The sequence below is a fragment of the Melospiza georgiana genome, chromosome 8 (genome assembly GCF_028018845.1).
Source record: "Melospiza georgiana isolate bMelGeo1 chromosome 8, bMelGeo1.pri, whole genome shotgun sequence".
NCBI lineage: Eukaryota > Metazoa > Chordata > Aves > Passeriformes > Passerellidae > Melospiza > Melospiza georgiana.
In genome coordinates this window covers 33,799,627-33,920,807 of record NC_080437.1, presented here as the reverse complement: position 1 = coordinate 33,920,807, position 121,181 = coordinate 33,799,627, and the positions used below count along the sequence as shown (strand labels likewise).

The following is a 121,181-nucleotide window of genomic DNA, read 5'->3' as shown; positions in this document are numbered from 1 at the left end:
TCCTCTCCCCCAGGACTGGGAAATAATGGAGATCCCCCCTCTTGAAAGGTTTGACTCGCCCTCCCCAGCACCTGGCACTGCTGCCCAGATTCCCTCTTCTCCACTTTTCATGACAACAATCATTTATCAACTTTCTCAAGCAAAACAGCTTAAGCTGGGCTTCTGCTGCTCATCCTAATGAGCCAAAGCCTCTTCATATCTTTAAAAGGATTTTGGCTGTGGGAAGGTCAGAGGTAAACAATCCACTGTGTCAGGCTAGATTAGATTTAATTCTAAAGTATGACACCTTTTTCTGTTATTAATGCAGCCAGGCACTGAGGAGTTTCATTAAGTGCCTACAGCAAAGCCAACACGAGTTTTTTTTTTCTTTTTGTACAACAGAACAGCCAGTAACATGCAACAAATATTTGTGTTATAAAGGGAGGTTACCTTGAACTCTACAATAAATTTCAGGTTTTTTAGTTGTTGACTTGCTCCCACTGATTTTCTCTAGAGGTAGCCTACCTTACTTAGTGTCCTTTACAAATGTTGATGCCTTTTTCCTACTGGGGTGGCTCTCAGTGTCCACTGTCATCTCAGGGGACTGAAGCAGCTCCACCAGACTCCAGGAGAAGATTTATTTCTTATTCTGTTCCTTAGTTATTCTTTAGGCCATCACAGTCCATTAATTTGCACCTTGTGCCTCCTTTCATTTGCAAAACCTTTTCTTGAGTGGATTTATCTGTGGATTTTCTAAGACCCCCATAAAGCACCACCTGGTCCCATCTTGAATCTGGCCAGGGTTAAGGGGGTGTGACAAGCACTTCCTGGAGTTATGGATTATAATACTTAATTAAAATGTACTTCCACGTTCCTTCACTTGCTCTGAACAATAACTCACCTTTTTCAACAACCTAACCTCTGAAGATGAACAGCTTCCTTTAAGCATTGCCTCTGAATAAAGGAATTCTTGTGAAAACAGCAGAAGCACCCATTATGTAATTAAAACTTCCCTGTTTACATGGAAAATCACTGAGACTAATGCTGCAGGAAGATGAAGACTTTAAAGGGGAGAACCTTGACTTTCAAGTTCCGCTGAAGAACATGAGTCATCCTTGGGAATGGGATTAAAGAGAATTTCTGCTTCAGCAGCAGGCTGTACTTTGGGACACTCCTTTTCCCCTGCTTTTCTGGCTGCTTGATGTCTGTGCTCAGAGGAGTCAAGCTAGGGAGGGGAGAAAATTAATGCCACCAAGGTATTCCTGCAGCAGTCTCTGTGTTGAAATTGGGGATGAGAGATCTGCATCACCTCCAACAAGATTCCCTTGGCTTCTCCAGATCTCCAGACAACTTGTTTGAAGGATAGAGTTTCACACCTTAGCTAAAAGAGCTTTACAAAATAGGTTTTTATGCATTGATTGTTATAGTGACAATGTTAGTGATAGTACCTTGTGTACTCCACTGTGCACAACAAATGGTGAACAAGGCCATCAAAGAAGATTTTTCCATTCAAGAGAGAGAGGGAAATGTGGGAAATGGATTTGTAGAGAATTCTCAAAGCCCGACAGAAGGCTCAAATTGTGTGCATTTGTATGCAAACCTTGAGATAAGAAATGCTGACTTAGAAATGTCATGGAATAGGACAGAGATTGTTGAGAGAGAAATAGAACTAGAAATAAATTTCAAAGAATGGCCTTGCAAATAAGACCAGAGATTTTGAAGAAATAGAACTATGAAAGCTGCATTGTAGTAGGACCCATGAGGGGTAATTTTAGGTGATTGGCTTTAAGGTATCTACAGCATGGTGTAAGAAAAGCTGATAGAACAAGAAACACTTACAATGTATTGTAATTAAGAAATAATTAGCTTCTGATTGTGATGGCATGAATATAACATCTGTATTGTCTCACCCTTCACATGAGACAGAAAATGGAATAAAAGTTTTTAAAGCACCTCTCAGTTACCCCATCTCTGGTTCAGAAAAAGGCTTAACCCACTGTGCACTGAGCTGGTGTCACCAAAATCCTGCGGTGCTGATCCCAAACCCTGTCATGGTTTGGGACAGGATGTTCTCTGTTCTTGCTGGTGTGGAGAGAGAAAAAGAAAGTTCATGAAGAGTCTTGATAGAGGAGGCTCTGCTGGAAGTTTTACTCTGTGCTGTTTTTCTGGTGTTGCATTTTACTATCACTTGTTTTCAAGGTGGTGTTTGAATTATCTATTCTTTTAAAGGTTATAGCCAATAAAAAAGGTAGTGCCAGCAGTTCACTGCCTAGGAGAAGATACTCTCAACAACACAGTTAAAATAGAAAGGAAATATGAGTTACTTTATTGATCCCTTAGGAGGAAGCAAAGCCAAACTGGAAAAAAAAAATTCTGCAGGCTTTGACCTTTATAATATAGGCAGCTATAGAGTAGGGACTTGTTTGTGCACCTGTAGATGAACTTGTACATTTCATACCTCATTTTTAAAAGCAGGCTGACCTTTGCTGTTTGACAGTGTGTTTAGAGTTTCCATCATCCCTAAAGGTGGAAGAGGCAACTTTTATTTGAGGGCTTGTTGAGGTGGCACTCCCTCCCTAGAAATCTCTGCAAGACCAGGGAGAAATTCCTTGGTAAAAGATGAAGTTATTCCAGAGAAAATGGAGGAGTAGGAGGGAAAAGGGATGGGAAAAGAAGTTGCAGACAACTTCTTAGAGAGTCCCTTTAGTGAAGTCTATGAGGGATCACAATTATCCCACTGCACCTTGGAGAACACTCAGGGCCAGGATCCCTCCTGAAACAGAAAGAACTTCTGCTCATCACATAAGTGATACAAAATAAAATGCAGCATTTTTAAGAAGCTGTTAGAACTGAGTTCATCTAGGAATTCCCACAGCTCTGTGTGAGCAGTTCTGTCACAGTGTGGGGACCCGCTTGGCACAGGGCAGTAAAATATCCCGGAAAAGGAATGTGGGGAGGACACAGGGCAGTAAAACATCCTGGAAATGATGTGTGGGGAGGACTTGCACAGCCTGCAGCAAATCCATATTGCCAGATGTGGTAGCCTACACTGGAGTGGGGGATTTGTGGGGATTTGGAAGACGTTAGCTGAGAAAATGAGACAAGAATCAGAAGAAACCAATTCCAGGAGCTGTGTGGACACAGAATGAGCCTTAAGGAGTATGGTGAATATAAGAGACCTGAACCTAAAAGATTTTGATGAGCATCACTTTGAAAACAACATATTAATGTCTAGAGTTGCTGAAGTCTGGTTTAATGTGAAATAGGGACACTTGGTGGAGAAGTATCAACACTTATGCAAGAAAGCTTCCAGCAGGATGCGTCCTTCAGGACACACCTGAGCTCTGAGAAACTCTTGCATGTATACTCCCCAAAGAGGTGGCACTGCTTTTGGAAAGGCTAAATTCCAATATCAATGAAATGCTGACAAATGTGGAATACCAGGGAGTTGCAGTAAAACCTCTGTGTGGAGGTGCTGTTGTGGAATGTTATTGGAGTCCATGGATGGGATTTGAAAGCTGTTAAAGGAATAAATTCCCTGGCAATGTTGTGTCATCCCACTGACAGCTTGGTGGTGTTTATGGGACTTGCCTGCTTTGTGCTGTAAATAGTGATTATTATTATTATTTTTTTAAGGCTGACCAGTTGGTAAACAATAAGTTTCTAGTTTCAGAATTTAACTGTACAACCAGTTATTAAAAAATATCAAAGGATTTACCTGTTCTTTCAGAGACTGATATCAGATGACGTTTGTTTTAGATGATCAAAAATGGTATTCTTGAGTTAGGGTTAGAATTGCTGGTGAAAATAAAACTGAAAAGAAGAAGGGTGTGGAATTGGTAAAATCTACATTTTTGGGATGGAAGAAGTCTGAGGGCAAATCTCAAGAAGGGTTGTGGTGGTGCTAACAGTAAAAAGCTGTGTTGTTATTTTCTTGGAGGCTTCAACCCTGGGTGAAGGGATGCTTGGTGTGTTATTCACAGAGAAAATGCCAGCTGGAGATGAGTTATGTTCCACTCAGCCCCGAAACTGTGCTGGAGAATGAATCAATTCTGAGCTACAAAGTGTAAGAAAAGCACATCATATTTATGTGGTGTCAAGTTCATGCCCTTGAAAGTGCAGCTCCCAGGACTGGGGGCTGAGGGGCGCCACAGATTTCAGGGAAGATCAATGGATGCAGCCCAGCTGAGCCACAGAAAGTGCTCGTTCTCTGATGAAGTAAGTGCCATTTATCTTTCCAAAGTTACAATCAAATCTAGAGGAAACAGCCAAGAGAAAATAGGCAGGCTTAATTTTTTTTTTTAATCTTTTAACCCATTTTAGATTTTGTTAATAAAATATTTTTTGAGTCTGGCCTTGCATGGGTGTTGGGAAATCTATTTTTCTGTGCAATGATTTAATACTTTTTGATGAGCCCTTATTGCACACGGGTGCTATAAATTTAAACTCCCCTTTTCAGCACAATTGACCTCCATCCTGATTATACAGAATGGCAGATTTTAGGGCAACATTGCTGGAAAATGGCCTTCAGGGATAATTTTGGATTTTTTTTTTCTCAAAATAGCCTGACAACACAACCTCTATGTTTGTATAGAACAGCTTTCCCATAATTTTCAAAGGCTGGGTAGGTTTCTGGAGCTGGATTTCAATGGAAATCAAAATAAATAAATATTTTACTTTAAGTGCAACACATTTACAAGTTTGTGCATGCCTGGGGAATTTAGATTTTCTTTTTGAGGTGTCACTGACACCTGAGGTTGGATGCCCACAAAGACATGACTGTGGTTTCTGCCATCCTTAATTCCTGTCCCACCCACCTGTGCTTGCCTTACTTCCTATGATGAAATTCTGCTTTATATCTAACTTTCTGTTGCTGAGCTTTATCACTATTGAACAGATTAGTGTGAGCCTGAAATCCAGGTGGGATTCAGGAGCTGGTGTGCTCCCACTTGTTCCTTCTGAAATATTTATCCAGATTCCTGGGTTTGTATAAGCCCTGAGGTTTATTTGTTTAGGGACCTGTGGGAGGTGGGGAATGAGGGATTCATGCCATGTTTCAGGTAGAAAAGGATTTGAAACCCACATGACCCCTGTGCTGATTAACAGCTCAAGAAGACAAATCTGCTGCCTCTTCCGCCCAAAGCCCAACCACACCCTGCCCTGATGCCCTGTGAAGGATGCCCTAGAACAGAGGCAGAATAAATCAGGGATTTATTCAAAGCATCTCCTCCATGGATGCACCTTGGGCAGCACCAGAGCCCAGCCAGGGCTGCACCCAAGATGAACCAAAATGGCCCCAAAATGCACGGCCGGGCACGGGCTCTGTCCCTGGGATCAGTTCTGCTCCATTTGCACCTTGCAGTTCATTGTCCCATTCCAGCTTTAGCCCAGGCAGTCCCACCCTGCTTGTTTTTCTCTCTCCAGCCCATGGGGTTTGTGCTCCTGGGCTGAGATTTGGGTCATTTGTCCTTGGTGCCCAGCTGGAGCAGGAATTGTTTTGTCTCCCTGCTCTGTGCACAGAGCTCAGCATCCCTGATGTGGAGCTCAGACCCACACACTAAAGCAGCACAGAATGTGAAAAATAGAAAAGCTAAACCTGAGGCATCCCACCTACAGCTGGGAGCTGGCTCAGGGCCATGGATGCTGGGGCAGGCACAAGTCCAGCTGTTTGAAGGGAGTTTAATTCCTGCTCCCCAGCCTGCTGTTCAGCCAGCGATGTCAAACCTGTGTCAGCACTCCTGTTTGCATTGTGTTTTCCAGGCATTTAATTATTTCCATCTATTTTAGGAGTTGCCGGTGCACTCTTGCACGTCAGGCCCCTGAAGCTGATGTGTAACTGCCTCTTCTTTGGTAAATTTAAACAGATGCATTATCTGATGAAGTGCTTTTTGTGATTTAGAAGCAGCAGCGGCACTGAGCATGGCGATCAATCAATATTGATTATCACAGTTTTTCCTGGGCTTGAGAAAAGTGTGCTGTAAGGAGGGACTGCAGGGCCTCAGTGCTGCTGAGGCCTTATCCCTGAGAGAAATCAAAGGGAGGGTAATTAATGCTGCTGGCATGAGCATTAACTCTGGGCTGGTGATGATATGGCCATTAAAAGGAGTGTGCAGCCTCTCCCATAATGTATTGCACTAAGAGGGTGAATGTATATTTGCCTGGATTGAGTTTGATGAATTATCTACCTCGGTCCTGCCACTGATATTTTTACTGAAGCTCGTTAAACACAAAGTGGTGGCAAAGCCCTGGGTTCTGCCTGCTGCTCCTGGGCCACTCACAACACGTATTCCTAAACCAATGTGTGTTTTCTCTCCAGCTGTGCAGAAGGAGCAATTGAGGCTCCTAAGTGCTGCATGCAATAAAGAGCTGTGTTAAAAAGAAATACTGTGTTAAAAAGAAATACCTCAGTCTTCCAGGGAAAGCAGCTCTGGATGGGAGGGGGCTGCAGAGAGTGTGATTTTCTGAAATAGCCCTTTGCTTCTGTGTGTCCTTGAAGCCTTTCCCACCCCAGGGCTGGGGAATTGCTGGGTGTTCTGTGGCCCCTGGCCTGGGATGAACTCGCCTTTTCTGCTCTGTTTTGTGCAGGGTGCAGCCACAGAGGCAGGTACAGATCTCTGGTAAATCATCCTCTGAGCTCTGGTGGCTTTTGTGTGTAAAAGTCTCAGGGCGCATCGTGGTGACAGTCTCCCTCTTCTCCATATCTCCCTTTTGAAACAGTAAAAGCTCGTTTGTGCCTTTAAAAATAATAACTTCCATAGAGTACAGCCCCAACTGCATGCCAGCCTGTGTGGCTGCAGTATCTGAACCCTCTTTTATTCCAGAGACTTAATATAAACCTCTTCTGATTTGTTGTAAATGCCCTGGAAAAAATCCTGCTTTGAGTGGGTTTAAGGTGCCCCTATTGCTCTTTAATCCACTGATCCTTGTACCTGCAGCTTGCTGGGCAGAGCTCCTGGGATGCTGAATAAATGCAAGGAGAGCCTGGCACATCCCTGGGCTGGAACCAGCCTGGGGGAAGGTTCAGCTTTGCCTCTGGAATCAGGAGATCCTAAATCCAGAGAGCTGCCAGCTGTTCTGGGAACTGCTCTGCCTGGAGGGGTTGCAAGCTCCAGAGTGGGAGAAGGTTTAAAACTCTGGGGGTTCCCACTTTTGGGGCGCAAACTCTGCTCGTGGGTGGTGATGGGGACGCTTGGGGACAGCTCTGTGGGTCCCTGTGCCCTGCTGGTGCTCTGGATGGAGGTGTGCAGGATGAGGCATCCCTGGCACCAGCAGGCTGCAATTAGTTATTTGGAAGAGTACTCCAGCAATCTTGCTTTCATCCACGGCCAATGGTAATATTCCAAAGTGGAAATGCAGAAATAACTTGGAGCTCAATGCAGCTTTTGTTCACTTACTGATAGAGAAACTTCCTTTTACTCCTGACACACTGCAGCCACTGAGCAGGAGTTAGATTTTAATTTTCCCTACAATAAATCCTCTTTTCTAAGTATCTAAATCAGCTGGGCTCGTGTCATTCTGTAGGTATCCTCCAAAAGGCCAAGAGGTTACAAAAAGGAAAGCTGTGCACACTTGTCTCAAACCTTTCCCCCTGTTTAAGATGAAGCCCATGGAGTTGAGCTCTGTCCACTTACAAATAATGATAGTTCTACAACAACAAAGTTTGTTGCTGATATGAAAATAATCTCATCAGCTTCACCCTAACCCCCACATTTTCCTAAAGTAACATGTCTGGAGACAAAATACTGACTCACACAACTGCTGAGGCTTTCTGATCTGCGTTTGAATGAATTCCAAAGTTCTAAGTTGGAATTTATTTGTATTTTTAGTGATGCTTTATCAAAATGCTTGTCTCCAGCTAGCTAGTGGCTGCTCAATCTGCATTTGAAGCCGATTATTAGCTTGATACTATCAAATTTATTTAAGGATTCTTTGTTTGCATATCAAAGACAAAGACTGCATGGCTTGCTTGCAGAGCTAGATCTGATCTTGAATCTTGTGTTAATTCTTTGATCTGGGTGCTCACAGCTGGTGTAAAACAACAAACCACAGCACACTCATTAAGATACACCAGCGATACCATTTCCTGAGAAAATAAGATTTTATTGCCCCATCTTCTGCAGGGGCTGGAGAACACGAGGGCTGTTCCTGCAGTGCAGGGAAAGGTCAGAGACACCACAAGGCTGGGGTGAAAAGGAGCTTCATTATTAGCATTATTAGCATTATTCACCACACGAGAAAAGAGCCAGGGAGCAGAGCAGCAGCCCCAGCCTCTGCCATGGGGACACAGGGGACAGAGGGGACACAGTGACCACACGAGGCAGTGGCCTGGGGGGGCACAGGTGAAAGGGAGGGGGGGGGAAGCATTTCCAACCCCATGAAATCCCATTTAAAAATCAGTTCAACCTGCTAAACTGCCCCCAGATCTTGTTTGTTGTACTACAGTGTTGATTAAGAATTAGGGTTTATAAATCCTCTTGGTTTGGTTCTCCCAATGAGGGGATCTGCACAAGGGGGGAATGGAAAAGTGGAAGCAAGGCATGGGTGAAATCCAAGTTGTGCCTTGTGGTAATTTATTTGTGGGGAATTTTGGAAGGAATTTGAGATGGGACTTTTGAGTTTTTAGACCATGTGATTTTTTTTTTTTTATTTTTTGTATAGGTAGGAGGGGTGAGTTTGGTTTAAATTGTTATAGTATGGTTTAGAAGGTTATAAGATTTTTAGTTATAAGATTATTTTAAGGAGTTCTTGATTAAGAAAATATTGCTAATAAGGATATTTATGGTTTTTAATTTAATTTTAAAATATTTTGTTTTATGGACTTGTAGTGTTTTTTGTTAATTATGTTATGATGTAATTTATATAAATTATATATTATATAATTTATGTAAATTATGGTACTCTATTTTAATTTTTTAATTTTTATATTTACTTTAATTTTTTAATATTTTAAACTTTAAAAACTCTAATTCTCAAATTTAGTTTAACATGCTTATGTTTTAAATTATAAATTTATATTTTTGCTTTTAGCACTTAAGTTTGGAAGCTTTTTCTAAGGCTTCAGATTAAATCTTGTGTTTAATTCTAAGCTTTGGTTTACAGGCTTAACCTTCTTTGCATTTTAGATTCCAACAGTGCCTCACAGCACAGAGCTTGTAGACAAGACTGTTCGCCTCTCCCTAAGAGAGGACTTGAGCAGGTATTGGATTTTCCCCAGCCATCCATGACCCTGCTCTGAGGGAGAAGTCTGCAAATGCTTTCAGCATCTGAAGAAAGGCCCATGATTACCCCAGAGCTGCTTTAATCCTTCTGCAATATCAAAAACATAAATATCCTTATTTGTACTGCTGGCACAAGCCACAAATCCTCCACCTGTGCTGTTGTGCTTGTTTAGAGCCTTGTGGTACCCAATGTGGTGATTGGAATTCACAGAATTTACAGAATCACAGAATGACCAGGTTGGAAGAGACCTTCAAGATCATTGAGTCAACCCAAGCCCAACCCCTCAACTCAAACCCCAGTGCCACATCCAGGCTCTGTTAAACACACCCAGGGATGGGGACTGCACCACCTCCCCGGGCAGCCATTCCACAACTTTATCACTCTATTTTTCCTGATATCCAGCCTGTATTTCCCTTGAGGCTGTGTGCTCTGGCTGTGTCAGTGCTGCTGGAGACAGAGCCCAGCCCCAGCTGAGCACAGGCACCTTTCAGGAGCTGTGAGAGTGATGGGGGCACCCCTGAGTCTCCTTTTCTCCAGGCTGAAATTGATGGTGCCAGGTGACCAACACCGCGCAGAGGAAGGAAACTCCAATTGCTGCTATCCTGTGCCCCCCCTGGGAGAGCAGTGGGCCAGGAGGAGCTGTTCAGAAGGATTTCTTTGAAGTTTTCAGTGAATGGCTGCAGACAAAGGGCAGGATGTGCCAGTGAGCTGCAGGGAGGGATGGCAGACCGGGAGGAAGCGGTGAAGACTGAAGGGTTCCTCACTGAGGGCTGAAAATCCCGTGTAAATGTGATTACTTTTTATTTTGCTGCAGTAATGGCTGTGGATGGAGCCTGGAGGAGCAATAAAGGCCCTGTCCCTTGGGAGCCAGGGGGGATGGAGCTGCTGTGATGCATTTGCCTAATGGCACAAATGGGATGGTGGAATTCCCTTCACTTCCCTCGGCCTTTGGGGCCGTTTCTGGTGCCTTTGGGGGTGATGGATCCTCCACAGGAACAGGGCACAGACTGCATTCACAGCCCAGGCTCCTTGCCCAGACCTTGGAGAGCTTTAAGGAGCTTTTCTCGTTCAAGGATGGGAAATGCCAGCAGTGGATGTGGATGTTGTTGCCCTGACTTTTGAGAGCCAGATTAATAATTGTTTCTTTCTTTTTCTTTCCCCACTTAGTCTGAAGTTCACAATCAGTTGTCTAGCTAGGCCGTGCCTCAGCAAAAACTCTCATTCCAAAACCTTCAAAAAGGAAAATTAGATTCAAATTTTGGGACTAAGCTGAAATGACTCTAGACGTGCTGCAATTCTCTTCCATTTTTGCCAGACTATTGAGTCCTGCTTTTCCAAAAAGCCTATTTGTGACATAAAGCTGGTATTTCATGAGCTTAAAGTGCATTTGGCAAGGCTAGGGATGCTGCATGCATTGTTATTTCAGAGCCAGCAGAGGAGAGGAGATGCCTGCATTACCAAGGGAGTGGGACAGTTTGACATCTGGGGCTTGCTCAAACTAATCAATGACATGGGATTATGAGCAAGATTTGCCCAAGGCTGAGGAGTTCATTGGAACACTTGCAAATGATATTAAAGTGAGACCTCCAACAATGCTCTTGATGAGATTTAACCTTTCTTAACTAAGGAGCTGTGATGCATTTCATCCCAGAAATCTCCTGCATGCCAAGGAGCTGATTTCTGCAGCCTGGAGAGGAGATCCAGTCCCTGACATGCACCAGCATGGCTCTGATCACACAAACTGGGAGTTCTCATCTCTACTGCTCTGCTGATGTGATTTTTCTTGCAAGCATCTCTGAGTACTGAAAACCAGCCCTTCCTTTCCTTTAACACCAGTGAGCTTGGACAGGCATGAAAGCATTCCTGTGCTCCACTGAGCACACTGCAGCAAAGATGTGCCTGCAACAGCTGCTTGTGCTCTGGTTTTACTGTCAGGCTGCTGGTGGGAAGATGTCGAGGTGCTGATGAGAAAGGGAGGGACACAAGGGAGCCATGGAAAAGCAGGAGAAAGTTACTTGCATCTCCATCGCCCTGTGTGATGCCCTGTGTGTCACCTGGCAGTGACAGTGTCACCACGGCCCTGTGTCACCCAGGGGTGGCTGAGCATTGGTGCTGTACAGCCACAGAGCTGGGAGCAGCTTCTAAGATCAATTCTTGTCCCAGAAATTTGTGTGGCATTTTTTCCCCCTATTATAAAATGTAATTCCTTTGGGAACAATTCCATACCCACAGAAAGGAGGCTGGCTCCCAGTTTAAAGCTGAGGTTGCCCATAATAATAATTTCTCCAGCGAGATTTGAAGAGTTTTGAGAATACTAAAAACATAAAATGTGTCTTTTATTCCTGCCATTTTGCACTGAAATCCTTCTAAAATGATTGAAACACCTCTCTCAGAGTGCTATTTCATCTTTGCTTCTCTTTTGTGTCTCTTTCTTATTTATGGAAGCAGCTTTGCTTCCTCAATAAACAAGAGCTGCATTTTTTCTTGATTTCATCATGCTGCCAGCATGAGCTGCTCAGGACTCAGCTCTGATTTGCTGCAGACTCCAGAAAAAGCAGTGATCAAGCAGAAAAGATCAAGTCTAAGGGATGAGGTGTAGATCCAATGGTAATGTGGGCGCAGGCATCTGGGATGAGATTTGCTACCAAATATTAAAAAAATGTTGAAATATGATAAACTATCTGGGATTAAAGTGAAATGACAGGAGGGATTTTTGACAAATATAGATATTTCTTAGCTCAGTCTCCCCAAATCCAGCTCTGATTTTCAGACAGCTATGTGCCTTCAAGCTCAGAGGTAAGGGCAGCCTGAAAGCCACTGGAATAGCTCCTGGCTTTGTAACAATCACCCCTGGAAGTATCCAAGGCCAAGGTGAAGGGGTTTGGAGCAATCTGGGATAGTGGAAGGTGTGGCAGGGGTTGGAATGGGGTGAGATTTAAGGTCCATTCCAAACCAGATAATTTTAGGACCCATGCACTGAGCCCTGATGCCCAGGTGCAGATGGACTGCAGTCCCTTTACCTGGAATTTACCTGTGCTTCATCCCCATTTGAAACCTAAATCCAGCAGAAAACACTTGAGGAATGTGGGAAAATTTTAGTTCACCACAATTTAAGGGGTTTTTGGGTTTTTTTTTCCTGCATTTCTCTGTGCTCTGAGGAGGCAGCACAATCCACACACTGTGTCACTCTCCAGTCTGCCTTGTTGCCAAAGTGGGAATTTTTAGCAGCATAGAGCAAAAATTGCCCTCCAGAAACCAGGGAGCACCTAATAGCTCTTTCCACATGAGATGTCCTGGCTGAGCACTTTGGCCAGGAAAGGATCTGTTGGGTCACCCATAAACACTGTGATTCTCTTTGAATTGCCTCATGAATTTTACAAGGTTGAGAAACACCAAACCCACGATTTTTTATAGTATCTAACAGATTTTTTTCCCCTCTCCTTTCTAACACTGCTATGTCACATCAGCTTGTCTGTTGGCAGTCCTGCCCAGGTGCAGAGCCAGATCAGCAGAACTCCATTTACTCCAGTGGAAGGATGCCAGGTGATGCAGAGAGCCCTGGCTCTCTTATCTCATCTCTAGCTATCATGCTTAGCTAAGCTCATTGGCAATTTTTGCCTGAAGATTCTGTGAGGATCAGTTTTCTCACACGATCCTGGTGTTGCTTGTTCCAGGATGGTCTGGAAATACCCCACAACCCCACAGCAGATGTTCTGGTGGCTCAAATTACACTTGCATTCCAAGGCCTGACCTTGAAAGGGCCAAACATAAAATGATAAGATCACAGCATGGTTTGGGATGGAAGGGAACTTAAAGACCATCTCATTCCATCCTCTGCCATGGGCAGGGACACCTTGCACTGGACCAGGTTGCTCAGAGCTCCATCCAGCCTTGTTTTGGACACTTCCAGGGATGAGGCATCTACCATGTCTGCGGATAACATCAGCTTTAACAGCAGCAAAATCTACTTAAATGTTTCTCTGCTCTCATTTCCAATTTCTTTCATGTGGTATTAACTCCTATTAACGTATATATTAGGTGGTTTATATCCCCCTCCCACCATGGATGGTGGTCCTGAGTGAGCAGAGCTCCCCTGCCCTTTTTCCCCTCCCATTCATGTCATGCTTTCTTGTGCTCAGTGATATCCCACGTGGAAATCCTTGTTAGCCTTGCTAATTACTGTTGCACTATTTAAAATCAGTTTATCCTTTTTTGTGGCCAGCCAGGACAGGCGTTTATCCTTGGGGCTGCCTAACTCCCATTGTGTGGGTTTGTGGGATTGCAGTGCAAGGCTCTGCCTGGCTGGGCTTGCCCAGAGTTCTGTAATCACCAGTGAAAAACCAGCACTGCTTGATCCTGGATTGTTAATGCCTGTTCCATAAAACACAGGGGGAGTGTTCCAAGCAAAGGCTCCTTGGAACAGGCATGATTTGGGGTTTGGAGAGGGGTGATGGCTGTGGGAAGGGTTCCCTTTGCAGCTGTGATGTAAAGCATGTGTACATTGGGGTCTGCTCGTGTTTAACAATGTGTTTGCAATAAATGAAAAACACACGTGGCCAACTCACAGTCATGGTTAACTGCTAAAGCTGCAAGGCCTCATTTGTTCTCGATGCACAATTACCATTTTATAAGATTGAAAGCTTTGTTTTCCTTCCTCTTCTTTTTTGTTTTTTTTAACCTGTACTAGCAGAAAGTTCAGCTATTCAAAAAAAATCTGTTATTTTAATACTCAGGTATCTCACAGTACTTTTCATGGTTTTATTGGAGTTGTTATCACTCCCCTGTATAACATTTGTAGCATGTAAATGGGACAGGCAATCTGGAATGACAATATGGTGATAAAATATTTACTTTTAATGTAGTATATTTACTGTTAGATATCAAAACATTTTATTTAAGAAAAAACTTTTACTTTCAATATAGACAAACAAGCCAGAAAGTTTAAATTATTTATGCCAAATCCATTACCAGCTTAGTGGCAGAATGAGAAACTGATGCTAGTTTTATTATGTTTGCCAGCCCTGTGCAATGCACAGAATATTTCAGTTAATGAAACATAAACCAATAAATAATAAACCATTAGCGAGTCCTGGGCCTGCCCTGGGATTTCAGTGGGAAGAGGCTCAGGCTGTTACTATGAATTGTAGCAGCTGCTTCACAAACATGTGCTGTCCTTGAATACCTGGTTGGAGTTTGATGCCCCTTCCTTGTCACTGAGGCACAATTTATTTAATCCATGAAATGCCATTTGCAAATAGTCCCTCAAACAGTTTTCCTCCTAAATTATTGCAGTTTCCTACATTTTTGATTGATTTATTCTCCAGTTCTTCAGGTGATCTTGCGGGTGATCAAATAAACGATTGAAATCCCCTTTTATCTTTACACTCAGTTATGTTGTTCTGCTGAATCTAATCCAGATCATTCCAGTGCTTTTGTATTTGGGCTTTCTTGGATTGTACAATCAGGGAATGGTTTGGTTAGAAGGGAATTTAAAGATCATGCAGTTCCAACCTCCTGCCATGGCAGGGACAAGTCCCAGTGTCCAGCCTGGCCTTGGGCACTGCCAGAGATCCAGGGGCAGCCCCAGCTGCTCTGGGCACCCCTGCCAGGGCCTTACAGGGAACAATTCCATCCCAATATCCCATCCATCCCTGCCCTTTGTCAGTTTGAATCCATTCCCCCTTGTCCTGTCACTCCATCCCTTGTCCAAAGTCTCTCTCCATCTTTCTTGCCAGCTCCTCCAGGTATGGAAGCCCCTGATTTTATCACTCTCTAGCCAGGGTGACAAATCCTTCTCCAGGCTGAAAAACCCCAATTCTCCCAGCCTTTCCTCAACTGAGAGGTTCTCCATCCCTCTGCTCAACATGGTGGCCTCCTCTGGACTTGTTCCCTTTCCCTTCCATCCCAGATTTGGGTGGGTGATGGAGCAGTGCCCAGCTGGGTGATCCTTCCCTGGGAACTGGGGGTGCCCTGCATATATATATATATATACATACATATATACATACATATACATATATATATATATATAAAATATGTATAAGATATATTTTATATATTTACACACATACATATATATGCATATATACAGTTTTAAAAAATAATTTTATATATAACTGCATATATATAGTTTTAAAATGTATAATATATATTATATAAATGCATATCTACACATAATGCATATCTATATAATTTTTCTAAGATTTTTTAATATATAAAATAAATATATAGTATATACTATATAAATGCATATCTATATATAAATGCATATATATAATTTTTAAAAATAAATAGAAAATAAATGTCTAATATATATAATATATATGCATATCTATATATAAATGCATATCTATATAATTTTTAAAGAACATTTAATATATATATATAATAAATATATGATATTATATATATATATATATATACATATTGATATATAAATGCATATATATAAAAATGCATACCTATATATAAATACTCTGGGGTTGTTCCAGCACAAAGGGCAGCAAAGCCAGACCTGCTCCCACTCACATCTGCCAGCATCATCCCTCTCCTCCAGCTTTTATGGACCAAGAAATTCTGTGATCAGGCTGCCCTTGCAGCCTGGCAGTGAGTGAGCAGCAGATTTAATCCTTACATCTGCTCAGAAAAGCGCTTTATTTGCTCCAGCAGCAGAGCAAATGCACCCATGGCATGCAGGGGCTGTGCCTGAGAGGATGTGTGCTCCAAGAAATGTGTCTTTTTAAGGCATGTTTGAAGGCATGTTTTCCATTCCTGCCATCCTGAGCTTTCCTTTACATTGTATGCAGCAGCTCTTAGCTCATAATTGCAGGTCAGCAGTTATTTAAGGCAGCCCAGTCTGTTTCTTCTTACCTAAAATAACTTCAAAACGTGCATTTATCCCCTCCAAATGGGTGGGATTGGGTTACAAGTGTAGCTCTGAATAACTCCACTGAAACACACATGAGAGCCCTGCAGAGCCACTGCAATCGAAGAATAAACTCTCTGTAACCTTCCCAGAGCCACCTTCCTTGCAAAATGCTGGGAAAGGTCAAACCTGCTCTTTGCCCAGAACCTCCCTAAAAAACAAGAAAAGATGTTTTGTGGCAGCCCCATGTAAGTGCAGTTGTGAAAGGGCAGCAAATTCCAAATCTTGGTCACTGTTCTTGCAACAAAACAATTTCCACCCCACCCTGGACTTTATTTTCTCAGTAGAAATTGGATTTGGATTTTATTTGCTTAGTAGAAAACCATTCCCTGGGTAATTCCAACCACATGTGAGATTTTTTTCCATGACAATTTCTGCAAACATCTCTTGAAACACCCACAGTAATTTTCAGTCCCGCTTCTGAATTGGGACTTTACATCTTACAAAATGCCACTTGCGTTTGCTTTAATGCTTGGAATTCAATTTATGGCTGGAGCATGGATCTCACATTTTCCTGCCCAGCCTGAAAATTCTGCCAGGCTTTTTTTCCTTGGGCTGCCCTTCAGAGACCACCATGGGAGGGGAGAAAGGAGAGGCAGCTTTTCCATGCTGCTCTCCTGCTCTTCCTTGTGACAGTGCTCACAGGGGTCTCAGGATGAGGGAAGAGATGAGAATGTTGACTCCATGTTTCAGAAGGCTGATTTATTATTTTATTATATATGTTACATTAAAACTATACTAAAAGAATAGAAGAAAGGATTTCATCAGAAGGCTGGCTAAGAATAAAAAGAGAAGGAATGAATAACAAAGGCTTGTGACTGACCAGACAGTCTGAGCCAGCTGACTGTGATTGGCCATTAATTAGAAACAACCACATGAGACCAATCCCAGATGCACCTGTTGCATTCCACAGCAGCAGATAACCATTGTTTGCATTTTGTTCCTGAGGCCTCTCAGATTCTCAGGAGCAAAAATCCTAAAAAAAAGATTTTTCATAAAACATGTCTGTGACACTTCCTAATTTCCCACCACAACTCTGTGGTGTCCTTATCTCCCACAAACCCACAAAAATGTTGATTTATGGCCTTTCATGTCTTCCCACAGAGAATGAAGTGCAAAGGATAAGAAAATGAGCTTAGATAGAAGGGAGAAGTCCATGAGGGCAGGATCAGTGTGGGGCTGGAGGATGTCTTGTGAAGTTGAGGCAATTCTGTGCCTTCGATGGACCTTGCTGAGTTCCATGGACAATTGTCACTGCCTTTCATTGCCTGGGTCAGGGATTTCTGGACAAGGAATGGAGTGACAGGACAAGGGGCAATGGATTCAAACTCCCTGAGGCCAGGGTTGGATGGGATTTTGGGCAGGAATTGTTCCCTGTGAGGGTGGCTGCCCCTGGATCCCTGGAAGTGTTCAGGCTGGACGAGGCTTGGAGCAGCCTGGGGCAGTGGAAGGTGTCCCTGCCCATGGCAGGGGATGGAAGAAGATTTTTGAGTCTCTTCCAACCCAAACCATGCTGTGATTCTGTGATTCAGGCTTCCCAAGCAGAGATTTTCCAGCAGTGCTGCTCTCCTGGCTCAGCAGCAAATCCCAAAGGCAAACGTGAGAGCTGCCTTTCCCCCTCAGGATTTCACACCTTGCTGCAGCGTGGACAGGGAGCACAAATTGGCCATTTCACGCTGTGCTGCTCTCCAAAGGCCTTGAGCTGAGCCCCCTGTGTGCTGGCACAGCCTGGAATGCTGCTCTGCTCTGTACCAGCCCTGCTGGGCATGCCCTGCCTGTGCTCAGCCCTGGCTGCCCCGGGATGGAGGAGCCAGAGGGATGAAAAGTCCCTGAGAAGTCCTGGGAGAGCTGCAGGGCACAAATTAAATTAAAAAAAAAAAAAAAAAAAACACCAACAAATTACTTCTACCTTTGTTCTGTGCAGGCACTTGAAGTTGGTTTTTAAATCTTTGTAATAGAAGGTTGTTTTTTCCCCCTCTAATTAACATTTTACACTTCTCTTAGATTTGGTCATAGCCAGAAAGGAAACTTTATATTTTTGTTTTTTGGGTTGCAAAGGAGGGCATTAAATAAAAGAATTGCTTTCTCTTCTAAAAGCATTTACGGCACACAACATAGGGAAAAAGGCAAAAATCAATTGTAAAACCTTTTGAAATTATATTCATAATTCTGGAGGGGTAAATAGCCTGGGACTCAGCGGATGTTTCTTTTCTTAGGAAGCAGAAAAGCACCGGAAGGGAAAACCAAACTCTTCAAAACTTTATTTTCATAACAAGGTAGTCTGACTACCATAAGAACCATCTGCTAAAACCAGGCTTTTCTGGTCTTTTTTTGACAGAAACTAATGTGAGACTGGATCTGGTTTTAACAATGCACAGCTTTAAAAATATTTTTGTCCTCAATAAAAGGAGAGTTATGACTCAAGACAACATGTTCCCACAAAAACCAAAGGCTGGGCCTTGCTAAATCCCAACTCTTTTGGTTTTAAACCACCTCCTTTGGTTTTAAATCACCTTGATGAGGATATAGCAATCTATCAATCTATTGGGCAGCATTTCACGAGAGCTGACCTTGCAGGTGATGTGGTCAGAGGGAAAAGATGAGGGGAGGGGAGCTGGCAGGGTGTTGTTAACCCTGAGAGTTCTCATGTGAATAGTCCCAGTGAACAATTAAAAACTGGGATTTGTAAGAGTGAGGATAAACCAGCCCCTCCTGTGCCCACATTTTGCTCCTATGAACTGTGAAGTGCTGTTCTTGCTGGAGTGGCCTCTTTGCCCCCTTCCTTCCTGCACTGCAGCTCTCACAGGGCTGCTCTGGGCTAAGAACACCCCAGATTGGGAGCATTTTATACCTTTAAGTAATTGAAGCAGTCTGCAGAGCCAGGTACTCAATGAAATATGTAAATGCCAATACTAAAATGAAATGGTTAATTGAATTTAATTTCCCTGTGCTGCTGCTTCTGCATTCTCCCCGTGTGCTGCCCTAGGACAGACAACCCTTTCAGGAACAAAGAGGGGCTTTGCATCCAGTGGAATAGCATGAAGCCCGTTAAAATCCCTGGGAGTCTTTCCATGCTGTTTAACAGGTCTGGCTCATCCCATTTATGAGCTCTAGGGAAGAGTGTTGCTCTTGGCCCTTTCTGCAGAGGCCCCTCTCAGGGGTCAGCTCCTCATCCCATGCCTCTGACTTGGGGGGATGGACCCTTGGAAGGAATTACAGCTCAGGCAAGAGGCCAGAACACTTTTTCTCAGGTGATTTTATACCTCCCGAGAGGCATGTGCTGGGCAACTCTGATTTATGGCAGGAGGAGCTGGCACCTCGCATAAAACACCCAATGTTGTGCTAAAACAATTCTCACAACTGCTCTCACTGAGGCAGCGCTCCTGTTTGCTGGCAGCTCGGGGTAATTCTGATGACAAATGAGTGTGAATTTGTGCATGCTGAAACCTCCCCAGGCCCCAGCACAGCCTGGGAGCAGCTCTGCACAGTTCCAGTGGCCTGAGAGCAGAACCAGCTCTGTCAGAAGGGATTTGGAGATCCAGAGGTGGAGGAGACCTGCAGCTCTGAGACTTGAGGATCCTCAGCTTCTGATGCTTGTACCAACGCTTCCCAAGGGACACTCAGCATTATCCAGAGCTGCCCTGGGGACAGAGGTGGCCCTGATGCTGGTGGGGTCACAGCTGCGGGGGCTCTGGCATTAGGGCCTCCATTTGAGGCTTGTTGTGCACAGCCTTAAAAACTTTTTGTTCCTTTTGGACTTCAGATTTTTGGTAGTGGAGTTCTCCATCTGCCCAAAAGTAACACAAGTGTGATCTTTTTCCTCCCCTTGCCTCCTCTGGAGCGTCTTTGATGTGTTTGGGCATGAACACATTGAATTGGAAGAGCAGCAAGGCCTGTCTTGGTTGTTGTTGATCTTTCCTGTCCTCAGCTGCTTTTTGTGGGGTCTGTGGCACTCCCACACAGCCCCTGCTCTGTTCCCAGTCCCTTTGATAATCCACCCCTCCTGCTCACTCTCATTTTTGCTCCTTTTCCCATTCTCACTGGATATCCATGGCCCAAATCCTTCTCTCCCTGCAGTCAGGCTTTTAGGGGTTTACTGCTTTGCTCATCACTTCCCTTCTCTTCAAATGTGACATTTTAAAGTGGCCCATTGCATCAGGCTTTTGGCCAAAAAATCTCTGATGACCTGGAGCTTTAGGGTCCATACGGCCACATTCAGCCCTAGATTTTGGTGATTCCCCAATCTGGGAGTGCTGAAGCTTTTCTTTACTCAGAGGGTGTGAGGCCCAGAGCAGCTGTGGCTGCCCCTGGATCCCTGGCAGTGCCCAAGGCCAGGCTGGACAGGGCTTGGAGCAGCCTGGGACAGTGGAAAGTGTCCTTTCCCATGGCATGGGTGGCACTTTGAGTCCTTTCCAACACAAACCATTCCAGGATTCTTTAACCTTAAGGCTTTGCTGGGGTTCACTGTAAAGACAGGAGCACCCTGCCAACCTCAGCCTGAGGGACAGAGCGTGCTGGGGACAATTAGGAGGTGGATTTTGGGGATCAGCCAGCTGGAATGCTTGGCTGTGGCTTGCTCAGGCTGCAGGGTGAGTGTGACTGAGCCCATCTGCAGGATTCACTGCCCCAGGCTGTCTTAGCTGTGCACAGAACCTCCCAGCAGCACAGAGCCATTCGCAGCACATCTCCAGCTCTGCATATTCCAAAATTCCCTGAGAAGCCACCTCCATCCCCACAGCTTCTCTTGGCAGCTCCTTCCAATTTATTTCAGGTTGTACCTGCTGGCTTCCCCTTCCAGAAAGGATGAGCTCTAATTGTTCCATCTCCTTCTGAGTCTCTCAAAAGGCTGAGCCACAACTTCTGCAGCTGCTGCAGCCCTGAGCTCCCCACGGCCATCAGGTATGCAAAATGCATTTCCTCCTGCCAGAGGCTTGGAGATTCCTGTGCACCTGTGAGGAGCTGGCTCTGGTGCACCTTTCATAGTGTTTCATGTCAGATCAGAGCTTTTCCACCCTGTGATATAATTCTGCCTGAATTATAGGAAGCTCAGTTCTCAGCTTTTTGTTAAACAAAATTGAAGTTGGTGACATTTCATGCTTTGAAAAGCTGCTCTGAAGAAGCTAAGATATTATTAGGAGTTATTTCAAAAGCATTTAAACTGTCTCAGCTCCATTTTTTCCCTCAGACTGTTGGGATGAGAAGTTCTGGCATGGTGTTTAATCTGGAATAGCCTGCAGGACAGATGACCAGGGGTGGGCAGGGTCCTCTCCAGGCTTTCTTCTCTGGGAAATCCAACTGTGCTTGGCCTGCTTTGAGGTGGGATTATCAAAAAAGCACATTTGCAGGGAGCATTAGTAAAGGAAGCATTAAATTGTAGCCTCTGCCTGCAGCATGGAGGCATCTGCACTGCAGCTCCTTTATGTCTGGATCCATCAATATGGATCTTCCCCAGCCTGAATGCTTTGGCAAATTTGACACATTTCATCACTGATTTTTTATTTGCATAGTCATCTGATGATGGATACAATGTACCCTGGTGTTTCATTTATGCTTTTCTATTCCTGTGCAAAAATCCCACAGTTCTTGAGAATTAACCATATTTTTAAACCTACCTGTATCTCCATTTTTTTCCCCCCCAAACCCAACAATCTTCAAAGGTGCAATTTCAACTTTAACTTAATGTCTTAGGGTACAGAACCCTTTGGCAGCATTTTTTTTCCAATACAATATTTCTGCTTTACTGGCCTTTCTGGTTGATTTTTAACACTATTTTCTGCTATGACACTTGCCTGTGTACCAGTTTATGGCACACCTAAGTTGAATTGCTCTTTAATGAAGGATTTCATTCCTCTCTACAGGATTTTGTGAACAAGCTCTCAGTGTACAATTCCCCTCTCCACCAGTCTGAATGGCCTTTGCTGGATTCTCATTCACTTCTGCTCATTTGGCTGCAAATACTGGGGAAAATTGTTGCATTTCTTCCAGTACTTGAAGTCCTTTCCCTCAAAATTTGCCATCATGAAGCCTCTGTAGTCCATGTTTGCTGTTCAGCAAAGAAGGGAGGGAAGTTTCCATGTTATTGGCAGAACAGGCATCCATCACCTGCTTCCCATTGTGGAAATGTTTCCACCCATTTTTCACAGTGAAACGTGGATGGGAAACCCCTCCTGGGACTATTTTAAATGCCTTGTGCCTGGGTTAATGACTGACTTGCTCACTTCTTGGCTCTCCAGGTTTCTTGCATCAGATGAAGAGCACGGGTGACACGAGAGCACAGCTCCTGTTTGCTGCAGAGTTTTATTTTTGTCTGCATTTTATACACTGTGGCCTCAGCCAGCCCGATCCTCAACACTGACTCTGGTTTTCAGCAGGATAAATCCTCCTTCCCGTGGCCTCTGGGGTGAATTAGAAGCCCTGACATCTCCTGGGGGTTTGGTTGGGCCTGGCTGAATTCTGCTGCTGTGGAACCAGAAATGGCAATGTGTTTTAAGGAAGAGCAATAAAGTGTCAGGGTGAATAAAGTGTCAATAAAGTGCTGACAAAAGCTGGCCCCTGTGTGCTCAAAAAGCTTCAAGTCTCACATCCTGATGGCTCTCAAACCAGGCAGTCCAAATTTTCTGCCTAAATTGCTGCTTGTGGCTGAAAAACCAGGCCAAGCTGCCTGGGCATCTCTGTTATGTCCCCCAGTGTCTGGGTCCTGCAAGCAATTTTCTGTGTTTTCACTTGTATTTCTTGTTGCATCTTGCACAGAAAGGTCTCTGTACTTTTATTTAAGCTGGGATTTACCATTCATTTCCCTGCTGAAATTAATTGAACTGTTTGCCTGGAAAGCTGCAGCATGCAGGAGCTCTTGCTCTGTAACACATCACAGATTTCCATGTGCTTTGGTTGAAAAATTGTCACTGAAAAGACATGCAAATAATTGAAGGTAGCTGGGGCTGAAACTCCAGGTTGTGATGAGTTTAAGACTGAAATTCCCATCTCCACTTGTGGCCCCTGCTTGCAATTTGTATTTTTTTTCTTATTTGTAATATGAAAGCAACATTTTTCTGCCCAGAGGTGGATGCAAGTGGAGTTGGTGGCTTTACTGGAGTGAAGGCAATATTCTCACCTTTTCTTGTTGATTCAAGCTGCAAGTCTTTTCCACTCTGAAGGATTACCACGAGTTTGGTTTTCCAGCCTTGCTAGGAAACTTTTTGTATCCTTTGAAAATAGGAACATTCGAGTTGCAATTGGCATGGACTGAGAAAGGCCTTATTAATGAACCATCCTGTTTTTTCTGCTGTAACTCCCATGCCCTTGGAGTAGGAGCAGGAGGTGACACTTGTGGACATCAGGCAGGGTGGGAGATCAGCTCAGCTCCTCTAAATAATCAGCTCTAATTCAAAATGTGGCCACAAATGAGGTGACCATCATGCCTGGTTGGGACCAAACTGGGAGTCAGGAGCTTCTACTGCTCTCTTTATTGATAGGAAGAATTGCTGTAAAGGTGCTTTGGAGTTGGGTTTTTTTTTCCTTAAATAAAAAATAAAGAGACATTTGTTCCAATAAGAAACACTTCATGCAGCAGAGCCATGAATAAAAGTAGAAAGGAATAGTGGAATTCAATGCATGATGTTATTTATAAAAATGGCCTTCACATTTCTGTGGTTTCTTCAACCTGGAAAAGCAAATTTGCCCAAGTTTTCTTTTCCTAAGAGGAGATAAGAGCCCCACTCCCTGGAAAAAGCTCAGTGAAAGGCTCAGCCTTGATGTGTGCTGGCTCATAAAGCTCTGCTATATGTAAACCACAGAAATGGAATGTAATTGCAAACTCCTGCTCCATCCTATATATACAGTGCCCAGACAGTCTGGTCAGCTCTGCCCAAAGCTGGGGTTTGTTCTGAGGGAGCCAAAGCTGTCTGGGTGTCTGCTCACCTCCCTGTGCCCCCTCCCTGCCTCCTCCCTGTGCCTCCTTCCTCATCCTCCCCCATGACTGGGGAAGAGCTGGTGTCTTCAAAATAAACAAGAGCTGAGTGCAGGGAGGGTGATTTACTCACTTTGCAATGCTCAGCAGGGCTTTTTCTCAATCTAGCAGAAATCCTGCTGTAAACTGTGAATTGTGGCAGCCCTGGGTCTGCAGAGGGGTGTCAGAGAACCCACGCTACATCTTCCTTCCTTCCCCCACTAACACACCAGTTTTTCACATTTCTCCACTCTGAATCTGAGCCCTCCTCACCCCATTCAATATTTGATGTCTGAGCAGGTGATACAATTCTTTTTTTGGTTTGGAGTTTGGAGATCAATAGTCCCAAATGGGATCAATTGCCCCAAATGGGACAAATTGCCCCAAATGGGATCGATAGCCCCAAATGGGATTTAATAGCCCCAAATGAGACAAGTTGCCTGCTGTTGCTCCAGCCCTCAGAGCTGGTGTTAGGAAGGGGGTTGCTGCCTGCTCAGCCCTCCTGTGTCCCCTCCAGCCACCTCCTCTGACCCCAGATCCCAATCCTTGCATCTCTCTCACTGGAAGGCAAATTCTGGTGCAATGCCACCAACCCAGGCCTTGGTGCCTAAACCCCTCACACAACCAGGTTGGAAAAACTCTCTAGGAGTTTTTCATCAAGTCCAGCTGTTCCCCCAGCACTGCCAGGGCCACCAGTGAACCATGTCCCAAGTGCCACATGGACATGGCTTTGGAGTATGTCCCAGGGTGGTAGTGGGCAGTCAGTGTTTAATATTCATGCAATGGGCAGTCAGTGTTTAATATTCATGCATCACTTCACATTGCTCCTCCCATCCAGGGCCATTGCTTGGGTCTGTCTGCATTGTTTTCATTTGCAATTATTTGTGTCCTGGTTATCATCAGATAACTCTTTTTTTTTCTTTCTCTCTTTCTCTCTTTCTTTCTCTCTTTCCCAAGTGCAGATATAACTTTGCCTTTTTGTTGTCTTTGCTCTCAGCTGTCTGAAGCAGTGATTTGGACGAGCCGTGACCTCTGCAGGACTGTGGCCTTCACCAGAGCTCAGCTGCAGCCTGTGGCAGTCCCAGACAGGCCAGAGGACGGGGCCACCACTGCCCCATTCCTGAGTTAAACCACATCCTCAGGGCTGTGTTTACTGAACTGTGCAAACAGCACCTCCAGCTAAATGTTGGGTACTCTAGGAATGGCTCATTCCCTGCAGGGCAGAGCACCTGGGGTGAATGGGCAGGGCTCTAAACCATCCCCTCTCCCAGGAAAATGGTTTCTGGAGAAGGCTGTGCCCCAATCCCACTGGGTTTGCCTCTTGTGGGATTTCTGCAGCAAACCCCTGTGCTCTGTTCCCCCCAGCTCCTGATCCTGGTGCATTTCCAGGGCTGGGAGCTCCTGCAGGGCACAGGAAAGCACCCAGTGTTTACCTGCTGATGGCTTGAATTGCATTGAAACTGGAGCAGATCTATAAATCAAAGACCCTCCCTATAAATAAAAGCCCTTCCAGTCCATTACCAGCCCTCTGCAGTTCAGGCCTGCCAGACTCACTGCATTTCCAGTGTAGCTGTAGAAATGAACCCAGTATTTTGTGGACATGGACACTTACATTTTCACCTCAGCCATTTAGGATCACATGAGCCTTTAAAAGCTTTCCCAGGCTTCAGTTGCCTGAGCTGATTATGCACAAATCTGATTTGGGTGCTGGCTCCTGTTCCTGTTATCATCCTATCCTATTTCAGCCACCCCTTCCATCTCTCCCAGAGTTATGGAATCCAGATTTAAGGGGATTTGCCAGAAGGTCCATGAAAACCTGTCTTACTGAATCTGAAACTGATTCCAATAATAATTAATCTTTCCAGCAAATCTTTTGCAAAAGTTCTTCTCTCACTTTGCCCAGCTACCAACATCCATCCCAGTCACTTTATTCCTTCTCTGTTTTATGAGTGTTTTTCTGAGGAATAATTGTATTTTATAACACAAGAGCAAGCAGGGCTAGCTGTATTTCAATAAAAGAGACAAACAAAAGTTAATTTACACTTGGCAAGCACAGAGATAATCTGGGACTACAAAAATCAGGTACTGAATTTTAGGTTGTCAAGTAGCAAATGTTTAATGGCAGAGGATTTTTTAATGGAAGGAAAATTGCATGTGATTCTCACATTCTCTGCTGGGGCTGCCAAAGTTTGGGGAAAAATGCTACACAAGCACTTTTCCTCCTGAAGAACAAAAGAACTGCCTAATCTTTCATTTCATTCTAACTTTTGTTTAAATCTGTCTCATCCTCACCCCTGCCAGCTCCCTCTAGGATTATTTCTGAGTGGCATTTCTCTCTTCCTTTATTTTGCAGCACTAGCTGGAGCTCCTGTTTTTGGGGGGTTTCACACAAGATGCATCAGCTGCTCCCAGACACGAGGGTGGGAGAGCTGCAGCCCTTCCCTTCAGCACCACTGCTCAAGGTTGTCTTCTAAAACCTCCACATAAAGGATGTAAACTTTATTTTTTTCCTTTCTCTATAAGCCTGGGGAGATTTAAAAGTCATTGGGAAAATGTCCAAAAAAGAGATGGAAGTGTTTAATAATGCTATTTTTGTCCTGGACTCGGTGAATTCCTCACATCTTCCCCTCCTCCCCTCTGCTCTGATTTGCAGGGTGGGATTAATGAACTGATTCAAGTGCAGATTTTGGACCTCAGAGGTTGTTTCTTTCTTCTGCTGAGGTGTTTCCCCCTCTCAGCCCAGCCTGACCTTGGATTGCAGCTCTGCAGCACCCAGGGAGCTGCAGGGGGGATGCTGGGGTGCCAAAACCAGGCTGGATTCAAAGGGAACCTCGACCCACAGCACCCTGAATTTCTCCTCTGCTAATTCAGGATTGAATTAAACCCTTCAGGAGAGGGGACTGTCCCATTCACAGTGTCCTGACACAGACCAGGCCTCTCTGGTTCCCTTTCTTGCTTTTCCCTGTAAGCCTCCTCACAGCTTTGCCATGGCTGATGGAGAAAATTTTTTTCCTTCATTCATTTCTTCTCATCTGGAACATTTTTTTAGCTTTCCTGCTTCGCTGGTTCATACATTTCCAAATTCCGCCTGTTTTCTCCCTTGTGCCCAGTAAATTCCCTCCCTTCCTCGGAGTATTAATTAAAAATATTAAAATTTTAAACCTGATTTGCGATAATCTTTCAGAATCAGTGAGGGCTTTGGGGATTCTCTGGGTGATCACGTGTTGGAGACAGAAAAATCTGCAGTTTGATGCTGAGAGTTGCCCTGGTTGCTGTGCACCTGAGTGACTCCAGCCTGAGGCTCTCCTTGGGCATTTGCTCTTTTTAGGCCAGGTGAGAAGGAAATGCAATAATTCTTTCAGTCCAGTCTTCAGCAGGATTAAGGGTGTATAAAATATTATAAATTAGCAGTACTTGTACTTCATATTCTGCTTAAAACTAATTTGAGCTAGAATAAGACTTAAGTATCCTGATTAAAGCTTAATGAAAAATGAGAAATTACAGAGTTAGGAGGAAAGAAATGAGCCTCTTGTCTTTGTGAATTAAGATGATCTAGAGTATACTTTATACAATTTTTACATTACTCTACTCTAACTGATGGATCTTCCAGCTTATTTAGAGGTAATTTTCTAGTCTCTGGCATTGTCACCACCTGGATAATTAGTAATTTGAGAGAGAAATAAATCTATTTTGTTTTCAAGGTAACAACATCACTCTTAAATAAAGCAGATACTTTTTGCCAAACTTATTCCAAATTGCCTTAAGGAGCTGAATCTTCCTCTTTGAATATTGTTAGGAAAATAATTAATTCTCAGAGATGCAAGCAGTGGTATAAAACATGGAAACCGTGTTGTGAGGTGCAGTTTTAACAGGAGTTGCACAGTGTATTACCATTCCAGCCCATCTTTGCCCCAGAAAGCATTTGCTCTTGATTTATCTTTGTTTGGCTTCAGTTTTTCACTAGAAAACCCAAACAAAATGATTTCATGTTTGTGTAATATTTTAAAACTTACCTATCCAAAAACCACAAAACCCAAATAACTCTTCCCCCTCGTTTTTTGTTTTTATGACGTGGTGAAGCACAGACTTACCAGAGGAAACACAAACAGCACATCCTACAGAGAAGGCATTTGCCACGTTGCTTGCCCTAAACTAAAATGGATTTTGGGGGTTGAATGGGTTGAAACCGTGGGAGAGGTGAGAGCAGCTGCACCCAGAGCTCCAAGAGGGATGGGAGAGGGTTTCTTATCACCCCATTTAGGAATATAGGTGAATTAGAGGTCCCAGAGGGATGGGAGAGGGTTTTTTTTGCCCCATTTAGGAGTGTAGGGGGACTAGAGCTCCCAGAGGGATGGGAGAGGTTTTATTTCACCCCATTTAGGAGTATAGGTGAATTAGAGCTCCCAGACAGATGGGAGAGGTTTGATTTCACCCCATTTAGGGGTACAGGGGGGCTCCAGTGTCTCTCCTTGGCTGTCACAGCCTCAGAGCCCCATCCTTTGAGTCCTGCTAGCCAGGCCTGCTGCTTTCCCAGATTGCCTGAGCTTTGCTCCCCTGTCTTTTGGGATCTGGAGCTCAGGGATGCAGGGACAGATCCTGCCAAGCCTTTGGGGCTGCCAGGACAGCCAGGGGAGCTGCTCCTTGTATTTGCTGTGCAATTGTGATTGTTGAGCTTTGATTCCTCTCAATTCCATTCCGTGCTGGAGGAGGAAGGGCAGGGCCTGCTGGAGAGGAGCTTTCTGCTGTGTTTGAAGCAAGATCTGATCATTGGGACCAGCTCAAGGATTTCTTCTATAGTTTGGGATCAGGAATTCCTCTCTAGTTTGGGATCAGGAATTCCTCTGTGGTTTGGGATCAGGATTTCCTCTCCAGTTTGGGATCAGCAATTCCTCTGTGGTTTGGGATCAGGAATTCCTCTATAGTTTGGAATCAGGAATTCCTCTCTGGTTTGGGATCAGGAATTCCTCTCTAGTTTGGGATCAGGAATTCCTCTATGGTTTGGGATAAGGAATTCCTCCATAGTTTGGGATCAGGAATTCCTCTATGGTTTGGGATCAGGAATTCCTCTATAGTTTGGGATCAGGAATTCCTCTATGGTTTGGGATCAAGGCTGCTTTGTGCAGTGCTGGCAGAGCAGAGCAGCCTAAGCCTGGCTTGGGCAGAGCTCTCAGCTCTGTGGGTGCTGCTCAGCACCCCAGGCCAGGGCCCAGCAGGGATCCCAGCACTGGGAGCACTGGGAGGGCTCCTGTGATCCCAAAACCAGGGAAATTTTGGTGTTTCCCTGAGCAAAACTTAGCACTGCTCCAGCAGAGCTGCCTGGGCATCCTTGTGAGGTGGCTTGGGATGGTTGGTGCCTTCTGAGCCTCCTGAAACACCCCAGGGGATGTAAAAATTGGTAAAAACCCATTTAAAATTTATTGTTGAGTGTTTAACTTTGAATGTGACTCCAACACACAGCAGTAAAATGCCTCACATCAGCTCTGGGGTTTGTGTGTGAGCTCCCTGTTAATTCCAGAGGCAACAGCAGCATTTAGGTGGTCAGCATCTACTTAAAAAAAAAATCAATCCTAAGGATACTTGATACATTTTTCCTAGATTAAATCATAAATTTAAATCCATTTATTTCCCTTCCCCCAAACAAACAAATAAATAAATAAATATGACGTTTTTACTTTTAATGCTTCTAAGAAAAAAGCATTCCTCAAGAAGTTGCAAGTGGAGATTTGTTATGTTTCATTTCAGAAGATTTATGGCCTGAACTCGCTCCTGGTGAAAAATGAATCAGGTTTTTTCAGATCTCTGCTGAGGGTTTGGAGGAGTTTTTAATTATATAAATGAGATACAGAAAGAGAAAAGTACATGTGTGTTTTCAATGTTTGAGAAATATTTTCTCTGAGTTGCACACACACTGCTGGACTGGTCTGCTGAGCTTTTGCAGCAGCACAGGTTTGTAAAAGCCTCAGGAAAACAGTTGCATAATTGTATTTACTGAATTTTCCCATAAAGAGCAGTTTTCCTGCCTGAGAAAAACGTTTTCATTACAAAAGGTCCAAGTAAATACAGTCATGTTTCCAGAATTTATTACTTCTTGGGGAAAACATTTTATTGGGAGTTTAATTCCATTACAAATGTTGAATAGGAATTCTGGAGGGGTTGTGTTTGTTTTCTGAAGCGTGCTTAATTTCAGCTTCACCATTGGCCACGACTGCTTCATTACCATACTCAGTAATGGACTTGCATACATTAACATCCATTTCTATGTCCCTAAGAAGATTTTCAGGGGGAAAAAATGAGCATTACATTAAATACCCCATTTTCTAGAAGAAGAAAAGTTATGGCCAATTAGGGATGCAAGATCCCCACTCCCAGTGATGTCAGAGAGCTGAGAAAAGAGGAAGTTGTTTCCTATTTGACAAATTCCCTCAAGGAGCTTGTCATTTCTCAGCTTTGTTTCTCTCTGTGAGCAACCTGAAAGTGACTTAAGGTTTTGTTTTATTCAATTTGCAGTCAGCTAATTCCCTCTGATGAACAGAGAGGGGAAAGTTTGGAAGTCCCAAAAGTGGGAAAGTTCAGGGGTGGCTGATGGGCTCAGAAATAGGTGAGCAGAACTCCCAGCCCTCCTGTCTCCAGAAAGATGGGAGAACAAATGAGGCTCAGTGCCAAGCCAGCAGACACAGATTTGAGCTGTGGGAGGGAAAAATGGGGTTTTAGTTTGAGGCTGGGTGGAGGAGCAGTCCCACACTCGCATGGGGAGATGCACGTCCTGTGCCTGCTCATCCCTGTGCACACAGAGCCAAGGGACAGGGCTCAGGAGGTGGATTTGCTTCAGAATTATGTTATTCACTTGCAGCTTTCCCAGGCTCTTTAATTCTTATTGGCTGATTTGGTTTTTTTGTTGTTTTTTTTTTTTATTTTGTTTTTTACCTGGGATTACTGCAGCACAAGTGGACTGAGTCAAAGAATCTCATTAGCAAGGGAGGAAATTCTATCAGATATCAACAAAATAAACGAGAAGAGTGATCAGCCTTTAGAAAAAAGCTTCAGGTGGTGGAGCCACCCTGAAGAAGCAGCTGGGAAATGTTTCAGATGAGGGAATCTGGTATTGGGAGGCAAATAAAAAAGGCACAACACTAAACACCAGGATGGAGCATTTCTATGAGCAGTTACAAGTGTATAATGGCCATACCTAAAAATAATGCCTTTTGAATGGGCTGGGGGCTTCAGAAAGCTTGAAAAAGATAGAAATAAAGCAAAAGTTTTGTGTGATGCAACACCTGGGCTTGGTGCTGAGTGAGGAGAATCAAGGTGAGGGCTGGCATGGGCTGATGCTGCCCAAGGTGGGGTGCAGGAGATGTGAAGAATTGTTCAGGAGCAGCAGAAAGCACTTTTTGGCATAAAAACCACTGAAGGGTGCATGAGCAAGAGAGCTGCTTCCCACAGACATTCACAGCATCATTCAGTGTGGTGGGAGTTCTGAAAAATTGTTTAGGTTGGAAAAGACCTCACTGTGTCAATTCACCAGCACTGCTACCACTGTTACCCCATGTCCCCACATCCTCACATCATTTAAATCCCTCCAGAGGCTCTGAAATCCCTGGCACTGCCTCATCTCAGGAGAGGGCAGGACTGCTCACACCCAGGTGCTGCCATCCTTGCCCTGTGCCAGTGCCACCCCCGTGGCACCACCAGGACCCACCTGCACCACTGCTTCTGGCAGCCACTGGCACTGCTGACATCAAGGTGCTGAATTATTTCAGCAAAACCAGCCTCAAAAATCAACCTGGGCTCGAGTTTCTTGTGCAAAAAAAAACCAGATGATGAAGCCTGGAAGTTAATCTGTGGGTGTTGGTGCTGGAGCTGCTGGACACATCTCTGTGTGACAAGCAGTTCTAGGCCACCAGACAAGGAAAATAACTTGCCAGCTCCTTTTTCCTCTGGGACAATCTATTTTAAAAAAACACAATTTTCCCCCTGTAATTAAAGCTTTGCAGAGAGTTTTGGAACTTCAGGACTAGCAGGGAGCACAGTCCTTTGCAGGATCACACAGGGGTTCCAGGAATGCTCTGGCAGGAGGGATCCTGCAGCCAGCCATGGAGGTGCTGTGGAAGGAGCACACAAGGCTCTGCAGGCTGTGCCAGAGCATTTATGTGCCTGGAGACCCCAAAATGCCATCAAGGAAGAAAGGCCCTGGGGCTCTGGGGGACCTGTTGCAAAGGAAGGTTGGTATTTGGTGGGATTTTGTGTCCCTTCCAACCCAAATTACTCCATGATTCTGTGATTCTATGAAAAACTATGGACGTGGGTGGGATGGCCATGAACAAGATGGGATAGCTGGCTTGGCAACCCTGGATTGCACAGCATTTCTGGTTTGACAACAGCTCCTTCTCCCCAGAAACTGGGATGGATTAATCATTCCCTGCCACAGAGACAGCATCTTCAAACAAACACCCAGAACCAAGGCTGCTATAAACAGCAGCAAAACCAAGAGGCTTCCAGCCTGCAATTACATTTTCTTTGCTAACCACTTCTGGATGGGGAATCCCAGCCCTTGCTCTGAGCCCTCAGGACCTTCTCCCTCTTGCCTGTGCTCGATTTCAGCAGGTCCCAATCCCAAACCTGACACACACAGAGCCCTGGCCATGCTTGTCTGCTTGGAGCCCAGCCTTGCCCTGCCTTTCTGGGATGTGGGAAGGGAAAGACAAGGAGGCTGGAATGACTCACCGAGGAGACAAAAGGATTATGCGTGTTTTTCACACTCACTTTGCATGGCAGCTGCTCACATCCCCCTGGCTGTCCCAAAGCAACAACCCAGAAAGAGGTGGGAGTCTCCACAAGCCAGACGTGTTGTCTTCAGAATAACACAGAATCGTGATTTATCTCATTTTTTTAAACACCCAAATCTTCTAAACTAAAGTCTGTTCTTTTGAAAGACGTTTTCAACATTTAAATTTTGTCTGGACTGTAGCTACAGTGGGATTTAGATACAAATCTGCAACTGATAAATTAGAGGTATTAAAATCAGGCAGAAGAGAAAGCTGCCTGGCTCCCAGCTTTACTTAACTGAAGTGGATTTATCTGAAAAGGAAGGCTTTCCTTCTCGGCTGAAAAATGAGATTATATAAAAATCCACCACCAGAATGTGGCAGGTATCACAAAACTGGCCTTCCATCTTTGAATCCGTGCATGCAGGGAAAGAATCTCCTCAGAGCCTGACTCCTCACCCACGCAGGTGCTGGGATCCATCCAGATTTTATAGCTTGAGGCAGCTGCAGTGACACAAATCAGCGGCAGCTCCTGCCTGGCCCCTGACGCCGTGACATGGAGCACTCGAGCTTCACTGATGGTGAAGCTGCATCTGCCCCTCTGACAAATTCAGTGTTAATTCTGCACTCATGCTCTTCTCCAGGTCATAAAATGCACCCACGAAGAGTTCTGCAGAGTTTAAACCAAAACACCGGGAGCTTTTGGGGATTTGATCTGTGAGCAGCTTTCACCTTTGTGGGTCGGTTCCCGCCCCTGTGTACCTGGCACTAATTCCATCCCAAGAACACTGACAGAAAGGAAGGTTGGTGGAAAATCTGTAGCTCTGCAGTACAAAATTTGGGGGAAAAAATGGAGGGGGAAAATATGAATCTCTGATTTACATCTCAGCCAAAAGCTTTCCTCCTCTCTCTGCTGGTTTTTGTGGGCACAAAGTGTCTTGGTCAGGGATGTGCCTCATATTCAGTGTGTACCCACAGGCAAATCCAGGTGTGTAGGGCTCCCCCAGCATTGCCCTGTGTGTTTCTCTGTCCCTGGACACAGAAACAAAACTTCCCAGGCTTCTTGAACCACCAAATGATGGGAAAAGGTTGCATTTCACAAATCTTCAGCTGATTTGGCTCACCTCTGTGAATAGGACGGGTGTTTTCTGCCCCAGCAAGAACAGACCTGAGGACAAATCACTTCTTGTCTGCGTGGCAGGATCACCCACGCAAAAATAGTTCTAATAAAAAAAACCCAAAAAAACAAAACAGGTTTGTTGCTTGCTAATTTTAAATCAAATTACCTACAGATTTGCTTGTTTGGAAACAAAGCTCGGCTGATTTCAAACCCAACATTTCAACAAAAATGTGTGTTGGTTTTTGCTCTGAAAGAATTTCCTGTATGAAAACCAGGCTGCATTGTTACTGGAAGTAAACAAGGCAAATGTTTACAAATACCCATATGCAGTTTTGGTTTGGGCAGGACATTTTCATTCCACCCATCAAACAACTGCAAAATCCATTCTTCTTGCACTGCTCTCTTTTAAAGGCAGTGGAGTCAGGACAGCAGAGCCCAGCCTGATAAATATAAAATAATACACAGCATAAAATTAGGTCCTGAAATACACGCACACCACAGTGCTTGACTCCATCAGCATCTTGGAGTTTACATATAAAGGAGAGTATGATGAGTTAATATCCACTGATGTACGAGGGCAAGCTCTGACATACTGTAGAAGCAGAGAAATCTCTTAAATGCAGTTCACATACTTCATTTCAATCCCAAGAACAATGTGTTTAGGGAAGAAAGATCAATAGCTCCGTTGCTGCCAGCCCTCTCAAATGCAAACTGGGCTGCTTTCTCAAAAGAAAAATCTTGCTTCTTGAAAAATCAGAGTCATGGATAGGCTTGGGTTGGAAGGGACCCTAAAGATCATTCAATTCCAACCCCCCAGAATGACATCACGGTGATGGAATGCTGTGATCACCACATTGCAGGATTCCTCTGGGCATTGCTGGAGTTAGTCCAAGCTGAACAACAGAGCAGCACTTCTCTAAAGGGGCCAGCAGATCCTAGGTGGGAATTAATGTCAGGTTTCCCAACGAGCCCACAGGTCCAGGGCTCCAGCTCCAGCCTGAATTTCACTCTGCCCCCAACGTGTGGGTTCATGCTGGGTTCAGAGGGAGCACAGCTCATCCCCAGGGGGGTTGATGTGCTGCCACTGGGTGATGCACATCCACTGATGCTGGACCCCTGTCACTCCTCAAAACAGCCTCTGCAGCAGGGCAGCATTCCCTGGGGAGGAATGGAATGAGAAGGGGACAGGAGGGAAGGAGGAGAGTGGAGATGAGAGAGGAAACCCTCCCACCTCTCCCCTCTGGCTGCACAGCCCATGGGAGGCTCTGATGCCTTCTCCACGTTTCCAATGTTCCACTGCAGGCTGGGAGGCATGGAGGAGTTTTATGTCTGAGGCAAACACAGTGGAAGAAAAAGAAGTCTTGCCAATGTTTGTGTAGCCTTGCTGCCTGATGTCCTGCAACTCTAGTACTGGGATTTGCATCATGTGCCAGAACTTGATGAGAATGATATTTCAAGATCAGCTCAGAGCGTGGGTGGATTCTGCTCCAAGACATCATTTTTTCTGACTTGAACTAGCATTTACTTATTGGAGAGTCTATTTACACTGCTGGTAGGCTTTTGTGTGCTAAGGACCAGGTTAAAATAAATGTTATAAGGAGTAGAGGCAAGCCAGGGCAATCAATTGAATAACTGTGACATTTCTGGGGCACCTCTGGAGTCGATCACAATCAGAGCAGTAATTAACTCCCTGTTATTTATGATAGAGTCAAGCATTTGATGTGAGTGAAAGATGTAAAAGAGTTTTGACTGACAGCCTTCCACTAGCACAGGCTGCAAAGGGATTTGTAGAGCTGTCAAGCAGGAGATACCCAGTGTGTTGGATTTGTCAAGCAGATGTCATCATATCTTTCTGATTGCTGGGATTGTGGGGTTTACAACTCAGGAGCATTTCTCCACCACCAGGAGCACTGGAAGATGCCCTGAGGAGCCCCTCAGCCTGGAAGATGATTTGGCACAAGGGCTGGTGGTTGGGGCCATGCCTGGATGTACCACAGCATCCCATGGGTCTGCTGAGCTCCCATCCCAAACAGGGAAGGATTGGAACCCACCAAACTGCTGCTCCCTTAAAAAAAAAAACAGAGTGATTCACACTATTAATACCTCACTGACATTTTAATTAACTTCAGGATGTCCAGAGTGCAGAGAGCTTGCTGCTGCATCCCCATCATGCTGCTGTCCCCTGTGTGGTGAGCTAATGCCACGTGGTGCATCCCCAGCGCGCTCACTCAGAGTTTATTTCTGACTCTGACCAGGTCAGCCCACGATGCACAGGCTTGTTTGGGAAGCTGATTTGAGTCATCCCAAATATTTGCTGGGGAGCTGCTCCCTCCCCACCTGCGTGGGTGAGCCCTGCAGCTGCTCAGCAATCCTGGGAAGCACCCATGGCATGGGATCCCAATGGGATTGGGAAATCCCAGCTCTCAGTCATCCTACACTGGCTGCTGTCTCCTCAAGGCTCAGGGAAAAAAAACAAAACAACTCACTCAGGCTTCTTTTTGTGTGCAAAATTAACAAATATGGCAGTGAGAACATTGTTTTTGAACTTGAGGTCTATGGAGAAGAGCTCTGGGAAAATGGGAACACACCCTGATAAACAACAGTTCTGGTATGAGTGTGATTGCTTTAAAAGCTGTGCACAACTGGTTTGTGCTTCCCAGGTAGTTCCTTTGGGATTAATTAGTGCAAGATTGTTTGTTAATCTTGTGTCAGGGAGGAAGTTTGGAAGAAACAGTCGCTACTGACCTCAAAGTTCTGGATTCTAGGAAAACCTGAAGCAAATATATTTAAAAGAAAGTGAACTTCTCTCTTTAATTCTCTTTAGACCAGTGCTGTTTCCCTGAGTTGGAAAGTGACATTTGAAAACTGCTGATGGAGATGAGAAATCTTGGAAAGAGTTTGTCATAGATATCACATGGAAACGGAGAGAAACTTCAGTATATTTATGCTAAAGCATTTCCATGGAGGGAGGACACAAACTGAATGGAGTGATATTTTCTGTGATTCCAGGCCTGATAAATAAGGAAAGCACAGGGATCACAGTGCAGCATCTCCCCACTAGAATCTGAGAAAAGCAGGCTAAAAATAAATGGTTTGGAGATAAATACTCTGTATTTATGTGCTGAGTGCTGGAGGCTGTTGCTGGCCCTTTGTAGCTGTTGGTTGCAGCAGTGAAAATCACACACTGAGGGAGCGTCTGAACACCACGAGGTTTCAGGACCAGCCCTGAAATTACCAAGTACTTTTTAGAAGGTATTTTGCACCACAGAGCACCCATTGGATGTCCATTGGGTTGCTCAGAGAGGCTGTGGGTGCCTCAAACCATGTCCAAGGCCAGGTTGGATGAGCTGGGAGCAGCCTGGGACAGTGGAAGGTGTCCCTGCCATGGCTGAGGTGGCACTGGGTGGGATTTAAGGTCCCTTCCAGCCCAAACTATTCTGGGATCCTATGAAAATCAACCATTTCAATCAATCAATCATTAGGATCTTCCTATGATCCTACCACAGACAGCAGGGCTGGTCACATGAGATGTCATGGATTAAAATCAGCAATTCTCTAGAAAACGTTCCATAAACCCCGGAATGCTGGGCACCACAAAGGCAAGAAAACCCCACTGCTCCCACCATTCACAAGGACTTTCTGGTTGTTCCCTAAACTGGGAGGGTTTCTAACCAGGTTGCCATGGTTTGTGTTCACCACTCCAAATGATGAAGGCACATTATTAACCTGAAGATTTCAGCTGAAATCTCCTCCAGCGTCCAGAAATTCATGGAGAGAGCACCCAAGTGCTTTAGGAGGACCACAGGGGACAAAGACCACTGAGAAAACAACAAGGGAATATTAAAAATATTTGTTTTCCTCCATCAGTAATCACTTCTCTAAAAGCTACCACTAAAGAAAGCAATCCCAGAGCAGAGGATTTTGAACAGCAGTGGAACCATAACACCAGGAAATGTTATTTAATTACAGAGCCACAACAATGCCCAGCATTTCAGCAGCCTTGCAACATAAGTCTTAGCTCAGTAACTTTTAGGGTTTGTTATTCTTTGCCTCACCATCCAGTTGTAACATCATCCAGGTGGTTATCTCCACGAGGTTTAAATTTCCAATCTATTAAAGCAATCTTAGCAATCTATTATTTCTAGGCCATTGAGGGAAGGTTAAAATGAAAATTACACTGGAGGGAGTAAGTTCTGTTCCAAGTACAGGTTGAAAACATCTCAGAAGTGGAAAGCAGTAAGGTTTCAGTGGAAGAAGGGAAATGAAATGACTGATAACAGTCATTTAAAGTGATTTAAAGTGATTAAAGCAGCTTGAGAGAGGTAATGTGAAAAGATTTTTCCCCCCACTAATGTAATGGGGAATTTCCAATGCATGATTTAGACAGCTCCTACCTCTGAGCTGTTTTTGTACAACTGAGTTAGGATTTAAGCACTACATTACAGGAATGGAAAATCTCATTTTCAGGAGCACACAAGAGGAGCAGCATCCGTCTCCACACAGCCATCCACCCAATTTAAATAGAGCTGTGTGGCACAGGAGAAGCAGAAAATAATAGAAATATTTGGGAACAAGAGTGAACCCAGCTGAAGAAAGATTCTTTGACATTCAGACCTCATGGATCTCAGCTGGATAAATCACCTTTAGCTGTGATGGGCAGAATCACAGACTGGTTTAGGTTGGAAAAGGACCTCGAAACTCACCTCATTCCAACCCCTGCCACAACCAGGGACACCTTGCACACAAGCAGTTGTGCCACAGACATAGCAAAGCTCTGTTTTGGCCAGGCTGAGTGTCATTTATCAATTTCCCCCTGTTCCTGCCAGTGAGATAAATCCCAGGGAACAACACCCATGTGTACCTGTTGGTACAGCAACAGCAGCAGCAACACAACCTTGAATAAAAAACCCCTTAATACCAGCTCTGTTTATACCAGGTCTGTTTGTTTTTTGCTAGAATAGCAGCAGTTGATTTTATTAATTTTTATGGTGCTATTGGGAAATTTAATAGTCCTATAAAAGCCAGTTTAAAACTTTCTGATTGTCTTATCTCTTCAAACAAATGCATACTCTGGGAATTTAAAAATAAAAAAAAAAAAAGGAGAGCATCAACTGGATAGGGCCATTACTATGAATAATTTCCCTCTTGCTCAACTCCAGAGCCCTGACACAATAGACAAGAGCCTCCATGGGTATTTTTGGGGGGGGAATATGCCAAAGCTCACAAAAAGGGTGTTTTGTTCCCTGTCCCCTGCCTGCTGAGGGCTCCCTGGGAGCTGCCACGTGTGCAGAGCAAATGGCAAGGCAGCCAGGGCTCCTGGCAAACCAGGGATTGCACAGCCAGTTGTTTGAAAACAAACAATTCAGTCATTTAATGGATTTTCACACAGTGAAACCGGTGAGTTTTACTGCTGGGCATGAATGGCTCAGCGAGGGGAACAACCAGGCTGGGGCCCCTGCAGGTGAGGCTGCAGGAGGTGGGGGTGAGGGAAGGCCTTGGGGGTCCCAATTTAGGCAGAGGGAAGAGGGAAATGGACATTTCACCAGTGTGGCGGTGTGAGGTGACTGCACCTCTGTGTGCCCTCAGAAATGTCACTGTGCTCATACAAAGCTTGATGCACTGTGATTTGTAAAAAATGAAGTCAGAAGTGAGCAGTAGAGATGTGTCTGTATGTACAATTTCCCTGTAAAACATGCCACAGACACACAAGAGGGTGTAAAAATTCCATTTTCTCCTTTTTACTTTTTATAACCACAAAGCTATATATTAGAGGTACCCACTAAGTGAAAATTACTGCCGGGCCTGTTTTGCTGCAATTTTTGTGGCTTTCTGATCACTTCAAAAGAAAGCCGAGCCTTTCTAGCTCACCCCTTCTTACAACACACAGCAGGCAGAGTGGTCCACCTCCATCCCAGCACGTCCCAGTCAATCCCAGTATGTCCCAGCTCCTTCCCAGTATGTCCCAGCTCCACCCCAGTGTCTTCCAGCTCCATCCCAGCATGTCCCAGCTCATCCCAGCTCCTTCTCAGCTCATCCCAGCTCCATCCCAGCATGTCCCAACTCATCCCAGCATGTCCCAGCTCCCTCCCAGTATATCCCAGTAGCCACTCCAGCATTCTCAGGGCTCACCACCACCCTGAATGCCCAGTCTGCTGCAAACAGGGTTCATTCCCCAGCTTTTCAAGGCAGGGATTCTCACAGATCACGTTTCCATTGAGTTATTCTTGGTGCTGACAATGCCCTTCACAGCTGCAATTTTATCTGAGGTAAATGAGACTTTTGAAGCAGAGACTGTAATGAGGAGGTTTTGCCTCCTGGGATCACCTCTGCTGCTGACAGAAGCTCTAAGATGGATGTTTAATGCTCTCCTGTGCAAGAGAGAAAATGAGAATGAGAGCAGCAGATCCTGAATGGGGTTTCTGTCTTCCTCCACGAGCTCAAGCAGCTCCTCACAATTCCCTCAGGCTGGTGCCAGGGTGGCTCTGCTGTGGGCTGGAGATGGAGGGATGGGGAAGGACATGGGGCAAGGAGGTGACCAAGTTTTGGAAGAGAACATCCCAGGCTTGCTCTGCGTCCTCCAGATGTCCTGAAGTGCTCACAGATCACCTTCTCCCCATATACCTTTATTTTACTTTTTTTTTTTTACTTTTTTATTCTACTTTTAAGTTACTATGCTTCCACTTTTTAACCCAAAAGAGGATTGATTTAGGTTAGATAGAAGGAGGGGATTTTTCACAGTGAGATGAGGTGGCCCAGGGTGCCCAGAGCAGCTGTGGTGCCCCTGGATCCCTGGCAGTGCCCAAGGCCAGGCTGGGCAGGGCTTGGAGCAATCTGGGACAGTGGGAGGTGTCCCTGCCATGGCAGGGGTGGCACTGGGTGAACTTTAAGGTCCCTTCCCACCCAAACCATCCTGGGATTCTCTGCTCTACCCCAAACCTCCACAGGACAGGAATAAATTGGTTTTGGCCCATTTGTGTACATACTTAAGATGCTGTTCTCCCTTCTTCAGCCTGCTCTGCATGCTGAGCATGCAACAGGCAGATACAAGCTACATTTTTTAAAAATTTTTTTTTTTTTTTTTTCAGAATGAAAGACACCATCTGTGCCACATCCTCCTGTTTATGTCTGCTGCATCTCTGCAGGCTGGAGCCACTTGTGGCTGCCAAAACAGAGCCTCTCCAGCTGATGAACTTCTGGGTTTGGGTTTTGTATTTTCTTTCTTTCTCACATAATAGTTCAGAGAGAAAGAATTTCCAGTGGCAGGGCTATTCCTGAAAGTGTGCTTGGCACCTGAAATCTTGCTTGAAAGAGAAGGTGTAGAGTCCACAATACCCAAAGGCAGAGTCCTTTTGGATTCCTGATGGATTCCTGACAGGGAGCGTTGAGTGGCAATTCATCCATCAACCTGGGGAAGACTCTGCACCTCTCTTCCAGATAATTGAACTTTAATTTATTTAAATTTAATGGAAAACCATATGGAGAGGAACAGAAAGCTAATTTAAAGCGCTGCTCAAAGCAATCAATATGTTAACAGATTCCTTCAACATTTCACACTCGGTTGCTGAAAAATGTTTAAAATGTATGTTTTTTTTAAATTAGTATTATGAAAACACAGGATTTCTGGCATGTTGTATTCAAAACTCAAGAGCCAAAATAAGCCTCTGTTGTGAAAATTGAAATATACACTGGAAGCACAAATAATTTTATTGGAAGTGGAAGTGACAACTGTTTAATATTTTACCAAAAAATGCACATCTCTGAAGACTTCTAGGAAGACACCTATAAATCCTGAGGGCTCACATCACTGGGTTTCATATGGCCCTGAAATAAAAGCAGTAAATTAGTTGTAGGAGTTGCATTAAGAGATTGAAGTTGGCAGGAAGAACACACGAAGGAGCAGTTCAGTGTAAATGGATTAAACACAGATTAAAGCAGATGAATGCAAAATTCCCAATTATGCACATCAAAATTTTAATTATTTTCATATTTTCCTGATTCCTTTGATGCTTCTCAAGGTCAGTTCTTTCCATTCTGGCTTTTGAAAACAAGATTTTTTCCAATGGCAGGATAATTAACACTCTCCTTCTACTCTTAAATGCTGATCTCCTACCATTGACCATACTCTGCCCTACCGCCAAATGCTTTATTATTCAAGATACAACTTAATTCACTTTTATATTAAAAAACCCCAAATGTGTAGGCAATTTAAGGTCCTAGAAAAGAATAAATGTCCCAATTCTATTTTATCTTATAAAAATACAAGGGTTTAATGATGACAGTGATTCTTGTACCTGCAGTTTGTAATTTTCATTACGGTTTCATCTTTGCCAAGCTCGAAGAGTGCAAGCAGTAAAAATAAGTGAAAGGTTCTTTCAGAAGGTTTAATAACTTGGGGTTGTTAAGAAGGCTGGAATCTGAAAGGAGCAGCAACTCCCTGCCATGAAATTTCAGCAACCCGAACAAAGTCTTATGGAAATTCCATAAATAGATTTCAGTCAAACCTCACTGAGGGCAGGTCTGACTTTCCTGTGGCTTTTTTAAAGAGCAAATTATTTTAAGGACCCTTTTTAAAAAGTTTTTTTTTTTTTTCCTTTTTGGTAGGCAAATGATCCTGCAGCATTTTTCATGTCAGATTTGCCAAGTCCTCTTCCAGAAACTTATTAGAATGATGGCTCAGCTTTGCAGAGACTAATAGCTCAAATGGAAAAAGAGCAAATAATGGCTAAAATATCTTCTGGTATTTATTTTATTTTATTTTATTTTATTTTATTTTATTTTATTTTATTTTATTTTATTTTATTTTATTTTATTTTAATGTTATTTTACTTTATTTTAATGTTATTTTATTTTATTTTTGTAATATTATTTTACTTTATTTAATGTTATTTTATTGTATTATTTTATTGTTATTTTACTTTATTTTAATGTTATTTTATTTTATTTTTGTAATGTTATTTTACTTTATTTAATGTTATTTTATTTTATTTTTTACAATGCAATATTCATTCATTTTCTTTGTATCTTTTGCCCCTGGATTTTCAATCTCTTGGCATAGTCCTGACTACAGAAAAACAGACAATTAAAATGCTGAGGTCCTGCAAACTCTGCTTATTTCTTGCAAGATCAGTGTAACAGTAAATGGGGGATGCCAAATAAAAACGAGGAGCTCTTTAAAATAAAATGAATCATAAAACTGGTCTAATTAAACAGAATTTGTCTTTCATTGGCCAGTCTGCTGGAAGGAAATTCCCTTACAGTGGAATGTAGAGGAGCTGGAAACTTTCTATGAGTGTTTTAGGGCCCTGTGAAATAAATCTGAATGATCAGCAGGAAAAAAACCTTAAAGCCACTAAAATTGCAGCAACACCATAGGGAAGGGGACACAGCCAGGTTCCAGAATAGGTGGGAAGGGAGGTGTGAGCTGCCCCTTTGATGCTCAGGGTGGGAATCCCTCCCTCACTCCAGGTGCAGCTGCAGGGATGCTCCTTCCTGGGCTTTCACACCTTTGGCCATCCTGGAAATGTTTATGAACCCACTTAAATAATATTTCTGGGGATGGCATCACGCTCCTCCAAGTACCCCAGCTCAGAGCGGGACCAGCCCCTGCTGATTTGGAGGAACACAACAAAACCTCCTCCCATCAAAAGCTTCTTGTGGTCCTTCAAGCAACCAGAGCTCAGAACAGAAATATTTGATAGCCTCAAAATGATTAAATCAAAATTCATTGACAACTACTCAGCAAATATCCTTTCATCTCCCTGTGGGCAAAACCATCTTTCAAAACCTTTAATTTCTGATTTAAGAACCTTTCTGTTCTGTTACCAAATCCCACCCAGAAAGCTGCCAAGATGCTTAGGTTCCTTCTCCCAGCATTATATTTGATGGAGGGTTTCTAAAATTCAGTGTAGTGATTAGAGACCTTCTAATTCCACACTTAAATGTATTCAGGGCACATATATAAATATATTACATATATATATTTATATATATATATATATATACATACCCATTTGATCTTATCCTACCCTTCCACTCAGATAATTCTTCTGGTTATCCCCAGATGATTTTTAGAGAAAGTTATCATTTCCTTCTTGCTCTTTAATCTCCTGATTTCTCTGTGATATCTGAGGAGCTGAGCTGGGTAAGCCACAGGACTCAGCTGCAGCACGTGAGGCCCTGTGCTGATTTTCCTTTGCACCCATCCTGCAGTGCTGGTGGAGCAGTGCCCACTTTCACTGCCCTCCTCGAATTTTTGTGGGAAATCTGGGGCAGTGGCAGGGGGCAAACAGTGACAGAGCATTGCTCTGTTTGCTGAGCAGATCCTCTGTGGCAACAATGGTGATGGTTTTATGAAATTAGCAGTGTTGAGGGGCTGAAATGATGAAAGGAGCAGGCAATGAGATCCTGAGCAAGTATTTCACCTGGGACTTCAAGGGCTTGCTCATGGGCTAGATTGGTGTTTGTATTTTTATGCAGTGGGCAGTGATTTATTTTAATGGTTTGAGTCCTCTTATAGGTCTACACCCAAACTTTGAGTCCTCTAAGTTGGACACCTGGCTTTGGAAATTATTTAATGGCAGAAGCCTCAGTGACCATCATTTGGGGTGCACACTGAAGTGGTTTCAAACCCCACAGGTCTCCTGTTTGTTCTCCTTCAGCCTCCTCTGAGCTTGGCTGTCCAGACATGGAGCACAGAGCATCTGTGAGGTTTGGAATGGGGAGAGGACCATAGAAAAGCAAAATTCCTGATGGCCAAAGGCCCCTGGAGGCTCTCCCTGCCTGTGGAGCAGCAGCAGTGTGCTGTGGGGGTGAGCAGAGGCTCTGGTGCAGAGCCAGGGAAGCAGATTCCAGAAGAGAATGGTGGAATCTGCACAGGAGGAGCCTGGGGCAGGGATGGAGGAGCTGGGACCATGCTCCAGGTGGGAACAGTGCCCCTGGAGATGTGGCACAGCCATCTGAGCTCACCTAAGGGGCTCCTGAGGAGTCCCCAGAGTGCTCTGAGTTCATAAAAAAACACTGAAATCTCTGCAGAGTCAGAAGGTTTGGATGGCATCCCACAACACTGCCAGGGACTTGCTGGGGTTACAAACTTGATGTGTGTGTGAGGGTACCCCAGGGCCATCCATCATGAGGAGAGCACATTCAGGGACAAGCTGAGGGCATCGTGAGGCCTTGATGTGCTGGATGCCACCAGGAGTGTGTCCTCACCTCAGCCTGAGCCTGCTTTGCTCCTGTGAAGTGCTCCTGACTCAGGCCTTTCCATGTTTTCAAGAGCAATGGTGAGCATTAAGGGAATAGTACAGATCTAATCATTTCTGCTGTGGATCACATCTCTGCTGTGATGTCTGAGGGCATTTGCATAATTAAAACATGCAATTCAGCAAGAGAAGTTGCCTTAATGGATGACTCCCCTCACCCTCTTCAACCCAGCACCATCTGTCATTTACAAAGAAAACTGTACAACCAAGTTCTTTCTTCACTGGAATTCAGTATTTTTTATTTCCATGACAGGAAGCCTTTTCTGGTTCCCAGGACACAATTTGGGATCTGTAAATCAAGAAGTGAAGGAAAATGATTGCTGCCTAGAGTGTGTCTGGCATGTGCCTGCGCCCAAGACATGGACTTATTTCTGGAAAACCTTGCTGAAATTGGGAAACTCCTGCTCTGACTGACCCTCACATTGTTTGGATTGCACACGGGGAACAAATCCTTTCCTCCTTCAGGATTTCCTTCCCATCATCTGTGCCCTCCCTCCCACTGCTCCTCACCTTCACATCTGCACTCCTGTCTGAAAGCAGAAATAACATCAGCCTCTTCCATCAGGCTTTTCCAAGCTGGATGGAAAGATTGGTTGTTTTGCTGTGATTCATTGTTGTTATTTCCCTTTCTTTCCTCCCTCAGAGTGGGAATTTGTGTTGGACACTACCTGGCAGTGAGGAAGCTGAAGGGAGGAGGAGAGGCTGGGTGTGGGTTTGATCCTGGGGCAGGGTGGGACTCTGTGGGTGCAAAGGAAGAATCTCAGATCCTTCAGCACTTCTGCTCCTTTTACGGGAGGAAAAAGTCTGGTCTCTCCCAAGCTGACATATTTTCAATTCATTCCCTTTGAATTTTCTGGGAGCAATCCTCAAAAAAAGGAAAAAAAGCCAGAAAGAAGCAACATTCCCCTAACAAATATCACAGCAGGCAAAAATGGAGATCCCAGAATTGTCCCCCAGTTGTGGTGGTGTTTGCAGGGGTCTCAGGATGAGGGAAGAGATGAAACTCTTGACTCCGTGTTTCTGAAGGCTGTTTTATTATTTTATAATAGATATTAAAAATATATACAATATATATTATATATTAATTATAATACATACATTATCTATAAGATATAATAATATATAATAGTACATCAATATAATATTATAGAAATATAATACATAACAATATATTATAATATAATATTTAATATATAATATAATATATAACATGTAATATATAATTTATATTATATTATATTATATTATATTATATTATATTATATTATATTATATTATATTATATTATATTATATTATATTATATTATATTATATTATATTATATTATATTATATTATATTATATATATTATATATAGAAATAGAGTTATAATAATTATAACTATTATAACTGTGGGGAAAACACTTACAAAGGTGGGGAAAAACAAAACCAAACCCCAACCTCTCCCAAACTCACACTCACCAACCCAAGCTTCTCTGAGATAATTAGCCTCAAAAGTCAAAAGAAACAAGCCAGATGTTCCCAAACCTGTTCAGAAGAGATTCTGCCTTTGATTGTGACAGTTTAGCATATGAAATAAAAGTGTCTAGAGTTGGAACTGGAGTTTAATTTCTAAGATGGTTAAAAAAAAATCTGCTTGATAGGACAAAACTGTCTCAGGAAGGAGCAAAGAGCTTCTGAAAACCAGCAGGATAAAAGGCACAGTTAAGTAAAAAATTAATGAATTTTACCCTCTGTAGCGTATAAGTCCCAGCTAGAACAGGAATTGGAGTATCTGAAAAGTGATTATGCACACAAAACTACAAGTAAAAATCCTGGTCCTTACGATCAGCATCTATAATAATAATAATTATGGGAAACAAGTGTACAGGCCATCTCTGCCCATCAAAGAATTTGAAAGGAAGCACATGGAAAAGCCATGATACTTACAACATTTCAGCTGAATTTTCAGTATTTTTCATTTACCTTCAGTATTAGACTGGATTAAGTCAGCAATGGCACCATGAGTTATCCCATCTGAAGAACTCACCCCATTTTTTTTGTTGGGTATTTTTGTGGATCTCAATTCTGGAAGCAACTGAAGGGACTGTAGGAGGATTGAGAAAGGAAAAAAAGAGAAATATGAGAGAAAGAGCTAATTAAGATTCTAGACTATTGGAAAATCCCAATGCCACAGAATGTGAAAGGTCAGGTAACTAAGAAACAGTCAAATTAAATTTACTTTCCCCCTTGGCTTTCCAAGAAAACCTCTGCAGCCACAGAATATTTCGCCCAAAGGAAAACTGCATGGAAATATTAGGTGAATTTCAGAGAAAGGGCTTATTGAAATGCTTTCTCAAGAGCCCTGGAACAGTGCAGTGGGCTCTGAGATAGCTGGGCAGCGCTGGGGCAGAAATCAGTGGCAAAGCAGCCCTCAGGGTGATTATCTGATTATCCCTCCTGATGAGGACACTCAGCCAAGCCTGAGCTGCTCGGAGCCCACTCTGTGTGTGACCTTTCCTGCTGCACTGCCCTAATCCAATAACTCCCAGCGCTTAATGTGAAACGTGTGGTCACGGATAAAATCTCTCCGGAGCAGTCGGCAAGAGGAATGACTGCAGCTCTGCCAGAAGGAGAGAGGCTCCCAAGTTCAAGTCTTTATTGTGTTTGACTGCTGGGGGAATCAGCTCCATCCTGCCCAGTGGCAGCCGGTGTCAGAGCTCACCCTCTGACCAGCCAGCGCTGATGGGGCTGATCTGTAAATCTGGGAGCTCTATTAATCACTTCCCAGCTGGAATCATTTACTGGGCTGACAGGATCTAATGGTTCACTGCAGTATCACAGGCTGTGATATGATTTCCTTTCTGATAACGTTTTTAATTCACAGTCCATGCTGATTTATTTTTTTTTTTTTTAGATAAAATATCCTACTGAGTTTGCACATCTGCTCAAGGTTATCTACAGTAAGTTTGTCATAATTTTGGGTAGGATAGTTTTGTAACAGGAAGAGTGATTTTGTAATACACTGTTGTACAATAACAAACAAATCTCTTGCAGCTACAGCTACCCAGGATTGAGAGGAGACCTCAAGCAATTGCTCCAAATTTGTTCTCATTCTTCTGCTTCCCTTTTTAAAGACAACCTTATCTAGATTTCTGCAAACATGCTAGCAAAGCCCATATGAGAGCCATTCCTAAGAAAAACTGACTCAAATCTGAGTTTAGCTGAGCTTGGTATCATAGAATCAGAATGGTTTGTGTTGGGAGGACCTAAAGCTCATCTCATTCCAACCCCTGCCAAGGCCATCACACCCATCCCATTCCTTAAAAAAAAAGTCAGTGTTTTATCAGGTGACACCAATGAGGATGGACCAAAGGACAAAAGCCTTAGACATAAATATATCTAATTTTCTAATGTTGTCTTGTCTAATGACGAAGCCCCCAGATTCCCAGTAAAACTGGGCATTTCTCCTGCTGTATCAGAATGCAGGCAGCAACCCCCTGGATGGCTGCAGCTCCCACATCAAAGGTAGCTGGGGAAGATTGATGGCTGCTAAATATTTCTTCACATAAAGCTGAACAAAACCCTGCCAGTCGAACCAAGTTGATTTTCAATAGCAGTGAGAAGACCTTTAAAAATCTGTCTTGTGGAGGAAAAAGCATCTGCAGAGGATGTTCTCTTTAGATCCCTGGAAAAAAAGCCACTGCTGTTTCTTTGCTGCTTTTCAGGCTGATATCTACTCACTCTGCTTGGTTAAAGCCCATCTCTTCCCTGTGAAGGAGGAGAGAGTTATCTCAATTTTTCACAGAGCATGGCTGAGTTTCAGACACTGCCTTATCAGAGGCCACAGGATGACAAAAGTAGGCACAGAAGGACATCCAGACCACTTGAAGCTGAGCATGTTGAAGCTTTTGAACTTCTTCCCTGTGAGCAGGAACTGGACTCATAGCTGCATAATATCCTGTTTATTAGGGCCACTTGACAGAGAGAAATGTTTTCAGGGAAAATCCATGTTTAATGAATTAGTAAAAAGAAAAGCAGCTTTTGAAATAGCTTTTGCCTCTAATTATAGTAGGAGAGGAAGAAACGCTTCAGCTTCTTCTGCAAAACTCTATTTGCTTTAGTTTGAACCACAACAGAACTCAGATCCTGCAGGAATATAGTGGAAGATTACGTGTGTCTTATTTGTACAGTATTTATTGTCTTTTAAAAAAATATTTGGCCAAGACTTCTCTTCATAACCACCTTCCTCCAAACAGAATGCAACTACAGTTATTTGGAGGAATATTTGTGCTTTTTAGCACTCACTGGTCTGACAGGTAAATATTAATTGGCTGAAAATGCCTCCCAATTTAATTAGGACAGAAAATAGTCTGTTACTGTTCTATTGATCAGAAGAACACACTGAAATATAGCTGAGCATCAGACACAAACAAGTGTCATTTCCAACAGCCCAAATCTTCCAGCAAATCAAAATACACTTTTATTTACTGCTTGGAATGCTGTGTAGAAATATGATCAATGGGGCTATGAGGGGGCAATTCTGGCATTCAGAACTTAAGGGAAGAGATGAAGTTTTAAAATACATTTTGAGGCTTTGGTGGGTGAGGACAAAGCAAACACAACAGGTCACAGTCCGAGCACGGGCTGTGAGAGCAGAGGTCCCTTGGTGTCCCTTGGTCTCTGCCTCATTTCCTTGGGTCTGCCTCCAGGGAATTATTCCGGACAAAGTCTGAGCTTCAGGGAGGCCTTTGGGAGGTTTCTCATGGCTCGTCCCAAGCGTGTCCTCCCTGGTGGAGATGGATCTGGCACATGCCTTGCTCCAAACAGAGCCGGCGGCTTGGTTGGCTCATGGCAGATGGGTAAACAGGTCTGTGAGTCAGGGGGGAAGTGGGAGCTACGTCATCTGTGAGCTCCCCAGGTCCCATTTGTGACAGGATGGAGCCAGCTGGACATGGGCTGCTTCTCCATGGGCTGGAAAATAGGGTCTGGATTGTGCAATTGGTGAGGGGAATCCAGCTGTGACACAGGAAGGGTCACGCAAGAGAGGACTCACCCTGGGAAGTGTGTGCAATCAGCCGGGATCATCTCCTGTGGAATGTTGTTATCAAGAGAGACAAAACCCACACAAAGCCAACCCAAAGCTCCTGTGCTGCTGGGGATGTGCTCCTGGGTTTGGGAGGCAGCAGCAGCAGCAGCAGTGTTTCATTGCCCAGCACTCACCACCTTGCAGGTAAACCGGAGGGAAGGAGCCCCTCGAGCTGTGAGCACTTTCCTCCTCTGTGTCTTCCTCTTCTGACCTCTCTGGGTATTCCTATTTGGCTTTTACAACACTGATATCTTGATTTCTCCTCCTCCACTCCCAAGCACTCCTGTGCAGAACCAGGACTTGGTGATCCTTGTGTGTCCCTTCCAACTCAGGATATTCTATGGTTCTGTGATCTCTGATTTTTAAGTCCCTTTGTGTGTTCTTCCTCGACCCAAATTTGACCTCTTGCTGCAAGACAACAACTTGTTCATAAAATGTTTTCTGTCTAAGCCAGTTCTTTATTTAGGCAGCTGCTTTTCTCTTTCTGTCTGCATACCATGCTAAAAAAAAAAACAAACCAAAAAAGAAAAGTTGAAGGTTTTGTGTATGGTGTAAACCTCCACAGTTCTGCTTTTTACTTTCAAGCCTTGCAGTGCCTTCCACAACAAAGATGCTCCCACCCTTGTGGGGTCTCCCAGTTTATCCAACAGATCTTTCCTGTGTTTTCATTTGGGGTGAAACCTGGAGATGGGTGACTCTTCAGGCAAGCAGGAAAGAGAACATGAAAACAGCCAACAGCAAATTCCCTGGAAAACAGCTCAGATTTTAGATATTCCTAATTTGGTTCCTTAATCTCTTTTTTCCAGGCTGAAAAATCCCCCAAGTGATGACTGCTTTTCACACATCAAATAGCTCCTCACACCTCTGCTTTGCTGGGAGTCTTGGAGAAAGCTGGGCACTGTGGACACAGGAGCTATGACATGGCCAGGAATTACCTTCAGTCTCCTTCTAAACACCCTGTGCCACACTACTGATATCACAGATGGCCAAATTCCTGCAAAATCTACCCCTCATTTCACTAAAGAGTGCTATCAGCACAGGCCAAAGTGGAAAGGGAAGACATAAGGAAATGGGGCTGAGCTCTACAGCATCTTCCAAGGGTAATTGGATAACCAGAGCTCAGGCTTGGGGCTGGATCTTTAATTTTTAAAGTGGTGCAGGGAGAATTGAGCATTAACAGGAGAGGAAGTCCTCATGAAGCAAACCAAAAAAGCCTGAAAATGTGAGTTTAAGCACAATAAGTGCCAGCAGAGAGATAATTGGGTGCACTCCTGGCCTTATCTGCAAACGCTGCTGTACACAGAGTCATTAAAAGCAATCTCCTGGTGAAGAAGAACGCCCGCCTCATATTGAGCTGTTTAAGTGGTTGCTGTAACAGTGCTTACAGATGTTTTAGGAATTCATCTGTAGGAAACTCCAGGTCTTTAATTATAGGTAGGCTGGCACAGGGTGCAGCCTGCTCCACTGCAAACAAGCCCGGGCTGACCCAGGAGTCACCTCCCAGTGTCTGTTTGGGAAGGCAGAGGCTGATTCCTTCTGCATCCCAAACCAGCTGCAGGGACAAGGAGCTGCTCTGAAAGGACTTCCCTGCTCCAGATCTCTGTGCTGATCCCTCCTGGGAATGTCACCATGGATGGATGGATGGATGGATGGATGGATGGATGGATGGATGGATGGATGGATGATGGATGGATGGATGGATGGATGGATGGATGGATGATGGATGGATGATGGATGGATGATGGATGGATGGATGGATGGATGGATGGATGGATGGATGGATGGATGGATGGATGGATGATGGATGGATGGATGGATGGATGGATGGATGGATGGATGGATGATGGATGGATGGATGATGGATGGATGGATGGATGGATGGATGGATGGATGGATGGATGGATGGATGATGGATGATGGATGGATGGATGGATGGATGGATGGATGGATGGATGGATGATGGATGGATGGATGGATGGATGGATGGATGATGGATGGATGGATGATGGATGATGGATGGATGGATGGATGGATGGATAGATAGATGGATGGATGGATGGATGGATGGATGGATGGATGGATGGATGGATGGAACCATGGATGGATGGAAGATGAAAGACAAACTTTTACTATTCACTTTCTTCTGATTTTCTAATTGTAAACCAATATACTCAGGATGTAAAAAATTCCTGAAGAGGATTAAGCCCTTTTTTTAAATGAAAATTAATTATTTGAAGACAGTGAATACCATACAATTGTCAAGAACATATTGCTCATATTCTTTTTTTCAATTTGGAAAGCACTCTGAAAGAATATCTTTCCCCTCTCCCAGGCTATCTGTGATCCACAGGTGTGGTAGATCCACCTTTATTTTGCAGAGAAAGCTTTTCACATCCAGGTACCTATTTTTGATTGTTGATTTCCCTTTGAACTGAGCAGCCCTACAGGGAGAGAATGCTAAAGAGGACCCTAAAGAGGCTGAGCCTGGGGGAAATCCTCAAAGAGGTCTCCTCTTATTTTATTAATGGAAAAATACCCAATAAACAGGAAGGAAGTGCATGTGGAGAGACCACAGTAGATGGAAAGAAAAGGGAGAAAAGGTTAAAGGGTGGTTGACAAATTTAGATGTGAATGTTTCCAGACTCTCTTGGAACTGGATGAAAGGTGCTGATCTCCTCCAGGCTATTCTCAGTGCTTTGGTTCAGGACTGAGATTCTGCATTATGTAAAATATGCTTTCCTGCTACAGCTTCACCATTTCCCGACCTTAAAACCCGACCTTGAAACAGTAATTTAACTGTTTCAATTGGTTTGCCACAGTGATGTCTACTGATAACTTGGAGTTAAGGCCTTTCCCACATGTAAAACCTGTCATCTTTTTTTACTAAAATTGTACTAGTTTTTTAGCAAATGCCTTCAATGGCTAAGAACTGTGTAGAGCACACATAGAACCATCTGGGTGAAGAGAACTGCTGTCCTCGTGTTGGGGGTTTGGTAGAGGAAGGTACACACATAAATGAAATTTTGAAAACAGCCCTAACATTAGTGAATAATCATAGAGTAAAATTCCAGGAGGGTCTGGGCAGGAAAATACCTTAAATCCCATCCAGTCCCACCCCTGTCATGGGCAGGGACACCTTCCACTGTCCCAGGTGCTCCCAGCCCTGTCCAACCTGGCCTTGGGCACTGCCAGGGATCCAGGGGCAGCCCCAGCTGCTCTGGGCACCTGTGCCAGGGCCTTACACCCTCACAGGGAGGAATTCCTTCCTAATATCCCACCTAACCCTGCCCTATGGCAGTTTACACCCATTCTCTCTTGTCCTGGCATCAGAGGAGCTGATTCTCCTATTCGGGAAAACAGTGGGTGGTTCTTTAGCCCTTCACCCTACATGTGGATTCATGAATTTTTGGCTGGAATGTAAGTGAGCACCATCTTGGACTGAAAGGTTTAGCCCGGACACTTCACCAAAATCAAGAAGCTCATCCTGTGGGGTTTTATAATTGAACTCCATTTCAGTGTACTTGAAATTGTAATTGTAATTTTTTCTCCGAATCTGGTAGCTCATGGTGCTGGCATTGGAAAATGTCAGCACCATAAAACGCCTGCAGGTTTGCAAGCTCCAGCCTGTGCTCCTGGAAACTTGGCTTTATTCTCACATCACTGTCCATGAGAGTTAATGGAACAGTTGATGGGGCAGCTTTTCCTATCAAATGAGGTATGGGAGACAGAGATAATCAATGGGGAGCTGAGGCACATCCTACAAACACCACTTCTGACTGGAGCTACCTTCCCTTCCCCACTGAACTGCAGTTGAGGAGCACAGCCAGATTATGCAAGAGGGCTGTGCCATTTCTGTGCATTCTGTACAAATCCCTTTAGATAAACAGATTCCCTTCTCCTTATCTCCATCAGCATCTCTGGAGCTGGCCATGGAATTTCAGCCACGATGGTCTGGGGTTTTAGTGGAGTAAAGGCTTTTAGGAGGAGAAAGTTTATCTTTTATTGGACTGCTCTGAAAGGACAGATAAGCATCCAGGCATGCAAGCCTAAATGTTTGGAAAGGAATTCCTTGTTGGAGACCTTGGCCTTTCCCTCCAGCTTTTTCAGTTTGTCTAATAGAAGTGTTTTTCCTTGCAAAGCTTGCCATGGCTATTCCTGAAATGCTGCACAGAAGTCAGGGAACAGCAGCCTGGGCTCCCAGTCAGGAGAGGCTCAGAGGCAATTTTTGAAGGGCTGGAACACCAGGCACAAACATGGGTTACACACAGGTCTCATGGGCTCAGATAGGAGCAGGTCTGAATTTTTTTTTTTGGTTGCAGACACTCAAGGCCATTCCTTGGCAGGGTTACAGGAGAAATATTTACACAAGGATGAAGGACAACTTTGTCAAGGCATTTGCACAAATTAAAAACGTTAGTTTTCCTTGCTATTATTTAAAATAGCAGACTGAAAAAAAAAAAAACTAACAAAAACCAAAATGAACCCAACCCAAAGCTGGTTTCCCTATGAAAGAATTTTAATTGGTTTTCATGGTAGGATTGAGTGACACTGTTTTCAAAGCATAGGCAGCATCTTGAGTGGACTGTGAGGATGAAGATGAAAAGGAAAGTATTTTTCATTCTTATTGGAATTTCTGTATTGATAATGAGGAGCAGAGGCTTTAACACAAGGGATCAATGCTGAGTGATCTGTGCTGAGCTGGAGAACAAACCATTTTTTCACTCATACTATGAAGAAAATTTAGTTTGGCTTCAGGCTGATCCCTGAATAGATGATAATGTAGATAAAAATTTATTGAATTTAGCTTCAACTTTAAAAGAATAAAATAAAAAGGAAAAGTCAGTATTTAAAATCTGTGACCACATATGGACCTTGGTAAGGTCTGTTGATATTGAACACCCTGCTGGAGCTGCTCAATACACAGGAGATACACTATGTGCACCAAAGAGCAGAAAAATAACAATGAACTACTGAGTTAACTCCCCTGATTGCTCTAGAACTGAACATAAGATATTACATAAGTTTCTGGAATGAATGATCCCATAGACCTTTCATACAAGAAATAAATCTGTATTATTATATAAATCTGAAATAACACCTGCATGGATCATGGTGGCAGAAAATGGGACAGTGTCCTTGGTGGCTGATTAGAGCTATTTAGAAAAAAGCAGTTCCATTCTGTAGGTGAATGAATGCTGGAATTCCTTAATCCCTTCTCATTCAAAACTGGAATAAAAAGTTAACATTTGCTGGTGCAATAATCACTGAGTTAGCAGTGTTTTGGTTTTATAGTTGGAAAAACCCAAACAAACCCAAAGAAAAACTGAAGGTAACATCTTACTGAAATGAAACATTGACAGATTCTTCAGGAAACCAGAAAATGGAGTCCAAATTCATTTGTCACCTCAAACCTGCTGCTGTAAAACCCCCCTGGTTCAAGTGCTGGCCCATGTCTGTCTTAGCAAGGATTTTTTGATACAACCCCAGACATTCTCTCTTTCTGCCCCAGCAGAACCCAGAGAGGGTGTGAGACACAGTGAGCTTCATCCTGAAATGTTTTGGGGTGAACAACCCAAATATTTGGGAATCTACAATATCTGTATTTCTACTCCCAGCCTCACTTCCTCTCTGAAGTGCAGATTTGATCTCACACTTCAGTTCTACCTCAGCCCTGCAATGAAGCAGTGCTGGAAATGGTGGGAAACTTTATGGCTGGTGGGCACAAAGGGTGAAGCCAGTCCCAGAAAGTCCATTTTGCTCCGGAGCTCTTTAAAGTGAAAAGCCTCAAACATTTATTCTTGCTGACAGAGTCAGAAATGTATGAGGCTGTCAAAGCCCAACTCAGATGCAGTGTTGTGTCTGTCACGGTGTTGGTGGAGTTTAGATAGGAATGAGAAAAAGAATTTGTCTCCTCGGTAGCAGAAAATTGCTTATTTTACAAGGTGCCACGGAGAGTGTTATCTACTTCGGATTTATGGGGTGGAGGCTTTAATAATGCATTTCAGCAGGAAAGGACTATTTTGTTTTATGACATCCTTCCCAAGGTGGTGCTTGGCTTTTAGATGCACTGTGGCTTGGAAATTACCAATGCACCTATCAGGGAGCTGGGACACCACTTAACCCCGGGCAAGGCATGATGTGCACAGGGGTGGGAACCCCAGATTTTATTCCAAGAGTTGGGGGCAGCTGGGCTGCAGAGGCACCCTGGTGGGACAGAGTCAGGGACAGAGCATCGAGGCATTGAATGCAGCTCATTATTTTGGACAGCACCTCTTTGTGTGGAAGCAGCATTAGCTAGAGCGGTGGGGCTGGAGCTGTAAAAACCAATTCCTGCAGGGCAGCACCGGTGTGAAACACTGCCCGCTGGTATCTGATAACAGCAGCGAGATAGCACGAGCATTTTGAGCCAAATAAGGATAAAAATGATGCTGTTGCTTCTATATTGAAGCCAGGGGCTCTGCAAACAGGCTGTAATGTGAGTTTTTTTGGCCAGCAGCAGCTCTGTCGGCTGAGTGGAGCGGCCACAGCCGGCTGAGCAGGGGGGAAGCGCCGTGTGACAAACAGCCAACAGGAGGGCAATATCAAGGAGGTGCAGAGAGTTATTTGTTGCTTAATGAAGAGCCTCTCGAGGCTGAAAATTTACAGTGCTTTCACAGTTCAATTTGGTCGGAGGAGGGAATGAAAATAAGCCTTGAGTGGAGCGCGGTGAGGTCGCGGTGCGCAGAGGAAGCGGCACAGACCCCGCAGACCCCGGCCCAAAATTGAATTGACAAGGGAAAGGCAGGCTGAGAGCACGAGCCAGCCAAGGGCAGCCAGGGCATTGTATGGGGCTGGTAATTAGGCCACTAATTAGATTCTCTAGGGCAGGCCGGGGAAGGAAGAATGCTTTACAGTAGGAAAAGGAAGAAACAAATTCCCGGCGCGCTGTCAGACGTGTCCCTTCAGACCAATCTGCCTCATGATGGCCATGGTGAGCCAAGTCCTGGGGGAAATGAGGAGCATCCTGAGAGGCTGGGGGTGGGCTACAAGGACCTTGTGACAGGAATAAATAGGTTTTCTTCAGCAAAGAAAGAGTGAAGTTCAGAGAAGGACCTGCTGTGAGGCCTCCACCATCACCAGAGAAAAGTCCTTGGTCAAACAAGTGGGGTCAAAGCTGGGTTTGGTGAAGGAAGGGGAGGATTGGAGGAGTTCAAGACAGGAATCTTGAGATTCCTGGAGAATTGAGAGAGAATTGAGATTGGAGAGATCTCACTGTCTCTCCATAATGTGTAGGTAATGAGAGTGACGTGAATTAAAAAGGCTGAAAATATTCCCTGGAGAAAACCAGGTCCCCAGTGAGTACAAGAAACTTAATTAGTGTCATACAAACACTGCAAGTTGATTTTCTGAGGTGAATTCTTTGCAGAATCACACTCCCCACTGACTTGTGCTCGGCTTCATCCTGATCCCCTCCTCCTGGTCAGATTTAAAAATCACATTTCATCTTATTTTTCATTTCCCGGGCTGTGAGATCAATAGTCTAGTCACATATAAACATAATCCAAATCTTCTTTTTGTACTGTTTTTGTTGTTATCACAGAAAGGACTTGGACTGAAAAGAACATTTTACAAAAGATTGTTGACTCTGCTGGGATGGATCAAAGCTAGAGCTGTAACATTGAGGGAAGAGAATTCAAACAGAAAGGAAAAAAATGAAGGCATCTGGGACATACAACAAATGCATCATTTTAGCTATGATTTTTCACCTCTGTTTCACTTCCTGTTCATAGGAAGAAATTCTGTGAGGGTGGGCAGGCCCTGGCACAGGTGCCCAGAGCAGCTGTGGCTGCCCCTGGATCCCTGGAATTGTCCAAGGCCAGGCTGGACAGGCCTTGGAGCAGCCTGGGACAGTGGAAAGTGTCCCTGCTAAATATGTGAACATATCTCCAATGTATCCGCAAATAAAATCAGTGAACTGTGCTGGGCCTAACAGACAGGAGGGAAATTGAATCTAATTAACATTACGCTCTACTCTTTGGGTGTTTCTTATCTCTGTACAACTTGAAAGTAAAATTTGGAGTCCAGGTACAGATTATATTGAATGTACAGCATAGAAAATCCTCCCCACAGTCAATTATCCCCAACAATTACATCTGAGGGGGACCAATCTTTTTTCTGGATGGTCATTGGAAAGAACATAATGCCTTCAACTCCACTGAAAAGAATTCCTACAGAAAAGTTGCACTCCAAAAGAAACCCCCAAACTTGGTGGTGGAACTTTTCTGGTTGTATCTTCTTGGAATTTGGATACTTTGGTCAGAATTACATCCAATTCAATTAAGACCATACATGTCAGCAACACTTGTGCTGTCACTCTTTTGGCCCGGCGCTGGGATGAAAAGAGGGAGATTTTGGATAAGGGAGAGGATTTTTGGAGCAGTTAAAAACTGAGCTGTGCTCCTTGGCTACAGTGAATATAAGAAGTCATTGGCCCAGAAAGTTAATCAGAGGTCACCTTTTCAGCTGCCCAGAGCAGAAAGCACCAGCAGCCTTCGCTCAGCTGGCGACCAGTTGAGAAGGAAAAAATAGATTGTCATTTTTTCGGGCAGCAGCCCTTGCCAGCCTCAGCTGCAGCCAGTGGTGAGATCCCTTGTGGCCTGAGGAAGTGTCCAGCAGAGCTGCAGGGAACACAGAGTTCGGAGGAAGGGCTGGCTCTGTGTCCCTGGGGTTTGGGAATGCTCTCCCTCCACGGAGCTGCCAGGGTCAGCGGTGCAGCATCAATCCAACCACAGCTTCTCCTGGCAGGGAAAGAGAAGAGAAAAGGAGCGAGAATAAAGCTTGATTGTGGAATTGGAACTAGAGGGATGCGGCAGGAGGGAGAGGAGTGCCTGATTTGGCAGGGCAGAGGCGCAGGGGGTGAGTGGAATCAGAGTGGAGCATCCAACTGCATGCCCTGGCCAGGACAACAGGAAAGGCTCAGCTAACATGGAGCCTTGGGGACTAAAGCAAATATTACAGCTTGGGATGGAAGCACTGGTTTTATTGTATGACACAAATTCAGTTTCTTGTACTCACTGGGGACCTGGTTTTCTCCAGGGAATATTTTCAGCCTTTTTAATTCACATTACTCCCATTATCTACACATTATGGAGAGACAGTGAGTGCACTCTGGCTTGCAAGGGAAGATTCCTGTCTTGAACACCTCCAATCCTCCCTTTCCTTCACCAAACCCAGCTTTGACCCCACTTGTTTGACCAAGGACTTTGCTCTGGTGATGGCGGAGGACTCACAGCAGGTTTCAACCAGAGCAATGATGGGTTATTTTTATTTCCTTGAAGGAATGAACAGAAATGGGGAATTTTATCACCTCCCACCCTCAAAAGATGTGCAGGGAGTGCAGAGGGAGCTCACAACACCCCGGTGGCTGCTGAGAGCTTTCCCAGGTTCACTGGGCAATACTTTGTGTTATTTGCAGGCAGTAATTGACAGCAGCAGTTTAATTAAACAAAACCAGCAAGACAGTTTCTTGCTAAAAGGGCAGGCTACAATAATTTTCCAGAAATGGATCCTTCCAGCTTTCACTGAGGATAAACACTCAGAGCCCTTGCAAATCCTGATAAGTGACTTCAAGCTTGCCTTGTTATCTTGCTTTTTTTTTTTCTTTAATACTCTGAAGTTGTTGGGAGGAATAAAAAGAGCCAGAAATCTTTATTATTCTTCCTAAGGGATTCATTGCATTCTACTTTGCATTGCTTCATCTTATTACCAATTTTCACTGTACATGCTTTTAATAAATACTTATTGCTATAAAGATAATAACTTTGTTATCACATTAATGGCTTTGCAGTGGTGTAAATGAAAATTAATATTAATAATATTAACAGTAACCTCGATACAGTAGAGCACCAGTAAGTGGGAAATATTTGAGTGTTTTACAGTACAAGAAACCTTTCTTTTCTGGTTTTTCTATGCCAGCGCTGGAAGGGAAAGTAGGAGAGACAGAAATTTAGATATTTGTGGAAAAGGCTCGGTGATTACTTCCCATTATAGATCACTGCAGTCTGGTTTATTAAAAATATCTTCTCATCCCAAATTCTTCCCTGAGGTATTTCTGCTGCCTACCAGCTCTGCAATGAATGAATGCAGACACCATATGGGCACTTGTCTTCCAGCCTGTGTGTGGGTCTTCTGGGGCTCTGCTCAGATTCAGCAGATGGGTCAGACTGACATTTCTTTTCTGAACCAAAAGACAAAAAAAAAAAAAAAAAAGGCAATGGGGCTACACTGCCATTCTAGGCAGTTCTGCATCTTCTCAACCAAAAAGCTGAATGAATCAACCACAAAGAATTTTAAATTGCATCCCTTTGCATGAAAGAAAAAGTCACCTGTGAGTAAATCATCAAATATGGTGATTTTTGCATGCTTGTACATTTCCCAAACATCCCCCTTTGTTCATATCTAGGCTGAATTTGAGATTGGGAGCACATGCAGCTGAGCACCAAAGCTTTTTTGAAGAATTTTTTTTCACCTGTGTTGGTCTAAAAACTCCAACAGGAGCTGCTGATAGCAGCGGTTGTGTGTTCTGCAGCAGAGAAAAGAATCAATTCTGAGCAAAGAGCTCTCTGTTAGTACAACACAGAGGAAATTCCACTGTGCTGGGATGTAACACAGAGGGAATAAGTATTGCAAGATTTCCAGTACTAAGCAGAGATTGCAAACTGTAAAACCAAGGGTTTACATGAGATTAAGCCTTGAGATTTTCAAGTCTAAAAAATGTGATAATGTCAAAGTTATTGTCTTCACTGGGCTGAGCCCTGTCACACTGCTCTTTTGCTTTCATAGTTTGGGGACATTTTTACACACTAAGGCATAAATTGAACAGAATAAACAGCAATGTAAAAACCTGCAGATGGTAACTGCAGAGCAAGCAAGCATTGGCTCCAATGGTGAATTTAACTTTAGGGCTCCCTGCTTTAGCTGATGGCAGATTTCAGGCCTGGCTTTGCATTGATGTAACTTTCTTAAGTGCAATCTTTTGGTGAGGGGGGGCCAAATTCACCAAGATTTTGCTTTAGCTGAAGTTGCCTCGAACATCAAATGTATGTTTGGGTATGTAACTCATCTCATCTCAGGTGTTTGCGTTTGGGTTTTCAGTTTGGGGAAGGCAGCTGGATTTTACAGCAGGATGGAGAATGTCAGCCAACACCTGGCGACAGAAGATACAGGACATGAAATGAAGAATTCCTTCAATATGATCATGTAGAACAACATATTGCTCTGCTTCTAACTGGAGATGGAAATAAGAAAATGTGACTGTAGCACTGTAGGAACCTTCATTTACTCTACCAATGACTCCTGCAGAGCCTGAGGAAGTGTGCAAGAGCCTGACCTTGCTGTCAACATATCCTACATATCCTTCTTTGCCACAACATTATGACAGTGTTCCTATCACTAGCTATAAATGAAAAGTAGATGCATTTTACAGGAATATGTAGATCCCAGCAGGCACATTCACCTCTCTAGGCTGGCACCACTAATCTGTCTCTCTCCATCACTCTGATTTACAGCAGTCCTCAAAATGCAGACTAAGGCCTCTCAGTAGTGTTTATCTCACTGTCACTTTGTCACTTTGTCTTGCTCCTGTGCCTTCGAGCAGGAGCTGGCAGCCACTGTCTCCAGCATAAAAGTGGATTCAATAGATTAAAAGTGGCCAAAGGGTGTTGTGGAAAGCAGAGGTGTGAAGGAAGGTGGCCAGCTCTCCAAACAGCATGATTAAAGATGGCAAAGCAGCCTTGGCGGGTTAATGCAGCATCCACTGCCCACAAATAACACCATAATTTCACCATCCAGAAATACTCCAGGGAAAGAAACATTTCTCATCATTGCCAGGAAAGAGGAATCATTAAGGAACAGAATGATGATGAAATGCAGAAAGTCTTGCTTCTTGAGCACAACACATTAGTTTCTGGGACACGAGGCTCATTTGTAATAGGGATCTAATTCATATAATCAACACCAAGGCTAAACACTGAAGAGAAGATTTTCTGAAATAAAGATTGATTTCTGTGCCAGCCTTTCCATGCTAAACACAGTCCCAAATTGCATTTCTGTGTCCAGGAGCGGGGTGTTTAGAAGCCTAAATATCCATTTGTGCATACCAGCGGGCAGCTTGCCTGTGCAACACGAAGAAAAGCAAGGGAGGGATGGGTTTTCCAAATCTCAACTCCCTGGTGGTGCTTCTTGGCTCTGGCTGAGGGCAGAACTGGCTTGGTGTGCCTGTCTGTCCCCAGTGCTCCTGGGCAGGATCCACAAGGCATTGAAGAGCTCCATGGCACCGCTCCGAGCCCTTTGGACCGGGATCAGCCTCTCGCTCCCTCTCATCTGCTGCTACAGCAATGCTTGACATTAATATTTCCCTCTTCAGCACAAGTTCTCAAAGCCCTTTTCAAGCCTTATTAAAGTTCACATCACACTCAGGGATGATGCAGAGGTCCTAATGACAAGGAAAAACGAGGACAAGAGAAGCGGCTTGCTCAATGTCAACGTTTGCAACCCAGAGACCGCAAAGGGAGGATTTGAGTCTCAGTAGTTTGCTCTGAGCCCTAATGAATACTAATAACTGGCCATATTGATAATTCATAGTGCTTCCACTGGGTTTAACCCACACAAAGTGCTGTTGAAATGCTCATTTTGTCAGTGATCCCTGGGGCTCTGCATGGTGTTCATCCCACAGCCCACTCCACTTTGCAGATGTGGAAATCCACTGTGTTATTCAGAAATTGCTCCACCAGTGGGAAGCTGAGCGTGGAAGTGGTTGCAGGATGAGCCATGAACGAGGATGTTCACAGTGTCTGGCTCCTGGCATGTCACCCAAAGCCTGATGGAGGGGAGATGAGAACTTGGTCTCCCTGGCTGCCACAAGAGGAGCAAGCTCCATTAGAAGCCCATCCAAAGCATCTGAATTAGAAGCTGTTTCTCTCTGCTGAGCCTCTGGAGAGATGAACATTAAAGGTCTCAAGCTAGACATGTGAATATTCTCCCTTAAGTGCTTATTATTATTCCCATTTTGCAGGTGGGTGAACTGGAAAGGACAGGACTGTGCTAAATTAAGCGAGCTGCTTAGGCTCCCTCTCCGCTCCCTCATAAAACTCCTGCAAATGTCTATGAGAGAAAAGAATGTAAAGCTGCATAAATCTCCAGGGGAATATGTTTAGGTTGTAAAAATACAGAGACAGCATGGAAATACCTCCAAGTGCTCTGGGAATATATGGTGAGTCATGAGCAGTGTATATTAAATGGTCAAGGCTTCTCCAACAGAAGCAATTCCTCATGCAAGACCACAGGAGTCACAGGAGTTGGCTTTGCCCCAAACTGCCTGATTCAGCGAGATAGCAGCAGTGTGCAGGAACCCTGCTCTTGTGCTTCAGCTTTCAGGCACTGGGAAAAAGGAAAAACTGAGAGATTTTTGATGGATTTGAGCACGGCAGTGTTTTAACTGTGTGAGTAGGAAGTTACCAGAAAAAATAAAATGCAGTAAGAATAGATAATCACAGAAGCACAGAATGTTTTGAGTTGGAAGGGATCTTAAAGCTCATCTCATCCAACCCCCAACACCTTCCACTAGACCAAATTGCTCAATATAATTATTGCATGAAGTGCATCCCTCCCATGCTATTTCTTCTGTCTCTCAGTTTTCTGCCATCTCTGGCATTCTTCCTGAAGCCAGAACTCAGTTTGCAATTCTGGCAGTCATTAAAAATTATCATCTAAGAAAGTGTTTATCAGCTCTATCATTGCAGGTGCACTGGAAGAATGATTGCAAATTAAAATGGCTTTGTAACAAGGCCTGAGCTAGCAAAAAAGGGAAAAAAAAGAGGCAGAAAAAAGGTATATTAATTTTTCTGAAATTAGAAGGTAGAATAACACTCACAGGAAACATTTATCATTATGTCAGCAAGGAGGTTACTTGATAGATCTTTTTAATAATGGTTTTCATAACTTTGAAGGTAAAGACAGTTGGTCTATCTTGGTGCCTTTCATAGAACATCTAACAAGTTAAATTACTTTATTTGTGTATGTAAAATGAAGGCTAATACAGCAAAAGCAGGCTTGGAAATTAATCTCTTTGCAGTTGTACATGGGCAGGCCCATCCTCTGCTCCTGAAGGAAAAATCAGGATGGCACAGACCACGTCTATACAAGCAGACCCCACAAACTCAACATTAACAAAGCAGCCTTGGTACTTGAAATATTTATAAATTATGGCTAAAAGAAACATTTTTTTCCCCCTCAGCACTATGAGATGTTTGTCCAGAATGTAAATAATTTTTAAGGAAAGATTCATATGTGCACTCACACGACTTGTATGTAAATGTGCTTCATGCCACAAGCTGTTTTATTAATTCTTGAGGCACTGTTGAAGGCTGGGGTTTGCAAGGAACTTCATGAATGAAGAGCCACAGATGGGAAAGGGGAAAAGACTGGGGTGTGTAGGGAAAAGACCCTATATAATGCAGTTAATTTGTTTTTTTCTGGGTAGGGTAAAAATCACTTAAGGAAACAAGGCACACATATAATCCAAGCACTCATTAGAACACATCCCTGATCAAATTTTAAACGCCTCATTTTGAATTCAGAGGCTGGAGGAGGAGTAATAAATGACATGAAAGTGAAAACTCAGGGAGTGTGAATGTAAAAGCCCAGTGACCTTAAATTCCCCACCAGAGGCTCAGGGACCAAATGTGAGAACACAAAATACACCTGGAGAGCCACAGCTTGTGAATGGGACAGAAAAGAAAAGATGTTCTGTAAGAGGAACTAAACAGCTCCAGGAGTGACAGCCTTCCCTCCTTTTCCAGCAGAGCAGTGTGAAACCAGGGGGTTGCTCAGATGGGAGAAGAGAACCAGGAGCAGAGATCCTCTTGACTCCAGCATGTGCCTTGAATCAAAGCCAGACGTGATAGTGGGGACACAGAAGCCACCTGATCATTTTAGCAGATCTGAGAAGGCTTAGAGCATCTTTCTTCACTTAATCTGCAGCTCAGCTATGTCAAGCTCTTCATTAATCAAAGCTCAAAAGCAGTGAGGATTTCTAAAGACTTTTTTTTTAAAATATTTTATTGAAGAAAACCATTTAAACAGAGCTCGAAGCAACCTAATGTCACGCTCTGGGCTGCTGCCTGCCTCAGTTCTGCCAGTGCTGTGATGAGCCCTTGGGTGCTGTCACCTCTCTGGGAGGAGCAGTGTGGAGCTGTCACACATGAGCTGTTTTAGGTCCCAATCTGGATTGTATTTGTGGGGGTAAGGAATGATAAATCTGACTCAGTGTTCTCAGAAGGCTAATTTATTATTTTATGATGCTATATTATATCAAAGTACGCTATACTAAACTATGCTAAAGAATACAGAAAGGACACTTACAGAAGGCTAAAAAGATAATAAAAACTCGTGACTCTTTCCAGAGCCCTGACACAGCTTGGCACTAACTGGCCAAAGAGTCAAAACAATTCACATGAAGCCAGTGCAACAATCACCTGTGGGTAAACAATCTCCAAACACATTCCACATGAGCAAAACACAGGAGAAACAAATCAGATAATATTGTATTCCTTTTTCTTTAAGGCTTCTCGGCTTCTCATGAGAAAAATCCTCGGCGAAGGGATTTTTCAGAGAATGTGAATGCCAAAATCTGAACCCATCTCCAGCTGTCTTCTGGATCATAACTCCTCCTTCAGATCCCATCAGAGGCTCACAGGGCTGTGCATGCAGCAGTTTTCAAAGCTTTGCCTGCCCTGGGAAGCACAAGCACGTGCTTCCAGAAGCAGCAGGTATTCCCAGGCTCCAAGGCTCCACAAAAGAATTATAGTAACTCTGAGCACTGAGCCATTTAAATTCTATTTTAATTGATTCCCAGCTACCTCACAACTCCAGCATATTGTTAAATCAGTGGTGGATGAAAGTAGCAGGAGGTAGCATCTTCTGCATTGCTGCAGGGAGAGCATATCTAAAACAAGGCAGTAAATCCTGGGTGCCTCATTGCCAGAGAGATGCAGACAAATTGGAAGAAATTCATAAGAAGAGTAATAAAAATGATTAAAGGTCGGAAGACACTGAGTTATGAGTGAAGATTAAAGGAACTTAATATGCATCACTTGGCTAAATGATGACTAAGAGGGGAATGATACCCTTCAACAAGTACTTGGAGGGCATAAAGATCACCAATAAAAGGGAGCTCTTGAGGGTGCTGAAGGACACAAAGCTCAGGATGAAAGGATGGCATCAGGCAAAAGGCAACTGAAACCTAAAAATCATTAAAATCTAACAGACCATTCATGGGAAACCAGATTCTGCCACATTTACCTAATCAAGTTTCAGTTTTAATTTTTGCCTGTTCCAGGGACAAAGGCATTGTCTTCAATTAAAGGCTGAGCATGGATTCCCAGAGGCATTCCAAGGATGTGCATGCCAAGAGGAATAATTCCCAGCCCAAGTTGGGAAAACAGCAAAAAAAAAAAAAAAAAAAGGCATTCAGAGTATCTGAAGTTTGATTTACCCTTTACTCAGAGCTGAAGGATGTACAAGATATGAAATTAGTGATGTGAATGTGCCTGTTGCCAGGATACCAGGGGCAAAATGAGAGTAATAATGCATTTCTATAAAATACACACATTCCATTAATTCCAGTGAGAATTACACCAATATTTTAATGGCAGAGCAGACGACTAAGAATAGCAAATCTCCCTGCAATTTGCCCACAGCACCAACTCCCAGCCTTGGAGGTGGGAGAAGAGCTGAAACCATCTCTGGGGGTGCTGGAGGGCTGGGGCTGCACATCCTAAACCCAGCCTGCATCCATCGGGATGGAATTGGGCTGGAATTGGGCTGGAATTAGGCTGAGCTGCGGCTCTGCTCAGCGCTGAGCTGTTAAATACAGCATCCATAGCACCTGGTGGTTTTCCAGGCTCACTGCACGGAAACTCCCGGCTGGATTTACAGGATTTTTGTAGTTTTTTTTTCCCCAAGAAGTTGTTTGCTTCCAGCTCCACCACACCTCTGCTTTTCCTGAGAAAGGGGAGCCCTGAGGTGTCTCTCAGGGAATGTTGAAGGTCCCTTTGCTCCCGGCACCTCGCGGCACAAAGGGGACTGAGATGTTTTGGGGAAGTTTTGGTCTTTTCCTGTCACTGCCCGCGTCTGTTTCTGGTGGAATTAGGATTTGATGTAGGGATATCCCTTTGTGCTGGCACCCTGCAGCAGCATCCCTTGAGAAGGGCTTTGGGAAGCACTGTCTGGGGATGGAGGTCATGGGAAAAGGGCTCCCCAAAAGCAGCTGGAGCGGGAAGCAGAATCCTCCTCGGCCCTGGCGGGCAATGAACTCCTTCCTCTGCTTTATGAGTTTGGGAGAGAGGAAGCACAAAGCAGAAACATCTGCATTTCTGAGCCCTCTCTGTGAGAATAACCCAGAGATGCTGGGAGAGGCACGTGGAGGGAAAGCAGCCCTTTTCCTGGGATTAGCATCCCATTACAGCGGCGCTCTGAGGACACAATCTGATTTATTTATCCCACAGTTTAATCTGGCTATAAATGCACAGCTCTGCTACTGGCAAACACAGCCACTGGACCTGTCCACCAGATTTCTGCCCCGAGCCACAGCCAGCAGCAAGGAGAAAGGACTCACATGGTTGAGAAAATCACCTTTTAAATTCACAGGTTTGCACCACTAATTGCAGGCCTGCTTTTCAACACTGCTAAAGGACTCGCCCATCTTTTTCACCACATAAACCTGCTCAGAGCTAAGAAATATGTACAAACTTGTTTTAAAAGTGGGATGATTCTTCGTATGTTGCAGAGTAAGCATGGCAACCAGCAGAAATCAGATTTACAGAGGTGGAGGTCAGGACCTTTCTTTTTATGAAAACCAATCTAGTCAGGGATAGCTCTACTATAATTTCTATATTGAAACTTCTTCCTTTCCTCCCTCTTTGAACTCCGAGTCATGAGAATTAAAGGTCAGTCTTAGCTTTTAGATTTTCAGGCTGTTTATTCTGATTTTCCTTCCTCTGGCAATCATTACAAGAGCGTGCAGTGACAGGACAAGGGGTAATGGATCCAAACTGACAAAGGGCAGGGTGAGATGGGATATTAGAAATAAAATTCTTCCCTGAGTGGGTGGTGAGGCCCTGGCACAGGGTGCCCAGAGAAGCTGCGGCTGCCTCATCCCTGGAAGACTTTAAGGATGGGTTGGGGAAGTTTTGGAAAAACCTGGGGCAGTGGAAGGTGTCCCTGCCCATGGCTTAAAGTCCCTCTAACCCAAACCATTCTATGATTCTGTGATTTTTCCTGGTAACACTGTTCCTGGAGAGGGATTTATTATGCCATTAAAATTTGTGTTTTCCTCCCCTTCTCTCCAGTGTCTGTGAGATGGGCAGACCCAGCCTTCTTGGAGTGCCTTTATGGAAGTTTGAGGCACCACGTGTGGAAAACACCACCAAGATTTCTACTCCAGCTGCTGCCTGGTGAGGAATAATGCAAACAGAGACTTCCCCAGGGAATGAAGATCTTGTTTTCATGACAGCTTCTTTGATTTTTTTTGTTATTTAAAAATACAGAAAAAGGAAGGGAGTGTAATTACACAGAAATCTGGCTAAAGATAATTGCTATTCAGAGCATCCCACGAGGCCAAAAAAGGCCTTGGAGGGCAGCATATTTAACTCAGAACAGAAATGCTGAATATGCGTGAGTATTTTATAAATCACAGGTGTCACCTTATCAGGGTCTTTATTCTGAGTGGTTTTTTCCCCTAAAAACCAGGTGAGATGCAGATGTGACCTGAACAGAGATGCATACATGGTGCTGTAGGAAATGTGTGCATGTGTGGTTTTTAAAAGGTTTAAAAAGTTCTTATATGGTCTTACAGGTGCACAATCACCTGCTGTGTAATTTATAAACTTCTGCTTTGCATTTTGCTATTAAGGTGCATATGGTTTCACTGCAAAACAGATTCCCACAGAGCTGAGTTTTAGATGCTTCTGAAAGTTAAAACCAAAGATGGGCTTGATCACAAAAGGAAGTACTAAAATAGAGAATCCACTGTTCTTTCATATTCAGCTCGTGCTTCATCATTTCAAGCTCTTAGAAATAATATTGCTGAACATTAAACACGCGGATTTAAGCTTAACAGTGTCAGGAGGGAAATATGAAGAGTTTTCCTTTGGATAACATTGGCTTTGCAAGTGTTGCATTAAACCTTTGAGGGAAATGGTGCGTGCTGCATCTCAGAAAGGACGTGTGTGCGTCACAGGTTTAATCACCAGACTATACATTTAACCATAAATTTATCATCATAGAACCACAGAACAGTCTGGGGTGGGAGGGACCTTAAAGACCCAAAGTTGTTGCAACCCTTTACTAGGGGAAGGGACATCTTGCACTATCCCAGGTTGCTCCAAGCCAAACTTAGCCCTGGGCACTGCCAGGGATCCATCCAGGGGCAGCCACAGCTGCTCTGGGCACTCTCAGGGCCTGCCCACCCTGAACAATTCCTTCTTAAAATTTAATCTCAGCTTGCTCTCTGACAGTTTAACAGTTTTTAGGTATATTCACTTAACACATATATGAATAAACTTTTTTTTTTTTTTTTTTTTTTTTTTTTTTTTTTTTTTTTTTTGGTAGGATCTCTTGTTTGAGAACAAACTTTGCATTTAACTGAGTAGAAGTTTTTGGCTCTTTAGCCACGTTGGTGGTGCTGCTGCCGTTCTGAGCCCGGAGCAGGGCAGAGGATGCTCTCTGCAGCCTGCCAGGTGTGCAGCAGGACAGGTCTGTAGGTCTGTCCGCAGCCTCAGCAGCGCCCGAGCCGTGCCCTGAGTCTCCTCGGGCTGACCTTTACCTGCACACCGGCACAGGGGACAGCCCGAATTCCCTTCGGAGGCTCAGGAGGGGCCCATCTCCTCCTGGATTCTCTCCATCCATGGTGGGGGATGCCCGGCGGATGCCCTGCATCCCTCCGCGGGGGGTTCCGGGGCGCATCCCCCGCTCTGCCCGCACCCCCATGCCCGCTCCCCCATGCCGGGGGGTTCCGGGGCGCATCCCCCCCTCTGCTCGCACCCCCATCCCCGCTCCCCCATCCCGGGGGGTTCCGGGGCGCATCCCCCCCTCTGCTCGCACCCCCATCCCCGCAGCTCCATGCCCGCAGCCCATCCCCGCTCCCCTATCCCGGGGGGTTCCGGGTGCATCCCCCGCTCTGCTCGCACCCCCATCCCGGGGGGTTCCGCGGCGCATCCCCCGCTCTGCTCGCAGCCCATGCCCGCTCCCCCATCCCAGGGGGTTCCGGGGCGCATCCCCCGCTCTGCTCGCAGCCCCATCCCCGCTCCCCCATGCCGGGGGGTTCCGGGTGCATCCCCCGCTCTGCTCGCAGCCCATCCCCGCTCCCCCATGCCGGGGACACCCCCTGCACCCCCGGGAGCCGCGGGGCAGAGCCGAGCGCTGCACTCCGCCTCCCGGGCTGCGCAGCGCGGCCGGGGAGCGGCGGGGCTGCTCCCTCCTCCCCCTTCCTCCTCCTCCTCCTCCTCCTCCTCCTCTCCTCCTCCTCGTCCTCCGCCCCCCTCCCCCAGGGCAGAGCCGGCGGAGGCGGCGGGCGCGGGGCAGAGCCGAGCCGAGCCGAGCCGAGGCGGCGGAGGTAGGAGCGCGGGGATGGGATGGAATGGGATGAATGGGATGGAATGGAATGGAATGAATGGGATGAGATGGGATGGTGGGAAGGCAGGGGGGTCCCCAGGCCGCGGCTCCCCAAGTTTGCAGGCAGCGGGACTTTGCGGGAAGTTGGGCAGCGCCGGGCACGGCTCGGCTCGGCTCGGCTCGGGGGGCGCGGGGCTGTCCCCGCTCCCCGCGGGCTGCGGCACCCGGGGCGCTGCCAGGGCAGCCCGGAGCCGCGGCTGGAGCGGGGGAAGGCGGCAGGAGCTCCCGGGACCCGCGGGGACAGCGGGCAGAGCGGGCACAGGGCGATGCTGTCACTGCCCGCAGCGTGCGGGGCTCGGGGACAGCGGACACTTGTCCGGGGGCTCTCTGAAAGAGCCTTTCCATCCTGGAGCGCATCCCACCCGGGAACCAGCGCGGCGTGCACGCTGCCTGCCCATCGCTGCGAGTGTCTTTGGGTGAAAAGGGGGATTTCTGAAATGCAAGCTGCTGGCTGTTAAAAATAGCTTCATAGCTGCTGAGAATGCAGGCAAGGTTCAGTGACGGGTTATTATGGTCAGAGTCTGTTAAGCAACAATTCACCAGCTGAACTTTGGCGTTCTCATATAAGGGCTTCTCTTTTTCTTCTTCTTCTTTTTTATGTTTTTAAATTTTCCTCTGCTGCTTCATTGTAATACTACAGCCGTACTCTGCAGGGATCTCAGTGTCAGGCACAGACAGATTTGTAGGTTAATAGGATATGTGAGAGTATTGCGTGGATGGTGCATCCAAACACCTACCAAACTCTCAGATTGGGAATTTTAAACAATTTTTTATTTTGTTTCTAACATCATTCTATGGCCCAAAGTCCCCTTCTCACTGCATATGACATCAGAATGGTTTCACTTCTTGAATTGTTAGCCAAACCAAAACCCCATCATCATCATCATCTCCTGTAGAACAACCGTGTTCCTTTGTGTTCTGAGACTTAAAAGAAAGAGCGGAGTGGCCAGCTGGGCACATCGCAGATTAAAACTCCAAGTTTGCTGGAACTGTTAGTGAAAAATAAATATTTTTAAGGTTTAACTGCAAATGGTATGTGCTCGTTTGGATAAACAAACACCTGATTGAACAGCACTGCACTTGATACTGACTGGGGACTGCTTGATCTTTGGCAGAGAGGGAAATTTCCACCAATAAAACATCCCCAAGTGGACGTGAACCATACATATATATATTTATATCTGTGCTATTTATAGACATAGATATGTGTTTTATATACAGTCACTCACAAACAGTGAATCTCACTTAAAACCAGCAAACACTAACAGAGCAGCTGCCTTGAAGCCTCTTTTTGTCAGTGATTAAAATGTTGTCACACGTCTCGTGCCCTGAGAGCTTCTCTGCTGCTGTTGGTGCCATTTCACTCTTGGGCATTGAGTCAAAGGATTCATCTGGCTCTTCACGTGCCAAAAGAAAGAAAATCAATTTGAATGCAGAAAGACTACTTGTATGAAGATTTAGTAGTGAAACCACCTTCTTTCTTTCCTTTTTTTTTTTTTTTTTTAATAGCACTTAGATCCCGTGTCTGTGAGTTGCAGCCACTGTGCAGTTCTGAAATCAATAGGAAAATAGTTTTATGGTTCAGATTTTGTCATGGGAGGACTAATCTCAAATTCAGAGTGTTTTATTTGGTGGTTTGTAACAGGAACATGATCAAACAGTGGAGATTTACATTGCAAAACACTTAATTCCACTAATGCAATGGAAGGCAGTAATGGATTTTCATCTTCATTGCTAAACTAGAAGCAGGTATCTGGAAATCATATAAATGAGAAGGGTGAAGCAAACTCTCATATTTGAATTATTTCATGTGTTTGGAGGGGAAGGATGAAGGTGTGTAATCCACCAGCAGCATGAACAAGGATTTTATGTAGGCATAATCACAGAGATGCAAATAAGGTACTGCTTATGTTCTATTTTAACATTATTTCAAGCAACCTGTGGCAGGAGCTCTGTGAGAAGGGGGAGTTTCAGTGCTCAAAGCTTTTGTTGGCAGCCCAGGTGATCTCAGTTTTGAGGATGGGCTGGTACTAAAGCACCTCTCAAAGCACTGGTTTGTGTTGAAGATCAAGTGGGGTGGCAGCAAACTCTGCCAAGGATTCCTTGTGGAATTCCTCTGCTGACTAGGAAGGGAATCCTTCCTTTTATAAACTAATTTTCCTGCACTGATTTCTTCCTTATATGTGCACAGAGCAAAATCTCAGTGTTGTAGCTCAGGGCTGTGTCACCACCGGGTGCTGATGGAATTTGTCCTGAGGTGAGCTGGCAGCAGAGGGCTGATCTCACCTAAATTACACATGGATTTAGGAACTTGGAACACCCAGCTGTGCTGTGCCTCTCTTCCAGCACAGATCATCACTTAGGTGAAGAAAAGCCATGACATAAACAGATACTGATATCCCCCTCTCCCTCCTAATTACCCCTACAGTTAATGTATATCCCACAGTCAGAAATTCCAAAGGGATGTGCTCTTAAATCACTCAGTGCTGCCCTGGGTACTTACCTGATGGGGAACACTGCTTCAGACATCCCAGAGGGTTTGCAGAAGATGCACCCTGATTTGATCTGGGCTTGTTAATTGCTGGGTTTAGATTCCCATTTTCCCCTTTAACCCACCTGGTTTCCTCCATACCTCCCACAGGGAGGGGTAATTCTAAATTCCCAATGTACTCCTTGGCTGGAGTTTTGTTGCTCAGCTAGAACAATCCAAAGTGCTGTGGAAAGCCATGGTAGATTTCCAATAGGAGAGCAGTTTTTTTCACCGCTTTCCCCCACAAATTAGCATTTCTTATTTATTTATGTTTTTAGTGAAGTGCCCTGTTTTTCTTGTTGACCAAGTGAGGTGTCAGACCTGGAGTCTGTGCAGGGGAAGGGATCTGTAACCTGCAAGTTCTTGTTTTGAAGCAGCGTGAACTGCACCCATCTCTCCCCTTACACTGCAATTTCACTAAAATTCCAGATGATTTAGAGCTTTGCTGACCTGTTCTCTTTAAAATTTGTGTGGCTGCCTGTGTATCTGACAGAAAACATGTTGTGTTTGTCCCCACAGCCTGCTGGGTTGTGTTTCCCAGGCTCAAAGACATGATTACAATTCTGTCCTGGTGCCTGGGCTGGGTTTTTACAGGAGAAGGGAGCCAGGGAAGCTCCCGAGGAGGTGGAGAGCCTTGCAATGGGAGCTCTGTAATCCTTTGATTACACAGCTGTGCCTGACATGCCACTAAACAGCACTTCAGGGGCAAGCAGTTAATGTAGCTTTTCCATGGAATATTTATTAATTTATGTTACACCTGGTTTCCAGCAGCTGTTGAACGTGGATTGTAAGCTTTAGCTTAAAGGAGCATCCTCTGAGGGTGGAGAGGCAGGTGATGCCTTGCAAGAAGAAACAGAAGGAAAAATGTTGTCCTGGTGGCAGTGCCAAGGCAGCTGTGGGGAGGATGAGAGGCCTGGTGAGGTGGTGGATGTGGACAGGAGCGAGGCACACTCTGTCCCCTCTGGTGGCAGCACACAGAGGTCACAATCTCAGACTGGTTCGTGTGGGAAGGGAACGTGAAGCTCATCCAGTTCCAACCCTGACACCTTCCACTGTCCCAGGTTGCCTCAAACCCATCCAGCCTGGCCTTGGGCACTGCCAGGGATCCAGGGGCAGCCACAGCTGCTCTGGGCGCCCTGTGCCAGGGCCTGCCACCCTCACAGGGAACAACTCCCAGTTCCCAATATCCCATCCAACCTTCTGTCACTTTGAAGCCATTCCTCTTCTCCTGTCATTCCATCCCTTGTCTCTCTCCAGCTCTCCTGGAGCCCCTTCAGGTGCTCTAAAGTCTCCCTGGAACCTTCTCTTCCCTAGGCTGAACGCCTCACTGTGACCGTGTTCACAGGGGTCCCAGGATGAGGGAAGAGACGAGGATCTGACTCCATGTTTCAGAAGGCTGATTTATTATTTTATTATATATATTACATTAAAACTATTCTAAAAGAATAGAAGAAAGGATTTCATCAGAAGGCTGGCTAAGAATAGAATAGGAAAGAATGAATAACAAAGGCTTGTATTGGCCATTAATTAGAAACAACCACGAGACCAATCCCAGATGCACCTGTTGCATTCCACAGCAGCAGATAATCAATGCTTACATTTTGTTCCTGAGGCCTCCCAGCTTCTCAGGAGAAAAAAATCCTAAGGAAAGGATTTTTCAGAAAATATCATGGCTGCACCCCGCTCCCAGCCTTTCCTCACAGGCCTGATGCTCCATCCCTCTGATTGCTCTGACCTCTCCTGCACCAACCCTCCAGCCCCAACCTGCTGCCTCTTCTCATTCCCAAATCCACCTTGCCTCAACTCCCACAACAGCCTGAAACACTCATTTCCCAAACCTCAGCACCTGGCTGCTGCTTTCCTTCTGCCCTTCACCAAAAATGAGGTGCCCACCTCAACTCCAGGCACGGTGTGACCCTTCCTCTGTTGGTGTGCAGCCACAGCCCCTGCAGCCTTGGGAATGGTGGGGAGCATGTGGCTGCCTCCTGTGCCATGGGTGTCCTTGGAAATGAACACAATTCTGTGGAGAACTGATCCCAGAACCCAATTCTGTGGAGAACTGATGGGATGGAGTAAGGGAGCAAGCCAGGCTTGTTTATATACGAAGCAGCACCAGATACACACTTAATGTTCTAAAACTTACTATGCCATCATTTACTCATAAAATAAGCTCAGTGCTTTATAAATAAATAGGGTTTTGTGCCAAATCTGTATCTAAGGTGGGTTGTTCCTCACTGTAAAAGGTGCAGATCTGTACCTAAATAGCGAAATACTCAAACTGACATTTTCCATTTGCTTCACGCCTTCCAGTAGGAAAAAATAAGTTTCATGAGGAGATATTTTTTTCCCGTAGAAAAACCTTGATTTTCAGTGTGGGTGAATGTACCCTGCTATCTAACCATAAAATTAGAAAAACTGATGAGAGTGAAAAAGCCTTTTGTATTGTTATATTTTACTTTGGTTTTTGCATTTATTGGTGTTTGGCTTAGATACAAGTTGAAGTTAGACTTGTAACTTCTCAGGATTGCTGCATGGAATAGAGGGAAGGTCATTGCTTTCAAATAATTCATTGAGTTACAGGTGAGCTTGAGCTGGGAAGAACTCTGAGGTCAGACAAGAGTGAAGATAAAATGCAAAGTTCAAAGTCATACAGAAGAAACAAGATAAGACTGCTTTGAAAAATGAAAAACTCTACAAGATACAAAGGCAAAGAAATATTAAGATTTATGTGCAGCATGTGTACTCAGGAGATGGAAGAAGCCTCACAGTGCTGAAAGAGTGCTCTGAGGATGGGCAGCACGTGGATGTGAGTTTGAAATATTGGAGGGTTTGCCCAGTTTCAGGTCTTGGAACAGTGTGGAGAAAAACCACTTAATTCAAGTGCTTTAGAACTGGCACCAAATGAGTAGTGAGATACCAACAAATAGGAGAGACCTCAGGAAAAAAAAAAAAACTAGCAGAAATCAGGATTCTGCAGGGTTTTACCCATAATTTGGAGGAAGTATGAGCCCAGTGTCAACCTTGCTATGCCTAAATTGGGATATAATGGTTTGAGTGCCAGAACTTATTAATCCAAAGAAAAAGGACTCTCTGACTAGGGCAGCCAGGAGGTTTGTCTGTGTAAAGCTGGAAATAGGAGGAAGTGGAGAAAGATGGTTTAATAGTTTATTAGGAGAATGTATCACATAATGAGATGGGTTTGCCTGCAGGCCCAGCTCCTCACAGGGGAGCTTCATCTCCTGAAATTCCTTTAGCAGCTCTTAAAACCAACACTTCCTTGCAAGCCCATCAAACACCTTATCTAATATTCCTTCCCTGCCTCTTTGATTTTGGCTGCTTTTTAGTTGTAATTTGTCTTTTTTGCTCAGCTCTGTAGATATTAGATAATGTTAAACAGATATTGGTAATGTTAAGTAAATTAAATGGATAATGAATCTCAAATTTTTAAGTTCATAATTTTGTAGATGTATTTCACTGTGTTGGGCTGGTGATTGGGTTCTTGCTCTTGTCTTGCACCCCTTGCTGGTGCATTTTTAGGGCTACTGCTGTGCAGCTCATCCTTGGGATCGCTGAGGATATATAAGAATATATCCTGAGGACATTTCCTGGGGCTGCTTCTGGAAAGGATTTTGGGTGCTGCTGTTGCAATGGAACAGGTTTTGTCCATCAGGTGTGGAGCCCGTGCCCAGGTAATTCCAGGGAAGGAACACTGGTTTACACTGTAAGATTGACACTTTCAGGATCAGGGATCCTCTGCCTGCTTTGTGTCTCCCTGGAGCTCCGGGCTGGGATAACACCGAGACATCTGGGTTGTAACTGCATCCATTGCAGGCGATAAAAATTCAGATAAAAACCCTGCTGTGTGTTAAAGGCTGCCAATAGAAACTGCAGCACGAGATGCAGTGATGGGCTGTTAATTTAAGAAGACAAAAACATGTTCTTGAGCACTCCAGCATGGAGTACTACAGCTTCATGCCCTGAGCGACTCATCGGAGCTGTTCGCAAAGTAAATAATTTAGATGAAAAGTTTCATCAATTATAAAGCTCTGAAAACACTTTCTCAGCTTCAGGATTAACTTGCCTGAGGATCAGATAAGGATAAATCAGAATGAAACCACTATTGCACTTGACACTTAGTATTAGAATTACTTTGCAAGGCTATTTATACCGTCTTTTAAAACAAGAACTGAGATGTGAGAGGTGAGCGGAAGGGAGGGGTGGAATCTGAGCTGATCCTCTCGCTGAGGAAAAAGGAAATAAAAATTTGTCCGATGTCACAGACACATTTTATGAAAAATCCTTTTCTTAGGATTTTTTCTCCTGAGAAGCCTCAGGAGCAAAATGTAAACATTGATTATCTGCTGCTGTGGAATGCAACAGGTGCATCTGGGATTGGTCTCATGTGGTTGTTTCTAATTAATGGCCAATCACAGTCAGCTAGCTCAGACTCGATCCGAGCCACAAGCCTTTGTTATCATTATTTCTTTTTCTATTCTTAGCTAGCCTTCTGATGAAATCCTTTCTTCTATTCTTTCAGTATTGCTTTAATATAATATATATCATAAAATAATAAATCAGCCTTCTGAAACATGGAGTCAGATCCTCATCTCTTCCCTCATCCTGGGACCCCTGCCAACACTATCACAGTCTGACATCAGGTGATTTTAAATAGGGAAGTTTTTAACCCTTCAGAGTAGGTTTTTGAGTGTTTCTGAGGAGATCAGCAAAATGAAAATAAACAGAGTAAATGCAATTTAAATTGGTATCCATGGAAATCCCACGTGGATTTATCTGGCATTAGGCTGGATCAGGAGTAATTCACCTTTTGGGCCTCACTGGTGTGAGGGGACCAGGACGTGGGAGTGGGAAGAGTTTTCCATTTGTTTTGGAGGGATTCAGAGGCCAGTGCTCGGCAAGGCTGGGCAATCTGGGTAACAAACCAGAGCTTGTCAGGGAGAGCTTCTGCCTGGAGTCAGTACCTCTCTCAGATGGCTCCACTCACCTGCTGCCCATCCCCGTTTCAGCTGTGCAGATTGAGCACTCTCCTGGTTTAGCAGCAGAGCTGGAATGTTGCAGTTACTCATTCTGCTGTAATACAGGGGAATGCATAAAAAGCCTCTGCTGAGTTTTGATAGTGTTTTCCTGTAATGATACCCATTAAGTGAGTGTAGTAATCTCTTCAGTTTTCCATTATTTTTTTTTTGTCTTGCTGTGCTGGTACATTGGATAATGAATGAAAAAAAAAAGAGAAAAGCCCTAAAAATGTGCCATGAAAATGCTGATAAATATGTAAATGCCAACAGTATCTTTTTTGGACTATTACAATTCCTACAAGCTAAAGCTTTCCAAAACTGCAAAATGAACAGGCACTTGATGACAATTAATATTTATGCATTAAAAACGTGCCTATTAGTGAAACAAGAGTATCCCATCCATCATCACTAAACATTTTACAGTGCACAACTTTAATACCCTCCTTTCTGTATTGTGACAGCAAATAATTCCAAGATAGCAAATATCATTAAGTTGCATTTAGCAGAAAACTTGGAAGGTTTCAAATGAGATAACATAAACCCTGTGTTCATTCCAAACAGCAATTCTCTGGATGAACCTCTGCCTTCATTAAAGTCACTGAAATGTCTTCCTGCTGACTTCAGCATGCCAGCATTCCAAAAAAATAAATTGAAATGGGATCTTTAAAAGTTTTCCTCTTGATGAGTGGCTGGAGCTAAAGCCATTCAGCTGTGCTTTTCTGTGCATATGTTATTTAGCTCAGCCAGGAGAGCTCGAGGTGAAGATAATGTCTGGTGGGGATGAGGGAATGTGAGCAGGAAATAATATTTCCCTTTGAAATAATCCATCAGTAGCTGTGCTGTCCCAGAGGCCCCTTTTTATGGAGATGCAGCAGATGTGGAGCCCCCTCTCAGTGCTGAGGGAAGCCAAACATGCAGGTGGACATTCCTCTTAAGGATATTTAGGCCTTAAAAGTGATGGAAAAGCCCCAAAGTCCAACTCTTTATTTATTGCACTGCTGCAGGGTAGAAGTGCAGACTTCAGGCATGGCTTTGGGGACATTTTTAGCTTTGTCCTTTTGGCATCTAGGGGATTCTGTGCAGCAATTGAATGGGAGGAAGGAATTAATTAGATTTAGCCATGTCAAGCTGAAAATGAAGTTCCTCCTTGCACATCCTTCGAGGAACCCTCCATGGTCTGGATTTAGCTGCCATCCGCTCCGTTTTTGCTGCTATATTTTTGGACTTCCTCTGCTGATAAATATTTAGAGTCTGTTTATCTTTCCTCTCATTTCTGTTACATAGTGCTTGCAGTTATTTTTTTCCCCCCATAAATACTTATTACTGCAGAAATTAGTGTTGCAAGCCTTAATATTGCAGTGCCAGCAGTTTTGTAATTTTAATTGAGGCTGGCTGACAGTACTTCTATTAATTATCTAGGAGAGGCTTGTGGCTTTCTGAAAGAGAAGTGTATTTCTGGCTGGAGGAGTTCGAAGGGGAGTAGTAATTGCTTTATGTCTGGAGTGCAGGTTTAGGTGCAGGAGGCTTGGCTGGATTAGATGTGGCCATTGCTGAGGATCAATAAAGCATGAAAAGGGGAAAAGCTGTTTCAAATTTGTAAAAGTTGTAGCTATCAGGATGCCGCTGAACTCAGAATGAAAAATGCAGCTGTTTCTTTTGGGTTTAATTAAAATCCAATGAAAGACAATTCAGAGAGACCTGAGTTGATATTAATTACTTTGAGCATGTGAATAATTGGACCAGGTGAAGGATTTCCTTCACAAAATTCTGCACAGCCTTTTCTTACAGCCTGCCTCTATGTGATTCTTACTGATCCTGCCCAGCTAAATCTTAGTGCTCTTTTCCTGTGCCTTCCAAATTCCTTTGTGGAGTTGTGTTTTGCCTGATGTGAATATGACAGTCCCACTTTAATTGGATAACAGCAGTTGTCACCCTGCAAGAGGGATTGTGATGCCCAGGGGCCTCAGAAGTATCTGCATGAAAATAAATAAATAAAACATCTGAAAAGCTTTGCTAAGAAGCAGTAAATTTAAAAACTGATTTGGTTAACAGCATTGAAATGAGGTGCCTTATTCTATTACAGCATAAAGCCACCAGATGTCACTTACTTTGTGCACCACTCTTCTGGGGAGAAGCATGTCCTTGGCATGGAAAAGATTAAAACAAAAAAGGACAACTTACTTTAAGTGGCTTTGTTTCTGTTTGTGTTCCTAACTGGCAACTGTCTTCCTTGACAAATATTTTCATCTTAAAATAGATCATATAAACTCATTTCTCACAGATCAGACAGACTTGCATTTTTTATGAGCCTTAAATGTCAGCAGTGCCATTTTGAGAGTCAGTCTTTAAGAAAATAATTAATAGGCTTACTCCATTTTTCAGAAGGGGGAATGCACATTTTACGGAATGGATGGTTTTATTTTTATGAACTGTTCTGTCATTAAAGGCACCTCAGCCAATGGCTCACACAGATATTTATCTTCAGCCAAGTTAAAAGCAATGGGGGGAGTTTTAAAGTCATACAGAAGGTGGTAGTCCTTGTGGATGGAGGGAAAGGAATAATTCTGAAATCAGAGACCAGCATTTGCTTGTGGAGTGGAGCAGCTCATCCCCAGGGTTTAAAGGCTTCAAGGAGAAGAGGAGCAAAGTGGGGTAGGGATGTGTCCCTAAAGAGGAAAAACACTTGGTACCCAAGGCAAAGCTGGAATTCCTGGCTTGGCTGGGCATGGCCAGTGTCAGGGAGCTGGAGCAGGGCACAGTTCCTCACCAGTCCTGGGTGTGTCTGTTCCACTGTGGGTTTTCCCTCCCCTTACCAGAGATGCCAAATTGAGAGGTGCACACCCTCTCTCTGCTCCCTGGTAACATAACCCTCCTGCTCTTTCATTCTTTGGCCTGTACTCAAAGGCAGCACCATTAAAAAGAGGAAATTTAATTTGCTGGATTTGAAGCAGAAAGGCTGAAAATTGAGTGTTTTCCTGAAGGATAATGTTGAGTGATTTTTTTTTCCCACCTAGTGGTATTACTGTAGTTTGTTTTTACATTTTAAATTTGTAATTTTTTTACATTTGAAATTTTAAATATACCTTCTCCCTCAGATTTCAGCTTGGGATAGAGTCCTACTCACTCTGTGGATCTCATGCAGGTATGAGGATGTAAATCCACAGCTCTGAGTGAATGATGTGCGAGTTCCTCTCCAAATAATTTTCCATTTCAGTCCTCAGGAGCAGCTGTGCTGAAAGGCTACCTGCCTTCATTTTTCATCTGAGGTGAAAAATGTACTCTAGCATGGCATTCTCTAGCTGGAGGCAGAGTACACGACACATTTCCCCCTCCCTTTTCCCTCTGTGCTTGAGCAAAAATAGAGGTGAGCAAAACACTCCTTAACTAATAGAAACAGTGTTGGCTTCTAAATGCAGCAAATTTGTATTTTAGCACCTCATATGAAACCAATTACATTAATGAGGGCTCCAGTTCTTAACTGGGGGTTGTTTATGACAGGGAGGGTTTCATTTCCTACTGCAAGGTCTCGCACCATTGCTCCTGAAAGTGCCATCTGCCAGCTTTGGACCCAAAAATGCTCCCTGCCACTGCTGTGCTGGGAGATTCTGGCACAGCTCTGGGATGGGGAGCATGATTGCAGCTTGGGAAGCTGGGAAAATTCACTTTCTCTGTCTGCTGAGCTTATGAAAGGCTGAAATTCATTCTGTTTAATGTGGTTACTGGGGGAAAGTCAGAGTCCATGCTGTCTGCCTTAGGTGGTTTATTTAGAAATTGGATTGCTGCTGGCTTTCTGTCTTGTGAAACACATATCTGAATTTCATTCAAAATCCCTCAATTCCCAGGTAATGGGATTCTGGATGGTGAGTTAGGAGATCTAGGTTTTTCTTGTACTTCTATCGTGTTATTCCAAATGAGATTACAGGTGACACGTGTCAGAACTCTGTCATTTTGTCCCCCAGAGGTGGAGCAGCGCCTTTGAAAAGCTCTCTGAGGTCTGATGCTGAGAGTTCCACACCCTTTCTGGACCATAACCTAACCCCAAGGTACATCTGGGTGCACTCTGTGGTTCCTGTGTATGGCATGAATGGTTACAGCTGCATTTTCCCATTTAATTACTTTTCACCTTGGGCAAAAGCATCTCTGTAAAAACACTGATAAAATAATACATGTTGTGTTTAATTGTCCATGTGTGGATAAAACATTTTGTCTGTTCCACATCAGTTTTCTTGGCCTCACATAAGTAACCTAAAGGAGGAATAGTAAGAATAACATCAAATGCAAGTTTTCATATGCAAAGAAAGGTTTCATTGTAAGGTTTCATTCTGATTTGCTATTCTTCTCAAAGTGTAATTTAAACCAATGAGCCATGCAATAAAGAAACTGAGGTGTGTCATCAGCCTGTGATTTATTTTTTCACCTAATGAAGAGAACTGTGGAATTTTTTGAGTTTATAGATTATTCTGAACTTCTGCAGTCACTTACTTTGATTATAAATGGTTTGGATGCTGAAGGCATTTTCCGGGATTTAAATATGCAGGAAAACGTCAAATTAAATCAAATTATCAGTGGTGAGACTCATTTCTCTCCTGCACCTAGGATGGTGCTCTAGAATGCCTAATTTTCCACATACTGGTGAAATAACTGCTATAAAAGGAGCAGGACTTGGTTATTCACATGGAAAAATTGAAAAGTCACAGTGTGGTTTGGGTTGGAAGGGACTTTAAAGCTTGTCTCATTCCAGCCCTTCCACCACCCCGGGCTGCTCCAAGGCTTGTCCAACCTTTCATTTTTGTTCAGGAGGGTCAGAGAGCCCATCCCTGTCTTCCGTCCCTTGTGGACTCTGGTCTGGAGAGTCCACCATGCTCTCCTCAGGCACGGTGGGGATGCACCAGGGGATCACCACGCTCCAGCTGCCACCTCCCCCTTGACAGCAGCACAGAGATGAGCTCCTGGAGCAATTCTTTGGCCAGAGCCTGGAGGTTTTCATGGCAGGGCCACCACAGCAGTTCATGAGGCAAAAAAATCTCAACCAAAACAACCAATGTGGCTCCAGGCTCAGGAGGGCTCTCCCAGCTGGGTGGCAGTGCTGGAGTGGAGATCGTGGCTTAGTGGTGAAGGTGATGCCTTGTAAAGGCCCAGGACGAGTTATTAACGAACAGATTTTGCCATCCTTGGTGCTGTGTGCCTACTGCTGATGCCTTGTGAAGGCTGCCCTAGAGCAGAGACTGGACAGAGCTAAAGAATAAAGCAGGGATTTATTAAAGGTCTCTGTGGATCCACCTTGGGCAGCACCAGAGCCCAGCCAGGGCTGCACCCAAGATGAACCAAAATGGCCCCAAAATGCACGGCCGGGCACGGGCTCTGTCCCTGGGATCAGTTCTGCTCCATTTGCACCTTGCAGTTCATTGTCCCATTCCAGCTTTAGCCCAGGCAGTCCCACCCTGCTTGTTTTTCTCTCTGCAGCCCACGGTGTTTGTGCTCCTGGGCTGAGATTTGGATCATTTGTCCTTGGTGCCCAGCTGGAGCAGGAATTGTTTTGTGTCCCTGCTCTGTGCACAGAGCTCACCATCCCCTGATGTGAACCCAGACCCACACACTAAAGCAGCACAGAATCTGAGAAATAGAAAGCTAAACCTGAGGTATCAGAGGTCACAGCTTGAGGTTGATGGTTGGACTGAGTGATCTTAAGGGTCTTTTCCAGCCTTAACAATTCTCTGATCAGGCTGCTGAGCTCACCTGGAGCTGTTGCTGTTGGAGCCCGGGCAGGCCATAGCTGCTGGGGTGTGGGCAGCCTTGCTCTTCGGACATCTCCCGTAGAAAACAAAGCAGGATGGAGAGGCTGCAGTGCCCAGAACTGCTCCAGCCCAGCTGCTGAGTCACATTCCCAAAGATCTGATGGAATACGTGGCATTTCTTGGCATTTTGTTGCCGGTTGCTGCCTTTAGCTACGGGCGTGGAGTGATCTTTGCAGGAGACAAGGATTGATACAGCTCGTGGTGTATCAATCAGCCCCTGCTGTGCTTTTTAAACACCATTTTTGAGGGTGGACAGTGTTAAGGAAGCTGAGCACGGGGCAGCTTCTATAATGCCTTATTCCCAAAACCATGTAGCTCCTTTTGGTGCCCACTAGAAAGTAACTCAGCAGCATTAGTGATAGGAGAGATGAGAATAGAGTTTTTCACATTTCTCTGGATCTGAGGTACCAACAGAAGTGTTTCCTCTTGTAGCTTGATGCATCAGTTGGCCTGAGCTCTTCTGCTGACCAATACAGCCTTTTTCTCTACAGGTATCTGCATATAATATGAATATTTTATTTATCATTTTGCATTGTGGCCTGGTGTCACTTTCGAGACATGAGCATTGCATTCATCAAAGCTTGAGTCCTCACTTACCTGATGAGGCTTGATGGGTTTTCCTTAGTGTTATTATTTAGGTTATACAGCAGTGCTTAGAAGGAATAAATGAGCTTAAAAGCCATCTCTGCCAGCCTAAGACACCCCAGGAAGCTTTTATGTAAGTGTAGTCCTTGCTGCAGAAATAGATTAAGGAATTTCTAATTTATTTCACATTAAAAACATCCCCTCCAAATGGATCTGTATGCTCTTGATGCCATCTTAGTCTCCTGCATATTTGAGAGCTTTGAATGCATTAACAGCCTAAACCAAGTTATTACATTAATCTCATGAAATCAAAGATTCATATCTTTGACTGAAGGTAAACAACATCAGCAACAGAGAAATTGAACAGATGGAAATGTGTTTCAGAACTTGGGAGGCATTTTTGCTGGAGATTTTTTTGTTAGATATGTTAATTCTGCTTAAGTTGGAGTTTGTAAGTTCCTGCAAAGTATTTTGTGGGGTGTACTCTGGAGATACTTCCAGCTCTTTGCAGTTTTATAATGTTAACAGTTTCAGTCTTTCTGCACTAGAAACTGCTTTTTGGGTTATCATTAACAGTCATGCATCTGTTCTTCAAAATCTGGCTGCCAACTGCAGTTGATGGAATTTGTGTCACTTCAGATTCCTTGTGTGATTTGCCTCAGCAAAGGGTTTATTTCAAGCACTGGTGCCATTTCAGCTGCCATGTCCTGTAGCGACTCCACGTCCTCCTCTATTTGTCTGGAACCAAATACATCAACAAGCCCTGCAGTTTAGAAATAAAACCTCATTTTACCTCCCACTGGTCACTTTTGTGCTCTGCTGCCTCCGGGGATGTGGGGTTTTCCATGGCAGTGAGAGATTTCTGGCTGGAGCAGGGCATTTGGGAGCAGTTGTGCTCCCTTTCCCTTAGAACTCTGGGCTGTCTCAGGGGATGCTCTGCCCCACAGAGCAGATCTTGGAGCATCCTGGTCCCAGGCATCCCTGTGCAGCTCCCCAAAGGTGCTCAGGTAGGGTCAGGAAGGATCTGAATAAGGCACTTGTGCTGTCTCCATCTAGGGTGGGCTTTGTTTTCTCAGTTTCTCACTTAAAAACCTTTAAAAGTGAATTTTGACCCATGTGCAGTTGAAGCAGAAGGAGAGTGGAAGGTTAGTTTGGGACAGTTTCCCAATAACAGAATTTAAGTAATTAACATATCCATTGGAAAAAAAAGTCTCTTGGAGCATTTGCTTGGGTTTCCTCTGCCCACAAATAAAGACCATCTAGTTTGCTAAGCTAAATGTTGTCATTATATTGCAGAAAATGTTGCAGAAGAGGCATGGTGTGAGGGAGTGCATGCCAGATTTCCCTTGGTACATTCATCATTATGCAGAGTTGGGGTTTGGGTTTGCTTTTCTAATTTCTTTTTCCCCTCGGTTTCTTTTCATGGAGATTGAGTAAAGAACATTCTCAGATTTTTATCTTGTTTGTTTACAGTCTGGAGGCCAGCTAGGTGCAGTGTAAGGCATGAAAAGGTATTTGTGGTTGTGTTCTTTCCAAGTGGAAAACAAGCACACTGAAGCCAAGCACGAGAGAAACCTGCAGGAAGAGAGAGGGAGTCAATGGTTCAGTGGCTGAGGAACAGATTTTCTTATTATTGTCCTGGATTTTACAATATTTACTCACTGAGTTCCATATGTAGCATGGAATTTTTCCCTTTTGTTATGACTGTTGTCAGCTGGGGGCTTTGTGCAGCTGCAAGATTCCTGGGCTGGATTTTATCCTTTTATGAGAACAGCACCAAGAGCTGTGATATTTCTGAGATGCTGGTGGTAGAGTGCAGCACATCCTCTCTCCTCCACTCATGGAAATCAGTGAGTTAAGATATTTGAACTTTGAATATTTGATATTTGATCCTTTGAAGCTTGTGGTAGAAGTGTTGTTCATTAGATGTGGTGGTGTGAAGACAGGAGAGGACAATCAGGAGAGTTTAATCCATTTTCAAATGGCTTTAGCTTCCACATCGAGTGTGTTCTCCCTGCCACACACACCTCAAAGCCTGGGGTGCAGAGCTGCAGAAATCTCTTCAGAATGATAGAATCTTATAAATTGTTTAATAAAAAATGTGTTGCACTTTTGTATAGTTAAAAGCACAGACTACTGAGGGGTGAGTGATGGAGCCCAAGCCTTTGCTGAAACACTTAGGAATAATGGTAGGAGACTTTGGAAGTAAATGTTGCCTGACTTCTGCAGAATAAACACTTTTCTAAGAAGCTGGAAGCAGTATAATGAAATTATATCAAAAAGGTTTTGCTTAATTAGGTGTAGCCAGCAGTTAACTGTAAAAATTTTATCTGGTGATATTTTAGAGATAACTAATTAGAAATTTCTTGAGACCACTTAGAGCTTTCTTGGGTTTTCCACTTTGGGCTCTGAGTCTGCTGCACTTTGTAATGGACAAAGTGGTTTCTTGGTTAATGGACTGAGGTTTATCTGATGTGTCATTGCTTAAAGAATTAAAGTTGTTGAACATTTAGAAAAGTTACTACTAAGCTTGGAACAGAGTTGTGTTTTTTTAAAGTGCTGAAACAAAGCCCCAGTTGTGATCTGGCATCAATGAATAGTTTGAGTTGAGTAATTTTTGTTTGAATTTACAAGAAACTTTAATGACAGACTCTAATGCTGAGTTTGTCTTTTCAGGATGCAGCTGTGTATGTTTCCTTTCACCCACTCAGCACTAGATGAAAGATGAAATGCCCTATTCATGCAAAAGCACTTACATTGTACTTATGTACAGATGAGATACGTTTTTCCATCCATTTCAATGCATGTCTCACAGAGAAGGCACCGTATATGAGTCACAACAAAAAGAATTCAGATGACTCTGTTAAGATAGTAAAGTTTATGGAGAAAATTCAGCTTGGGGGTGGAGGAAAATCCCTTCTCAGCCACTAAAAAATCAAATGAGCAGCTGCGAGCATTTACGTTGCTCTAGAATTGCCGTAACTCTATTGTGTTTAAAGCAAAGTTAAGCCTCACACAGAATGGGTCCCCTTTCAGAAAAACTGCTTATATATGAAGTGTGAAGGTGTATCAGATGAATTCTAGTTGATACCACTTGGTTGCATTATTGCATCCAAAACCATTTTACCACAGGATGAGATAAACAGGAACCGAAGACATTAAGTGATGCAAATTCTATTTATTCCATACAATGTTATTCATCCCTCAAAAGCAGCCTTAAATTAGCAGCTGATCTCTCACAACCCACAGGATTTAGCAATTTGTGCTGCATACCCCTTGCAAAGTGGCAGAAAAGTATTAGAGATCAGATGGTGGATGGAATATGTTCCTCACTTTAAACCAACCTGAGGGAGCAGCTGCTAAAATCAAGGAAAATCAAATGTGTAAAAGGAACAAGATGGTAATCAGAGTAGCTCATAACTGTGAGTTATGCCCACTATTTTGCAGCATGTCAAGGCTGAAAACGCTTGGCAGGACGTTGGAAATGCTCTCAGAACATTTTTCCCCCACGTGCTGGTTCTGGACCAGTAATCAATGCAAAGAGACAAAGAGCTGGGCTTAAAATATCCCTTCAGCACTGACAGATCCCCTCCTGCAAACCCAACTGCGCTGCACCAGCTCTCCTCCTCTCCCTTGGGTGACAGTCAGCTGGCACACTGACTCTGAAGGTTTATTTTCTTTTGCACGGTGCAGCGATTCCATTATCCCAGGTTGCTCCAAGCCCTGTCCAACCTGGCCCTGAGCACTTGCAGGGATGGGGAATCCACAGCTTTTTTCTGGTGTTCTGGTAGGAGTGATGGAATCACTGTGCTGTGCTCACCCTAATGAGCTCTGCATGGAGGGAAACCCTCGTGTCTCTGTGGAGTAAGAGCTGTTTGAATAAATTGCAGCACAATCTTTCCAGAGAGTCAATGAAGCAGCCTTGGGAGCCTGAAATTAAACAGGATTCACAGTGGATGGGAAGAGACAGGTAACTACAGAGCAGCTGGGTCTGAGACATCAGCTCTGTCAATACCACACCAATTCTTTGCCTTGGGCGTTTTCTGAAGATAAACACTTATTTATTTCTGATTACAGCCTGACTGCAGGGCGGATGAGAGCTGTATTTAGAGATGATATTTTTTTCCCTCTCGCCAACCCCCAAACCTCTTCAGTTTGTTTGATAAAAATAACTGCAGTGAAAGAGCTTCATAACAGATTCAGCCTTCGTGCTCTGTGCTTCCCTCTTGCACTCACACTCAGAGCAGGAATGTGGCTGATTTGTGGGATGAGAGTGGGATGTATTCCTTGAAAGAGCAGGCAGGTAAGAATTTCTATTATTGTAAATTATTGTGATGTCCTGTGTTGGAAATGAAACTTCAGCTGCTGCTTGGTCTTATTAAAAATGCAATACAAACATTTATGGCAAGACCAGCCTTGCCACATTCCCTTTCTGCACCTGAAGTTGGATTTCAGGTGATCTCTGTGCCTTCCCAGGCAGCTCTTATCTTATTTTTTTTTCCATAAAACAAAAGAAAGTACATAGGGCAAATTGAGACTGAACAATTCTCACGGATATGAAATCATTGCATGAATTGTTAGACCTTCTACATCTGTCTTTATCTAATTGTGGTGTTGGTGTCTCCCTGGACATTTAAATAGGTGCACTTTTTCTTAGGAAGTGGTAAAAATTAACTCCCAGTGGCATCAGTCCTTTATCCTGGCTCTTGGTGAATCTATCATTTTAATGAGGGACTGGCTGGGTTTTGTTAAATAGATGCAATTTCTGGTTGTGTTCTGAATGTCAGAACTTTCTAATGTGGCTCCAGATTTTTGGGAAAGGAATCTGTGAGCCCCACAGGATGGGTGCATTGGTTTATCCTTGTTTCCATGGAAGGACCCCCAGGACCATGTGGGGTGTGTTGGGAGGATGCTCACAGTTACTTTGAGGATTGAAAATAGAGATACTAAACTTTGACCGTGCAGAATGATTTCTGAAAGTGGATTAAAGGGGCTTTTTTGTGAGAAGAAATGCACTGGAGTAATTTATGTAAAGACTCAGTTTTTTTCTTCAGTGTGCAACTCTTTCATATTCAATATAAACCTGTCAGTGATTCTGTAGCAAGGCACTATGTGAGATGAATAGGAACTAAGGGAAGGGAAAAGATGAATTGCTGGAGCTGTTGCACATCGTAGGCAGCAAGTTTTGATCAGGAGTTGAGAAGCCAGTGTGCACTGCAGGCAGAATTCTGCTCCAAACATCCTCAGAAATGTATGAAAACAGCACTCTGCTCCCTGTTTGTACAGAGGGAGGATTTAAACACATTGATGGGAGCTCTGCCCTGACACAGGAGCTCCAGGCGTGTGCTGCCACAGGTTGGGTGGCTGCTGGTGCTGCCTTTTTTTCCTTCCATGGTTTTTGGACCTGTATTTCTGGAGAAATTGCTGATTTTTGGTTCTGTTTTATTTTCCTGCCTGCAATTTTTATCCTGCAAGCAGCCCAAAAAGTAAGATTTTTGATTTAGACTGATTTAAATCAGATAGAATAGAAAGAAGGAACGCTGAAGCCATTAAATATAATTGGTGGGTTGGTTTTTTTCCCTGCTTGAAAAGGGCTTTAATTTAAAAATGGGTAACACTGAGTTTCGTTATTTTCACATTCTCGAGGCAGACCAAACAACAGCACATCAGAACATGTGGCTGTGGCATTTTAGGAGTGCCAGGAGCTGGACCTTGGCAATTTCCAGGAACTTGCACAAAGTTTAGGTGCAATAATGCATTTCTGGGGGAGGGCATGACCCTGCTGTCACCGAGCCAGGTCAGGGAGCTCCCTTTCCCAATCCTCACTCTTTTTTTTCCCTGCTTCCAACAATCTGTTTATTCAGGCAGTGTTTATGCCCTAGCTGAGTGGTGATTCAAGCTCAGTAACTATTTCCTGAGCCTTGCAGCCCAAATAATAGAAGTCATCCTTATGTGATTGAAATGACTGCTGTTATGCTGATTTTAGGGGAGTTTGCTGATATTTTCTTTTTTGCATGAGGAGCAAGGAATTTGTTCCATTCTCACTTTTTATTTGGAAGTGTATGGATGAGGAAGGAGCAGATTGTGTTTGGATTAGATTCTGAGGAAGGAACCAGCTGGGTTGTGGAAGAAACCACTGTTGTTTTTTAGGCGAGATTGCTGATTCAGTGGTGATTCAGGAGGTTTTCTTTGGCTTTAAAAGCCATGAAATGCTTTCTTTAAATAAAAATTTTTAGACTTGAACAAGTGTTCAGCAGTTGTTCAACAGGTTGAGTGTGTAACCATGGGCTGTGGCCACCTTTTCTTGCTTTTAGGATGTACCTGTTTTCCAATGGAGTGCCTTGAAATTGGTTCCATGGGTTTATACAGCATCTTGGGAGTTGCCTTTATTGATGATTCTTTAAAAATCGGGGGATTTAAGTAAATAAAGGAGCTTTACATAACTTCAGTCTGCAGGAGGTTGCTGAGCTTTGTAATGAGTCCTGTGGCTTTTCTAAATCACTGCAATTGCTTTTTGCTTGTTTTTGTTGTTTTGTTTAGAGATTTTTTCCCTTTTTTGTTTGCCAGAAGTTTGCAGAGCTCAGTGATTCATGATCCTCTTTTTATTGACATATCATCTTTCTGGCATCTTTCTGATTTCTCTGAGGTAAATAGATGTGAGTTCAGGCAAAGTTTATTTCCAAAAATGAAAACTTGAGGAGCCAAATGTGTCCAAGAAGCATCAGAGAGAAAAATCTACGATTATTTCTCTCTTTTCCTTACATAATGTTCTTTCTTTTTTAATTTAGCTTAGATTTTATTCCTTCTACTGGGCTATTTTTTATTGGAATGGTGGAACCTGCCCACTCACAGGATGAACTTCCTCCTGCTGTACAAATACTCCTCTACCCTTGTACAAATACTTCAGATTGTGTGCTGCCTGTAGTCTGCTTCAATTCTAACCATTTCCAGTAAGCTTGATAGCTAAAAAATACCTGTCATTGTAAGGTTTTGCAGGTTTTTTGTGTCCGGAGGTCATAAATTTATCCTGCTTGGGCTGAAGAATTGCTGTTGTACATGGAGAGTGCCGCACTGAGTGATGGAGGGATGGAAAAGGAATTACATGGTTGTGCTGCATTGCTACTGAACATTCTTGGGCTTTTTCCTTCCACATGAAAATGTTACGAGGATTTCACTCCAGCAGCCTCGCTTTGCCCTTTCGTGTTTCCATTCCTCTTGACGTGAGTCACGGAAAGTTTGCGGCGGTAGGACTGTGGGCAGCCTTTTACTTCCAGAGCTGCATCTCTGACTAATGACAGCCTTGTCTTCACAGGAGCTCCTTGGGGGAGACATTTCCACAGGGAAGTTCGTTTCTGGAGTGTTCTGTGGGGCGTGTGGGATCAGCTTTGCTCCGAGATTGCAAAAAACATCAGCGGTGCAAACTGAGAACTTGATTCAAACAAACCTTCCTGATCTGGCTGTGGGAAGGCACTTGGGCAGAAGGAATATTTATCCAGATTAGTGGAGACAATTAGGAGACTATGGATAGAATAACATAGCTGTTACTCTAAGATATATTAAATTAGGAGCAGTGTGATGTTCCTGGCCAGTGATTCAGCGGTATTATGTTTTGACTAATCTTTTGTTTGGGTTTTTTTTTGGATAAAAGTGTTTAATCCTTAATTTTATAGCATCTGTAGCTTTCTAAGTAGGCTTCATCCCATCTAATCAGAGAGCTGGTGGATTATTTTCTCACTTGCCTTAGACATTCATATTTTAGGCTGTGAGCTGCCCATCAGGACTGATTTACCTGAAATCTTCAATTCTGTTGTGTGAAGGGAGGAGACAAAGTGCTGTAGCTCCAGTGACATAAATTCAGGGGAACATTTATACCTCAGGATGAGAAATGTCCTCCTGGTGTACCTGAAATGTGTTTATAAGAGGTTAACATACACCTTTTCATGTGGTGGGAGGAGAAGCTGACTCTGATTAGAAGTAACGAGGCTACAGAAAAATGTGACCTGAAGAGCGCCAGCAGAAGTATGATTTATCTTTATTTTAAAGAGTTTTTAAAGAAAGGAAATCATATTAAATATTAAGGAACTGGTGACCTGGAAAACAGGTCATTCACATAGGTATATATATGTGTAAAATTTGTTTTATCTTATTCACAGAGGAGCAGAATTTTAGCTCCGTGACTGAGCATATGAAAGTAATTGTTTTTTAAAGGGGACAAGCATTAGGACAAGAGGAAATGGCCTCAAGTTGCAGCAGTGGAGGGCTAGGGTGGATATTAGGGAAAATTTCTTCATCAAAAGCCCAGGGCAGTGGTGAAGTCACCATCACTGGAGGGGTTTGAGAGCTGTGTGGATGTGGCACTTGGGGACATGGTGGCCTTGGCAGTGCTCAATTAGTGCTTGGCCTTGATGGTCTTGGAGAGCTTTTCCAACCTCAGCAATTCCATGATTCTGAGATTCTGTAGCCATTTTGGTTGCAGGCTTCCCTTACAATCCTAGAGAGAAAGGGGAGGAATTTCATGAAATGTTTATTTAATAAGAATAATACAGAATTTCAGATCCTTTCTATGCAGTCAACAAAACCCGTGTGGATGATGAAAAATTTTCCATTTTTTCTTTTGAGGGGAATGTCTCATAGGGTTATGGATGAGATGAATAGGACCTGGTGGGTGCTGTGTTTTCAGTGCTTTGGGGTGAAGTTTTGTGGTTTGCTTTTGTGGTTCCTGCCAGTGTTAGCTGCCAACCTTCTCTCCTGCATCCTGAGCCCCCAACAGCCCCTCCTGTCATGGAATTGTTCAGGAAAACTGCTGTTGAAAGGTCTCACCTGTTTGCTATTAAGTTCTGTTGCATATAAATACCTTTGTTAGCTTGAGCCTGCTCCAGTTTGGAGCAAAGTCCCCCCTGGCTTCAGTGGGAATTATTGAAATCTAGGAGAGCTTTTCCTTTTTCCCCCCGCCATTCCGCTGTGTGTCATCTTGTATATCCATGTTTCCTCCTCAGGCTATTCCCAGAGATCCTGATTTTTATGAGGGGGGCTGCTTTTGGCCAAGGAGCCTGCAAAGGTTGCTGTTGATTTCTGCTCTGTGGTTAGGGCTGGCACGCATTAATGTACAGCAGACAAATGCAGTATAGACGTGATCATAAATAATTCACCCTTCCCTTCAACAAGGGGAAATTACATGCTACATTATTCAATATACAAAGACACTGCTTGTTGTGTAAAGAGAGTAATTTTCTGCCAGTGAACAGCCAGCAGCTTTGCAGCTAAAATATATAAGGAGACACACATGGTTTATTACCAGCTCAAGCCTCATAACCTTCCCTCTGCCTGCAATCCACATCCTTCTGCTCTCAGCAGTGGAATACAAAGAGCTGACGTGTGCTGTTGGCTGTGGCTGCTGGGAATGTTGGATGGAAGGAACAAAAACAGGGCGCTGTAGATGTCTGGATTTCATGGGGTCAATGAGGAAAGTGAGGGCTGGGGGAAGACCATGCCCTTCTGGTGAGCATCCTTCATGCCATGGTGAAGTCTTAGGGAGTGAACTTCCATCAAAAACTGCTTAGGAAAGAGAAGGGAGTGGCACTGGGGAATTAGATCCTTTCATGTGTTTATTACAATTCAATTTTTAAATTTCATGAATGCTGACAGTGCAAAATCATGTAAAATGGTGTGTTGGCAACTAGCAGTTATTAAATAAAAATGAGATCAATGTGTTTATTCTATTAGCTGAGTGATCTGTCATTGTCCTGTGATAGGTCATCAAACTGATCAGCTAATTAAGAGCCTGATGCAGTGCTTGTGCATGAGCTGGCAGAGTTATGGTTGCTGGTGGAACTTTAAATTTCCCCTCATGACTGGTGTGATTAATATCTCAGCTTTACTGTAGCCTAAACATATTTCTGTTTTTCCCCCTTGTATCAGCTTCCTGATAAACAGTTTTCTTCACCTGCCAAAGATGTAGCTAACATGGTTTTTCCTTGGCTTTGTAATATTTGTGGCAGAATTTCATGAGAAGTGTCTGCAGCTGGGAAGGGTTCAATAAATTCCAGTCCATTTTTTCACACACAAATGGACATAGGACAGAGAAGGTTATGTGGTTTTTCTAAGGTCTTGTGGTCTGCATTCATTAATGTGTTTCTGATTGCTCTTTTTAAAAATTTGAGAATTGGTGTCAAACACACAAACCTGGAATTGATCCCATCAGGCTATCTCAGATAAATCTGTCCAGTCAGTGTCACTGAGCAGGTTGCAGATCCCTGTTAGAAGAGGACTGGAAGATAAATTGGATTTTTACTTTATTTTAAATAGCCAGTGCATAGGAATTGGTATATGAAAATAAACAGTAAGGAGCTGGAGAGCAGAGGTCTGAGAGGATACTGACCCATATGAATCTGATTTAATATCTCTCAAACTTCTGTCAAGGTCATCACAGCTTTGCTCCTTTGGAGAAGTTTTTAAGACTGGTCTCTTCAAGAAGTCTTGCACTGATTTCTTTCCCTTTGGTTTAAATATAGTCAGTTGTGATTATGCTGTGATTTCTGTCTGCCTCATCTGGCTAAGAGAACGAACTCATTAAGGAAATGAACTTTTTTGGGGTGGAAGGAAAGCATTTTGCAAATACTTTTGTTCAATATTTATCTAATTATTCTTGGGTCCCTGAGACACAGCCTGCTTGCTCTGATTGCAGAAATCCTCCAATATGTGACAGTGTTCAGTGGGAGAAACATCAGAATACAAATAACTTTTACAAAAGCACTTTGTCTCATGCAAAAATGCAGGCAGAGGGATGATGATAAATGTGGGATCTGAAGTGACTGCCCCATTTGATCAGGACACTTTTGTAGGAATGAACCACGAGTTATTATCTGGAATTATAGCAATGTTGCTTAAGCATTAAAAATAGGTGTTGATAGAGCTAAAGGCAAAACAGTCAAATTGTGGGACTCATAATAGTAATGATTATACTTCTCTGATTTGGTGAGTAATAAGAGAACCCATCATTTGGTCCAGAAACCTGAGATGCTGTCATTAGCCTTTTCCTTGTGTCTGTTTTTTAATCTCTTCACTTTGCTGAGTGTTTTACTATGGCTTTTGATTTTTTTTTTTTTGTTTGGCTTTTTATCTCCCATGTTTGAAAGGAGATTGTTACTTTATCCCTGCCTCAAACAGGGTCCTACCCCACTTCAGGACTGTTCATTTAAGGTCCTCAGGAGCAGACAGAGTGTAATTATTTAAACCTGTGTCACTGGATACTGTCCAGAAATGCTCCCATATTTCAAGAGCAGATTAAGATCTGTTGGGTGGGTTAGTGAGTTGTGTAGTGTTACCTGTAGTAGCAACCAGTCACTGATGTGAGCAGATGGGTGGTGGAAAATCAGAGGCAGCTCTCTGTGAACGTGGAGCCAAATGTTCCCTGGGTTTAATGTCCTGAGTGCTGTAATTAACAGGCTTGGCAAGTGGTAGGCATCTCTCAAACAGAAATCTGAAATGCCTGGTGGTGGATTGTGCTTTGCTATGGCTGTGGATGGTGTGGATATGATGCCTGGCTGTGTATAAACATCTGGGTTTGTTTCTCTAGGTTGGACCATGCATCTCTTTGGAGCCACCTCTGGGAAGATGAAGCTTCCAGCAGCAGCAGCAGCAGTGTGGTTTGGAACCGGCTTGTTTTAAGGGAACCTGGAAATTTCTACCCATATTTGCCCATTCCAGCATAAAGCAGAGGAAAATGAGTTATTTTTATTTTTTGCATATTTTCACACTACGCAACAATTTTTTTCCCTTCTCATTTTGTTCAATGGGAAAAACTTGAGCCAGTTTTGTAGCTGATCCTTACTTCGCCACATTCCTTTTACTGAGCCAAATTCCTGGGAGCCACATCCAGAGAACATCTATTTTTGTGTGGTGGTGGTGGTGGTTGGGGCTTCTTTTTCTTCCTGTGACACATGTCACTTTTTATTCTGTTTTGAACCTGTCCTTTTGCATTGCTGAGTAGTTGTAGAACCACTCCAGGAATGAAATAATTTCAGACTTGCAGAAGATGACTCATATGCTTCAGAAACATTTTTATGGCTGCGCTTGGCTCATTAACGTAGGAGTTTAACAGTAGTAATATGAGGCATTGCATTAATTGCTGCATACATTTATTACCAAATGACTTGCACAGACAGTGTTTCAGATGCCGTGGACCTGACCACAATAACCAGAAGTGTCCTGTGTGCAGAGGAGAGAATAAAATCCCTTTGTACACCGACAACAAGCAGATGAAGTGGCTCGCGGTTCTGGAAGTGAGGACTGATCACTGTGAGAGCTGGAATGGGTTTTTCTGCCTGAGGAAGGGCAAGCTCTGCAGTTTGATGTTTGGGTTGATCATAATGACTCTGGTGATGGTGTCCTACATACTGACTGGAGCCAAGCACGGCCTGCTGCTGATCCCATCTCCCTTCCACTACGGAGCTTTTGCTAGCAATCCCAGCCTAATGGACAATGAAAGCCTTAGTGACATGAAAGACTATTACCAGCCTTCAAAAATGAATATTTCATATGTAAGGGATTATCCAAGCATTAAATTAATTATTGACACCATTACTTCAAAGATAGAGTTTATAACGAGGCAGCGCCCTGATTTAGAAGAGCTGAGGAAGCAAGAGCCACATGTAAGTATGAATTGAGGCGTGTCTTAAACTGCTTTTTACATCCTTATTTCAAGGCTTGTGGATCAATCTTTTGCCTAGATATAAAAAAGTGCAACTGCTTGGATGTTCATGCAGTGATTTACACCACGTAGAGTCTCCTGATTCACAGCAGCTGAGAAGTTGATATTGTAGATCACATCCCTCTGAGTCACGGGCAGGATGGATGGGTTCTATAAATGCTCTTGACACCTGAGGCAAAAAATCAGGCAGTCTTCTGGTAGCTGTGCAACATCACTGAACTTTTACCTTCTCTCATGCAAAATCATTGTGACTTACATTTACCTGTCACCAAAATGATAAATAAGAAAAGAGCCTTTCTAATAACTGCTTGCCAGTGCACCTTCCTGAAAATCATTGCAAACCTTGTATTTCAGAGTTAAAAACTGGAAGGTAATTTGATTTGAGTATTGGGTGTTTGACTTTAAAAATCAGTTCCTGGGGTTGCAGAGGAGGTGGGGCGAATATTGAGGCCCTTTGTGGCCTTAAAATAAAAGGATTTATTTCTAAATACTTGTCTCCCAGCCCAGTGGGTTGCACAGGGTTTGGTTCATCAGAAGCAGTGAATAGGGTCAGCTTTGTAGGTTGAAATAATGTTCTGTCCAGGTAGTGTTTCTGTCGTGTCGCGGTGCTAAGTAAGAAAAGTAAGTGCTGAGTGAGAAAAGTTGATTGCTCGCTGCCTTGACTGAAACTGTTGTTCTTTATGTTGCAGATGTTTTCGGTAATTCCTAACAAATTCCTTCCAAACAGCAAGAACCCTTGTTGGTACGAGGAGTACCGCGGCAACACGACCGCCGATCCCTACGCCACCAACTCCTACGCGCTGTACTCCAAGCGCTTCCGGATCATTTTCGATTACCTCAGGAAGGTGTTCTGGAACCACCTGTACCACTACAAGGGCAAGCACTACCGCCTGCGCTGCCTGCCGCACTTCTACATCATCGGGCAGCCCAAGTGCGGCACCACGGACCTGTACGACCGCCTGCGCCTGCACCCCGACGTTCGCTTCTCCGCCATCAAGGAGCCCCACTGGTGGACCAGGAAACGCTTTGGTGAGTCAGAACGCCCTCTGCTAGCCAGGATAGTTGTCCCCCTTAAAGTTTTGTAAGTATTCGGGATGAGGTTTATGGATTTGACGCGTGTTGGCTCGCCTAGAAACAGCTGGATTTGAGAAATCCAGTTGCTCCACCTGCTTTGGTTCAGTGGTGTTTTGGGTTAAGCCTCTTGAGAAAATGCGCATTTCGTTGGGTTTATTTGGAAAATCTAAGGGAAAACAAAACCAGTGCATAAGACCAACCTTATGAATTTATAAAGGCAAGAAGAGAAACTGTTAGATTGTCATGGGGGAGTTGAAGAGAAGCAGTGATAGTTTTGTACTGCAAAATTCTGCAAAGCCTTTCTTACATCAATAAATGATGGGTCACACTATTTAAAATTCGAGTCCTTATGGTTCAATAAATGCAACTGTGGCAGGAGCTTCATTAGTGCCACAGCTCTGGGCAACACTGATCAGTAAAGAAACTGCACGAAGAAACTCTCTCACACTGAGGGCCCTGCACTTATTTTTGATCCTTTTTCTGGATGATATCATTATTTCCATCTCTGAAGGCAGACTTGACTAGCTGGGGTTGTGGCCAGCTGGAGCAAAAGGCATCCATCCCTCCTGATTGCACCTCCAAAGGGTGTCTCAGGGGTTGAGCACAGAATTTCATCCATCTGAAGTGTTTTTCTCCTCCTTCTCTCTCTCTGGATGCTGAGGAAGGTCAATCTTGTGGTTAGAGATTAGATGAGCTGCAGAAGACCCGTCTGAGTTTCTTAACTGCTTCCCTGTAGATGTGTATGAGTGTTGTGCCCTCTGTATTCCAACCAGGCCGTGGATTTCCCTCTTCTTGAGTCTGGCTGGTAAGTGCTGGTGTGCCCTCACTTTGTATGACTTTGGCATGAAAAATCAAAGACTTTCCAGTGATTCTACTGTTTCCAAGAGGAAGATTCTGCTTATTTTGGTGATGTCTTCATTTCTGTTTCTCATTTGCTGTTGCTTTATTGCAGACAGAGGCTTTGGAACAGGAAAAACTGGCACTGGAGTGTAGATGAGGACTTTGATCACTACTTTCTTTTGGTGCTTTTCTAAGCTTCCTTGGAATGGGAAAATGATGAATTTCTGTGGCTAAAGGCAAGAAAGGACACTTTTTGAGTCATTGGGACACTGGCAGTGCTACTTCAAATTCTTTATTTCTCCTACATGTGGTCTTGTCATTTCCCTCTTCTTTCCCTGTGCCCTGGATCCCAGAAGCTCCTGCAGACAGGGTTTTGTTCCTTGCTTCTTGCTGGGGTGCTCACAGCCACAGAGATGGGATTTCACGATTTTGCTGTTAAATTTTTAGTTTTCTCCCTTTGCAAGGGAAAGTTGAAAAAAGAAAGTTGCCAAACGAAATATTTTGGCCATTTTCTAAATACTTTTTTGTAAACTTAAGATGTAAAGCCATGTGATGAAAATGCAGCTTTGCTTTTGAGATAACTTAGTCCTGTTTGAGAAACACTGGAGGCACCAGTGTGAATTGAGGAGTGAAACCGAGTCAAGCAAAGGAGCACCGAGTGGTGCTCCTTGAAGACCCATGAGAAGGGACTTGTTCATCCCAGTCAGCAGCTGACTGAGGACAAAACATAGGAATTATGGAATAGTTTGGGTTGGAAGGGACCTTTAAGCCCATCTTGTTCCACCCCTGCCATGGGCAGGGACACTTTCCACTGTCCCAGGTGCTCCAAGCCCTGTCCAACCTGCCAGGGATCCAGGGGCAGCCACAACTTTTTCTCATGTTTAGATAAAGTGATGGAAAGAAGGGATTGTCAGCAAAATCTGTGGAGGATTTTGTGTTCCATGGTAGTGCTGGCAGGAAAGGCTGAACCCAAATGATAGCTTAAACTAAAATGTTTTACACCTCCACTTACATGAACCTCAACATAAGTGTTTGGAATGAATTTTGGAGGAGGTAATTCACCCAGCCTCACTTCAGCAAGACTGGGCTCACTAAAGCTCTGAACTTGACCTACCAAACAGCAGAAGAATGTAAAAAATCAGGCTGGAGTGCATCTAACTTGAGAAGAAGGGTGAATTTGAATTCCTGTCTCTGTGCTGGCATCCACAAGCCTTCCACTTGCAGAGTCTTGTGGTCAGCCACTGGGGACCAAGTGCTGATCCTTGAAGAGAACATTCTTTGCATAATTCAGTTTTTTTTTGAAGTTGTTTTGTAAAGCTGGAGAATGAAGAAACATTGCAGAGCTCGTGGTCTCATGGGAGAGGGATCTGTAGGAATGACCTTCTGATCATCTCAGCTGTCTGCCACTGAGAATGAAAGATCAAGTTTATTCCTGGTGGCTCAGTCCTTTAATTCTGCCTTTAAAGTACATTACCTAATGGTTACTGTTTAAAAATAAAGAAAAGAAAAACAGAGGATACGACAAACACTCTCACAAGTGAAACTGAGACAGCCAGCAAGTGGCTATGACTCCTATGCTCCTGGCTATTAACTTGGTTTGGTTTCTTACACTTAAGCTGGATAAGAAAGTCTCTTTGTTCAATGGCATCCTCTGATTCAGTGGATTTTTATGAGACTGACTAATTTCAGCCGAGGTTAAGCAGCCCTCTGGGGAGGCCCCATTTCACAAATCACTCCTTTCCCCTTCTGCTGGGATGGTTGATGCTCCACAGGACTTTGTCTCAGCTTGACTGTCTCTCTCTCTGCTGGCTCCTTGCCGCTGTTTCTGTTCCCAGGAGTGGGGTGGCAACAAACCAAGGCTGTCTGTAGCACCACTCTTGCACTTTTTTCCCCCCCTCAAAACAAGTAAAAATATGCTGTTGAACTTCCTCCTACCCTCATTAAATCCCACTTTTCCTAAAGGGGAAAATCAGAGGCAATGGACAAAAGAACTCCCTTGCTGAGCTTTCCTCTCACATAATTGATAATTATTGGCCTTGTGGGGACAAGAAAGGGAGAGCTGAGAAGTCCTGTGTGGGGAGCATGTGCAGCAAATGGAGAAGTGAGACTGGATTTGGAAACAGGAGTGGGAAAAGGAGTATAAAAATCACAGGATGCAGCTGAAGATGCTGAGAAACGCAGGGGGAAGGTGATACTGAACTCACCCTGGAGTGTAGGGAAGGAGAGGAGAAAAACAAGATACTACCGTGGAACTTTATTTGCATACCTGTGAAAGGAAAAAACCCATGAATGATTTCCCAGTGTGTGTTCATTTGCATATTTGGCATCAGAACCTGTGCTCAATCTCAAAACAGTAAATCTAGTGGGAGTCCAATATTACTGCAATTTACATGGGTGCAAATGGAAGTAGAATCTTATCTTCTATATTCCTTCCAAAAGCTAAATTTAGAAGAAGATAAATCCAAGCTCATTCATGCCGGGACTACAAAACAGAGCACTCAAAATATTTCCTATCACTGCGAATTTATGGTGTAATCATTCAGTATCTCAGATCTCAGCCACTTCGTTACCGGCACTTTTATCTGAGGGTTGCACTTGGTCAGTCTGATCTCATGGTGATGTTGGCTGGCTCGGGGCCAACCACCTTGGTTTGCACCAGTGGTTGGCCTTGCCCTGTTGCTGTCACAATTGCTGATTTTAATTCTCCCTTTCTGGCTGTTTTTCCTCAGGAATCATCCGGCTGAGGGATGGGTTTCATGACCGCTACCCGGTGGAGGATTACCTGGACCTGTTTGACCTGGCAGCACATCAGATCCAGAGCGTGCTGCAGAGTGATGCAGTGAAGGAGCACGGCAAGAGGAACAACATCATCATTGGTAGGGCAAAAACAGCCCCAAATTCTCTGTAGCTCCATCCACACTGGCACTGCTCAGAGCTGAGGCACCAGAGGGGGATTTTGTGGCTGGTTCTCAGCACAGAGCCCCTGGTGTTCTCTTCTCTGGAAGCTCTTGGCTTTTTTTCCCTTCTTTCTTTGTTAAGAAGCTGTGATTATCTTCAGAAAATTCCTGAGCAAATGCTGTATATCTGATGAGCATCAGCATTTAATTTATCTGTTTGTTTGGTTTTCTTCCCCCAAGAATGAGAATGACCTTGGTGATTTGTTCAAACACAGTTTCCATGTTGTTTTCACAGAACCATTTAGGTTGGAAAAGCCCTCTAAGATCATCACTCCCATCCATTCCCCCAGCACTTCCAAGGTCACCACTAACTCATGTCCCCAAATGCCACATTAACTTTAAGCACCATTATGAGGGGATTGCCTGTAGTGCTGGGATTGTGGCTTCACTTCCAAATGCTGGAGCAATGTCTGGGATAAATCAGTAACTGTGGTGCTATGACACACACTGGGTGCTGCAGAAATCCTGGAGCTGCTGGGAAATGTGGTAGCAAAAGCTCCCAGTGGCTCTTAAGCTCCAACAGAAGAAATTGATATAATTAGTTGGTGTTAAATGACCTAATTACCACTAAGAATGGTCTAGAAGTGCTGTTTTATTGTACTTTGTGGAAGTCCATGGTGAGCCCTGGGCTCTAGGGAGGGATCCCTGGATTGCTTTCCATGACACACAGTGGTCAATCCTCTGGGCTCATCCACTCTAGCCCATGGTGTACTGGTTTACAGGGCCCATGAGGAACATCACAAACTTCTAAATTCTGCTTTTGCTGTCTGCTAAAACCAGAAAAGTGAGGGGATGGGAATTTTACCAGTCTTATTTCACAGGGAAATCAGACATATTCCTTGCAAAAAGTAGTTGAGCAAGTGACAGTTGCCTGTCAAAAAGAGACTTTTCAAGTAGGCTTGAAGCCACAATTCTACAGAAAACAGAGACAAGATTTTACTGCCTGCCCTCAGAATTACTGGGGGTTTGGTGTCATGATAACCTAAAATTTTAACCTGTTGCTGGCTGGATGAGATGGTGATGATGCCTTAGGTTGGTTAAACCAGAGCCTTGTCTGAGTCACATTTCTTCAATACTTCCCCAGCCTCCATGTAAGTCCATCATTCACTTTATTAAACACTGCAGCACTCAGCAATACTTACAAGATGGGGTTCTTAAGAAATGCTGCCATCAAGGACATCTGCAGATTTTCCTGCTACTTACAATAATATCTCCTGTCCTTTGATGGGTGAAGTGCTTATACTAATTAAATTCACTAATCTAATTGGCAACGTGCATCTTTGATTACCCACCTCCTGTTGCAGCTTTTTGTAGGGTTCACTTTGTGTTTCTTTTTCCTGTGGTCTCATTTCTTGTTTCATTAAGGTTCTGCTGGGTTTTCTTATTAAGTTTGCAGGAAAAGTCTTGAATGATTATACTCATTAAGGCAGTCTTTTATGACCTTGGCAAACAACAAAACAAAGCCACCTAGCCTAAAATGAATCTGTATGAACATCAGGTTTTCTCATAATCTTCCTTTTCTTATTTGAGATGACTGCAAAGAAAAATCAAATTAAAACTGTAAATATTTCAGTAGTTCATCATGTTATATTATTTTGAAAAGTTAGGCTTCTTTGGATATTAAACCTAGTGGGTAATAACTGCATTTTCCTAAAAAAAGCCCCATTATCTGTTTAGAGATGAACCCCAGAGGACAGGGCTGATCCAGCCTGAGGCATTCTGAACAGGATTTGTTTATGTGGAATCATTAATAAGATAAATTCAGAGGAATGACTTGTGAAAACACAATATGATGCTAATCCATTAATGACTGAATGAAGAGGTTATGCACCATTCTTTAGACAATTTAATAATTCATGTGATCTTTAAGTCCCTGAGAAAAAAGCCAAATCAGTTGCACCGGCGTAATTAAGCGCAGTTAATTGTTGGTGATTAATTTATCTCATGTTTAGTATGGCTTGTTCTCTTTGCAGGTATTAAACCCTTATTATATTATAATTATATATAATTATAATTATCTATATAGTATACATATTACATATATACATATATATACATTATATTATTATATATTACATATATGATATATAATATAATATATATTACATATAATATCTAATAATAATAATAATATATATAATATATATATATTATATATAATTATATTATATTAAACCAAACACTGTCAAATTGTCAGAAAAACTTGTTTGCCTGCCACAGGAAATTAAAATTATGAAAGTCAGCAGGGACCAGAATGGTCATTATATTTTTATATATATTTTTTCCCCTCATTAAATTCATTGCAGTCATCTTGTGGGAAGATTTAGCCTCTTGAGCCCAAGTTTTGCTGGGCCGGAGCAGCACCTTGATCTCTGTTAATGCTTTAGCATGGTTTGGTTTTGTGCCTGTGATCTTGGGTTGGACTTAACAATCTTGGAGGTCTTCTCCAACCTTTATGATTATGAGATTTGTCTCCCTGCCTTGTGTCCTGCCTGCAGGTTTGAGGTGGTGGAATTCACATTTTCTGTGGAATGTGGGCTCTGATGTTAGGAGAATCTGCCATTTGTGTGTAAATGCACTGGGGTTTTTTGTAGTTCCCCCTGCAGCAGTGTGGGGAGGTGTCTGCAGGTTTGGCCATGCTGATTGGGATAAATCCAACAGAACACCTGAGGTGATCAGGGGACAGAGCAGAGAGCTGTGCAGGATGAGCAGATCCAGTCCAGGCAGGAATAGGGGTCACAGATTTTAATTACCTTGCCATGATCGATGCAAACACTTTTGAGGGAGCTGTTGGAGGCTGTGCCTGCCAGGGGCTGGAGCAGGGACTTGCCAAGGTGCCCCCCATGCCTGCAGGGGCTCCTTCCCCCTGCTTTCCCCACGTCCTGGTGGTCAGCAGAGCTTTCTGTGGCAGGGCTGTCCCAGCTCCTGGCCTCTGCTTAATCCTTTGTGTTTCTGCCTCACCCAGCGTGGGAGCTGGGCTAATTGAGTTTTAATTGACAAGTGGAAGCCTGCTGGTGATTAGGCAGTGCTTTGGCTAATTAATTTAGAATGGAAGAGCGGAGCTGTTGTGGACACCCAGCTACAGCCAATGGAGCTGATCTCCTCCTCCTGAAGAGAGGCAAAATGAACGTGACAGAAGATTAATGTGTTTTCTAACAACTCCCAGACTTTATTAATGAATCGCATTATGTTCAGCCCAAGTTTGGAGCCAGTACCTTTCTCATGTTGTGCTTTGTCCATCTTTTTAAATCTTTATTGGGCTTTCCCAGCAGAGGAAGGAAGAAAAAAATAGGGAAATAATGTACAAGTCCATAAGCCTACAACATTATTATTTTTTTAATCTCCTTCCCTTTGATTTGGAAAACCTCATTAGCAAGAGTTAGCTTTCATTAGACTATCAGAGTGTGTAAGTCCCCAAAAAGCTTCTGCACATGTTTTATTGAACAGTACACTGCCACATAAATGTCAGGATTGCTTAAAAAGACAGAGAAGGTTACAAAATTCAAAACAACATATCAGATCATTTATTTAGCAGCTGAACCATCATATATCTCACTCTGGCAGAGATTTTTACTGAATATATTTCTCCCTGTAGCATTGCATTCTGCGTGAGCTTCTTCAGACACTGAAGATACCAGAATCTGATATTTTACCAAAGTGTGCTATTTATTCTATAAACCCTTTATCTATTTATAAATAGTTGACTTGTTCTACATGAATAATTATATAAAAAATAATCGTTCAAACCTTAATGACGCATCTCAGCTGCTTTTTAAATATTTCTTATATGCTCAGTGATTCTCCTGATTATGTTTTCCACAGTGTTGATCAGCAGGGGCGATGGTTTCCACATTTTTCTGTGGGAAATTTTACAATTTGTTAGCAAGCTGCTGCTCTGAGATTGGGAGCAATAAGGCCAACCTGTGGATGCTGCAATGAGCATTTTAAGACTTCAGCAGGGACAAACTCCTGCCTCCTCAAGAGGTTGGGTTGGAAGGAGTTTGGAGCCACCTGGCCCAGTGGAAAGGATGGGAACAAGATGATCTTTGAGATCCCTTCCAGCTCAGATCATTCTGTGATTCCATGATTTCCATGACTGGAAAAGGTGCTAAACCCCTGAGCAGTCCATTCCAGCCCAAATTAAATCTATTTGCATGTGTTAGCCACCAGCAGGAAGCCGTGTGGCCATGGAGAGCAGCATTTCAGGTGGAATTGCATAAAACCTGCCTTGAGCATCCCTGCATTCCCAAAGGACAGGGCAGTGGGGTTGCTGCAGCTCTGGGAGCTTCAGCCACAGCAGTCTGCAAGAACCGGGGTGTGCTGAAATTCATTTTGAGTCAATTTTGGTCTGCCTTATAGCACTTAAAAATTCAGCCAGTTCCCACTCCATCATGAAGAATGGAATGAGTTACCAGCAGAGATGCTTTTCATTTCCAGGGGAGGCCAGTGCCTCGACAATGTGGGACAACAACGCTTGGATTTTCTTCTATGACAACAGCACTGAAGGAGAACCTCCCTTCCTAATCCAGGATTTTATCCATGCCTTCCAACCAAATGCCAAACTTATCATCATGCTGAGGGACCCTGTTGAAAGGTGAGCCTGAAAATTTTCTTGTATAATAATATTTTCAGCTCTCACTCTGTTGCATGCAAGTCAATATTCAGTAAATATTCACGTGGTGTTTGAGAGCTACTTGGTTGTGACAAGAGGGGTTTTATTCTGTGTATTTTGGCACATGTAACAGTGATAATGTTTTAAAGAGAAGCATGTGAGTGTGAATGCCATGAGTTCCATGCCTGGACTACTGAGCTACTCTGAAGAAAAGAATTTTTATGTTTTCAAATGCAATCTAATGCCATTACCTGAGCTAATGTGCCCTGGATCTCAGCAGGGCTCTTTAGACTAGGAGGGCACTGCGTCTCCAGATCTCAGCAGAAATAATCCTGGGAAATGTTTCATTTCATTTAAGTAGTAAAATCTATGTTTTCATGGGGTTTGCAGTTTAAACTGATTAAATAATAATGATTGAGAATGATTAAATAGCTCCAGAGTCAGCAAATGATACAATTTTTACAAACTCTTTCAAGTGCTTGGTGAGACAGTCCTGTAAAGTTTCACTGGGCATTTGTAGCTTGCACAACAACTACAGGAGTTCATCCTTGGTCTTCCTGACTTTGTTTGCAGGGAAAGGGCTTGGCTTTTCCCAAGGTATGGGCTGTTTTAAATGGCTGTGGAGAGTCAGGAGTGTCCAGCTTTCCACTTGTATTTCACTTTTTCTCTCCAGTCTTCCTCCAGATTTCTGGGACAATCTTTCCCATTGTGTCCTCTGAAGCAGGATAATGATGATGAGGGTGATGGGGAGGGTGGAGGGGATGAAGGCAGAGTCCACAAGGCTCAGATTGAGGGGGTGTGAATGAACTCCTCCTCACTGTAGCTCCATAGGGATAGTCAGAATAGTTGTGGCGGGGTCTGTGCTCAGGGGCAAAGCACCAAAAAACGGAAAGGAAAGGAAAGGAAAGGAAAGGAAAGGAAAGGAAAGGAAAGGAAAGGAAAGGAAAGGAAAGGAAAGGAAAGGAAAGGAAAGGAAAGGAAAGGAAAGGAAAGGAAAGGAAAGGAAAGGAAAGGAAAGGAAAGGAAAGGAAAGGAAAGGAAAGGAAAGGAAAGGAAAGGAAAGGAAAGGAAAGGAAAGGAAAGGAAAGGAAAGGAAAGGAAAGGAAAGGAAAGGAAAATGGGATGGGATGGTGGGGATGAAGATGATGATTGGAGATGCAGGTGATGGTGGGGGGATACTGGTGATGGTGGGGATGAAGATGATGGTGGGTGACGCCAGCAATTTATATACAGACACAAATTTATATACAGCCAAACTACACAGCTCTATTGTTCTATTTCTCATGTCTTCTCTACAGCTTAGATACTTTTTCTGCTGTTTTAGCACTGTTCACAATTCCGCTGTATCTGAAGCCTGTCTTTTTACCACCTTCCTAAAACCGTCTGATTTTATAGATTCCCACGGTGGGGATGAAGGTGATGGTGAGGAGCAGGCTCTGGTGGCTCTGGCAGAAGAGCAGCCCCGTGCTGTGTGTGCAGGCAGCCTGTAGCCACTGCCCAGCAGCCTCCAGAGCTGGGGGATGCTCCCCAAGGAGCTGCCCTGCTGGCAGGACGTGGCTGTGGTGGGAGCAGGGCTGGGAGATGGTTCCCAGCTCCTGTGTCAGGAAATGCAGCTCTCCACATCAACGGCATCTCCTGACCCCAGGAGTTAACAGATGGTAATTTTATGCAAGAGAGTGGCTGGAGTGGCTTCCTCATGTAAATTAGTGACAAACTCCCTGATTGCCTTAAGCACCCTCTGTAGTGGAGGTGTAGCTCTTTGCCAGCTTTAGCAGGGGTCACAGAAAAAGTCAGCTCCATTTCCTTGACTGTGTTTGTGACAAACTGGCTCCTCTTTGTTTGCAATTCCCTGCATTCCTGATGGCTCATCTGAGCTGCAGGAGCAAAAGCAGAAGGGACAGCCCATCCATTGGTGGCACAGGTTCCTTGGAGCAGCCAGGAGGGCAGGGGGCTGGGATGGGCTCTGATCTAACCTGCACAAAGTCTGGGTATCCCTAGCTGGAAATACCTGAATAACATCTTTTATTTTGAGATGGTTGTTGTCAACTGGTGTCATTATTTCATTGGAATAGACAGAGGTGGAAGGGAAGGACTTCAAGTAGCTAGAACAGCTGAAATCCTAATCAGCAAAGGCAGATGTCCTCGGAATTAAAAACAGATGTGGAATAAAAGGAAAAAGAAAAATGGAAAGGAAATCTCAGCTGCCCTGCAGAGGGAGAACTTGTCCTCAAGAACGTAGTTTTTCATAAGATGCCAACGAGTCTGAAAAATGATGCATTTCTTTTGATGGATGGTTAGAAACACCAAGCAGTCATATTAAACCTTTGTAATGACCCTTCAGCCTGGCCCATGCTGTACCTGCTGCCTGCTGGCTGATTTTTCCCAGGAAGAAGCCTTTCACCACTCAGTCCCACCATCCCTGGGACAAGCTGGGTCCTGATATCCACATTTCCTGCAAGCAGGGGATGTTCTTGTGTGTCTAATTTAGGTGAACTCATCTGGCCTGGTCCTTCAGCTTTTCCCTTTCTTCTTCCTTTTAAAATGAACAGAGAGTCTTCATTTGTTTCACATGGGAATTAAAATTCTGTTCTTGCAAAACACTGACATAAATAATGAGTGCAGTGGGGCTGTTCCTGTGCTTAAGTGCTTTGCTGGATTTAGGCCTAAACTTTCCAAATGAGGTGTTTTTAAGTACCCACGGAAATACAGGGAAGTTAAAGGATAAATAAACTGAGCGCAATACAAAAGGTGACTGCAGTAATAATTGAGACCTAAATAGATTGGTGTTTTTATTTCTTAAACACCTGTGGTTTTTTGAAAGAGGCTGAAAAATATATAGGATTTCTGGAATTTATCAAGAGAAGGATACTGTGGAGGCATCAGATCTGAGCTGCAAACACAGTTGGGGAAGTGACTCCTTAAGTGATACAAAATTGTCTTTAAAATTCTGTGGTATTATTGTGGTTCTGGTCATTCTAAGCCTAATTATGAATGGAAGTTAAAATACCATGTTCAGCAGATCAAATATTTGTGTCATGTCCAGGTATTTCCTTTGTCTCTTTAAAACATACTTATCTTGCAAAAGCCTAATCAAGGTTTCAGGACTTAATGCTAGAATTGATATTTTCCTTGCCTGTAGGTTTTGGGTTGTTTCACCACACACCCCCAAAGGAATTTGAATTTACATTATCGTTTTAAAGTAATTTTTAGTAATTGTGCTAAAAGTGAGCAATGAGGGATAATGCTTTGAAACTTAGAGAAACATCTGTTTCATCTTAAAAAAAAAAAAAAAGAAAAAAATCAACAGGTAGACTGCTGTAAATTGGAAGTATTTTGATGGAAAGATTGGAGGTGAAGCTTCCTGTGAAAGGAATGGGAAATCTGAACTCTTTCTAATTCATGACTGTAGCCAGCTTGGTAGTAATATAAGAATTACTCTTTCTAACCCACCTAAAATTAAAGTTTCTAAAATCAGCTTTAAGTTTTAGAGACAGGTGTTCCTGACCATGGAAGACCAGGTGTAGAGGGGCAGCAACATCAGCTGAGACCGGTTCTGTTCACAGAGAACATGAATTTAAAGTCTAAATTTTGCCTTCAGGAGAAAACATTGGCTCACACGATTTCTAGGGTCAGGTCTCCGGGGATGCAGACCTTGAAGGTGGGGATGCTGTTTAAAATCCCCTGGAGAGGGTTTTGCTGTGAATGAAATGAAATGAATGAAAAAAATGTCACTGGGTGACAGGCTGTGGGCGGGATGCTGTTACACACACATCCCCTTTCCCTGGATTCCTGTAGCTGATTGGAATTGGTAAATCTGTGGTGTAAATAGATGTTCCTCCATTTTCTCAGCCCCTCAGTGCCATGTTTCTCTCTCACAGGCTGTACTCTGATTATCTGTACTTCGCCAGCGCCAACAAATCCGCGGAGGATTTCCACGAGAAGGTGGCGGAGTCGCTGCAGCTGTTTGAGGGCTGTGTGCTGGACTTCTCCCTGCGAGCCTGTGTCTACAACAACACCCTCAACAACGCCATGCCCGTACGTATCCCCTGACACCTGGGGCTCCTTGCTCTTTTCACACAATTCACAGAATTTCTGGGTTGGAAGAGACCTTCAAGATCATTGAGTCAACCCAGGCCCAACCCCTCAACTCAACCCTGGCCCCCAGTGCCACATCCAGGCTTTGTTAAACACACCCAGGGATGGGGACTGCACCACCTCCCCGGGCAGCCATTCCACAACTTTATCACTCTATTTTCCCTGCTATCCAACCTGTATTTCCCTTGAGGCTGTGTGCTCTGGCTGTGTCAGTGCTGCTGCAGACAGAGCCCAGCCCCAGCTGAGCACAGGCACCTTTCAGGAGCTGTGAGAGTGATGGGGGCAGCCCTGAGTCTCCTTTTCTCCAGGCTGAGCACCCCCAGCTCCCTCAGGGTCTCCTCACAGGGTTTGTGTCCCCAGCCCCTCTGGATGTGCTCAGTGTCCCAAGGTCCTGCCCAAGCTGAGGGGCCAGAGCTGGGCACAGCACTCCGGGTGTGCCCTCACCAGTGCTGAGTACAGAATGACCTCCTGCTTCTCTGGCCACACCATTCCTGACCCAGGCCAGCAGCCTTTGGCCTTCTTGGCCACCAGGGCACTCTGCTGGCTCATGTCCACCCTGCTGTCCATCAGGTCCAGCTGGACAGCCTGGTGGAAAGGTTGTTAAAACACCAAAATCTTGTGCAAGGAAGCAGCAAGAAATCAAAACTTTTTCCCTCTTCATTTGTAAAGTGGAGGGTATAAATATACATGTAGACATGCAAAAGATGGTGTGGGGGCCCAGCTGTCTCCTCAGCCTGTTCCCTGCTGAATGCCAACAGGGATAACACAGCTTTCCTATTGTGCAAGTGCATGGAGAGCACATTTAGTGAAGATTACAATTTAATGTGCAAGCTTTTTGCAGATGTCTCCAAAAAAGTAGCTCTGGCAAAGATCTTTGCAGTACCAAATTGCCTCAAAATCAGAATAAATTATGTGTTCTTTTGTAAGAAAAGGCTACCAATAACTAGATAAATTTTTTTTTTTTTTAATTGTCCATGCCAGAAAATTATACAAGGAAACACATAAACTGCTGGCAGGGGAATGGAAAAGTATTACAGGCTTACAATTCCAAAATTCACAATTTTAGCATAGAACTGACTTCAGATTTTGCTCGAGGGCAGAGAATAATATGGAAGAGATGGACTGGAAGTATCTCATCTGGCCAGTTTGCCATTCAATCCTCTTTTATTTGCTCAGGATTTGGAGGGAATAGTTCCCTCCTTTGCCTCTGGGGTGAAGTTATTGCCTCTTCCCCTGGATAAAATAACAGTACAAGTGCATTCCATGGGCTGGGGCCCTGCAGCAGCAGCAGAGCAAACAGGACACTGCTCTCTCTCACCAGGTGGGTTGGAGCTGCTCAGCCCTGGCTGAGCCCCCAGGGCTCCCTCACACACCAGTTGCTGCTGGGCAGCATCACAGAATTTTCCAGCCATCTGCTTGCACAAATGTATTCCTTCCAGTGAGGCAGAGAAAGGCAGAGAGAGAACCAGAAGGAAAGATTTTCCTCTTTATGTTCATCCTCAGGGTGCAGAACCCGTCTCCATTTGTTCTCTTCAGCAGCCCTCTTGAAGATGCTTTTGGAATCGAGCAGAGGAGGCCTCTTTCCTTCCATAGAGCCACAAGCAGGTGCTTGTAATAAAACCCACATGCCAACTGTGCTCCTCAGTGGCCTTTTTTAGCTTCTTCTTCAGCCAAGTTGCTAAATCTGTTGTGCTCGTGGTTTGCTGTGCACTGAAGGAGTGAGGATTGCTGTCCCTGGTGAGCTCATTAGGTTGCTAATTCTGTGCCTGTGCCAGGAAAAGAAGGGGTTTGCTGTTTGTTAATGTGTTTCTGCAACCAGAGAGGTGTCCTGGGCATCCTGGCTGCTGATGGATGCTGAGGGGGAAGAAAGGGGTGTTTGGCACTGGAATCAGTGGCAAGAACATTTCCCAGAGAAAGGCACAGTGACCAGGGTGATCCCAGCCTGCCAGCGCCTGAAGGAGTGCACAAGGAAGATGGAGAAGCTATTTACAAGAGCCTGGAGTGAGAAAAGAAACATTAAACCTCAAGTTTGCCCCAGTGCTGAGTGGAATGAGGCCCTGACTGAGGGCTGGGGTGCTGCCCTGTCATGGACATATTTTATGAAAAATCCTTTTGCCAGGATTTTTTCTCCTGAGAAGCCTCAAAAGAAAAGAAAAACAATATTTATCTGCTGGTGTGGAATGCAACAGGTGCATCTGTGATTGGTCCATGTTGGTTGTTTTTAATTAATGGCCAATCACAGTCAGCTGGCTCAGACTCTGGTCAGTCACAAGATTTTATTATCGTTCCATTCCTTTCTATTCCTTTCAAGCCTTCTGATGAAATCCTTTCTTCTATTCTTTTAGTATAGTTTTAATTTATAATTTTCTTTTAATATAATATATATAATAAAATAATCAATCCGCCTTCTGAAACATGGAATCAGATCCTCATCTCTTCCCTCATCCTGGGACTCCTGCAAACACCACCACACTGCCCTGCCAGAATTATTTTGAATTAGTTTGAATTATCCCATCTTAGCCTGGTGTCTTCATCAAATAGAGTTCCAGGTTCTGGTGTAGCACATCTATAAAGAAATCTGCTAAATGTGGAGACTTCTTTTATAAACAGCCAAATACACGCATCAGAATCACACGGGATAATAATAATTCAGCAATAATTCAAAACAAGGCTTTTTAAGGGGAATTTAGGTATCATTGTATGTCATGGGGCAGTTTCAGGATTGAAAGGAGTTGTTGTCTGACTTGATGGGCTCTGTGGTAATGTGAGCTGAAGATGTTAAGTCTCTTTTATGAAAGATGCTTAAGACTGGGGATTCGTGTTCCTCTCCTCTGAGCCTGAAGGGATTTAGAAAAATATTTATAAGCACAGTTGGAGGCTGAGCTTTTTAAGAACACCAAGGCTACTCTTTTTATGTTTCAATTTGTTATGTAAAATTGAGGAGGGAAATAAAACAGAGATGAGGGAAGGAGAGGCTGAAAATCTGCTTTTTTCCCCTCTCTGGTCTGGCTCTCTGGGTACTCAGACAAGGCACCATCAATGCTGCTACAGCTGAGATCTCAACTTAATTATTGCAATCAGGGGATGCAGCAAAATGCACCCAAATCTAACACCTGACAGCGAGGCAGAATATTTGTCCTGCTCATGGCAGTGCCACCTGCAATGGAATCATTTAGGTTGGAAAAGTCCTGTAAGGTCACTGAGCCCAAGTTTTAATGCAGCGCTGCCAAACCCACCCCTAAACTATTTCCCCAATCAGGTGAAATCAAACTGAAATAAGCAGCCTTGGGGTCTGGAGGAGGGGCAGGACTGAGCATCTGCCCTTGAATTGCTGTTCATCAGGGGCTGAGAGCCCTCAGTGTCTCCGTGAAGGCTCCAAGCACAGAGAGCTTGGCTGTGAGGTGGCTGAGCATCCTTCTCCAGATAACTGTGTCTGTGCAGCACTTCTGCACACACCTGTGGCTGCTGCAGCTTGGTAAAATGACATCTCTCACCAGCAGGAAAGCTCTTTGCAAAGATTTCTTTAAGCTGTTCAGAAAAAGAGAGGAAGATTGAAAATTATTCACATGCTTTCTTTCTGTCATTCCTTAAAAGCACATTTTGGGGATTTTATTTTTTTGCCCAGATGACAGAGTTGAGTGTTGTTTCGTGTTGTAAGGTGAGCTAATTTGGGATTTTTTGTTCTTACAGGTGAGGTTGCAGGTAGGGCTCTATGTTGTGTATCTCCTGGACTGGCTGACAGTTTTTAACAAAGATCAGATCCTTGTTCTTCGCCTGGAGGACCATGCCTCAAACATGAGGTACACCATGCACATGGTGTTCCAGTTCCTGGATCTGGGTAGGTGCTTGCTGGCTGGTTTAAGTGTGCAAAATCCTTATTATCCTCTTTCTTTTAGGTTAGTTTTGCTTTATTAAGGGACAAAAAGAGAAGCAGAGGAATTTGGCTTGAAGGATGCATTACTGTCATTGCCTGGAGTCAAGAAAAATTAAATTCTCAAATGCCTGGTGTTAGAAGATCTTAGAGTATATAAAGGAAAAAAAAAAATCCAGACCACTCAGAATGCAGGGATTTATCTTCCCACACAAAAGCCAGCCCTGCTTCTGAAGGCGCTCAGGGCTTGTTTGCCACGGGCTTACGGAGATGCAAACTTCTCCCTCCCAATTTTAACAAACTGAAGTGCTACCAGCCCAGAACCTGAATCTGAGCATGATGAAAGGTTGTGTTTGTAGCCGAGGAGAAGGGAGAAATTGTGTTTTTGCTGTGCTGATTGAGACATCTGTTGCTAATCCTGGGAAGAAACGCCGGCAGACAAAACGTTGCCCAATGTTGATTTGACAGTAGCAAGAGAATGAAAATGTGGCTGAAAAATCGTCTGTCTGGTCCAAGGCTTGGTCTAGATGATGGGAAAGCTTGGATGGAGCAGGCTGAACAGATGAAAAGCTTGGCATCTGCTTCCTGAGTGTGGTTTGTGCTGGAAAACTCCCTAGGATTTTATCTTGCTGGTGCACATTCCCAAAGTGGGGTGTCAGTGCACCTGTGTCCACTGTGATCCCACTGCCAGCCTCCAAAACAAACAAACCAGAGCTTTCCTGAGTGCTGAGTGAGGCCTGTGGGGTTTCTGTGGGGTATTAGTCAGCTCACACCATGCAATGAAATAGCAGCATAAAATACCTGCAGCTCCAGAATGGAGGGGAAGTTGCCTTCAATCATTGGGTTTTTTTCTGAAAACAGCTATTTTCCTCCAAGAGTGATTTATGCTGCTTTTTATAGAGAGGATTAATTAATGGGAGACGAACATGTATTATTTCCATATTTACCAGTAGTGATTTACTTTACTGATCTAAGCCTGTATTCAATATTCTGAAACATTCTAGCTGCCAACAAAAATTACATTTTTCTCCCCATGGCAAACCTTCTGATTCAGTCATTAGATTTCTTTAGGGTGGGCATTTTTGGGGGAAATATTTTATGATAATATTCTCTTTTTCCACAGGGCCTCTGAGTGAGAAACAAGAAGCTCTGATCACCAAGAGTCCTGCATCCAACACACGAAGACCTGAGGACAGAAGCCTGGGCCCCATGCTGCCAACCACCAAGGCAATTTTAAGAGATTTCTATAGGCCTTTTAATACAAAACTGGCACAAGTTCTTTTTGATGATGCTTTTTTATGGAAGAGGACATAACGTGTAAATTTCTTGCCACGACTACAGTGCTTAAAGGAGTTTTTATTTTTTTAAATTCTATTTTTGTGCGTGGATATTTTACATTTTTTTTTTCCCATTCCAAAGAGCAGCCGATGGGTGAGCTGAGAGTCTCACCTTCAGCCAGCACACATCTCAACAGCTCTGCCACATTTTCCTTGGGAGAATGGAGATCATCTTGCTTTAATCAGTTTATTGCAGCTTCTCTCACCCCAGCAGAGGAGTGGACAAGCATCAGGACAATGATGTCTTACACTCTTCCACAGGGGTGTTGAAGTGGAACCTTCTCTGAGATGCTGCATCACAGAGTCAGCATCAGTTTCCTACAGTTACACTTATAATCTCTCATTTCATTTTCAATATATGTTATTCACTCATTTTTTTTCAAGCAATCAATGTCATTTAGTCATTAAAATTTTTAATTGAATTCAACCTAAAGTTCTGTTTCTTTTTGTCAGCCTGTTTAAAAATGGTCTGCACTAACACTGAGTGTGTTTCCTTAATTCTGAAAGAAAGATGAAGTGCATTCACATAAATTTCCAAGTCTCATTTATATCTTCAAGATAAATGGACTTTCCTAGCCATAGTTCTTGTAAAAGAAAATTTTATAATCCAGGTGAGAATGGATGGCTGAAACCTAAACAGGCCAATTTGGTGTTTAGCACAACAAATTCATTGCCTTCCATATTTTGTTCATGTAAGTATGAATATATATAATTTACTCATATCACTCACACATTTTCCCAGGAAACCACTTTTATTTAAAAGTCCATTCCTGGCCATGAAGGGCTTTTATGGATATTCCTGCTAAATTCTGCAGGATTACTCTTCTCCATTCTGAAGGAATACACATTTTAAAAGCCATATGAAATTTTGCTATTAAAATAAAAAAATGAGCAGGATTCTCAGTACCTTGCAGAAAGGATGTGTTACCTGAGGAATTAGGTTATGTGTTTCCCTCTTCAGGAAATATGTCCATATTTAGTTAAAGCAGTTGAGATATGCAGACTTGAGGAAAAAACCCAATATTTTGAAAGTTATGGAGAAACTTTGGACTACCTGAAGGTTTTAATTTGACAAAAAAAAGCAGTTTTTTTCTATGGATGTGCATCAGTTCGATCTTTAATTTCAAACACAGCTGGTTAGGCCACTGTCAGCTACAATCTGCAGCCTTCTGCAGGTGGGAGTCCCACCTAAGCCAAAGATTTTTTTAAGAAACAAATATAAATGCTACCTGTTCATCATTACCTCTCATGGGCTAACCTATTTCCTCCTCAATGTGTGTTGAGTGGGTCAAAGGAAGCTCCTACCCAGCTATGGAACCCCCAGAGAGTCCTTTCTGATTGCCTTCACTTGTCCTTTCAACCACAGTGCAGTTTTATTGATGGTTTCACGAGTACATTTACAAATATTACAGGTAACTTCTCCCTATCCCCCTCCATGGGGACTTATTATTCACTTCATGTGTTTCTAAACTGAGAATTAATGCTGAAAACTTGATGGATCCTGCGCATTTCACACGGGGATATGATTGCTGACATGTGAGATGTTTTGCAACAGAAGACTGTTCCTAGGTTCTTTGCCAGCTGGTAATGTGCTGTTTAAAAAAGGATTCAATCTGGGCTTTGAAAAGCCTAAAATAAGTAATTTAATGAAGTATTCGAGACAACCAGAACAGATTAGTTCTAGTTCAGAAATGCTCAGAGACCAAAAATGGTTGGAGAGCTGAGAATGGACTACTTTAGTAAGTACAAATAAAAGTATCATGGGACTGTGAAACAGAAAATCAGAATAATTTGCCACCATTTGTTGATGTAAAAATTTAATCAACAACTTATTTACACCAAAGAGTTCACCCAGCTGTGCTTTGATTTGGAATCAACACTGTGTGGTCAGGATAACTCTGCACAGATATTTCCTAACCTGGCCTGCCACAGTCAAATATTTCCATTTGGTTGTCAACTACAGCCATGATCTAATGGTATTATTTTACCAGCCCTAGAAGCTAATTAATACATCTGCCCTTTTCATTAGCTTGAGTACTGAACAGCTCACACACTGATTTGTGCCTGTGGTCCTTCTGAAAGTCTTCAGTGAGGCTGATTTTATGTCTCCATCTCCTCCATGAGCTCCAAAATAGGCTCTCCTGATTTTAACACATTGTAGTGTGTTGGGTTGTGGCATGACTAAGAATCAGACAGCAGCAAATACTGGTCAAGAAGTCATTTTGGAGGTAAGGATATCACTCTCTAGCTCAGGCTGTAAAAATAAAATTGATTTGGTGACTCAGAGTTAAACAAACCAGCATTTCTTCAAATGATGTGGCAGTGCTGGGTGTCAGAGCTCCTCTTCCTCAGCCACAGCCAGCCAGTGGCTTCACAGTAAATCTCTACACAGGACAAGGCCCACCCAGTAATAAGTTCTTCCAGTTCCTTTTACCTTTCTGCTGACAATTCCAGCTGTGAAAAAAAAAATCAATTTTTTTTGTTATTAGTCACTGTAGCACTGAGGTGACCCCCAACCCCAAAAGAGCAATCTGCCAAGAAGTTGGAATTAACATCAAGACAACATGTTTTCATTTTTGGTGTCTTGTGCCAGAGCACAGCAGTGGCTCCTTGCAAAGACCTCAGAAACTCCGTGTCTCACGCTGTGCTTTTGCTCTTATCTCTGCTGAACAAAACTAATCAGACAAAGATGCAGCTTTCCTGAGTGCAGAGGCACTGAGGAAAGGGTTGTTTCCAAATGGTCTCACTGCTACTGCAGAGGAATGTGAAATGTGTTTTCTGTGAGACCTTGAGTGTTTGGGCCAAGCACCTTGGCTGTCTGGAAGAGGGACAATAAAAACAAAGGGAAACAGGCACTGCTTGACGTGGAAAAGGATGTGTTGTTATCTGCTGAGTCCAAGCCACAGACCTTGAGCTTCAGCTTGGAAAACTGAGGAAAAATTGTGAAGTTGTTGCAGTTCTGAATGTGTCTCTCTGCCAAGAAATTAATCTGTTTTCCAACTAGGCCAAACGTTCTTTTGTTAAAGACAAGGCACAAGAGTGTCACAAAAAGTCATTTCTGCTTGAGCGCCCTCACACAGGTGAGGGGACATTCAATAGGACCAGAGGACGGGGCCTAAATCTGCATCAGGGAAGGTTTAGATTGGATTTTAGGAGAAATTTCTTCACAGAAAGGGCTGACAAGCATGGAACAGGGCAGTGAAGTCATCACCTCTAGAGGGATTTAGAGGACCTGTGGATGTGGGGACATGGGTTAGTGGTGGCCTTAGCAGTGCTGGGGGACAGTTTCAGATCTCAGAGGTCTTTTCCAACCTTAATTCCACGAGCAGTGTGTTTCCAGCAGGAATTCTTGTCTTGCAGTACCATCTCGTGGCCAAGCCCAGCACTGCCATGAACACAGGTTTTTCCTGCTCTGGAAAAAGAAGAGGCAGATGCAAAAGGAAAAAGATAATTTCTGTTTCTTTTCAGATGCTCACAGGAATACAATTTCCAGTGCAGCTCTGGAGCTGGTGAGCGTGTGAAGTGCTGGCTTGGCACTGCCTCAGCACTGTGGGATCACAGAATCGTTTAGGATGGGAAAGACCCCTGAGATCATTGAGACAGAGACCCCAGCCCTGCCAAGGCCACCACTGCCCATGTCCCCAAGTGCCACATCCACACAGCTTTTAAATCCCTCCAGGGATGGAGACTCCACTCTTTCCATGTGTAATTTCCCCCTAAAATCCAATTTAACCTCCCCTGCTGCAGGCTGAGGCCTTTCCTTGTCCTGTCCCTTGTTGGGAAAAGAGACTGACCTCACCTTATCCAGGGGAAGATGTCACCAGGAGCTGCTCCCCTCTGCTGGATTCCTCCCTGTCCTGCTGGGGACAGATGCTCTTGAAAAAAAAAAAACCCTGCACTGCCTCAATCAATAGAGAGACCCTCAAAATGATTGCCAGCATGGCAGGGGCCTAATGGGCCACCAGGCTGCAAGCTGCCATTAAAATTAGAGGCCTGCTGTGTCTGTATTAAGGCACAATTAGCAGAAAATAAGGTCTGAAAGAGACATAAATGGTAATAACTGCATCACAGCTCAGTGAGGAAAGTCACTTTCCCTCACCCTCATCATCTCTGAACTTGCCTTTGCTGGGTGAAAAACTTCCAGCAGGAGTTGATGTGATGGTGCCTCAGCTGGGCTGGTAGGATGGAAGATCTACTGAAAAAATGCTAAAATACAACTCGAGTGGTTGGAAATTGCAGTTTAGTCTCTGAGGAGCAGTTGCTGTGTGACACTGAACAGCAGGGCAGCTGCACAGGACACCTTTCTTGAGGAAAATGGGGCAGATTTCCAGTTCCTTCCTCAGTCTGGGAATGTCCCACACACAGAAAATTATTTATTTCTCTATTAATGAACAGGAATGAGGAAAGGAAAGGCTCTGCTGCTACTCAGAACACTGCAGTAGATGGACAGCCTCAGAGCAGCTCCCAAAACTTCATTTAATTTGAGCTACAGAGGCCTAAGCAATAGATGACTTGCAAATAACTTGGAGTTTAGCTTTTAAAGAAGCTAAAACGAGCACATCCTGATTATTGAACACACTGGGTGTCTCAGAGACCAAACATTTGGGGCTGCTGCTGCACTGTCTGGGTGGTTAATGGGATCAACACACATTATTTCCTCCTCTAGATTGTTGAAATTAGAGATAGAAAGCAAAGAAAACTTCTGTCCATCAAGACAAGCTGGGCACTCCTACAGGGCAAGGAGGCAAAGGCTGTGG

At 43.8% G+C, this 121,181-nt stretch overlaps 1 protein-coding gene across 3 annotated transcripts; it reads left to right on the top strand.

The window, feature by feature from the left end:
- The first annotated feature begins 70,869 nt into the window (after nt 1-70,869).
- On the top strand, nt 70,870-116,851 carry CHST15 (carbohydrate sulfotransferase 15). Of its 3 annotated transcripts, none has more exons than XM_058029537.1 (8): nt 70,870-70,927; nt 96,505-97,579; nt 98,328-98,667; nt 102,282-102,428; nt 106,947-107,103; nt 111,000-111,156; nt 114,907-115,054; nt 116,211-116,851. In XM_058029537.1, exons 2-8 carry the CDS (start codon nt 97,037-97,039, stop codon nt 116,399-116,401), a joined length of 1,683 nt encoding a protein of 560 aa, XP_057885520.1. In that variant the 5' UTR covers nt 70,870-70,927; nt 96,505-97,036; the 3' UTR covers nt 116,402-116,851. The 3 variants fall into 3 exon arrangements, with proteins under 3 accessions (XP_057885520.1, XP_057885522.1, XP_057885521.1); XM_058029539.1 differs by lacking the exon at nt 70,870-70,927 and adding an exon at nt 88,739-88,899; XM_058029538.1 differs by lacking the exon at nt 70,870-70,927 and adding an exon at nt 89,148-89,232.
- The last annotated feature ends 4,330 nt before the right edge of the window (nt 116,852-121,181 follow it).

Bases quoted from the DNA above. Each gene is read 5' to 3' on its own strand.
- CHST15 (XM_058029537.1), top strand. From the start codon at position 97,037: ATGAGGCATTGCATTAATTGCTGCATACATTTATTACCAAATGACTTG. The intron at 97,580-98,327 runs GTAAGTATGAAT...TTTATGTTGCAG, and splicing joins TGAGGAAGCAAGAGCCACAT to ATGTTTTCGGTAATTCCTAA. The intron at 115,055-116,210 runs GTAGGTGCTTGC...CTTTTTCCACAG, and splicing joins GTTCCAGTTCCTGGATCTGG to GGCCTCTGAGTGAGAAACAA.